A 129,392-nucleotide genomic window follows, 5' to 3' on the forward strand; every position below is an offset into this window, starting at 1 on the left:
AATGGAAAATGTGTGATCTGATTCCTCTTCGTAGGCCTATTTTAGGTTCTGTTGATGTTGTTTAAACGTGACAGAATGGGAACGTCCCTGTTGTCCTATTGATATTCTGAGCATGAATACCTTTAAATAATTTGGTCCTCTTTAAGAAGCACAAGATGATGACATTTAAGGTATGTCGTGTTGTCTGATTCAGGATACTACTGAGTCGTGTATACTGTACCAACACTGAATCTAATGGAAAAGAATGGTTTGACTTTTTTTTTGGAAATACACTCATTCACTTCTTGGCCAAGAGTTAGATGAAAAAAATTGAAGCCATTCTCATGTCTGTAGGGTAAACGTCTAGATACCACAGAACCAGCCAGCAGCAGCCAGTTAGCTTAGCATAAAGACTGGAGATGGGGGGAAACAGCTAGCCTGGCTTTGTCCAAATTCTTTTGTTTTAAATCCGCCTATCAGCATCTTAGCTCACTATCGCATCTGAAACCCAAACTGAAGTGAATAAGTCTCACCTGCTAAGGGTTTTGTACGGATTAAATAAATGAGATTAAAGATTTCTAGCAATTAGCTAGCTGTTTACCCCGGCCTCCAGTCTACGCTAAGATAACCATAAGACAAGTGAGGCAGCTGACTCAATACCATTCTACCTGCGCCTGTTAACGGCCAACAAAATGTTGAGCATGAAGGGAAATCACACATGGCTCACACATGATATTAATTAGAATAAACGTCCATCAGTGTTGGGACCACAAAAACCACACATGGCACTTAGGAGGTTTAACACACCAAGAAAAGTCAACTACACCAAATTGAGCATCTGCGTACTACTCTTATTCCCACACGCACTCCCTGGCCAAAGATACACATCCTAAACTTGAGATTGCCGTAAGTGCACACTTATAGCAATCTAAAGCAATCATGAAACCAAGTCACTACACTGATATATCCTAGCAAGCATAATACTGTCCAACACAAACAAATCAACTAATAGAGACAATGCACAGAGTGGCTGGTATGACCAGAGTGGCAACAATAGGATTAGAAAGCCTAAAACTGAGCACTTATAAAACAGAGGAGCTATTTGAGCAGTACCCATGGGGGTGGTGTGGATTGTCACCAATTGCTCATTTTTTTTATTATATCCCACCACTTGAAGAAGTGTGAGGCAGAATTTTGAAACCAGGACGGTGATCTCACCACAGAGTGGACTGATGGTGATGATGCATGAGGGACATTACGTTCAGCTCTAAAACTCCAGCTCCTCTTTCTTATATTTCAGAAGCTAAAGGCCGAAATACGTTGTGCTAGAAATGTGAAAATGGTCCATTAGCCTTTGTTTCATGCTGCTGATTGTCAAATCATCAATTTATTTATCAACATCATTGCAACAGAACCTGAGATATTATCCTTTTTTATTTCACGCAACTTTCTTGTCAAAAACTGGCACCGATGCGTTATTCTAGTAGCAGCTAATGTAGCCTCGAGCCGCTAGCCTCAAGTAAAATGAGGAACGGGCTACAGAGGTCTGGTAACTTCACTTGTAACTCTACACCCCCAGATTTTTCTTTTACTCATCATCGCCAATGTCACTTGAGGCAATCAATCAGTCGTTGTGCAACTCCCTCTGGAGCCACAAAGGGCTTTGTACAACTTTTTACACATATGGAGTCGTACTCCACAAGGCCTTTAAACAGGCTTTGATGTGTAAAATCAGTGGAGTTAATGATAATTCAATAGCTAGGAGCTGTGTATTAAAACAAACCAAGCGATTAATGGTTGGCCTTTGTTTGAGTCTCACCGCTCTCAGCAGCCCCCATATAAAAACATGGCGCACATAAGCTGATACAAGACCTGCGTATTCTGTCCAGTGCATGGTTGAACAGGTAGCACAGGCTACACTGCAGTAAACAAGTTGCTTTTAGCAAGGAAGCTAAAAGAGCAGATTTTTCTCAGTTGATGAAGACCAAATGTGTGTTCGGATACAATGCGAGTCAAACTTTAGAGGTGGTGCAATAGAGAGACGCGCTTTAATGAATCTCCTTGTGACTTCTGATATCAGTAAGAGGATTTCTGTGAATGGAGTCCACTCAAATATGTATTAGTTTAAACCTGTGTATGAGATGATTTATAACTTTTTCATGCAGTGTAATAGTGACCTACTCTGTTTACTTGTATTTGCAATTCTGGCTAGACATACTTTACAATAGACATCGAAATAGACATTGGTGAATACACGTAACCGGACACGCCTGATGGTTTGCCACACAGAACCATCTGAGAAGTCTTCATTGGAAACCGTTTGAAAAAGGGCAGGCACTTTCAAAAAACATTTGTAGGGCAGGTGATTGAATGAATGATCTGTCGCTCAAACTCTTACCTAAGCCAGTCGGGAGCAGAACACCTTTCCCATCGAGAAAAAGCCTTCAGAGCCATTCTTTGTTCTTTTAGAAATGCAACAGAGGCTTCTTCTTGCCATCTCGCGCACACCTAGCGATCCCTGTAGCTGCCATTAGCCATAAAGCAGCAAATTTGCAAGATTTATTGTCTTTAATTGTTTATTGAGTTATTATTAAAATGTTTCACTATTTTATTTTAAGGGAAAAATGCAGAACACTTGTAATGGATTCTCTTTTTTCATACACATTGTTTTATGTCTTCTGAGTTAAAGATTTATAGACGTAAGTACACACTACACTGATGGAGTATGATTTTGATAAATATCTCAAACTCATCTTTGTATGACTTTGTAGATAAAGCCATCGTCATTCCAAACATTTTAGGATGACATCAACACACTTACACTTACTTACACTTATTTTTTTCCTTTTTGTCACGTTATCATGAGACTATAGAGGGTTTCATTTCCTGAATTAAATTTCTCACAGCTGAGTTTGGCCCAGCTCCTCACCTTCTTTCAGTCCATAGTGGACCTTCATTGACGCCCAGGATATCTTCCTGCGTCGCAATTTGTTTTCCAGCAATTTGGGAGTTTAGTGGTGAAAAACAACATGTGCAGCATTGTTTCACGGAGATTTGAATGTAAAACTGAGTTGTTTCAGTTTTGATAGATACAAGTTGTAACTTCAAGAAAACTTAAGAGAAAGAGAAAAGGGGAAAATGTATGATAATGAGCAAGCAAGAGAGAGATAAAGAAAAAGAGAGCACGGTGAAGGTAGAGAGAAAGAGGGAAGGAGAAAAAGAGTAAGAGAGAGGCATGAGTAGGTATGATTCCCACAGGACCATTGAATTTCCCTTCTTTCTTCTCTGCGTTTTTCATGGTCCTCTCACTCCCAGGTCTACACAGCTGTTTCAGGTCCGGGGGCTTCTTTCTCCAGAGCCCAGATGAAAGAGCCGCCCTAAGCAGCCCTGCAGGTAGGTCTGTTAAAGCCATTGCTCTGGCTGTCCACTGCGCAACACATGAAATAAAAAAGGCAGAAAGAAAAAGAGAGGGGGGAGTGTGGAATAGGGAAAAAGAGGATGATATGAAAACAGGGGTAAAAAGAAATTCAAAGCAGCGGTAGAGAAGGAACAGAGGACACAGATGACAGACAAGGAGAAAAGATGAAGATGGAGAGATGGAGGAGTGAGGGGGAAACCAGAGCGGGAGGGGAGGATACCTGCCCTCAGCCACCCCAGACCTCCTCTTCTTCCTCTCCCTCAGCACCCCCTGATACCAGGAATGATGTCTGCTTTTATTGACTTTGTTAAACCATTCTCAATGCTACTTCCTACGTGTTTACAAGACAGTAAATCACGCTCCACTCGGGGTGGGGGTTATGGGGTGAAATACGGGGGGAAACATCCAAGTCGCTGGGAAGGAAGACCACTTCAACGGAGCCATCGACAACTTTGTAGCTTTCTACCTCACTGCCAGCACGCCACGCCACACACACACACCTCTCCACGGGGAATTGATGGGGATGCCACTGTGGGCCCCTTTGGGCCCCTTCGTCTTCATCGCTTTCAGATTCATCTGTTCTGATGAGTAATTTAAGACTCACTGAATGATGAAATTGTTGATGAGATTCTTGAAAACAAGCCTTCGAAGAGAAATAGCATAAAACAGAACTGCAACACGCAACAGTTGTTAAAAGCTTCAGCAGAGAGCTTTATTTAATACCACCAGGAACACCACGTAAAGTCGTTATGCAAACACATTTGGGTTATGGCAAAATTGGGTCCCCTTAATCACTTCTACACACCGGGGTCATTCCCAGACAGTCGTTTCATCCAGTTAAAAAGCCATTCAAGCTCTCCGCTATGCTCCAACACGAGTAAGTACTTCAAACGTCATTCAGTGGCAAGAACTTTGACTCGCTTTTCCGAATTTTCCCACCATAACAATTTTCTCAGGCGCTGGCACTGTGACACCACCACATAGACACTCATGCACACAGCACACTCACCAGATCGTCATCACTGTGTCACTGAGCTGCTCCGAGACCCCCACCTCCACCCACCTCCACCCCCGCCCTTTAATGGCACAATTACTGCCCCTCTCACGCTGTCTTTCAGTCCAAACTCGTTTCTAAGATGACAACTAAAAGTAAGAAGAAGGTAAGGAATAGGCAACATTTTCTTAACTGTCCTCAATTGAATAAAAACTAAATGGGTACTTTTGGTTTACTTAGAAATATGTTGCAGACAGTCATGCATATGCAAGTACATTATAAAAGAACTCTGATTCACGGAGTCAAGAACATGTCTACATTACAATAACTTTTATCGTCACCACTTGCTAATAAGTCACCCCTCATAAGGGGTTATAAGTTGTAATTCATGTTAATTACTTAGTTTTCGCTTTCAAATAAACCATAGCCTGCACGCACAGATGTCAGTAATGTGTGCTGCAATAAATGTTAGTATGTCATTAATAAACAGTAATAAATCATCAAGCCTGTTGCTATAATTATGTTGTATGTTGTTATATGGACATATGCTTTGCACAGAAGGAGGTAGATGTGGTAGGAGCCAAAAAGCAAATGTTAGGCCTGCCTGCCGCTGACAGATTCATCCACCCATTAGTAAGTCATTATTAGATGGTAATAATCCATCAAGTTTGCAGTTATAAATATTAATAAGTCATTATTAACAGGTTGAGTTTCCATTTCTTCAATAAGCCTACAGCCAAAGTGCATACGTCTGCTGTAAGTTGTAATATGTCTTTAATAAACCAAGCCTGCTGTTGTAAATGCCAATAAGTTGTCAATAAATAAATGTTTGTCCGGATCCAGCGTCATTTTGAAGAAGGTCAGAGGTCAAAGGGTCTACTGGAGGAGTGTTCATAATGAGCTTGAGTGCAAAGAAGACAAAGCAATAGCTGGAAGAGAACAAAACACAGCCACAACCTGGCAACCCAAAAGTTATTATCGTACAGCATAAATTATTGATTAACATTAATAAAGGGATTAACTACAACTTATAAATACTCTATAAGGGATAAATTAGGTAAGGGTGGGATCCATTTTCCAATAATTTGCTGTTATAAATGTTATAAAAAAGATCGACCATTAAAGTGTTTTAAATGTATGCCATTAATCCTCCATGTCATCCTGCAAACGCACCAGGAACAAACTGTCAGCACACTCTCGAGCCAGTTCAGGGTAAGTGTGGTGAAGTGGTTACCGGCACATTATGTGGTTCACGTTGTTACAACAAAGCAGCAGTGCATAATTACAACAGGTGATTGAAGAGTTATTTCTTCTTCTAAAAAGTCGCTGAGGTTTAGGCGGTGAGCGTTACTAGATGACCCTGGGAAGCATCCCACGTTTTCTTTCCACACACTCTCTCTCTCTCTCTCTCTCTCTCTCTCTCTCTCTCTCTCTCATATTCTGTCCGTCTTCCTCACTGGCTCTGATTTTTTCCCCCTTGTCCTCTATGGTGTCTACCTTTCCATTGGCTCTGCCTTACGCAAGAGTGTGTATTTTTATGTCTCACATTAGCTTGGAGGAATAATACCTCTCACTGAATGGTAGTCTCCTCTGGGGCCTTTCTTAGACATTCAGTCACTCTTCTTCTAAGAATAACCAATGTGCGTCTTTGCCAAAAAGTTCCTCTTTTTTCACAGTGATTGCTGTTTTTGTGCCTCATTCGCTGATACCAGGGCTTTGTATTAGTTAGCAAACTGTGATCCAAATGGGAAAAGCAGCATTGGGAGACTAAGACAAAAGACAAAAGGAGTCGGGATCTGAGGCAAAACTTGGACCTGCATCAACTCTTCTCAAACTCATTAGGAGGCCAGAAAAGCTGGTCACTAGAGAATCTCGGGAGTGAGGCAGCAGCCAGTTAGGTATGTAAAAAGAAATAGAATAAAAAATGATAGCTTTTGATCATGTTTCAGAGGAACCTTTCATGTATAGTCTGGAGAATTTTAGCCAAACCTGTCAACCAAATGCCATTTACGCTTGCAGAGACGGAATTGTTTCTAAATTGTAAATGGCTGTTATAGATCGTAGTGAAATCAAAGAGATATATCGAATGCACACTGGACCAAATGTTCTCAGTCAAGTTTTTTTGAAGCAGTAAAGACTGTAAGGCAAAGGCTGTATGTGAGAATAACCAGCTCACATGTTGTAATCAAAGGAATAGTTCAACATTTTGGGAAATAAACTCATTTGCTTTCTTGCTGACAGCTAGATGAGAAGACTCCTGTGTTTGCCGACTGAATATGAGGCTACAGCCAGCAGTCGATTAGCTTAGCTTAGCATTAAGACTGAAAACAGCTAGTCTGGCTCTGGGTAAAAAATCCCACCAGCCAGCTCCTCTAAAGCTCACTCACAACGCTTAACACGTTATAGCTTGTTTCTTTAATCCACAGGTTGTGGTTTTACTCGGGGTTATAACTATTTCTTGGCTGAGTGTAGCGAGTTCCTGGAGTCACCGTGAGGTTGCCCGGCAACGAGTGTAGACTTATAATGAATGAGTGGGATCAATCTTCTCATCTAACTCCCAGCATGAAAGCAAATATGCATATTTCACAAATTTGTAACAATTTCTTGAAGAAAAGAGGTCAGGTAAGAATCAGTTGTGGTCCCAATGTGAAATGTATGTTTCAGTGCGAGTGGCACTTTTCCAACAAAATGATTGTTGATTTCCTCCGTTAGAAACACGTCTCTTTCCTTCATCTGGCAATTAAATAAGAGAAGAACAAAACACTGATCTTAAAGGATCATAAATTAACAGGCTGTGTTTATCTGGATGCAGATTGTATCTAAAAAAAAGAACTGGAAAAAGCCTAAAGTAGAATTGTTTTATCATCACACATATTTAACAGCCATTGCAATAAAATCCTAGCTATTTTTTAAAGGAGTTTGAATTCTTCTCAGAAAGTATCACTGAAAATGTGGGAAATAAACAGCTTTTCTGGCGATCAAGACTTCTGTCATTGTCTGGTCTTGGCTGACCCAAGGTCATGACAAGAATAAGCAAGTAAGCATGCAGGAAGCTTAGAGAGAATAGAACCTATAATGCAATGAAATAGTCTCATGCTTTCTGGCATATGAGACGCAGTTGCCTTTTAAAAGAGCGATTGTTGACATATTGAACATTTGTGAACATTTATCTGCATATTTTCAAGGAATCCTGTCACTAGAATTTGCTTCAGAGAATAAAGAGAAACAATACGTTGGAGTTATGTACAGCAGACTGTTACAATGTTACAGCTACATATATAAAATCCCACCGTCTCTCCCAAGTTTCCTCTTCCTAATCACATTTTCTTCAAATGACTCGTGACAGAACTAATCTGTGGGTTCAGACAGTCAAACAAGCACTTGTGATGAGCCATTGTGTGGTCTTCATAAAACTCAATCTCTTTAATTATCATGCATGTGGATTTCAGATTTAGGATGTGCGATCATTGCTTCACAGGGGTCAAAATATGAAAGAACAAAGAGCTGAATTGTTCCAGGTGGCAAAATCACTTGTTACAATGTCCCACTGGAACTAATAAGGCAGGTCCATTTTCACCCCCTAAATCCCCTGCATTGGCTGAAATGACTGATTTACGGCTAAGACATTGACCAAATTCACATGATTATATATATAATATAGCCTACTTTACTCTCATACAGCTGTGCTGTGGGAAGGGTGCAAAAGTTTCCCATAGTGTTCATACAACATGGGCCTGCATTTGTGAACACTCACAGGTAAGAGTGCAAAATTGGTTTTGGCTGATTTAGACAATAATCTATACTGTAGTTAATCACTTCTATTCTGATTTAAAGTGTGCATAGCAGATGCTGAAGTTTTTGTGTTCAGCTTTGGCCTATACAATCTCATACAGTTAGTGAATGACACACTAAATGTTTGTTCAACGTAACATTATTTTCATATTTCAATCCACGTTCTCAAAGTTAAATTTGGTGCAAATGTATTACATTGTTCTGTTACAAAACCAAATAGAAAGACAGTTATTTTGTCTCAAAGTGCACCTCTTTGACACACGTGGCGTAACATGTTACATTTTTACGAGATTTAACAACACTTCACCTCTTTTATAAGCTATGAGAGTGTGTGTATATTCTTAATTTAGAGGGGGGGGGGGGGGGGGGCTGCTTCAAAATCTTTATTCACAGTGATTTTCTTCTTGTGTTGGATTGAAAAAAGGCAAGCACATGATCGATCAAGTTTAGATTATGTTCCTTAAAACCGCTCACTTTCTTCCATATAAAACGAGTGTGTAACAGTCATGTCCCCTTGAAGGAAACCCTGCCGCTTTGTTGTCACGAAGAATAATTACAACATAATTGAATGATGTAGTGCATGAAGCCGTGCTGTGAAAGTAGCAGACCAGGCCCTGGACACCCTTTTGAAAACCAAACCAGGTTTGTGAAAAGTTATGGAAGAGTAATTGTGAGCGAGAGAGCATTTGTATCCAAGGCAAAGGCCTTAGATGTTATGTGAAAACCATTATGTGTCATGTGTTCACATGGAATACATATTACTTACATATGTAGGATGAAAAAGTACATCACGGTCTGTCCTGCGGGACCACCAAACAACCTCTAACCTGCAGTCAGGGAATAAGTTAATGTAACTGTAGATTTTCTTAAGTACAAGCCAGGGAATGTTTCCATGTGGACAAAAGAAAACCTAGTGTAGATTTTACATGGATGAAGATGACATGTGCATGAATTAGATTAACGTGTGATTGTGAATAAATGCTTAGTTAAAAACATTTTGGAAGATATGCTGATATTTTTGTGTGGATCTAACCCACAAATAAACTCCTCTCTTGGTGACAGACTGTATTTCATATTCTCATCTCTCATCTTGTTTTACTACACACTCAACTCACTGATGGATTTTGTGTTTGTGGAATTGTGAGCAAATAGGTGGAGGCAAAGTGTTTTAATATGTATTCAGTTTCAAATTGGCTCCAGCTCGAACGCTCCGCCTGCTCTCACCGAGGATATTGACTTTCCCGCAAGTTAAAGTATTTAAATGTAGAGGGAGACAGATGCTGTATGTGGACTGGAGGCGACCACAAGAAATACACGTGTGGGAGGAAGGTTGACGTTGGAGTTTTACTATCTGTGCATCTTCCGGAGCGACAGCTGTGGCATCATTGCTCTGACTATACATCAGACCAATAAAGCCGTGTTGGTACTCGTGGGATTCATTCAACTTTTTAAAAAAAATCTCACTTAAGCATTTTCACAGCGCGCATCTGACCGTTGATGAGTAAAGATCCGTGCGTAAAACTACACATACTCACCACTGCTCTGCTGCAGAATGTCAGAGAGGCTTTTTTCGACTTCAAACGTGAATCAAGAGCTCCATCACTGAGAGAGTGATTGACACGGAGGGTTTTACTGGAGGTGGTTTGGTGACAGCGACGCCGGACTTTTAGTTTGGATTGGGACCGCAGCACCCTTACATCTTCTGGACTTTTTACTGTTTCAGTCGCGTGGATCCTGTATCTGCGTGGGACCCTGGCCGTTTTGGATTTCTTAATTGTCACGGCTATCACCGTCTATATGTCACAAGAGGGGGATAAACGTGAGCTGAAATTCCCACCAGGAGGAACTTTATTTCCGAGAGCTTCCAGCACCGAATCAGTGGAGTATTCATGAAGCAATATTTGAACTATTACAAGATGAGGCTGAGAACATCGAGGTTAGGCTATCTGTAAGTAAAGAGGTGTCAAGATAAAATAGTTGCATATGTAACTGATTGAATTTGACCAACAGGTTAGATGTTCTAATTGTTTTCTCTTCTTTCCCCAAAGGTTACTTCAGTTCACGGCGCTTTGCTTTTACGCGCAGGTAACTCATATTTTCACTCCAATAAAAAAAAACATGAATGTTGCGTAAAGTTCTATAATTAAGTAGGTAAAACTTAACAGGTATGCAGACGCCGTGCTAAGCGGCTTATAGTTCAGCGTCTCTACATTTGCAATGGGCTGCAATAACAATGACAACATTTTATTATGAGTGCTATGGCAATTGGCAACAATTCAAACATCTTGAAAAGAGGTAAGCTCCAGCCTAAAGAGTAATTGTTAAAACACATGTGGACGGAGAACGGCTGAAATGAGAAAAAAAGAAGTCAAGAAGGGGTGAAAGATCATCGGTGGTAAAAACAACCTATGAGAGGGAAATGTCATCCCCTAAGGGACCATGAAAGCGTCTCCAAAAATATACTGTAGGCCTGCATGTACAAATAAATGAAAGAGGAAAAAGCAGGATGTATTATTTATGTAATGACTGGCATTATGAACTGTGGGCCTGGGCCTCGGCACTTTGACTGGCAAGCTTTAGTCTTCTCACAGTTGACTTTGTTTTTCAGGCTTTCCTGGGTTATAAAGTAAAAAAAAAAAAAAAAAAAAACCTGCGACATTAAAAAGTAATTTCATATTTCGTGACATGTGTTCTCTATTGCCCGACAGAACACTGTGCAGTCCCCTCCTAATTTCAAGCACCATGTCACCGAGCAGAGCCGGCTGTCGGACCGCATGAGCCGCAGGTTGACGCGAACCTACCAGCTGTACAGCCGCACCAGCGGGAAACACGTCCAGGTCCTCGCCAACAAGAGGGTCAACGCCAACGGAGACGACGGAGCGGTGCACGGTAGGAAACATAAGAGACGGGTGTATGTCAGGCATGTTTTTAAAGAGCGAAGAACACCACTCATAATTACATAAAACAGCCTGTAGCAATATATCCGAACAGTTATTGATGGAAATAATCATAATATCGCGAGAATATAGGCGTAATTAGCTTTTGAATGTTTTGCTAAATAGCATAGCAAAATGTTTAGGCTTGCTGACGTTTGCATATGATTCAATATTTAAGTACAGTTTTATTATAAATAGCGGAACAAATGCCCACATGTGTTAATCTATTCAGGGAGAGCACTTTTTATTGTCTTTGAAATGATGAAGAATATTAAACCTAAAGCCCCAGTGTGTTATTGCCAGATCAGTCCAAACCGATGACAGCTAAAGGTCATCCTTTCTTACATTTCAATGCTTTTAAACCTCGGGAAAACAATAAAATAGGAAACGTGTTCACGTTACAAACACAGGAATTGTTTAAATCCAATGGCGCATGGGGCGGTTTTGAAAAGCAGTAAAAAAATATATGTTGTTTTTGGGAGCCTGCAGGAAAATGTTTGAGCCAATTGAAACAGTAGGCCTACTAGCAATTGTAAACATCAGCAGGGGTGCCATCCTTTAAGGCCTTATGGAGATGATTTATTTCGTTAGTGTATTTATATTCTAGAAAGTTCTTGACACCTGTTATGATGGACTTCAGGGGGATAGTCTTTGCTTCTAGCAGGGAAAACTGTCTTGAACTTAAAGAGAGCAGAACTCCTGTCACAAAAAAGATTTTGGTGTGCCGAGCCATCTTTCCACCACAGCCACCACAGCCACCACCATCCCCTTCTCAATGCCTGCTGCCTGCTGCCTGCTTTTTGGAGACGCATTTTATGAGGAATTTTCATTGCTTTACAACTCAATGTATGACTCAATTTATAAGGAGCGCTGAAGTCAGCATCTTCACTTTATACCTTTTCCTCTCCTTGCCTCTCCTGTGTGCTCTTTTGTCTTTTTAATTTCTTGGCCTATACACACGCACATGCACACACACAGAGGGAGAGAGAGTCGGTCATGCACACATTGGCTACACATCCTAAGTGGGTGTCACTCTTGTAACTGGCCCAAATCTGACCGCTGCTCTGTGCTTGCGGCTGTGTCCCTGACCGCAGTATTCTCACTCTCCTTTATCCCCAGTCTGAGCCGCATCCCAGCACAGCATTTACAGACATTCAACAACAATCGCGCCGTGCAAAATCACTATCATTTGGTGCTATTTTGGAAGGCTTGCACGCTTTGTTGAAGGCGTCTATACTAGACCATAAAAGGGTTAAGAGTGAATTTATATGTCATCTTCATGATTCTGTGTCACTGCTCATGAAAAACAATTTAACGACATTTAATGATGACATGATGTAATTCCAGTTTATTACAGTCTCCACCATACATCAGGAATATATTTGTCTCACACACTGTAACATCATAATCTGCATGCCTGCACCTTGTCAGAACTGTGTCTTCTCATTATATGTGATCCTTTTTGTCTGTGCAGCTAAACTGGAGGTCGAGACGGACTCTTTTGGAAGTCGTGTTCGCATTAAAGGGGTGAAGACGGGATACTACATATGTATGAACAAAAGGGGGAAGCTGATCGGCAAGGTAATCTGTAATTCATAGTGGCTGCATTTGTTTGTTTCTTGGAAAGTGTTAGTCCAGATTTGCAGTTTTTGGTGAGACATTGCTTAGACACAATCGAGGCCAGAACAAATTTCATTTTTTGAATTTCTCTGAGCAGCCCTCTCAAGGTTTCAAAGGGTATTTGACTGTCTGGAAATGAAGACGATGTTTCCGCTTCCTGGGAATCGTCCCAACATACCTCAACTTCTCCCACTCTCTTTCTCTTTCCCAGCGGAAAGGACGAGGCAAAGACTGCATCTTCACCGAGATTGTTCTGGAAAACAACTACACGGCGCTGCAGAACGCCAAGTACGAGGGCTGGTACATGGCTTTCACACGCAAGGGCCGTCCGAGGAAGGCCTCCAAGACCAAGCAGCACCAGAGGGAGGCCCACTTCATGAAGCGTCTTCCCAGGGGGCACTTGCTGAGCGAGAGGAGACCGTTTGATGTCCTTCCTCTCCGTGTCCCCGCGCACCCTTTGAGCAAGCGGACTAAACATTCCCATCACCAGCGCTCAGGGGGCCGCTGAGCACTGAAACCACTGAGGGAGAACTGTTGACGAACCAGCACAGAAGAACCACTACAAGAGGAAACAAGTGCTCTCAGAGAAATTAACTTTTACAGTCAAGTGCCCATACACGTTTTGCCTCATTTTGTGGACTTTGTGTAATTCTTTGTACTGGATTGTATGTAACCATTGATTATCTAATCTGCTAGTTATTTCCAATTCAGACAAATTGTAGGACAGATATTTACTAGTGAAATCGGGTGGGGGAGAGGGGGCAGTTTAAGCACAAAAGAGCTCAACAATACTTTCATGAATGAAAACCTCTGATTAGAAGTTCAGAAGCTCAGCAACAAAGAATGTTTAAAATAGAAATGAGTACAATGAAGCTAGACATGGCAGCTATCTGTGGATTTTCTTGTGGTTGCAGCATCAGAGTCTCAGTTAACATGCTATCCTGCCTTTAGGAGGCCATTCTGGAGAATTTTTAACCTGTTTTTTTCTACATATATGAATATATTTTTACTGTAAAAATGTAAATGAATGATGGAAATATTTATTGTAGAGTGTATATTAAAACCACTAAAGAATCAGTTCACAAGCTGCGAGCCTTTTCTTGTGTGGTTGTTTTGGGACGGAAAGCTAGCATACATTGTTGGTTACCCCCCAAAACTTTTTTTTTTTTTTTTTTCTTCTCCAAGCTGGAGACCCAGATAACTGAGGGGCAATATCTGTGACAGGCTACTGAATTCAATGTGCTCAGCAAGTGAGACTTGGGCCTGAATGGCCTGAGCTATGCATTAAAAGCGATGAGGTCAGCCCACCATTTTGGCCCAAACAAAGGTTACCACCATGTAGTTGCATTTCTCACGATCGCACACCGTAACCCTCTGATCAAATGGGCTCTTTGTGAAACCTCATATAAAAGGGCATGTTATACAATAGTGGGTTCGAATAATAACACGAGGAGGGGTCAGTTATCAAAAAGAAGCCAGTCACACAGGGAGGGGTAAGGGGTTGGAGGGGGGGGGGGGGGGGGGGGGGGTTTGCGGAGAGGGAGTTGAAGGGTTGCAGAAAAAGCATCGGGGCCTGTGTGGCAAAATGTGGCATCGGCTGAAAGAGGGGGAATGGCTGGGAAGAGGCATTCGGGAATGAAAGGGAGGCAGAAAAGAAACCCTCTTCCCAGAAGCAGTTGAGCATGACCATCAGAGGCCAAACGACAGGGGAGGAAGAAGACCCTGAACAGAGGGACTCGGCTGCTCTCACAGTGCATAAGCTGGATGTCCAATTTGTTAGTTGGTGTTTGCTTGAATTTGTTTTGACAGCAGCTCGGGCTTTGCACAGCAGACTGTAAAGCATTAAACTAAATAACGAAAATTAAGACTTCAGAATGAATGCTTGGTATTTAGGGCATCTGCTCAGGAGAACAGGCTATTGGCCTATTTCTTACAAGATAGATTTAAGTAGTTTTAAGTATGTGTGGATGCATTTTTATAACATTTAAGAAAAAAGAAAAGTCCCTCACAAGGATTTGCAAAACAACAGGACAGGCTGGGTTCAACATGTTTTCTTTTATTCCTTTTCTTTCTATCTGGAGGAAGACAATAGTGAGAGAGACCTGTGGTTTCTCTGCTTTTTACACTTGCTCTCTGGGTTTGGACAAGTGGTAAAAAATGCAAGGAATCACAAGGTTGAAACAAGCTATATTTAAATGCCATTGTCTCTTTTAAACAGAAATGTGTTTTTTTTTAATCCACTGTCAAAGTATTTCTGACTGGACAGTGTTTTTTTAACCGAACTTGGCGAAAAAGTAGACAAATATCCCCTTTTGAAGCACAAATCTTTCTTCTTCTGTACATGTCATATATAGATAGAAAAAAATCCAAGCGTAAAACCGTTTTTGTATTTGACAATAATATCAAATCCATTTGGAACAAGGCCGTGCGACTGTTGCACATATTTCTAACTTGTGTGCATGTAGTTTTAGCAGGAGACCACAGAGTCAGAATGTCCTTTTGTTGTAAAGGAAAACAGTAACACTAGCTTGCTCGCTAGAAACCAGAGTTTCAGTAATGGCTTTCAGGGTGGCCCGCTACATGCAAGGAACATGAGGGTATTCAGTTAACACAAATGGGATGTGCTCGTAACAGTGACCCTGGAACGAACAGGGATGAGGCATTGTGTGTTTTGAGTGTTTTACAAGGACATCAATGAAAGGAGGGTAGTAGGTTATGTGACCCCACATCAAAATTGCTCCCTACTAGGTTTGGTAACAAGAAGTAAATTTAATTGATACTGTTGTGATACAATTAAAACTTTTTAATGTAAATAATTTAATATTTATACTATATAAAGAAATAATTCGGGAAAACACTCATGGATCCGCTACAAAGTTTATAAATCAGGTTGTGAGACTTGAAAAACATATGTAATATATTTCATAGAATGTCTGTATCAAATATAAAATGCAGGACAAATATAAACAATAACCATTTTAATAAATGAACCCCAATAAGTAAACACAATTAGATGCTATCAACCATTGCAAAGGCACTGTTTAGATGCAACGCTGAATCATCCTCTCGCTCCCACAGGCCGAATTCACTGAGTTTTGCAGTCAACATCCCCTTCGCCGGTCCCCTTCAGTTTCTTCAGCTCCTTCAGTAGCTCCTGTTCAAGGGTTAAGATCTCCTTGGGTTTCTTGTACTGAGAGAGAGAAGAGAGAAGAAAAATAATTACTTCAACATTCTCCCCGTCTCTCTCTCTCCTGCAAATCCCTCACGGTAATCCCGCTGAAAGAGCATGCAGCATATAAAGCAATTATCACAAAAAGAGCAATTGTTGTAGGCATACAAAATATTGCTGGAAAGGCAAAAACGTAGGACTGAGTGACATGTGCACAGGAGTAAACCTTGAGCATAAAATCAAAAAAACAAAAAAGGACATCTGTATCTAATACTCATGATTTGCATGAAATGCTTTAATAGTAAGTAAAACTTTTCTTTTTTTTCACAGATACTTTTGAAACTATTTGGACTGCTGAGGTCATACTGTTTGGGTCCCTGCACTCAACATTTATGGTTAGAAAACGTATTTAAGAATGAACCTATAATGCTTAGATCTGTATATTCAAGCACAGGGCAACATCACATTAATGGTATAAATTCATGTATGTTTCATTGTTGTGTAGGACTTACGCTGACAATTAAAGTGTTGTTGGCGTGAGTGAAGCTGAGGGCGGAGTTGTCCAATGGCAGCTGACTGCGATCTAAATCAGTAATACTGAACTTCTTATAATACCTGCAGGACATGGAGAGGATGTCATCGGGTTATCACACTGCTGTAGAGACAAATGCATTGTAAACAGTGCCATCTATAGGGAGGACACGAGGATTACATGCAACAAGTGTGCAACAGGAAGATGGAAAAGAAACCCCAGTGTTTTCATGCATATTTACTTTTTGTTTAAGGTTTTTATGATGACGCATCTGTCCGATGGCTCCACAATAACACTAAAGACATCTTTGGGGTAGGGAAGGTTGCGAACTCTCCACTGAAAGCTGGTCTTTGTGTCTTTACGCAAGAACACAGGCTGTGGAGAGGAGAAACATTCAAATCCATTTAACGTACATGGCATTTGCTCATGTTTTTCTAAACTGAACTACAACAAACAAAGATGGCGTGTTTCAATTGTACTTCTAAAGTGATAGAACCCATAAAGGAAAACCCACATTGGAGCAGTTTTCCTTGATCACCTCCGAATCCGAAGAAGGGACAGGGCCTGCAAGTGGCTCCCCAACCTCCACGTGCCATTCGCCCTGAGCTCCAAGTGTGCTTTTATGACGCCACTTTCGTACTGAAAAGTACCAAACAATTTGATAAGATACATAAACGTATGCCCCTAAAATTCAGAACACCAGCAGCTACATGCGGCTGTGTGAAACTCAAGACCTGTTACTTACCAATGAGCTCATCTGTTTGTAAGTCGTACTCCTCTGTCATTTCTTTTCCATCTGTAAAGAGGAAGTGGATCTTCCTTTTTCCTGGAGGTGGAATTTGAAAAGATTGTACATGTGACGCCTTCTTAGAATAGTAAGCAGTATATTAAATATGTCTTTCATTTAGCAAACTACAATATTAATGCTTTTTTGGTCAAATGAGAACTGCTGTGGATGTAAACCAGCATGGATGGCTAAAGGGCTGTTTCAGTGATTGGTGTAAAGTTAGCAGAGGTGATAACAGCAAGGTAGACCAGACTCGTTGATTAGAGAGACCTCACAATTAGATAGATGCTTAAAATAGATGCTTAACTAGTGAAGACACGCAAAGAGCAGCGAGTCACATTGTGGGTTAACTTACCTCTCTTTTAGGTCGCAACCTTTTCAGATAGTGTACTATACTCGCGACGGGCTCGTTGACACATCTTGTGAAGTATTTTGAAGTATGTTTTGGAGTCTATCTGTGTTAACATAACATGCTATAGGGCGAGTTGTGCCACCTGCTTGTTGCCTATGAGATTAATGTTAGCTGGAAAGCTAGTGAATGAATATTACTAACGATACGAAGGGTGGAGAGTTGACAAATGTTTGTAAGCTACTCACCATCGTGTATCAGAGCTGTTTTCTTTGAGGATTTTAGGACGTCGATCCAGCTTTGATCAGCCATGTTTCTGAAGATGTTTCTGTTGCACTAGGACACTTCCGGAGTCAAACCGTAACCACAGCAACCGAGGTTAATACACAAACTAAATAGATAATAAATTATAGAGTGAATAAAACCATGAAATCATAAAAGTTAATATAAGAACCACGATGTAGTAACAAGTGTACTATGTAGATTTTGGGGTATGGTTTAGACACCTTTTTTAGAAAACTAAACCCAATTGACCCGGAAGTGAAACATCTGCGCACTATCTGTTGGTTTCTGTGCGTATGGTTCCGTCTGAACAGGGGTAAGAGCCCAAAACATAAGAGTTTAAAGAGTTTTTTCTGCGTCAAATATAGAATTACATTTGGATATGTTCGAATTAATTAAGGTGTAATTTAAATATTAACTGAAAAGTTGAAACGGCTCTGACCGTTTGCTGTTTAGCACGTTAGCACGCGCTAAGGTACAGTAGGTGAGCTAATGCTAACACAATCATAGATTATTGTCTCAGCCTGCTTTGTCACTTAACTAGTTATCTGCACCGAGTACAAGCCGAAACAGCTCCCACTCTTTGCTATTGTTGTACAGAAATATAATACAATGTACTACTTACAGTGTAAAGTACACACAAATGTTGACAATGCAGAGTAATGTTAGGCAGTAACTGTACGAGAAATGTATTGTTTAATGGCACAAAGCACATGTACTTAAGTGCTACTTTATACTTAAATTTCCACTACACTTAGTGGGAAATATGTATCTGACAGCTACTGTTACTAGTTACTTTGCAGATTGCTACTTTACTTTCATAACGAATGATCATGTTATCAATTATAATGATTTACTAATGTAGATTAAAGTATCCAAAAGTTCTTAAAATAGTAATAACTACCTCCACCGTGACCAGATACAACATTAAAATGATACTGACACATTAGATATCCATTGATATCACAATACTCGTGTGCTTTTACTTTTGATACTTACATTAATCTAGATGAAAATACTTTTAACAATTCATATTTTGAATGCAAGACAGTTTAATATTTTTTTTAAAGATTTAATACATAACTTATGTCATTCTTTCAGTGTGAACTCACTACATACTCAAACACTGTTAGAATTAATATACTTTACTGCATAATTAGTAATACACAGCTTAGGTTCCGTGTGTGTGTGTGTGTGTGTGTGTGTGTGTGTGTGTGTGTGTGTGTGTGTGTGTGTGTGTGTGTGTGTGGTGTGTGGGTGGGTGGGTGTGGGTGTGGGTGGGGGTTACAAAGTTATAGACGACTCAATAATTCTGTTCTCTATGTCACAAGCCACCGGCTCCCCCTTCAGGAAACAAGATGGAGCCTCGTCACGGGATTATGAAAGCCTTTCCCAAAGTCAAACGAGCTAGAGTGTTACAGGGAAAGGATGCACCGCCAGTAAAGAAGAAACCTGAAGAATTTGATATCACAGGTTGTTAATGTGTGTGTGTGTGTGTGTGTGTGTGTGTGTGTGTGTGTGTGTGTGTGTGTGTGTGTGTGTGTGTGTGTGTGTGTGTGTGAAAATGCAAGATATTTGCTTGTTGTAACACATTCTTCTCTTCTGTCCCAGGAAACGCTTTCGATGGTGTCACAGTGTACATCCTGCCTGCTGGTATAGGAAGTGCCAGATGCCAGATCTTTCAAAGACAAATTCGGCAGAATGGAGGACAGACGGAGAGTTCACTGTGTCCCAGTGTCACTCATGTTGTTGTGGATGACAACATGGACAGTGTCAGGGCACTGCGCTTACTACAAGTGGATTGTATGCCCCCTGGAGTCCAACTAGTGAAATGCATTTGGTTGAGCTTGTGCATCAGTGAGAAACAACTGCTGGATGTTGACAGCTACAGCCTTCTGTTACCCAAGAGGTGAATGACCTAATAGTACCGTTTTAGAAGTTTTAAAATTGAAGTATTTACAAAAGTGTGTTGACATGGAGACAACAAATATATGTTAGAAAATTCAATGAGTCATCAGTTTTATAACGTCTTCTGATGTCCTCCCCGCTTAGAGAATCTGAAACACGGCATGAAAATATTAAAGAAGAGCTGCTGAATGTCAAGCCCGCTGACGAAGCAGAGCCAGTGTTGGATCAGACCAAGCAAGAGAAGACCATAGACATGGTAGGTTTCCAAGTCATGTGTACAGGTTTACAAGTTCTTTCAGTCAGTAATCAATTTTCTACAAGAGGGGACGAAAGCTTGAACAACAATCTGTGTGTTCTATAGTTTAACATTACATTTTACTCTCAGACAGTTCCAGACACTAAAGAGGAAGTGCGAGGTGAAGAAGACGGGGTCTCACAGAGTGACCTGGAAGCTCTCCTCACTGGCCAGCACCCCAAAGAGGAGACTCCTGGCCCCAGCCTAGACCCCAGTCCAGACTCTGCTGCTCAGAAGGTGGTCTCAGGGAATTGGGTCTGTGCCCAATCCTCTCAGTCCAAAATGAATAACTTCAATAAACACATCACAGACAAACTAGAAGTGCTGGCCAAGGCCTACACACACCAGGGGGACAGGTGGCGGGCGCTGGGCTACTCCAAGGCTGTCAACGCACTGAAGAGTTACCACAAGCCTATCACATCATACCAGGTAACCTAATGCACATGCTTATAATGTCATGTTGTTTGGGGTGTCAGTAATGTGTGTAGTTGTTGGATATACTGTAGTGAGTACTTTTTATTGGATGACAGGCAAGTACACAGATTGCTTTTTTGAGCACAATACAGGGATTAAATTTTGCATATATTCCTTTTTTAATCAGAACTTGTTTTTATGTGTTTTAGGAGGCTTGCCAGATCCCAGGAATTGGTAAACGCATGGCCGACAAAATTGACGAGATCATGGAGAGCGGTCACCTGCGGAAGCTCGACCACCTCGGGGAGGCTGTGCCAGTATTGGAGCTTTTTACTAACATCTGGGGTGCAGGAACTAAAACTGCACAGCTGTGGTACCAACAGGTAAGACACACACGCACACGCACACACACACACACACACAGTGAATCAAAATACCACAGGCATTCTTGAATTTAATGTGACTTCAAGCTTGCACATACAGCCCAGATTAAAACTCTGCATTATAGCCTGACTAATAAAATGGCTCGGCCGATATAGTACCAATATTATGTTATAATTATGTAAATTGTCCATTAAAGCTGTGGGCTATAAAATGTCATCCTAATGAAGTTGATAACTAAGGGAAGAATGACGCAGGAGGCAAAGGTCTTCTTTGAAGATTTCTTAAAAATGTTATTTGTCTTTTAGGGCTTCCGCACATTGGAGGACATCCGCACAAAAGCCCACCTGAGTAACACTCAGAAAATAGGACTCAAGCACTACGATGACCTTTTAGACCGCATGCCCAGAGAAGAAGCAGCAGCCATAGAGAAAGTGGTAATGCATCTTCATTTGTCGCAATATCTACATGACTGAAATATGTTGGCATCTTTCACCACTTTAATGTTTATTCAAGCACATAGAGGTGAGATTTCCCCCCATTTAACCCTCTGTAATTTGGAAACAGAAGGCTTGAAGAAGGACAAAGTGTGTGTCAACATTCCTTGACTGTTTGATAATGGTAAAACCAGACTGTTCTCACAAAGTGGAGCGTCCCAGAGGATAAAACTAACTCTTGAAACCTAAAAAAAGTAGCTGCATCTTAAGTTAGCCAGATACCTGTTCACTCCAGAGCGTTGAGTACAACGCTAGTTGTTTTCATATTGCATTACCTGGATTTTCTTTTTCCTTCAAAGCTGCCAGATAGAAAGTGCACATTAGATAGATGACTAAAGCATGTGTACTCCCTCAGGCTTGTCAAGGTAATACGTGATGCTTTAGCAAGCCTACCTCCCAGTATTTGGCTGGAAATGGGTAAAAGCTCACTTGTTTGCCAGTGGCACCGTAAAGACAAGAGCACATAAAAAGTAAACACTGCTTTTCTATTATTGAGAAGCAAAAGATTTAAAAAAAACCTCCACCACTCTCGGATAGATGATATATTATGTGTCTTTTTTCTTTGGGTGCAGCTCAAGGAGGCTGCCCAGGCCATAGACCCAGGCCTGGTGGCGATGGCATGTGGCTCCTATCGCCGGGGAAAGGCCACATGTGGAGATGTTGACGTACTCATATCTCATCCTGATGGCAAGTCCCACAAGGGGGTTTTCAGCAAAGTGTTACAGAGCCTCCATGACAGTGGTAAGCTCCATCTTCTTTCGCATGTCTTATTATGTTTGTTTATCTTAAGAGAAACCTAAAAAAACAACAACGTTTTATCTCTCAGGGTTTTTGACAGACGACCTGGTGAGCCACGAGGAAAATGGTGAGCAGAAGAAATACATGGGTGTGTGCCGTTTGCCAGGATCTGACCGCCGCTATCGCAGGCTGGACATCATTGTAGTGCCCTACGATCAGTTCGCCTGTTCTCTCATGTATTTCACCGGGTCGGCACACTTTAACCGCTCAATGAGAGCCCTGGCAAAGACAAAAAGAATGAGCTTATCGGAGCACTCGTTGAATAAAGATGTGGTGCGTCAGGGTAGCTTGAAGGTGTATGGCGGCACTCCATTTACTACACTGACAGAGAAGGATGTTTTTAGTCTGATAGGCATACCATACAGACAGCCTCATGAAAGGGACTGGTGAGCATTTGCCAATCACAATGTCTTTTATCCGGTTTTATAGAAAATCATAATGATGACATTGCAAACTGCTATTATGCTCAGACAGACAATTTTATGGATGTTTCAGTGCTCCACAGATCATGCAGGAGCCCTGGTTTACTTGAATGCTAATTCTATTCTACATATTTAATGCTTGGGTTCACTCAAATGCAAAACAACTTATTTTCTTACTTATCCCTAGTTATACCTGTCCTATTGTTTAAGTGGTATGTGCCGAGGTTTTGATGTGTCCACTTCTGAAACTCCTGCCGCCACCCCAATACAACACAATAAATTCAATTTAGTTGTAGGATCCAGAGCCTTTAAAAATGTAAATGTTTAATTAGGAACAGTTTCTTCAGCCGAAGGTAGCCGGATTAAGCTAAGAAACCAAGAACATTGTTGAAAATTAATTTGCTATTAAGTTTTACAAATGTAAATAATAAAACTTCCATTATAAAAAGCTGGCAGCAAAGGTTTCAAAGGCAAATATCTCAAAACTTCAAAAGAAAAATCAAAAACGATGTGCAGGACTAGACACTACATGAGGTAAGAAGAAAAATATGTAATATTGCAAATTGAGTGAACTGGGCCTTTTAAAGACATTTTAATATAGAAGGTGCCTAAAACTGTATATTTTATGAAAGATGAGTAATGGTAATAAAACGTATCAACGGGTGATATCAGATCTATTCCTGTGTTTTCATCATTTCATTACGAACACATTAGTTAACTTTTTTTTTACAGTGTAAACCGGCTTATCGACTTGTGACATACTACATAACTTAACAGCCCTTTGGTACGAGGTCGTTAATGTAAAGAGGGAGGAGAGATGACTGTCTTTTGAACGTGTGTTCTCATAAACTCGAGAAGGGGAACCCAGGAAGACAACAAGTCCATGCACGAGAGAGACGCACCGATCCATGATTGGTCGATCTCCTCCCAGCTGGCCGGGCTCTCCAATCACGGGTCAGTCCGCAAAACCAGTGGCGATCCACGCAACTAAACGCCCATCACGTTGCGCACATGGATCGGGTCGAGGTGACCACGCCACACCCAACGGACCGAGGCAGGGTGCCTGTGCCGGAGGAACGGCTTGTGTAACAGCTGTAGCAGCCAGGGGCACCGACAGCAGCGAGTTGCGCCAGCGGCACCGCGCCTTGTTGAAATGCCCAGTACGCAGAGGAGGCGGCGCATGCAGCGGCCTCTCAGCGCGACAGGGGCCGCGATATAGTTGAGGAGAATCGGACACAGTTTTGTTGAACAACGGTGTTTGCATGCGTACGTTTCTGCCGAAGCTGTAGCTACTTTTGGGAGGAATGAGAGGCGTGTGTTCGGCTCTGACAATGGGATTGTTTTTGCACGCTATTGGCCCTGTCACCCCCACCGAGCCCGCAGCAGACAGGGTAAGTTGAGGTTGAGCAGTCAAAAACAAGGCTCACTCTCTCTCTCTCTCTCTCTCTCTCTCTCTCTCTCCCTCTCTCTCTCACACTCACTCACACTCTCTCTCACACTCTCTCACAGGGCTGTTAGCTAGCTAGTTACCCGCCTAAGTTAACAAACTATACCGTTCTTGGCTTATTAAACATCAAGCCCTGTCATTATTGCAGAAAACTACACCGGTCATCGTTGGATATTGACTTACTGTAACTTGTACTGTGCTGTCAAGAAAGATGCTAGCATGCTGGCTGAGCTCGGTAGCTAGCTGCGATAGCTAACGCACCTAGCTAGTGTTTGTGAAGTAAAGGGACACCCGGTCAGGGCCTTGCGCTCCTGTGTTTATGGTTAAGGGTTGACATTTTAGCCACAAGCGAGTTGCATAAACAAACAAAGAAGCAGTTATTCAGGTATGAATACAGCCACACAGGTACACATAACAACACGTATTGGTACAGGAGCCATGCTTTAGTCTCTGCCAGTAAAACAGAAAATAGTTCCGTTAGTTAATGAACATTATAGCTTTTATGTGACAATATGTTAGACGTTGTTCTCAGTGTGTTGATAGTGACATTATTATCATTTACACCTATTAAAGGACCCGGTCATCAAGTCACTTGGCAGTTTTATTCTTTCTAGAAAATGAATATGTTTGAAGGTATTTATTACTGTATTATAATGTATTGATGTGTCATATGTGGTGCAGAAATTGAAGCACAGTATCCAGGCTTTCTTCTTTCATCTCTACAAATCACACAGATGTGCACCTCTGCATGCAGACAATGAGAGGGTGTTCATGGGAGGATTTCTTTTGGAGATCAGAGTACCACGTTTACTTCTGAATTGACTGGACACACTACAACCAAGTTTGTGTGAATTCACATTGCAACCTGTGAGAAGTTAGAAGTGAGCTTTAAATATCTTTCTCAAAAATGATTGCACCTGCCAAGAGGGATGTTGTTTCTTTCTCAATCTCAGCAGTCTTTCCCTTTTTGATGCTGCACGTTTTGGAGACGAGATGTGTTTGCGATATTTCATATTGTTGTGTTTCTCATGACTATATTTTTGCATGTATAATTTGAGTGGGTGGATTGATGCAATTAGTCAGCAAATGAAATGACACAAGTATATTTAGTCAGCTATTATTCTTGGTCATGTGACAGGTCAGTGAAAACTGAGGGTGCACAGGGCATTGAGGAGCACTAAAATTCAGCCGTGTAGGTTTGTTTAGGACACGATGAGGATGAAACCACACAATTTCAAACTACAAAGTAAGTCTAATCTGTAACTTGAAGAGCAGCAGATTCAGCATTATGTTGTATCTATGTTTGACTTACAGTAGCACGAGTAAAGAGATGCAGCAACAGCATTCGTGCATCTGCGCTTTTGCTGATTACACACTCAAGAATGCGTCAGAACTACTTTTTCATGAGCTAGACTAAATAGATTTTCATGACAATCTAGCTTTAGGACTTCCTTGGCATCCCTGTCACTGGACAAAGTACACATGCATAGCTTTGATTGATGTGCTGTGGACCTAAACTCTTGCAGTGTTGTGTTGCCGTTACTGTAAATGTGAGCTACTTGGCATCCCATTTGTCGTGAGAAAGTAGGGGGGAAACTTATCAGTTAATACCCGTATCAGCACTTATTCAGTCCTTTTTATATACGAGATATCACCCTGTTTGTTTTTAACAGTAGTTTGTGTGCTACAATACCTCTGAAGGTTCACATCAGTGCTGATGGTTTAAGTTCCTCTGCTGTCCAAGAGTCCTGCAAAGACATCAAGAAACAAAGAGTCACAACCTTTTGGACTAAATTGGGTTTCTACTTCATCTTTTTGTGGGCAAAGAAAATCCAGTTACACTTGTCGACACGTCTCTGTATCTGTCAATCGTTAAACCACAGAGTTGTGAAACACATATTTGCTGGCAGTTAGTTGGCATTAATTTAGCATGTCAGTTGTTGGCGCATGTAAGACCGATGGCCCTCGGGCTACTGGGAGACGAGGGTTACATCATGTGGCCCTGAGCTATATCTGCTATTTGCATTCACCCCTCTAGGATTTCACACAATACAGAGTCAGCTGTATTTTATCTGTGTCACAGTATTATTGTAAGTAGGGATCGCTTGTATCTGTAAGACTTTATGATTAACAGTCTTCATTACCTCTGCTCTCACAGCATAAATGATCCACTCCATTCAGTCGGTGTGCTATTTTAGTCCCATTCGTTCTCCAAAAACAAACACCTTTAGTGAGAGTGAAAGTCAGTTTTCAGGGGCTGTTGTCTCAAAAACTCCACAGCTTCTGTGTCTCTTTACAGCTGTTTATCGCACCTATAAGAAACAAACGTCTGTTATTTGTCTTTTTTTTTTACCGATACTTTGAATAACAGTTTGTAAAGCTGAGTTAACTACTACAGTCATAACAGCCAGGGACCCATGTCACCTCTCATTTCTTAATCCATTTTCAAATTTGATGTTTGTACATTTGTGTTTTCATATAATACCGCTTAGTGCAAAAATCCCCTGTTTTAAAAGTCTCCTTTTAATCACATAAACCATCAGCATCGTTATTGCATTACAATCCTCAATGTTAATAATACATTCATGGCAAAAAAAACAATCTTTGTGAAATTTAAGTCGGGGTTATCCTGCCGTCTTGATGTCTATGAAATGGCACCTTTCTTTGTTGCAGGACTCAATACTAAATAAGGGGTCAGCGAGGTCTTTACGCGCATCAGCTAACTTGCCAAATCCTACAGGCCTCTTCTAAGTGGATCAACTTCAACTGTGCCGTCAGAATTCACTAAGAACCGTCGCCACTTATCTCCAGTAACAGCATTCGATCGTCACCGGGGGATATTTTGAGCTGTTCTCATTGTCTGCTCTTTTCAACAGCTTCTCATTATGAAGGTTGATTATTTTCTAACGGAGCAATCATTTCTGGGACGGTAACCAAATCTCCCATTAATCTGGTGGTGTAGCATTAAAGAGGTGGATGGTTTCTTTGTTGCCTGTTTGGATGGGAGACAGAGGAATCTGGTCCGTCCAGATTCTTTACCTTTGGTCACCTACATGGTGGAGAGCATATGGTGGAGAGGAGTCGGTGAGTCAGTGAAAACAGCTGAAGTTATCACAGACAAAGTGGAGGAACAGAACATAATCTGTTTATTACACAGTCAATTAAATGCCTCTATGTTGGGGCGGTGTGTGTGTGTGTGTGTGTGTGTGTGTTTTTATTTGTGTCATGTTGATAAGGAAACAGCTGCTAAGAAGAGACTCCTGTTTGAGGTTGCAGTCCACATTTAATAATGTCAGCAATATAGTTTGTGCTGATCTGGTGCGTATGACAAATCATTCCTGTGTAACCGCTCTGTCTGGCTTTCTCGGAGCATTTCTTGCCGTTCTCTCCGGGCCTCACACTTCACACACACACACACACACACACACACACCTCTCACCGCTCTGTGCGCCTTATTATCATGCGGCGGCCCAGCTAGGAACTTGCCCTCCGCCGCTGCTTGGAAATTTCCGTAGAGCAATCCTTGTCCACTGTTTGGGGCTGGATTGGAGTGGGGTGAGGGTGTGTGTGTGTGTGTGTGTGTGTGTGTGTGTGTGGTATGGTGGACAGAGCAAGAGAAGGGGAGGCAGAGAGAGAGAGAGAAGGAGGCAGAGAGAGAGAGTGAGAGTATGTTTGAGAGCTGTTTGACTTCTTTTGTGGCATAATGACCCATGAGTTTTGAAGGACGTTTCTGGGATTTTTGGACCCCGGATCATCATGCCTCACGGTCTGGGACCTGCGCTGGTAATCTAAACTATCCCTCTATAGAACTTTGGCGAGCTAATCATTAAGCTAATCTAGAAGAAAACATCTGAGGGATCTTGCTGGAAAAACCCACAGGCCTTTTTCTTGAAAGGATTTAGATTACAGTGCTCCCTTGTGTTTTGGCAGCATGCGGATCTATCTGTTCACATTACCGTCTCGCCCATGTCCTTTCACAAATCAACCTTTCATGGGATACTATTAGTGGGGTTGGCTTTTGATCAGGAACAACTGCTAGTTTGTTATATTTGCAGCTGAAACATGTAACCGATTGTTGGAGTGGAGACGAATGATGATTTAATTGATTATGGATGTAAGTGGACGTTTGAGTCAAACACCTTCTGGTGGTTTATAGTTGCGATTAGGCCTCAGCTCGACTTTGAATTGAAATGACGTATCAGATCTGTGGTAACATACTGAGGGGTTTTGTGCTGGCTGAGATTCAGAAAGTCACACTTGATATGAGCCTTAAACACTGATGGAATTCAAGCAGCTCACCAGCACAAGTGGCGAGGACTTGTTTACTCCAGAGCTAAGTATAAATGTTTGCTACAAGATATCTGCAGTTTTATCATTATTCTAAAACAAAGATCACAGCTAGGCATGTCAAAAAATGCTAATCTGTATAATATACTATTTTTTTGTAATAAGTATATAAGAAAATCAACATATAGATTTTTTCCAGTGTGTACACTAATTAAAAAAAAACATTTAGAAATTTGTATTTATTTATGAAAGTGGGGCAAATTTTGATTAGAAATGGGCCTTTTTCACAGAAGACATGTTGACATGTCACAGTAGGAAAAGCAAGGGTGTAAATAATGATTTATAATTGGAGTTGCTTCAGGCCATGTCCACACTACTACGTTTCTATTTTAAAACATATCTTTTGCTACGTTTTCACTGAGCGTCCACACGACGCCGTAGTGTCAGAGCAACGAAAACATACACGTTTAGAAACGCTCCCGAGGACGGATACGTTTGAAAACTCCGGGGTTACCCCCAGTTTCAGGGCCCAGGTATTGTGCATGCTGGCTCACTGTCATGGCTCACTGGGGAACTTAAATAGAACGAAAACATTGTCAATGTCACCTGTGCTCTTTGAACTGTGTGACAAAATGCAAGCAAAAGAGGCAGACCCTCTAGAAATGATTTAAGAAAGAACCACGTTCGCGACGTTACTGAGAGCGTGGTGCTCTAAAGACGACAGTTTGTTGGTCACCTCAAACCACTTTCGTTGTGTGTGTGTGTGTGTGCGGAGGATCAACAAAAGCTCTCGTAGGAAACCATGAAAATAAAGTGAATAAAGCTAGATTGAAACATCTTGATCTAAAATTGAGAGAAGTAGAAAAATGACCTAAACCAAATGGAGTTAATTAAACAGTAACATTCAGAACAAACAACTAAAACTATGAATAAGAAAAAAAATTGCAAAACTTCATAATTCATCTCGAGGGACATCCTATGCAAGACAGGTGCGCTGCCTCAGAGGGATTCCAGTGAATAGCTGCATGAACAGGATTAGCAGCACTCCAAAAACACAACAAATATCTTATGGCCTTAGTTAACCACTTTATTTTTCAGATAGTCAGAGGCTGAAATGATATAATGTCCTCTTATATAATGTGCTGTATTTAACCTAAAATCACTCCTTTAATACACACTGCTCATCCCATTTGAACTTGTTATGTAGCTCCTAAAAGCAGCTGACACATGGTGAACATTTCCTAAAGCAATTATTTGTATCTTTCTAGTTGGACTTCATGTTGATCAATTCACAGATTTGGTTTTACTGTGGCAATGAGCAGTGTTCCTGTTGATCAGTGTAAAACACAGAACAAGCGTAATTTCACCCGGTGTGAGTCAAAAAAACAAGCATGAGAAATGGTGGGGGGGCTCTGTTTTTTTTATGTTACTGGCACTGCACACCGTAACCGGATGCCTCGAGTGTTTTTATTAAGTTGAGATGTTGATAATACTTTCCTGTTTAAAGGTACGACTGCTTCTCTCTTGCAGAGCCTTCTGCACTGTGAAGGTGTTAACAACCAGAGTTACATCTGTGAGTCCGGACACTGCTGCGGCAATTCTCAGTGCTGCAGCTACTACTATGAGCTCTGGTGTAAGTATCCTGCCTCTACTTCTTACCTTCTCTCTGTATTCACACTATTCCTAGCCTGTGCGACGTTCTGTCATTACGTTCCCAGAACAGGCGTCTGCTATATTTAGCGGCATGCTACAATGTTACTCCATTGCTTTTTATGCACACATTGAGCTAATTTAGTCAAATTTGGCACAAAGGTCTGCTTGCACTGCAGCATGAAGTGATGACAGGGATTTAAACTGTAACGTGACTGGTTGGCAGAGGCATAAAGCCGCAACGCTGTAATTCTAGTTTAAAACACAACTGATAATGTCGTCATACCTCCACCCTCTACTATCGAGAGATGGGACGACCTGAACAAGTGGCCTCATATTTAGCTACTACATTAATTCTGTAGCGACTGGTGTAGCGAATCGGTGAACAATCTCTAAAGCCCTGAGGCTCGTCAGTACTGTTAAAGAAGCCCAGACTTGTTCTGTAGGCCACTGAGGTGTCGTTCCCTCTGGAATGACCTGGTTGACGCGCTAGCGTGGGGCGCCTAGATTACCCTTGAGGTACATATTCACCGACCAGTTTGTTGTGTGAAAGCTTGTTTATTTTCTTGTTTCCACCGACATAAACCACACCAGTTCGGGAAACTGTTACTGTACCGCGTAAAGCGGTCAAAAACCGTTTGCCCTTCCGCGGTCAAACACCTGACAACACCAGTGATTTACACAGCTTATATAGACAGGCACAGGACAATAGTATAGCGCCACCCAATGTATACACGGAAAACAACACCACCACATTTGGCTCCTACAAGTACCTTCTCAGTAATAACGTACGGGCACTTTTTATTGAAGGAGGCACCGTGTCGGGCCATCGTCACCGGGTTTACATTTTGTTTCAGCATCCGGTGAAACGCGTACAGCAGGGTGCTCGTCATTTGCAGCCACGCAGCTACAATACTGTTTTGATAACTTGTTTATTTCTGTTTCCAGTTCTTGCAATTTACAATTACAACTACTGAGTGAAGTTTAGAATCAACGGTTTTTCCGTTTAAGTTGAGAATGTAGTCAGGCAGGAAAAGAACAGGGACACTGTGTGCTGATGTGCAGAGGAAGAATGTAGAGCTGAAAAAGATGGCTCATAAACCGGCTCACCTTTCCGGCTCACCAAAACATCTCAAGGATCACACAGAATGTTAAAGTTATGCGAGTTCCACTATTTCAGCTGCTGACAGATGGCGTGTGTCACAGATTAGATGTGGAGATCAGTGGGACCTCTCGGAGACAATCAGCAAGTACAACGCTGCATGTCGGTAAGTCGTGGTTTAATTAAGCCTTGTCTAGGAGGAGAGACCCGGGTACAATGTGCATCACAACTGTGGCACGACTGACATCCCCAAACGGGGCACTACTGGCCCACAAAAAATACTGAGTGAACACTTGCAACCCTGCAACTAAATATGGTAAAGAAAGAAAGTCATACATTGTGTGGAGAGGCCTGGTGGTGTGACCTGATCATCCCCGGCTTGGATTCAGCCCAGATTACATTTTGGACTCAAATATCCCATCAAGAGTCACCTGAAGAGTTTTTTTTGGTTGGCCAAGTGGTGATATGAGACACTCAAATTATGTGCAGGATGTCATTCTTCCCAGCGAGCAGAGTGTGTACAACCTCCAGGTGGGTGAAAAATACATTGCCCCATAAATGAGCAGCGTTTGAAATAATGTAACCTTCATTTTAAACTAACAATATTTAAACAAATTGTAAGTCGTTTTATTTGTCTATTTATTTCAGATACAGCTGACAATGATGTGTTTGGGGCTACAGAGCTGCAAGCTCGTCATCTGGACATCAGATGACGAGCTGAAATTTGACAAAGTCGACACAGATGCACACATGAAACTCTACAAACATGTTCATTTTACACACATGCTTATAGGCTAGTGGATGATTTCGTTGCAAGGAGGTTCAATCTTTGGTTAAAATTAACCTTATGTTTAATTTAATCACAAGCACTTTTAGTCATAGTCTGGACTACCTTAAAATAGTTGAGTGGTGGTCGGTCACCTCGACTTATAAAAACACCTAAAATACATTTTAGTTGGGTATTTAAGTGTCATTTCTACCGTAGAACAATCTACAGTTCTTAACTTGTTGAATGTCATGTATTAGCTGTACCTCATTCCCATTTGTGAACGTGTTAACATGACGTGATGTATTGTAAGGACATGTGTAAATACAGTATTAAATATCTTACTTTACGAAGGTTGTGTTTGGAAAGTTTTCTTGAAAAGTCTGTCAATGTAGCCTCAATTGTTTCATGAGGCATTCATGGAATATGATCTTTGACAGTGTCGCTGTTTAGTCTCTTTAAACAGATTCCGCAGTCACATCATCTGGTTTCTGTTTGTATTCTGAGAATCGAACAATACAACCGTTCAAGCAGGCTTTCTGTTGAGAGCACAAGAGGCGGAACTCATTGGCCAAAATACAATATGGGAACTCGACGGCTACCGTCTCAGGATGATTTAGCTTTTTATTGGTCCAAAAGCAGTGCACGGAAAAGGAAGTCTGGGCCTGGATAACCACTGGCTACACCGGAACCCAAGAAATATATCCCCCTGCCCCCATAGGGTAATCCATAGTCACACCGATAGCCGATGGGCTCTGAGACTGCGTCTTTATTTTTTCAGAATTCTAAAATGATCAAGTCACTATGAGTTTATGTGATTAGGTGTTTGTTTATCTCACATTTACGTCATATATGTGATTTTAAGCCACCAAATGAGCTTGAAAACCAGTTACATAGAAAAGGACATTTCAGACTAATGCATTCGAGAAATTAAGCTTTTTTTTTCTTCAGTCAGTCGTCTCACATGTAGCTGATATTCGGATACAATCCTCTGCATGTTGCTGCATGAGCAAAATAACATTGAGTTCTTTGAGAGCAGGCACTGTTCTACCTTCAGAGTCTGATCAACAGCATGTGTCTAAAATGTCACTTTCTTAACTGGATTCCAACTTAATTTGGCATATAAGTTAATGTATGAACTGTTATTACTGTATGTTGTGTTCTGTGTCCTTTTGAGGGAGGTTATGTTCTGTTTAACAGTGGTATGATATCTAAAACCATAACTCTTACTCCGCATATCACAATTTAGGCCAATTTGGGTTCTGTTTTATTTCTGTAGGTATACAGGTTTTTGTAGTCCAGGCTGAATACGAACTAGGCCGATGCATTGGCCAATATTCACTTGAACTGAAAGTCTTGCTGAGTTGGTATATCTTAGTGACCGCTCAGCAGAGATGCACTGTACTGAGTGCCACACGGTATAGCTTAAACTCTTATTTTACAGAGAAACGGGTAGCCTTGCCCTGTAGTCCTTGAAGTGAGGTTCCCTCATTTTGTGTCGACGTAGTGGCATGCCATTTATTTTAAACACACAAACTGAAGCCAATTTCTGTTTTGCTGCTGTTGAGACAGGATTCTAGGTAATAAAGTTCCAAAAATAATGCTTTTGTCGAGAACTAAGGACTTGATTGTTCTTAAACAGTCACTTTGTGCTGGGTTGTTTTTGTCACAGCGCATCTACAAATAGGATTTCTGTAATTGTATTTTATTACTACAATACTCCCAAGATTTCAACATTCAGGGCTTCCATTATTTCTTTGTATCATTTCTTTTCCATGTAAGGTTGGGCCAGAATATTTCAGAAACATTTACAAATGTCTCCCAAAAGTGAGAAACCAGACACCTCAGAGATCAGCGTGTGAGATGGCTGTGGTGGTATGTATGGAGTTGCTCCATAGAGAAACCTCTCAGCGCTTTGCTGTAGAGATAAGAGCGGTCTTGGACCTCTCAGCCATGATTGAATTGATGTGATTCCATACATTTCATGTGAAATGTTTCACTGTGTTAGAACCAGATGTCGGCAGGATTTGATCAGCAGTGTTTGTGTTGCCAGCAGGAACTTTAATGTTTCATCACCAGCAGCTGGTACAGTTAAAACGTTATGGATTAAGTTGTAAACACAACATGACAGTGTTGATCTTCCTCTCACCTCAGGGTTTTGGTTGGTATGGGCGATCATCTTCATTTTGAGCTGCTGCTGTGTGTGTCACCACCGCCGCACCAAACACCGGCTGCAGCAGCAGCAACGGCAGCACGAGATCAACCTCATCGCTTACCGCGAAGCACACAACTACCCCTCTGTGCCCTTCTACTTCAGTAAGAGCTACTGTACCACCCCGACACACACACACCATGATGATTAAACCTGATGTGGAACTTTGTTTGGGTTGGATGCATTTCAGACGTATGAATTGTATTGACTGACAATTACTTTGAACGGATATGAGCACTGAGCACGTAAAGCTTCCCTAATCCACATTGTCATATTTACTGTGGAACCAATGAGTATATAGCGTGAAAGAGATTGCATCATCGCCCGACTCTCTGTAACTCTATGCAGTTATTTAGCGTCTTTTAGCTTATTTGTTTCGTTTTTTTGGCTCGCAAATGTTATGTTTCACTGCTCTCATCTACTATGTTGTCAGCTGCAACGAGCTGCAACGTTCTGGTGAACACAGTGGAGCATTTAGCAGATGTTTCTCTCAGTAGTTGGTGAAGAGCTAAACGGAGCTGAAAGTGGAGTGAATATCTGACTAACATTTGTCAGGTGGACAGAAACACAACTCCAAGTAAATGCTAATGTTGTGTTTGTAGCTGCCCCCAAGTGGCAAAAACAAAAAATGAAATCGACTTAAAGTAGATGAATTCTACTCAGTGAACACCCATTCACAACAACTAGTGTTAGCTTTGGAATTACAGGCACAAGTTAATGTAATACACTGAACATAAATATGTGGATACCGTCAGTATAACTAACACATGTGATAGTTTCGATTTGAATTAGGAACTGAGCAGGGTGCCATTTTTGTTGACATTATATTTGCTCATGCAGGTTCGCTTATCATTGTGAAATCAGCTTGAGTGAGTAAATAAGACCTCCTGGTCAGAATATCAGGTTTATATCCACATTGATGGCCTTTCTCCTATCTCCCCCAAACATATTAGGGCGGACAAATGGTCACACTGCACACATTAATCATCTTCTTTATAAAGAAAACTGTTTTGTCACGCCGAAGCATTTTTTTTTTGGTACCCAGCAAACATAATGTCATACTGGCATTTCTAATCGGTAGTTTTCTAGTTACATCAAACTAAGGAATTTAAAGCTAGTGACAAACAAAGCAGTGGTCCTTGGCTCAAATGTAATGTTTGCACTGACATGTATCCCTGGTTTCACACAGCGTCAGAACCTTCCCTGTTTGCATGCCCCAGTTTTCAGGAAACGGCCTGCATTGCTCCCTTGGTACCTCGCCAGTGTTGCAACACCATCTCGCACAGTGCTGCACCGGCCTTCGGCACAGAATTGACCCAGAAATTAGCTTGTTTTGTCACATTTTTCCCCCTATTGCTTTGGGAATGTTTGAATAGTGGTCTGGGAAGTTCAGCGAGGTCTTACTGAAATGTGTTGGGGTCAGGCGGTGGTGTTTATTTGAAGGGAAAACTAACCCATGTATGTTTTGCTTGCCCTGTAAAATGTATAAAGTTGTGTCTAGTTACATTTTTTACACATTTGCAAATGTATGGTTTTCTTCTCTTCAGGGTTTCTGCCCAACTACCTCCTGCCTGACTACGAAGAGGTGGTCAACCGGCCGCAGACTCCTCCCCCGCCCTACAGTGCCTTACACACTGGCCCGTCCTCAGTGGCTTCTAGCCCGCTGGCTCATGAGCAGCAGGTGGGACACTGTCCAACCATCCAGTCCACTCCCGTGCCCCCGGTCTCTGACAATCTGTGTTGCAGACCCAGCACAGAGGAACCACAATCCCCCACCTTAGACTTAAGGCCAAAGCCTGACAACAAGCCCATGCAGACAGCACAAGAGTCAGGCATGATACTGCTGTCAGATGGGCTCAACAATAGGGAGGGACTTGCCAGCCAGGAGAAAAGAAGTGATAGTGGGGACGACTCCTGCAAGGACCCACTGCTGAAGGACCTGTCCGAGGGTTCTGCTGAGGACAAAGAGCGACTCCCCAATGGAAGGAGGCGGCGATTCACGGGAGACTCTGGGATTGAGGTGTGCGTGTGCAGCACACATGGGAGCAGCGGTTTTAGTGGAGCTGGAGGGACAGGCCAGGAAGGCAAGGAGTTGAAGGAGCTAGAGAGCCTGCTGGGGCGCGAGGGAAACGACGAGGAGGAGGTGGGCGACTTCTGCGACAGCTGCGGCCATCGAGCCTCCTTCGTTGTGGAGGAGGAGCAAGCGCTGGGCGGGCCGGATAGGCGGGTCGCACGTGGGTCTTCAGGACCTCCCCAGCCGGCTCACCAGATAGGCAGCGCCTCACTCCACCCTCCAGTGTGCCTCCTCCTCCACACCATCAACGAGCAGGAGGGGCCGCACCACAGTACCAGCACTGAGCCACAGGGCTGAAACGACGTCAGCGCGCAGTCGTGTCATAGAGGGAAGGGGAGGACACTTGAGGCGGAGCATGGAGGCCTATGCTTTTGTATCCAAGCAAGTGTTCTATGTCTAAATACTTTCTGAGTGAGTATTTTATGAATGTGTGTATCTTAGATAAAACAGGTGTTGGAGCAGGAAGTGGAATCTGCACTCATATGACTGAGATCCAAAGTTTGAGAAAAGCCTGCTCCTCCTCCACACACTGGAACGGTGGCCTTAACCTGTGTATTTTGGGTTATGTTTGGGCAGTCCAAGCCCTTTACTTCTCACACACACACACAGACACACACACACACACACACACACACACATACACACACACACACACACACACACACACACACACACACACACACACACACACACACACACATACACACACAGAGTCCTTCAGTTGTCCCTCTCTTGGAACAGGAGCTACTGACACACAGTGAAAGATTTGATAGCTGAAGCTGTGACGACATGACAGGACGTTCACTGCTCTCCTCACCGGGTGCTTGCAACGTTCTCTACAGATCTACGTAGTAAAAAAAACAAAAAAAACACCAGGAACATTTTGGATGAGTGCATTGTGGATTTACCACTGTGTGTGCTTATGCAAACTGGTACTGCACAGGGACACAAGAACAAGACTCATAATTCTTAAGTGCTTTTTCAGCCATTAAAAACCGCTCTGCCTTGTGTTGTTGTTGTTGTTGCTCTCTATCTGCCCCGCTAGTGATGGAGAAGTATAAGTGCATTTACAAATCGTAATGTGAGCAGTTCCTATTTTGCACAAAGTGTATTTATCTTTATAAATGAAGCTTTAAGCTTAAAATAAATAAAAATTGAAAATGCTTTCATTAATTCAGTCTTAAATTGCAGTACAGGACTTAGTGTCTTTTGTTGCAACATCTGTAAGAAATGGACCCCGGTAGATTGTCAGTAGGGAATGCAACAGATTCACTTAGTACACAATCATTTTTCATTCATTTAATAAATGTTTGCAGTACGTGCCTACCCCCCAAAAAATGCAGAACTTGATGAACGATGATAAGTTTCAGTGAAACTGGGAGACCATCAGAAAGCAGGTACCAAAAACAAGAATAAAAGGCTTCATAGAGATTACAACTGCGATGGGCAACGTCAGACCTCAAACCTTTTCTGTCAGCCACTTCAATAGATTACCACCTTCACCAGCTATACAGTATACAACATTAACACTCTTTGTTTGGATTTTCATAGTTGCACAATTTGACCATGCTTTTGTTTCATTAATTAATTAAACAATTATAGGAGCTTCCTGTATGGTCCATTAAGGCTGATTTCAGTCAACTGGACTAGTGTGATTTTCACCTACACATGGCTTGTTCATTATTTTATTTTTTTTCAACAAATGTGTGGCCCTCTCCTAATCAATCTGAGAGGAAATGCTCCTAATAGCCTAAGATATTTGTTTAGTGTGTGTGTGTGTGTGTATTCATCCCTTACTCAACTTCATATGAAGTTAATTATCCCGTAATGTAGCCAACAAAATGTCATTAACAGCTGTGGCCTGTTGACTGGAAAAATAAGGTTTTGATTAAAAAAAATGAATTATAACAGAAAAGCAAAGAATCAGACAAGTTTATAAAACAGTCTGATAGTTGTCTTTGGTTATGCTTAACATCTGAATATTTATGAACAGGAGTTTACATCACAAGATCTTTTTTTGAATGATGGACAGACTGTACAAGTTAACAGGCAATATTTATAATACTGCACTGCGGATTGAAAACAAAGACCACATACTTCCAGTATATGTATCTTGTCAATGCCTTTAGGAGCTTGACTGTTTTGAATCTAACCTTTTAATCCAAATCTTACAGGCGCTTTAATAAAGTAGATGTTGATTGTTGATGAATGTGCCATGGAAAATGCCACTGATTACATTATGAGTATAAAACTTTTACAAATTAAGTGAAATTTTAGCTTGCCCATTCTCTGAAACTAACTGGAATATGGTCATGCTACATGCCATTGTATCATGCTAATGTATTTGGAGCACTCTCAAAAGTCTACACATTGTAATGTCTGCAGAGCACAAATGTTTTGGTCTCACATATTTCTATATCTACCCTAAAACAATCTAACAGAAGATGTCTCCCAAAACTTCTAGCACAAGTTAAATTGTAAACGTGAACTTTCTGTATTTACATTAAGATGATTGAATCCGACCCTTGAATGCCTGAACACATTCTCAAGTGCTTTATATGTTAATGCTTTGTGTGACCTAGAAAGTGATATTGTGTGATTGTGGTACATGTAGTACCAAGACGAGCTATTTTTTCATATCGGCTGAATCCTTTAAAATAAATATTGGAACTGTAAAAAAAAAAATTCAGAACCACTTTATATTTGAAAATGTGTATAATATTCTGTAACATGTTTGTGAACCAAATAGTTGCTTTCATAATTTTTATGAAATCATTAGCTTTATTGCTATGGACAGATTTGTTTTTTTCTCATTATGGGTATTATTATTAAGATTGTTCTTCTGAACGACTTAAGTTGTGTGAAGGGTACGATTGACTAACACTACAGTAAATAACGCGTTTTCTTTCTTCACCAGTGTCTGTAAGGTGGTTTTGCACATATTCTTTGAATGTTCTGATTACAAGCCATTTATTACAACAACCAAGCTGGATGTATTTTCAATAAACATGCCCTTTTAAATTCAAGCTGACTCATTGTGACCGAGTGAAGTTACTTCTCATGAAAACATATTACATGATCGTTGAGCAGTTACATCTGGTATCTTTGGAACCAGGGTTCAGCTGTGATTTCGGGCAATAAAGGACAGGGTGTGCCCTAAATAAGGAAGTCAACTGTACACTAATATTAATTGTGTGTAGCAAACCATTGCTGAAAGCCTTCCTCCACAAATTGTGGACTTCACTCTCCGGGGCAATGGCTGATGACAACCGGTAAGAACAACCTCAAAACATGCCTGGTGTCTCCCTTATCGTATCCTCACGTTAGCATTATAAATTGTAACGTTAAGTGAGACGGTAACGGTTGTTTTATAGTAACGTTAAAGTTACATTTATTCCGTAAAACCGTGTAACTGTAAACTTGTGGAGTAAAGTTATAACCGTTCATTCGCTGTAGCTAGCCAGCACTGTCAGTTAGCAGCTAGCAGTTAGCAGTAACTGTCACGTAGCGTTTCATGCAAGTTGACGTTAACGTATACAACCTTTTTTTAAGCGCGTGCGAAGGAGGCTTCGTTGATACCACCGTTCACGTGGATGTCAAGGTAGGACGTGCGCCACCTGTTACACTGCACACGCAAGAATGGGCGCTAGCATAACTGCAGTGCCTTAATTAACGTTAGCTAAAACACTGGCAACTTTTATTAAAACTTGAGTAACGCTATTTAGGTGAATTCACCGACCAAAGTACAGCTTGCACGAGTCAATTATTGCACCGCTGACTGATATCAAACTGCTTTACGACGCGCACCAACCATAGCTAGCGTTTCTGCTTTGAAACAGGATTATTACGGCAAGGTGCTGAAGAAAACCGAGGACCTGAAGAGCAATGCCTGCGTGGCTCCGGCCAAACCCGTCCCTGCCTTCATCCGCCAGGCTCTGAAGAAAGTGCACCCCGAAGTCACCGCCAGGTCACTGGACTGTTGTCCCACTCTCAGTTGTTGCTTCAGATGTGTTTACAGCGCAACAATCCCTGATCCACTGATGCTTACAGTGGGTGTGCTTTCCCCCTCAGGTACTATGGCTGTGGTCTGGTGGTGCCAGAGTGTTTGGAGGGCTGCAAGATACTGGACCTGGGCAGTGGAAGTGGAAGGGACTGCTACATGCTGAGTCAGCTGGTGGGCGAGAAGGGCCATGTCACTGGCATTGACATGACTGAGGACCAGGTAATGGACACCATCATCACATAAGCTGACAATGATGTATACCGAAAAATAAAAATGGCCATTTTCTTATAATAGACAAAATTCTGCTCCCCAGTATGCACGAACCGCTTAAGACTCACACTGCAAACACAGCTTTAAATGCAACAGTGTGCTCTCTTCTAGCTTGACGTGGCCAGGACACATGTGGACTATCACATGAAGGAGTTTGGCTACAAGAAGCCCAACGTTAGTTTCGTCCAGGGCTACATCGAGGCCCTGACAGAAGCGGGTTTGGAAAAGAGCTCATTTGATATCATTATGTACGAAGTCATTCACTCCCTCTTTGTTTTGTAATTTGATGCTTTTGTAATTCTAAAGAAATTAAGTTGAAAAGCCGATTTTCTGCCACAGTTCCAACTGCGTGGTGAATCTCTCTCCAGACAAGAAGAGAGTCCTGGCTGAAGCCTACAGCGTGCTCAAGGTACATTCATTAAACATGCCAACAATGCTGCGACAAAAGGCAAAACAATAATTGTTTGAGAATCATTCAACCTATTAGTCTGTGTAGTTTGATATTCACTACATACATGGTGTGACTGTTGATCTTTAGGATGGAGGTGAGCTGTACTTCAGTGACGTCTACAGCAGTGGAAGACTAACAGAGGAAATTAAAAATCACAAAGTCCTGTGGGGTGCGTCAAATTAATTTCCTACTGCCATAAAAGCTCACAGACACAGAATATCACAGTGTAACTCCTCTTGACAGGTGAGTGTATTGGTGGAGCGCTGTGGTGGAAAGATCTGCTGCCATTGGCTGAAGAAGTGGGCTTCAGCCCACCACGGCTGGTCTCGGCCAGCGACATCACGGTTGACAACAAAGAGCTGCAGGACATTCTGGGTTTGATACTATTCTTTTCTTTGGTTTTTAATCATTTATTTTTGTGTATAGAGTGCTGCGGGGATGAGGTATCTCTGTAGGCCGGACCTGTACATTAGCATCACACTGGTTCCCTTGACAAAAAGCCAATGGGATTCTTCCTTTGGATTTTGAATTATTGTCAAAACTAAGCATTGTGGCAAACATGAGTTTATGATACTTGCACTTAAAAAGCTAAACTTAGGCTGTAAAGGAACTACACCACGATCACAAGTATTCACATCACGGCAGTAAAGGTGAACGAGTCAGCCTGATGACGTATTTAGCCACTTGTTAGCAACCGCCTTTTTCAAGACACTGAAAGTGCTGAATTCATGAGAGGGGTATTTACTGACATATTTTATGTCATAGAGAAAAATGTTAAAATCTCTTAAGCTTGTGATAACCACAGACCTTATTTCAGGCATCCGACCCAAACAAAAAAAAAAAGCTAAAACATTACCAGTAGCACTCTGTTCCATTGTTTTCTTGTTTTCACACCAGAACACTGTGTTGCAGTAACGAGCATTCATTTTCAAACAGAGGAAATTAGCATTGCACCAACATGTCAATGTATTTTAAGACTACATTTGAATTTAGGCTTCCTTTTACTTATGTATTAATGTTTTCTTTCAGCCTACATTGATCCAAGTCCCGTACAGGTGTTTCCACTTGTTCTTGCCAGTTAAGACTATTGCTCAGGTTGAAGCGAGTGGAGAATTATGTGAGGTCACCGAACTTCATGAACCAATAAGAACGACAGTTGTCCCGCCCTGGCAGGCGCAATATAAACTAGCAGGACAGTGAGGGAGACGTCAGTCAAGCATCGTTTGCTCATGCTCACACAGAAGTCCAATTAGCCTTGATAAGTGAACACACCTGTGTGGCTGCACCATGGGTGTGTAGGGCCTTTGAGGTTTGTGCAGGTGTTACTGTGTCAGGTGGTTTGGATGAACATTAGGAGTTGCTACATGCCGACTCTTTCCTTCTGAGCTGTGGATTAGTTAAATTGTTGAGATTGACCGATGCATTTCGTAATTCTTTCTTACCTCCTCTGGCACAACAGGTGACTTCAAGTTTGTCTCTGCCACATACCGCCTGTTCAAGGTCCCTAAAGGCAACACCAAGCCCTGTCAGGTCATTTATAACGGGAGCATCACAGGGGTGGAGGACAGCTTCCAGTTTGACCGTCAATACACATTCAAGGTCTGCACATCCCACAGTACGAGAACAGCTCCATATCTTCAGCTCATGCACTTGTTTGTTTGCTAATGATGTCGGACGTGAGTGTGTTTCACAGGTCGATGATGTGGTGGAGGTTGACGGAGAGGTGGCCGCCATCCTGACCCAGTCCAGATTTAATGCAGACTTCACTTTCCAGCCACCGGGAGGCTCCTGTGAGCCCCACGGAGCCAAACCTAAGGTCAGTGTCACAACTTAAATTCCGGGAAATGTCTTTGTGTGATTTTCCTTTGAGCACTAGAGGTCAGTGTGTTGGTCGTATCGGTTTCAAGTGTGTGTGACACACCCAGAGAGCCCCACTGTCTAAACCGTGCACACATTCACACACGCATGTGTGCACCAGGACGCATGCTGCAAGTTCTTACACACACAAACACTCACATACCCACTCAAACATACGTACGCACACATCCACACGCACAAGGTCAAGCAGCTGTCTTGGAGTCATAACCAGACTGTGGAGTCATGCTGGGGAACCTTGAACAGGAAGAAATGTTCTCTTCTCAGCTAGTGGAATGCCATCTTATCAGCGCTCGTGGTCGTCTTGTGCACACGCATCTACAAACACTACTATATGTTGTTCAATGACTACCCAAATCCTATACTCACTCATGGCATTTTATTCTGCTATTGAAGGATTTCTATTTTCGTTTTTTTTTTGGTGGAGGAAAGAAGTCAATTGTAAATCTCAGTGGTCCAGGGGTTTAGACTTTGGACTGCCACTCTGAAGTGAAATTGGGTCCTTTTCTCTAATCAGCATGGCTAGTTGGTGATAATAGTAATAAAAGGCCTTTGGCTGGTTATGAAAGCTCAGCTACTGTGAAATGCTAATTTAATGAACAACCGATGTGTGATAGATAAGACACTGATGCCAGGTGTAAACATGCACGTGAACACTCTGCGTTTAACGTTTATTCTGCCATTACGTAGAAACATGTGAATTGGTGTGTAATGCTAGAAATCAGAAGAGGTGAGAATTGACTTTTCTCAGTTCCTCTCAAACTGTCTTGCATGGAACTAGTTTGCATGTAATACGTGAATAGAAGTGTATGTAGTAAACTCCTACTGATTTCTACCTTGTTGAACTACTGACACAGGAAGGCATTGTGGATCCTTTTGAGCTGGTCCTTCAGCTGGAGAAACCAAGTCCAGGTTCAGCCACAGGGGGGTGCTGCAGCACAAAGTCTGCTTCCTGCTGCAAATGATGGTAGGAAGAGCACTGAGAGATACAGGCCCAGCGTCATACTATATATGAATAATGAAAGATGTTCAAGTGTGCTGACTAAGAGTATGCCTTGTGATGCAATGGCATTATGTTGTGCCTTATTAACATTCTGAAATGAGATCTCAACAATTGAAATAAATCACTTACACATAAACATGTGTCTTCTTGATGCTCTGTGCAGACTTGCTTGTCAATCCTTCAACTTGAAAAGCAGAACAGACTAGAAAGGTTACTTACATTTATTTGACTAGTAAATAAAATGACTTCGTATGAAGGTAAGATCCAAAACCCCACAGAACAGTGTTGGTGCCGCCTTCTTATACGGCGGTTTGTCCCATTTGTCTCCAGTCTTCGACATCTGAATCATATCCATGCCATTCACACCTTCATCAGGACTTTTCCACTTTTGGGCCACTTATGTTGTAATACATCAAACTATATTGATTAGTTTAGGCAGTATATTGACAGGTTTTGCATTAGTGTGAGCTTCGCAGAAGTGTTCAAACTAATATCAGTATTATGTTAATTGTTGTCATTTCTATTATAGGACAATAAATATTCATGTCATACATTTTTGCACATATATTATTGTGGATTCTTTACACCAGTATTGCATGAGGTGCCTTTAAGCCAAGAACAAGTCTTCATTGTACATTTGAAATGAAATCGGCCTTTTGTAGTCGTCACTGATGAATACACACCCCTGAAACTATACTGTGGCAATGATTCATAACCATGTTACGACACTCTATGGAGTCCGAAGATAAATCTGAGGGATTAAAAAAGAGGAAAAAATATATATATTTCTGCTACAACAAAAATCATTTTTTACAACTTTTCTATAAATATGCTTTTTCTTATGAAATACTGAAGACTTTCTACAGGCCTCTTAAAAGTATTCAAATAAAACAATCTGAAAAGGAGAACTTGGTTTAACTGCCTGTAACTTGCATCCACATTAGGGCACTAATGGCAGACGATAGTGCTTCATTTGAATCCTAATGTATAATAATACCATGTAGTTGAGTGAACGCCTCTAACAGTCTCGCAACATTAGAATTATTTCTGCATAATATTGTGCTGTAGCTCATGTTACTGTGTCTCTCTTTATTGATATGTATCTTTTTCACAAGTACATTGTAATCATGTACAATCATGCCATCTCCTGTAGAAGGATGTGTGTTTAAAAAAAGTCAGCAGAGTCTCGACTGTCTCTTAACATGAGGTGCACTTGTTTTGGAATTTGATTCGCCAAGGAGGCTGCGCACGCCCCGCCCCCGGGCCAACGGCCGCTACTGATTGGTCGCCGCCGTCGCCTGTCTCGGGGACATCAGGGGAGGCACGAGTTGGCCCATAAGCCTGCGCTCGCGAGTCATCAGTGTCGGACACGTAGTGGGAACGAGCAGGTCCCGATGCACAAGTCACGGCAACCCTCGGCGGAGATGAAGGCGGACTCCGACTGGCTCTGATTTTTAAAAGCCCTTTTCATTCAGGAGGTTGATCGCCAATGGTTATCGATATGGCAGAGCCGTCATCCCGAGCACCCAGCTCTGCAAAAATGGCGTCACTTAACCGGGTCCGAGCTTTGGCGATGCTTTTCTTAACTGTCACTGGCTGTTGTGTCACCCCGACAAGTGGCAAGGAAGGGTCCGAGGAGACCGTCATCATAGGGCTCCGACTGGAGGACACGGACGACATTTCCTTCATGGATAGGGGCTACCTGCGGGTGAGTGAGCGTTCTCGGGTGAAATTAAGGGTGTACGGGCAGAACATCAACAACGAGACCTGGTCCAAAATTTCTTTCACGGAACACGAGCGGAGCCGGGCGGTGGGCATGAGCCTTGACAGCTCCTCCGGGGATAACCAGAGCCAAGAGGACTCGTACAGCTTGCATCCCTGCGGCATTAGGACTTCGGATATAATTATATTGCCCAACATCGTCGTGAGTCGAAAGACGACCGGAATAGTTGAGATCGAGGTCAAACCGCTGCGGAAGACGGAGAGGAGTAAATCGTACTACCTTTGCATCGCCACCGCGACGCCGGCCGTGGGCGGGATGCACGACCCGTGGACGGAGAACACCTGGATCTACCACGACGGGGACGACACCAAGGTGATCGTGGTGGAGGAGAAAAAGTTTCTGCTGCCCTTCTGGCTCCAGGTCATCTTCATCTCCATGTTGCTCTGCCTGTCGGGTATGTTCAGCGGGTTGAACCTGGGGCTCATGGCTCTGGACCCCATGGAGCTCCAGATAGTCCAGAACTGCGGCACGGAGAAGGAGAAGAATTACGCAAAGAAAATCGAGCCGGTCAGGAGCCAAGGGAATTACTTGCTTTGCTCGCTTCTGCTCGGGAACGTGCTGGTGAACACCACGCTGACCATCCTGCTGGATGACATCGCCGGCTCGGGGCTGATCGCGGTGGTCATGTCCACCATTGGAATAGTCATTTTTGGAGAGATCGTGCCCCAGGCCATCTGCTCCAGACACGGCCTCGCCGTCGGGGCCAACACCATATTCCTCACCAAGTTCTTCATGCTGCTCACCTTCCCCGCCTCCTACCCGGTGAGCAAGCTGCTCGACTACCTCCTGGGACAGGAGATAGGAACCGTGTACAACCGGGAGAAGCTCCTGGAGATGCTGCGCGTCACGGACCCGTACAACGACCTGGTGAAGGAGGAGCTGAACATCATCCAGGGCGCGCTGGAGCTCAGGACTAAGACCGTGGAGGACGTGATGACGCCGCTGAGAGATTGCTTCATGATCCCCGGGGACGGCACCCTCGACTTCAACACCATGTCGGAGATCATGAAGAGCGGCTACACGCGCATCCCGGTCTTCGAGGGCGAGAGGTCCAACATAGTGGATCTGCTTTTTGTCAAGGACCTGGCGTTTGTGGACCCGGATGATTGCACCCCTCTCAAAACCATCACAAAGTTTTACAGCCACCCGTTACATTTTGTGTTCAATGACACCAAGTTGGATGCAATGCTGGAGGAGTTTAAAAAAGGTGAGACAACTAGATATAGAGTGCATTTGTTGACCTTATTTTTAATATATTATTGTGATGCCAAAGTTAAATCTCTCTTGCCTCTCAAGTGTCAAAGGTCGTCGCACAAGCTGGTTGGCCTTTCACCTGTCCACCCCTTGGATTTGGGAGGGTAGACAGGTGCACTATAGCAGGTAGTATTGAATGCCTGTTCTGCTCTGTGCATCAACAGGTCAAGGTGTGTGTGTGAGTGAATCTTAAATGTCTAAAGCCTGGTCTTCAGGAATAAAAAGGGGGGAGGAGAACTTGTGTCCCCTTGATTTCACAAGAAAGTCCAGGTAGTGAAGGAAGAAGGGAAAAAAAAGGGTTGTTTGTGCATTTCTTATCTGGCCTGACTCACGAAGCACTGAGGCAGCCACATCAGTAGTGAGGTGCACCTGCCTCACTGGTCACTTCCTGTACAGAGGAGCAGGAGCAGGAGGAGGAGGAGGAGGAGGAGGTGTCGCTATCTTTCTCCATCGCTTCCATTCAGTGTTAATGTTCACACGGTCTCTCTCTCTCCTCTTGCTTTCCTCCGCTTACCTTCCCCTCTCATTCAGTCTTTTTGCTCTTTCCCCTCCTTCTCTCCCTCCCTCCCTCCCTCCCTCTCTCCCTCTCCCTCGCCCTCTCTGATTTGTGAACGCATTAGGACATGTGGGAATGGTGCAACGGCAGTGCTAAGGTTATCAGGTGGGGGCATCTTGTTTGAGAACCTGCTTAAATCCCTCTTTACCTCTCTTGTGCTTGCCTCTGAATGATGGTGGCGATAACTCCTTTTGTCCAGCCCTGGAATGCAGTCGTGTGGATAATGAATAACAGCCTCTAACACCCTCGAGCCCCCCATGTGTTGTGTGTGTGTGTGTGTGTGTGTGTGTGTGTGTGTGAAATGTTTATGCGCATGGCGTTTGAGAACGATGTTTACCTCACCCACGGTTGACCTGATGTGTTGCATAGCCCTCCCCCTCTACGTAGTTGCCTCTGACTGAGTTGCTCCTCACAGTATGTGTAGATTGGATGATCCAGGGCACACCTGTACAGCAACTGATTCATCAATACTTTAATACATTAAGAGGATTAATTGGGAGGAAAACAGAGCAAATCATTGAGCTCCATTACCAGAAAGTAGGTGTAGTTCTCCATGCCAAATTAGCATTGCATAATAAACAAGTTGGGGGGGGGGGGGGGGGTGTTTGTTTTCATCACAGTTGACTATTTACAGACACGCACTAGCAGCAGGAAACAACAGTTCCCTCGACCTTGTTGATCTTTATTTTCAGACAAAGCGTTACAGAAGAGCCTTGTGACATTATTACAATATAGCATATGATCCACGTATGATCCTCGCAGTATCTCTCGCCTCACTTGTTACACCGGACTGTGAACGTCCGATGGCTGACGTGTGGTTTTTGAAGTGATACGGCTGCTCTTGACCACGTTGAGTCTGCGTGTTACGACTGAAAAGAAAGAACGGAAGGCACGGCAGCGTCGGCAGACATCCAGCCGCTCCAATCAAAAGTCACAGAGCAACGTCACATTGAATTCAACGACGCACACAGATAGAGATACATCTTTTAGCTCCGACAGACACTTTGAATGGGTGATTTGAAGCAGTGAGAGCTCTGACTGTGGAGGCAGAATGTGCTGTGCACTGTTTACCGTGTTTGTCATTTATTGTGAACACATATTCTGATTCTAGGATCAATATTGGAGTTTAACTTACTCTTAAAGGAGCTGCCACGATACACGATACAGTAATAATGATAACCGTAAACTAAATTAACCGGAGCAAGTAATGTAGTCTGGACTAATATCTGAAAGTAGACTTATAGTCCGACCACCATCACTGTTTTTTAGAGACACTCTTCAATCTGCATCCGATCTCAGGCTACAGTATGTAGGCTAGTCGTTGATAAAACATCTGTTGGGTCAATAAAGTTAATGTTGTTAGTGTTTCAGCTTTGGGCACAAACGGTGAGCTTGGGCAGAAATGTGGGGTTCTGTTCTGTCGATGTAATCAATGTGTTTACAGGTATGCAGCATATTGTTGTATATAACGATAGCAAACCTTTTACTTGTGTTTTTCCGCATATCCGTTTTGTCCGAGTCATTTGGCTCTAACACCAGTCTGACACTTGTTGAATAATAGCCTGAATTGTAAATCTACATTGTTACTGTTCACTAAAGGCATGCTTTTATTTCCTCCCACTTAAAGACAAATTCGCGGCATGTTCACATCATGTTGGCAGCACAGGTCACACAGGTCCAGTCCGGGGGCGGAGTGTTCCTGCGGCTGGCCCCGTGCCAGAAGGGAATTCGCCATCAGCCTCTCATGGAAGTCATAAGCAACTGTTGGAGGGGAGGGGAGGGGGGGGGGGGGGCTACGGGGTCAAAGTTTCCCGTCAATCTGGCTCTGGTCGCAGCGCACACTCAGTTCAAAGTGCTTTGTATTGTAAGTCATTGTTAATTAATTTGATGCCGCTTGCGGAGCTGCATAGTCGTCTGAAGTCTGTTACAAAAAAGCGAAAGACAAAAAACTCTTATTAGAGACCGTGCCGGAGCATTTGGTGTAAAACCTTCTGGCGGTTTCTCTGTGCTGTTGTAGATTTGTCGGACATGCTTCTACACAGATCACACTGATGTTAAAGTTTAAAAATACGAATAGTTCAATAGTGACGATGAACATTTGCTCGGTGGTGAAAATAAAGTGCTGATCCCAACTGTGTGCGCACATTACGAATTACCCCGGCCCGGCCCAGAGCCTAGGTCAGGGGTTACAGTGAGATTCATGCGGGAGCTTTTTAATTCAGGCAGACACCCGTCTGGAAACTTCTGACCTCCTCCATTAATTGCTCTCCGTCTGCGATTGCAACAATTACTGTCACCCAGGGGCTGCTTGTCAAGCTGCAGGTTTACCGGTTAATGAGTGGGTCAGTGTGTGCCATTTGGGACCAAAGCAAGCAGCTGAGTCAGAAGCAGGAATTTAGATGCCCTTCTGACTTTGTGATATTCCTGAAAGTGAAAATAACTCACCCCCATGCATTGTAACCAGCCTTGTGAGACGAGGAAGGTATCTACTGTATGGATGTCTGGAGAGCTCAAATCCGGTTATGTGTTTTTTCTGCCCCTGGGGAAGGCAGGCCACTTGCCTAACTTGGATATGGGAGTCCAGAGGTGGAACTGGAACTTGACCCAACGGAGGCAAGAAAAAACCTTTTATCCCCAATTGTCTCTCTCTCTCTGCTTCGCTAACGACGGACACACACAGACACAAACACTCAGTACTTCTCATCCATAGTAAACGTGGTGTCTAAATGGATGTAGCTGCCCTTGCTTATCTCTTTTAAAGCTACCAGTTGAAGTCGTGTTTTCATGTGTGTTTCTTATAGCCCAGGGTATACATGCTCCAGTGTTGGAGGGTAAGGTCCCCAGTGTAATGGAGCCGACATGAGGCCTGGCACGTCTTGAACTAGTTCCCTGATTGCTGCAATATAGGCCAATCTATGCTTAATTCAGATTCAGCAGCCTTCACGGTCTCTTTGCTCGGTACTTTGTCTTAAAGTGAAACTCTTTTTTACTTCGTTGAAACGCCGGCAGAAGTTTTGCTTCAAACGCCGTTATTCTTTCTGGATGCTTGTGCACGGCGCGTACCCGCGTAGCATAGCATAGCGAATGTCGAGAAATGGTGTGTGTTTGCCTGGTAACCCTTGGTGCTAATGCTGCTGGGATTAAATGGCATCGTGTTGGTAAGAACACTTAATGTTTCCTGATGAGGGACACCCCTTTGAACTCAGCAAGGCTTCTCCTGCCAGCCGCTCAACTAATTACCTCCAATCAAAGGTTGTCTGCATTTCACCATACTTCGCGTAACAGGAGGCGGCATTTGTAGTCGACTTTTCTTTCTTGTATGGAATGTCATTTTACAAACAGCGTAGTTATTATCACATTAACACATGCTGTCAATTTAAATAAGCATTATATCTTCGTCCATATAAATACTGTCGTTTGTGTTTCATGTTCGTTTGTCTAGTCACCTGAGCTTGCCTTTAAGCCTCAACAAAATAGTGAGTGTATGAAAATATACATATTCAATATAGATATTTAGCCCCTGTGTGTCATTTAAATAAGTGTTTGACTTTTTGTAATGCAACCCCTTTGGCAATACTTTAAGAGAGGAGGCGAAAGCTGCTGTTGTAGAAACCTGTTGCGTGGTAACTTTTCCTCTGTTGTATTCTAGACTTTCAATTTAAAGGACCACCTGTTGTTTTTGCATCGTTTAGTCCATTATGCTACAAATCATGAATACTTAATACGACTGCCAACTCTTCTTCTTTTTTTTTTTTTCAAAGCATGGTGTGTTTTGCAGAGACTTGAAACCCTTCTGGAAGTACTGTTGGCGATCCATCACAGTTAAAGTGTCTTTACTTTGTGTCACAGCGTGTTAGCAAACACTTTGCTATTTAGTCAATTCCATCTTTATACATCCAGCAGACATGTAGCGATGCTGGGATTCAGTTAGAGCCTTTTATTCCAGTCACCTGTCAAATGTAAGTCATTACATCTCTTTTCAAAACTCCTTTTGTTTTACACCATCAGTGAATATCTCACTATGTCTGCAGTCTGATGTTGGGTACGTAGCGTCCCGCGTCCTTGAGCGCACAACCAAGGAGAGTTTTTAAAAAGTAACCCAAACAACTGTTTCAGCAGCCCCACAACAACAGAACTTCGACAAATAATTTAGGTGATGAAATGTTTACTCTGATGGATTTTTGTCAAGCGAGATCCAAGTGGAGTTGAATGGAAGCTCGTGGTGGGTTTGCAGCCAGAATATCGAGCTAAAACATTGTAGCAGGAATGTAAAGTTGATGTGTAGTTAATGTTGTTAAATCCATTAATACATAAGGAGTACAGGATGCTTATGTTGAACATGGCGACGTTGGAGGCTATGCCCAATATAGAAATTCCACATGTGACGTAATCATCACATTCGTTCCACGTGATGAGTTTCCAATTGCGACGCGATTGAAGTGACTTCGTGGTTGACTTTTGGTGATTTAGATATTGTCTGGATTGAACTCTTGAGTTTGTTGTGTTAAAGACTGGCTTTTGAATTGGCCTACATTCTTCAGATTCTGGTACAACATGAAGTAGGCTGTTAAGACCCGATTAGTACAACAGTTGAGGAGTGTGAATCCAGGCGCAGTGCATTCCCAAAGCCTGTCTGATCTGGCATTATGACTTTTACTTTACATGTATTTTCTCCCGGGCACCCCATATACTTCGTGTTTAACACAAAAGCACCTTTGGTTTGCTGTTCGGCGATGTGTGCGCTGAGGTGAAAATGTCGAGTCTTCGGGTAGGCTATGCCATTATGTGACGCTACGCTACCGCTACAACGCCCGCTTTTGTTGTGCTATATTTGGCATTAGTGGGAAAATGCTTTCGCCCACAATCTCAGCTCACTTGGCAAACCTGTGTGCGACCAACAAAAGGTCCAATAGAAACTACAAAGTGCTGCTGTCTTTAAAAAAAAAAAGCACAACACGGTCCCTGTTGCATTAAAGATGTTTAGGAAACCTCACTTTGAAGAGCAAATTGTATGAATTTCTTTCATGGAAGACTTTTGATCCAGACCTTTGTGATCTGGCCTCCTCGGCTCTGTATGGCAACAGTGATGTATCAAAGGACTGCTTACAGTGAAGGTACAATGGGCTACTGAGCGTCTACTGAAATAGAGCATATTATACCCAAAAAAGGGATTCATCTGAGGTACTTATTGCAACACGTATACCGCTCTTTCTGTACTCCCTATGGTCTCTTTTGTTAGGAAATCTCTCCACAGAAATCACAACATGTGCAAATTACAGTTGCACATGTTGCTTCACATGCTTTCTTCTTAATAACGTCACTGCTAGACTCCTCAGCGACTCACTTCATTTCTCGTACAGCGTCTGTGATGATTCCTGAAGAAAAGGCTTTGGTACTTTTTTTTGTTTTGTTGTGGATGTTAGTTAAGGAGCCCGAGTCTGCTTCCAGCACATGTTGCCAAGGATCTGTAGCCATGCACTACTGAGGAAAATGTGTTATTACGCAATCGAGAATGCAACCACCCCCACGCTCCTTTTAATAAGCTGTTTCCCAAAACAGAGATCACACTGCACCAAGGCGTAAACAGATTATTAAGACTTTATAATTGACATGGTCGGAGAAGTATTACCATAACAGCAGACTAAGAAGTATGTGCGTGTAAAGGAACAGGTTAACGCTTCTATCTAATTGAAAGCCAAAGGAGCGTCTATGAGTTGTCTGTATTCATCACGTTACAGGTTTGGTCCTCGGTTTGGTGGTCTCAGGCTTTGTGAGACCCTTGTTGATGTCCACAGGGCTGATTGAATGAAGTTTATGGCAGATCTCTTAACGCGTACGGGAAATACAATTAAGAATGCGATGAAGTCAGCGTTGCGAACATCAAAAACTCTCTGCCAGAAGTAAAAATCCCTTCATCTTTTTGTAAAGGCATCACGATAAGCACTTACAGACGCTGGTTTTGCATTCAGTGGCAGATCTTGTCTCGCTAAATAAAATGAAAGCGACTTCAGATTTTCTTTTTTTTGTAAATCTTTGAAACTGTCTTTAGTAAAAGCTTCTTCTTTTGTTTGAGTCTGGTGAGAAGAAAAAGTCGTGGACATGCTGTTTTGACTGCCGTCATGTCGTTAAGATATCATCATAGTAATGTGGGTGTTGTGCGTTATGTCATTCTTATGAAATGAAGGGAAATTGCTGCTATTAGTGTCGCTGTATGATGATTAGCAGGAGGAGACGAACCATGATGATAATGATGATGATCACTGTGCTGCAGTGAGGGCTGAAACCTGCACATTTTGTAAAGCTCCTCTCTGAATATCAGGTTCCTCACAGTGACAGTCTGTCACGTTGGTGAAGTTGCTGAGCTGCAGAGGTTCAGTGCGATAGTGAGACAAGGAGGGAGTGACACTTCATTAAAAGTCATCCATTTTGATTTACTGGCCTCTCTGGCTGATGTAAACTAAAGCTGCCGCTGTGTCTTGTACAGTGTCGAGCCGTCGATATTTAATTTATTCTCCAAACCAAGCATTCTTCTCTTCCCACAGATAGTTTTCTCTGCATTTGCACTCATATGTACGCGTCCACGGCTATATATCTATATAGTTTCTACTTACTTTGACGAGCAAAAGGAAAACTAAGGCCCTTTCAGGCTGTGCCTCAGAGAGAAAGCCCTCCAGCTTGGTCAGCCTAGTAAGCAGGCTCTGTGCAGCACACTCAGGGAAGCAGAGCCACTTGCTTGTGCAGCAAGCAGTCCCATCCCCCTCCTCCCACATTCCCTCTCTCCCACTTCTCTCCATATTGTCCTCTTGCCCATTTCCCTCAGTGTTATAAATTACAAACGACACAAACCTCCAGGCCTAATGCCCTGCCGTGGACGCCTTCCAAGCTGCACTTTTTGGAGAGCCAAGAGGCTGGCTTCATTGATAACACCGGGCACACTGTCCAGGCTCTCCATTTACTTGCAGGAGGAAAAAGCCCGAGACGGGCCCGAAAGACACCAGCGCTCTTTAGAATCAGCTGATGGAGCCTACTTTTCGGAGGCTTCAGCAGCGCCAGTGTTTCGTTTCAGCTGGCCATGTGAGACACATCAATAATAAATCCAAACAACAAGAAGGATTGAGCATCAGCTTAGTCCTATGATTTCGTTATTAATGAAAGTTCATGGTTGAAGGAAACTAATCACATCAGTTTTTGAGGACATTTGGACAATTCTTTTCTTGTTTTGTGAGAAATTTGCACCAGTCAAAGGTCAATGGGTCATTTCATGCCAAAGTAGTATTAAAGGAAAAATCCACCTAAGACCCCAATTGATGAATATCTCTATATTAAGAATAACAACCTACCATCGCAGCTTTCATTTGATTGTTTTTTAGACAGTAACCATAAATGATGGACCAGGGTGTTGGTCATCAATTACAATTTAAATGAAACAAACTCCAAAAAGTGTCACATCGGCTTCTTTTATGATCCGATTCGGATGTTTTTCTTACACGTGACGTGACACGCGTGAGACATTTCTTATGTAAGTGTAAACGGGGGAAAAGTAGTTGGAATACGCTCCGTTCAGATAGAAATCAGATCGGCATACTCAGCTTTGTTGTCAACACATAGACGCATTTTTCGGCCGACCAGTTCTCTCAGTATGCTCGCACTTTTTTTCCTTCTCTGGTGACTCCCAGCTAACAGCAAGGGGGGGGGGGGGGGGGGGGGATGGGGGGGGGGGGGCTGCTAGTAGAGCCCCACTATGGTCTACAGGCCCCTGCCCCTGCTCCAGCTGACCCTCCAGACCCAGATCCAGGCTCAAAAACCTCAACCCCATCCACAGCTGACCCTCCAGCTTGAATTATTATTCCTGTGCTGTTTGAAACCAGTGCAGACGGTGATTCTGTTGGGCTCATGTTAGGCAGTTGTGTTTCGTCCGTATTAGTGAGTCTTGATGTTCTGGTTTCTTGCTTCAGGTGACAGTTGGCAGCGTTTGTAGATCTCGTCTTCATGGTTCAAAATCGTTGGAATAGCGGTTCTATTTTAGGGTGGATTTCCCCTTTGGGGATAAGAGCTGTAACACATCTGAAGCCATGTGTTACTCTTCTAAGTAACGGATAATTAGTAATCAGAGAGAAACAGTGTTTATGTTGTTTGACTTTAAGGCTGTTCACATTATATCTATGGTTAATATTTAAACATTTTAAATTAGCACAAACATGGATACATTGACCGACTTTATTATTATATAATTGAACATCACTGTAATGGTTAATATTTTGATAAACCTTCTCAGCTCTTTTACACTGAGATGTAACTATGAACTTGATCCTTGTTAATATGTTAATATATCACCAACACGTCCTTTCAGCTGCAGTTATTAAAGGTGAGAACTAAAATCAGTTTCACATCAGTATGTTTGTAACCAGCCGTGCAGCATTCATTTCCATAAGTAGTCATCATTTGAACAGGGAGCTGATGAGATTCAAACAGGGTACTGTTCTTTAGATTCAACCAAAAGTGATATTTCTTCATCCTGACTATTTATGTAGCCAGTAATGTAATAAAAACAACACAGGATGCAGGATGTTCTTGCAGGTTTCATGTTTTCCTCAATAACCCACATTCTCAAAGCCTATTGCACAAAGCACGGGAGCTTTTTTTTATAGAGTACTTAGCTCATTCTAGCTTTAAGGATTTTGCCTCGGCTAATTGTTTTTATTGAGGTATTAATTATGAGTTTTAAAGCTTCAAGTACTCACTGCCAAAAATGTGTGTTTTCAGGTGTTTAATTAGCTTGCTCTTTCTGTGTCACAAGTGCTGCAGCAGTGACGGTAAAGCCATGAGACATGTTATTGCTGCTGGTTTCCTTTATCTTACCAGGATATTTTCCGCTTGAGCTTAACCTAAAAGAACAAACAACAGACTTAAAACAAACATGTCAGCGATTTATTACACACTCATGAACTATCACACTTCACTGTATGGGCTCTTTAAAGCACAATAAGTGGTGACGGGTTATATGGTTGCATTTAAATGGCACTTTTATCACACACACACACACACACACACACACACACACACACACACACACACACACACACACACACACACACACACACACATCACAGGCGGGGATCGAACAGCCAACACTGTGGACGATCCGCTCAAATGATCATCGGCTTACTGCACACAGAATTTCCTCCTTCTAATAACCTGTAGCAAGTACGCAAAGTCTCGTGTTGTATTCAGCTTGAGACGTGTGTCATGTATAAAATGCAAATAGCGTTGAGCTTAAAAGTCACACGAGAGCAGCGGTTGAAGTGTCTTTAGCCACTATAATGTGAAGCATTTCCCAGGGAAACAGAATAGTGGTTCGAGTATAATTATTCGAGGGCTTAAAATCAAATCCCTCAAATTAGATTTGATTGCTCAAAAGCGAACGAGGCTTAGCGAGTGTGGCACGATACAGAACTGTAGCCAACTGTTTGCCTCGACCTACACATCAGGAGGGGGCGGATGTGGGAGAAATTACAAAATTAGACTTCAGCCACGCTCGTCGATAGCCGAGGTTAGCTGGTCACCCAAATCATGACTTATTGAATGAGTTTGCTTCATGGATATGCCCCCAACTACAAGGAAATGTAGACTTTATTTCACCATGTCTTCATAGAAATACTTTACTTTATTCACCTTCATTCTGAGAATGAGGTGAGAGTATTGATATCAGTGTGCAAGACTAACTTTTACTGTGACCACAAGTGGAGATTACAGGCTTATGAAACACTGAATACAATGTTTATATTGTCAGTTCCTTGTTTTGGTTGTTAAAAACCCTTGAAATGTTTCTCTAAAAGTCTAAAGTTAGCTAACATTAGTCACCTTAAGCGACTGGTCCTACCAGACCAAGTAAGGCTGGAGCAGCAAAGCTCGTGCGTGTGTTGAATTGAGTCCGGTTGTATTTTAATTGCTCATGAATTCAACATTTAACAGCTTTTATTTCTTCTTTTAAAAGTCACATACTCTTGCTTTACAGAGCGAGTGTCAAGATGTGTTTAGCATAGCATAGCATGAATACCAGAAACAGCTTGCCGAGGTAGACAGGCAGGTAACCCGTCCAATAGTTACAAATGAAATGATTGGACGGGTTTATTACAGTCCTGCGACAGCCACAGATACCAGAGTATTGGAGTCATTGATTCCTGTCAAAATGTAATGAGAATTTCAACAACAATATCAAAAATGTTTTACCAACCAACCCTATCTTTAAGAATACAAAATGTTTTACTTTTAGTCCAGGTTGTTGCTGTTGCTTAGCGCTCTGAATAAGTCGTATGCTAACGTCTGCCAAACTTGTATTCTTAACCCCGACCAAGTGAAAGAACCAGGAATCCAAATGATAGGAATGGAACCTAATGGTTTAAGCACGCTGACTGGTTTAAGCTCTGTCAAACTAGTCGCCGTCGTTTGTGGGAACAATAGTTTTACATGTTGAAGCCAAACATCCTAATGGACCCACTTCTACTTTCATGTGTGTTGCTACTTTAAAACACCCCTCAGTTCTTGTCATCGTTGTGCGATGTGCTCACCATTCAGCAGTTGCAACACTCGCATAACAGAGCAGCACCTGACCACAGGCCCATTCATTTATCCCTACTGGTTTCCCATTGATGCCTCTCCTTATGACTGAGGCCCAAAGGAATCTCCACCCAGGGGACCTTTCAACAACAAACGCAGCCAGCTACGACAGCAAGCTGCTTCTCTGAATGAACAACAATGTCATTCCAGCGGTGTGCGTGTGTGTCTGGCTGTACTGTATATCTGTGTGTGCGTGTAGTGAAACACCACTGGCTAGTAGCAGCAGAGTGATCTTGTGACCAAGGCCCCTTAATGACGGTTAGGAGCTGTGAGCAGACGAAAGGACCTGATAAGTCCATATCATGCCAGCTGTATTGTTTGACCCCAAAGGCCGAGCCTCAGTGTAACCAAGTACATTTACGCAATTTTGAAGTACTTGCACTTGTTGAGTATTTCCATTTTCTGCTGCTTTATACTTGTCTCGATTACTTTATATTCCTCTGCATTCATATGATGACTTAAATTACTCAGATTAATAATACAAACTATGATGGATTTCTAAATTATGATAATTATTATAGATTGAGCAAACCAGTAATTAATTGAAATCAGCCCCACCGTTACAAGCTGCAAGTTGTGCTCACACATCAATCTAATTATAATTCAATATACTATAAAAATACAATAGTATTATTATGAATGGGTCATTCTGCATAATGAGTACTTTTGCTTTTGGCACTCAAGTACATTTTGACGCTCATACTTTTGTACTTTTACATAAGTAACATTGTATATGCATGAACTGACATGATTTTACACTATTATTATTATTCGTACTTTTACTTCTGTAAAAGATCTGAGTACTTCTTCCACCACTGCAGCAACACCAACACCATGCTGGTTGAGGTCACACAGAAAAGAGTCTGCTCTATGGTGCGGCTGACCACAGGACCACCCTGCCTCACCGTACGACGGTGACTATTTCACCTACAACCACCTCTATTTAAGAGATTGATCACGAAGTCTTGTCTTGTCTGAGGAACCTGATAATCTCATATCACTGTCAAGGCTGGTAGCTGTTATGGTTCTGTCTTCGTTGATTATTGTAATACACGATTATGATTATTTAATGTGCTAATCATTTGTTGTTATATATAGATATATTTAAAACAGTTACAGGCCTTATTAGAGCAGGAGTAGTCGTTTCAGACTCCATTCTGTGTCTTCACGCACACACATTTGATAGTATTTAGTGTCAGCAGAAGAATATCGTACCTGTTTTGTTTCAGTATGAGATATGATTGTGGTGACATGAAATATACCTACAGTGTGTGACCGTGTGTGTGTGTGTGTGTGTGTGTAAATTAATCCGATGTCTTTTTTTGACCAGTGCATTACAAACCATTCCCCGTAACTCAAACTATGAAACCCGACTTTTTTACAACTAGAAAATAAATGTTGTGGTCTTGGACATACGAATATGTTTCCTTACTATGTTGAGCATTACTCCGCATAGGTTGGGAGTGAATGACTATTACAGTCTGAGCCCGAGAGCGATCTGTGAGAATGTTGTGTACGGGGAAGCACAAACATAGTGACACAACTGTTGGCAGGCCAGCCTTTTCAGTCACAATAGGCGAAACTGACTGCTGATGCTCGGCACCTAGTATTTAGTCCCAATCCTTATACCAAGCTGATGGAAGAAAACACACATTCTTACAACTTGACCTAGATAAAAGGTGCATTAAGAGGAGAGGCTGTCTTAACTGATCTAATCAGCAACACTTTTAATATAGAGAAAGTCTCAATAAGACCAAAGAGTAATATCACCCCATAGCATTGGTAAAGTATCCAGGAGACTCTTGTGTTTAACTTTGTGGTTATCATAAAAAAATACACATTCAAATATTAGTTTCCATTCTGACGCAACTAGAGATACCTCTTCTTTGTATTTGTCAGAATAAAGACGTTTATTGCTGCTAAGCTATTGTTGATCTGAGGGATACAAATCGACCACTAAGACAGGAAGTCTGCTGAGACACGTAAACGAAGAGAAGAGCGTCACGAGTAACCGTACAAGCTTTCTGTGTCTTAAGGAGTACTCCAAGCAGTTGGGCAGGTAAACACGAGCCTCTCCTAAAATTTGGGCTTTTCCTTTCAAGCGTTTAGTCTCGACAGGTAACAATTTCAACATAGTTCTCAAACTGCATAAAGTCTTATTCACAGGTGCTTGAGATTAAAAAATATTCACTAAAAGGGAACTAAAGAATCGTCAAATTCTTTGAGTCACTTGTAGGTTTTCCTCAGAATTCTACATAACAATGACTAGTCATAATAATAATACATCGCCTCTCCAAAGCAGCAGCTGCACCTCCCCTTCACAGTAAATGACTGAATATGGTTCATTTGTTCCCTTATTTATATATTTATCTGTTTTTTTTTCTATAATACTTGCAGACCAGGAAACATAGACACTTATAAACACAAACATACAGATGGACACGCATTCCACTAATGTCTCCAGATAATACAGGCCAGGAAACAAACTGATGTTATCTTATTGCATGTGTATTCAGACTAAATGTTTATGTAAATGCAGAAGCTTTAAATAGTCGACATGTCAACCGCATCAGGGTAAAGTTTTTGTACACGCCAGTGGAAAAATGGGTCAGAATGGCTGGAAATTTTCTCTGGAGGTAGATTTAGAAGAAAGACCGTCCAATGGGTTCCCATCACCCTAACACTGCACTATATTTGTCAGTGCTCAAATATTTGGAAAAATAGGGGGAGAGCAAAAGAGAGAGGGGGGCAATGATGAGTGTCCACAACAGATACTGACCCCTCATACTCCCACCCAAACTCTCCAAGCCTTACGGGCCTATTTATAGGGGGAAATTACGCTATGGAAAAATATGACAAAGCTGCATTCCATAAATAAGCTGGGAATGGTGGAAAAGAGCACACGGCTTGGTCTCTGTAGGCCGGAGTCGAGGTTCTCAGGCTTGGCTTTGGATTACGGAAGAATGGAAGGATGGATGGATGGATGGAGGGATGGATGGAGGGATGGATGGATGAATAGATGGATGGAGGGCTGGATGGAAGGAGGGAGGGATGGATTGATGGAGGGCTGGATAGATGGAGGGATGAAGGGATGGATGGACGGATGGATGAAGGGATGGATGAAGGGATGGATGGATGGATGGATGGATGGGTGGATGGATGAAGGGATGGATGGATGGATGGATGGATGGGTGGATGGATGAAGGGATGGAGGGGTGGCGTGATGGATGGGTGGATGGATGGATGGATGGATGGATGGATGGATGGTTGAATGAATAGATGGATGGAAGGCTGGGCGACAATTCAATATGATCATTTATCGTCTTTCAGTGGAATCATATCCTGATGAAATCAGATTTCGAAATATCACGATACATAATTACTTCGTCAAAATTGATAATAAGAAGCACATACTAACTAAGATTTCTCAGAAAATCTGATAATTTTGCATTAAAGCTCTTAATTAATTTTGTCATTATGTTTACATTTTTCAAACTATTATGAGGTGACCTGAGTCATTTCTAAAATCCTGACAACCCCGTGGAGTAGAGCTTTTTATCCGAGCATCGTCATCCTTTTACAGAAATGGTGACAAATTTCAGCCCCTGACTCTCTCCTCAGTGAGATTACGCACTTCCTGGTACCTGAGTCATCTGCTGCTTTGTTGTTAGGGGAAACAAAATAATCCCCTCTTTGTGTGTGTGTGTGTATGTGTGTGTGTGTGTGTGTGTGTGTGCATCTTAACTTCACCCAATTACAAATGTAAACTGAAACTGCCATTTACCAATGACACAACCATTATTTCTGGAAATGTTTTGGAAATCGCACACGGGAGTCTTTTAATGACTAAAGGGTTTCAGTTTTTGAGCCCAAAAACATGCTTCCTTAATGGATGAAATTGAAAGTGAATTGTCCCTTGACCCTGATGTGTGCAGTGTGCTGGACTACCCAGCATGCATTCAGCCTCAGCCCAGCTAGACAGCCCCAGATGTCAGGCAGCAATGGTGGCTTAGGACCCCAGAGGACTGGTCCGCGCAAGGACACGCTCTCCCCTCGGCCCGTTGCCAAGTTCCAGGGTCCAGAGGGTCCAGAGGGTCCAGAGGGTCAGCCTCCCCACTCTACCTCCAGTCCCCCCCCACAAAACCCACTGCCACAAAAGAAGCTATGAATAAACAGGCGGGCATTGTCTCGTAATATATTTATGGAAGACAGAAGCTGCATTTCTTCTGTCGCTTGTGTGGTATTTTGTCTTTGTGGGAAACTAGAAAGTATGCACTCCTCTTGTGGGATTGCGAGACAAACCGATTTGGAGTGGCGCTACTGTGCAAAAGACGAGTGCGTGTGTGTGTGTGTGTGTGTGTGTGTGTGTGTGCGCAACATTGACTGAGACAGAAATAGACTTTAGATATAATTTTAACTTGAGACCACTTGAAACTACCCTCATTTTAGAAGCTTGTGATGCTCAAGCTGATTTAAATTGTCAACGCACTTTATGAAAGTCACTACCAACGAACGCCTCTGCCAATAAATATAATGCAATTATGCAATGTGGGTATCCACCTTGAAAAGTGTTTGATTTGGACCAAAATCCCAATTCTACTGTATGATTCTCAACTCAGATGTCTGATCTTCTCAGTCAGATCTTAAGTAATATACGAGACTAATGCATGAATTCATGTCGGTCCGTCAGTAAAATGGAAATCCATCCCAAAGTGGCAGAGACGTTTCACTCGAAACAGAAAAGGAAATGTCCGGGGGATCGCCAACGTCATAATGATTTATAATCTGGGAACCCTTAATGTCTGTAGAAAATGTTGTGCCAATCAACCAAGTTGATTTTCTTAATAATCTCAAAATAAGGGAAGGCTTTGACGCTCGGGGAAAAGTCAGGGGATCAACAAAATGATTGCAACCCAGCCTATGAACATGAAGGAACCTCTTGGCAGTCTTTAGGATTTAAATATCTGGTATCCATGGATGTCTGTATCTGGATGTTTGAAGATGTGAATATATTTCACAATAAGACATTTGACCCGCTGGTGGCGCTAGAAGAAACGTCAGGGCTTCGTCCTCTGGGCACCTGGAATTATTTGTACTAACATTAAAAGAAATTCATCCAATAGTTGTTGAGATATTTCACTCTGGAACAAAGTGGTCATTCAACCAACCAAGTGACTGATATTGCCCTCACTGGAGCCACAGCACTAGCGTGGCAAGATATTTGCTCGATACATGTCAATAGTTTAATATGTGGCCGAATGATTTCCGTAGAAAGTATACAGAATCGTATATATAGAAAGGTGGTTGTATGGAATTTATGAAATGTCCTTCTCCTTAGATTTCAGCCCATGGGACAGACTCTAGAATAAACTCTTAAACTTTGCATAAACATGCTTTTCTCTGTCATTTCTACTGAATAGCTTCTCATACATTTCCTGTGTGTCGTTCTTTTTTCATTTGAACTAGTGACCTCTACTGTTAAATCATCTCTAATTGTTAACCCCAAGTAGACTCCTCTGTCCAACGAGGTGATGTGTTCTTGATGTTAAGAAACATCCTGATGGGATGAGTTTAACTTGAAGAGCACGACAGGTGGTGTGTGATCTCAGTGAGGTCCTCCACCTCTTATTAGTTTGCTCACATAAAGGTCGGAGGTCGGGTAAGGTTAGGTAAGGTTCTGTTGACACACACTGTTCCTCTTCCTCTGTTAAAGCAACAAGAACAGTTTTACAATATATTCAAATAAATACTACATCCCTGCCGAATATGTTTAGATTAATCATTACCATGCTCACGAGATGTCAGAGATGTATCGATAAAGCTTTTGATTTCGTGACGTTGAGGTCTGTGATGTTGCTGGATGACTTTGTATTGTACAGTACACTTCCTTGTGATGTTGTCCATTCTGTAGTGGGTTGAAAGAATAAATAATGTTTTATTAATTTGCCAAGTATCGTTGGAATATTGATATAGCTGTTTTTCTTTAACACTGAGTATTCAGTGGGCTGTGAATGTTAACGTTCATTCCTGACCTTACTCATAATCTTAACCCAAGGTCCGTTTACCACATTTATTCTGAGCTTTCGAGCACATTTTACAGTATTTGCTCTGTGGTCATGACCTACGTTTGAGGTTTATCATAACCATAAATATTTTTAGTTTTGATAATTGTAATACATAAACATTAATTATGTATTTGTTCAAATCATGTATACGTAAATGGAGGAGGTTGAAAGCTCTGGAAAAAGCTTGTTTTAAAATGATTTGGTGTTAATTCTTGCTTCTGTTTCTTATAACAATAGTTTGACATTTTGGTAAAATTCACTTCTTTGCTTTATTGCAGAGAGTTAGATGAGAAGCTCGACTGTCATGGCTGTTCGATGAATATGAAGCTAAAGCCAGCAGCTGTTTAGCTTAGCTTAGCACAAAGACAGGAAACGGGAAAACAGCTAGCCGGGCTAAAACATCTTCCCACTAGTTCCTCTAAAGCTCACGAATTAACACATCACATCTCGTTGGTTTATTTGCTTCCTGGAGTCTTTTCGACACCATGAGGTTTGCGAAGAAGACAGCAAAGAAATAGATCAGTGCATGCTCTCATAAAAACACAAGGTGTCCTTTTTACACTTTGTGTATTTTTTGCAGAATACACAAACAAGATATAATCTGTTAACTAGTGACGTTCAGAGGTGCTGGTAGATTGTGTTGTCTTTGGACGGAGCCAGACTAGCCGTTTCCAGTCTTTGTGCTAAGCTAAGCTAACGGGCTGCCGACGGTAGCTTCATATTTACAGTACAGACATTAAAGTGGAATAGATCTACTCAAGGAAGAAAGAGAATTACTGTACTTCCCAAAATGTTAATTTTTCCTTTTAAATTACAAGAAACAAATACAGTAAACTGCGATGTCACTTTATACAAAAACATCTTGAAACAAGTTGATTCTTGCTGAAAACAAATCATTTAAAATTCAATTAAATCACTTCACTGGCATATTTATTTACATGTTCATGTTCGGTTCATACTGTTGAGATCAAACAACACATCGTTCTTTGCCTAGAAACCTACATTTGGAAGCCTTGTTTACAAACCTGCCATGAATGGAGTGGACACCATTAAAGACGAGGAAGTGAGCATTGATCTGTTTCACTGTACTGTGCTTTGCTGGCCACTCCATTTGCCTTTCCCTCTCTGGGCAGTTTAGAGTAATTGCTTGCTCAAGGACTTCTGAGGCCGGTGTGCTTTAACCCATTGAGGCTCCATTTTTGTTTTTTTTAATGGTGGATTTCTGGTGTTTACATTATTAATACCTCTCTGTACCCTGCCAGCCTATTAGGTGTAATCTGAGTATATTTCTTGAAAGCATCAACTCTGCATCTAATGCTCACAACATTCTCACACTCAGACTCCCAGCCTCTGCACACTGCACATCAGTGAGCTGTCACCGCGTTGTGAGGAAGCAGTGAGCTGCAGTGCACTAAAACACTCTATGTGATCAGCACTCAGTCTGTGCCTGCCTGCACCAAACAGCCGACATTAGCTGAAACAGCATGTGAACACTGACTCAGTGATGTACCTGTGTTCTCCAGACACAAACACACACACACACACTCGTGCACTCTGACACACGTGCATGCACACACAAGCACAACCGACGTCCTCCATTATTTACGCCACGGTGTATCTGCATGCAAACGGCCCATTCCGAGACAATCTGATCACACAGCAGAGGCTTCGCCCAGTCTGTTCCTTCGCTCGGTGAGAATATCGCCGGGGCGGAATGGAAACTTCATTTTGCAGGGGCTAATATTAGCCTGGGCCTCTGGAAAATTCCTTTTAAATGATCACAAGCTGAGAAAAGGCAGAGAATTTGTTTAGCGTTTTGCTTGACAGTATTCTCTGCATACACGGCAGTTTGTTTCTTTTCTTTCTTTCCAGTTGGTGCAGCTCACAGGAGGATCCTGGGAACACAGATGTAGAGGGAGGGAGGGCTAAGGGGACTCATATGATGAAATGTAGACTGTTTGACTGTCAGTCTGTCTGTCTCTCTGGCTGTTTGAGTTTCCGCTGGCACTGTTAACCCTTGAACTACCATTGTCCTGCTGCATCCCTGGTCATTTAACTGATACAGTGAACAGATCACTTAATGTCACCTGCTCTGTGAGAGATCTGTGTCATGGCAGCCAAAACACTATCTGACATGTTGTTTCACAGTATAAAATACAATGTATAAAGTATTTATCCTGGATACTTGATATTAAAATGCTACTCTATCAAATGGATCAAAGTGGAAATAGCCATGTGTGTCCCTGCCTGCCTGTTTGTTCCCTTGTACCTCCATCACTGCCTGACCTATATTTAACCCCCTTTATCATTATATGACCCTAACTTTATAACCTGTGTGTGTGTGTGTGTGTGTGTGTGTGTGTTTTGCTAGGAAAATCCCACCTGGCCATAGTTCAGAGGGTGAACAATGAGGGTGAGGGAGACCCTTTCTACGAGGTTCTGGGTATTGTCACCCTGGAGGACGTTATTGAAGAAATCATCAAGTCAGAGATCCTGGACGAGACTGACTTGTACAGTAGGTTCCCCTCTCGAACCACATACCCCCTTAGACTGTAAGGCCTCGAGGCATTAAGCCCGTCACAGTAAGAGCACCAGTTTGAAATCCTCCATCTGTTATAAACTGATCCAAGCCCAGCAGTTGGGCTCTATTTGATGGATCTTTTACACTGTGACCCTTTAAACCCACTTAACTGATGCAGCTCATTTATCTAAATGTGATCAGTTGTTCAAACTGAATGGTGCTCTTTTGCATATATTGACTGCATGTTAAAGTGCAAAATTAAAGCTGCAATAATCAATATATTTATATCAACAAAGCATCAAATGTCTACATGTTGAGGATTGTCACCTGACTCTGTACTTTCTCTCTGCTCTGTTGAGAGTTTTAGCTTCTTTCGCCTTTGGTTGTCATCAACACCGTTTCCAGATGCAGCAGGCAGCTGTTTTCAGGGACAAAGCTTTGATAAACCAACTGCACATGACTGCAGATCTTAAGAAAGCTAATACAACCATAGTCATTTCCAAGTTTGCATTTCGACCAATGCGTTCCGCCGACCGTTTGACCTGCATGCAACCAAAGCCTGCCAGAACATGATTGTTCAATACTACTCGGTCTACATCCGATACCCAACTCTTGTCCCTACGGATACTGTATTTATTCTGATCTATGGATCTGTTTATATTGAGTAACTGTACACCACATGCTCAGCACCAACCGTTCGGGACTGAGCAGGTAGAGTGCTGTTGGTTTTTATAGATTTGTCATTTAAAACAGCTGCCTGCTACGTCTGGAAACAACGATGATGAGAGCGGTGAGACTGAAGAACCGTAAAGTTGCAGCAGGAAAACCCAAAAAAATGAGCTGAAAAAGGCTAAAACAAGGAAGAGCCGAGAGGAACTTTGGGTGATCCCTTTCATAATACATGTAGATAATTGTTCAGATGCAAATGTTGATTATAGCAGCTTTAAAAATGTACTCATCCTACGCCAGAAATGTAAAATCTGTTTGTGTGATAGTGTTTTAATTAAGGTTTGTGGCCAGCGGAGGTGTTTTGAGATTATTACTCCAACTAGATTTTTGTTATTCTTCAGAACTGCTTTATGTTTTTCATTCTTATATTTCCATTGTGCACCAATACCTACAACATTATAAGTAACAATAGTTAAAGTTATTTTTCACATTTTGTACCGTCACTACTTGTTTTCCTTAAAATTTCCGTAAACGTTTCCTCCCTGTCAAAGTGAAAACCCCGTTTCATGTATCATACCGAACCATGAGCTGACTGTATTGTTACACCTCTAACGGTATCAGACATCCTGCAGACATGGAGTACGTGCCAGTCTATTTGTTGCCCTAATACATATGGCTTTAAGTAATGTTAAGAATGTGGTAAGCTAACAATGTAGCCCCCTATAGCTCTCTTTTAGTTCTGAGAAGGACGCCACAGCTACATTTCAGGAAAAAGCAATAAGCTTTGGGTAACTCCAGTTTAGTCACCCTACGACCCGGGAGGAGTCGCTCACTGTCTGTGGAGTGGTGTGGATCGACCTACTGTTGTTGCACAAACAGTTTTAGTTTGTGTCTTACGCTCGACTTTTCATCTTCCCTCCTCAGCTGACAACAAGACGAAGAAGAAAATCACCCATCGGGAAAGGAAGCAGGATTTCTCGGCCTTCAAGCCGACCGACAATGAAATGAAAGTTAAAATATCACCTCAGCTTCTGCTGGCTACCCTGCGTTTCCTAGCAACAGGCAAGTGGGCTGCGTTTCTGCTTGTCTTCCCCCAGTGTGCCCTCACCCCCTCACTGTGGGGAAAGTGTGTGTGTGTGTGTGTGTGTGTGTGGGAGCTGTTTGTGTGTGCATGTGCCCATATGGGCTTTGGGCAAGTGGGTGCAGGGAGGAGTGAGTATGTGTGTAGAATGAGTATCTGTAGTTTGTGTGTGTGAGGGAATGAGTTGTGTGAGGACTCACAACGAGTGTGTGTGTGTGTGTGTGTGTGTGTGTGTGTGTGTGTGTGTGTATTTCTGTGTGTGTGTGTGAAGAGGTGGAAGGCCTCTCGGGAGCGCCGCACGGGATGTCTGTGCAGACTGCGCGCGGATCCAAAAAAACGCAGGCGTCTATTTGCTTGCGTGTCATGCACTGAAGGTTACATGTTGAGATCTTAGCTCACAGCTTTAAAAACACCGCCCTGTTTGCTTACACGCGTTCCTCAGTGACATCACATCCAGCATTTTTGGCCTATGATCGGGGTTCTCACACAAGTCAACATACTTAGTGTAAAATGTGAAATATTTCACCCGCTTTCCCTTGGGAAATGGATTTCCGAACAGGCTGCTGAATATCCTAGCACTACAGCAGCAGCAGCAGTTGACGATGTCTCATTGCAGTTGGATTTGCTTCAGAACTTTGACCTAGCAGCTAAGCGTTGATTAAGTTCCTCTAAAGGCTATTAGGGAGTTTAGTTCCTGGTGGTGGAGCCAGCAGCCAGCTGACACATATCACCGCTCAGATGAAGGAGCTGATTGGCCCATTAGGTGGTTAAAGCAGACCAGTCACAATCTGGACACAGTTTCAAAGTTATACATTTGTTTTTGGTTAGTTTGCTCAAATACGTGTAGTAACAAAACTAATTCGTCTTTTTAAATCTAAACAGCCCAAAATCACAAATATGACTCAAAGGGATTTACAATCACCCATCCTTAATAAGGAAAAACTCCACAAATAAAAACATTTATTGGAATAAACCTCAGGAAGAGCAACTGAGGAGGATCGTTCTTTCAGGAAGGACAAACATGCAATAGGTGTTATATATACAGAGAGTAGACTAGGATAACAATTGTGAAATTACAATATGAAGAAACGTTTTGGGCAAGAACCTTTTCGTTTTCTTAATCAAAACTCGTACTTTTTACTTCGAGGTTTCCTCGTATTAGGTTTCTAAGTCAGATTCATCAAACTGTCAAGAACTCTTCGAACTTGTCGTAAATTGCTTGTTTGAACCTGACAAATGCAATTTCAGCGTAATTGACATAACATTGACATACAATTGTCTTATAAGGCTACTTGCTGTGCTCTGTCAGTAAAAAGAAGAATTTCACACCACAGAGCTTCAAGTCCTGCTGTCAGAAATCAGCAGACAAAAACGTAACAAATTCAGCAGTATCTCAAGTGGTATTAGGGGCCCAGAAACAGAAAATATCAACAATGTGTCATTAGAGCAGAAACAGAAATAAAGACTTAGATGGGAGGCGGTCAAGTGGATGTGACGCAGAAACCAAAAGGAGAGAATATTAGCCTATAAGGATGTAGCACTGTGCTACAGGGTATGTTCACCTGAACAGCAATCATTTTTTTAAGCAATCAATTTTAATCATAGTTGATTTCTGTAACATATTTATACTCCACAGTCATTCAAATGAAGGCATTATAAGTCTTAAGTAAAATGAGTGTTTCTCCTCCTGTTGAGAGAGTAAGACTGTCACTAAAAGATCATCAAGTTGTATTGTCAACCCAGCACTCCAACACTTCAAAAATGTGTCATTTATAATTACTAAAAAAACATTATTGACATTGGTATCAGCCCTGTGTATTTGTATTTGGCTATAATTGATGTCTTTCTCTCTTTCTCTCTGGGTTCTTCAGAGATCGATCCGTTCGCTCCGGTGCAAATGTCAGAAAAGATTCTGCTGCGCTTGCTGAAGCACCCACACGTCATCCAGGAGCTGAAATACGATGAGAAGAACAAGCGGGCGGCAGAGCACTACCTCTTCCACAGGAACAAGCCCGTGGATTATTTCATCCTCATACTGCAGGTGTGTGGACGCAATGAGGTACACAGTCCAAAATGTCCAACATCGGACCTACCGCTCGCCTCCCGCGTTAGAAGCGATTTGCAGCACAAAGTTCATTTATATCACTTACTGGAGAACAATATTGCATTCATTAAGAGAGTAATAACAGTGTGTGTACCCTAACCAAACTACACTATACATTGCACTAAGCGCATTTAAGACAGGGACATGCTGCTGTTAGTGCTACAGTACAATGTATTGTTTTCCTTGTTCCCACAGTTTTTCACAGTATAGCCATCCATCTAACAGAGCTGTACTACAGGTTTTGTTCCCACAGGGGCAACGCATCCGAAAAAAGGTATGCATGGTATGATTGTACTGCAGGGCAGTTTGGATTAAAGCAAACAACAATACCATAGATAAACAGCTCATTAGCAATACGAATGTCTGGCTCAAAACACTTCAAAATATACCAAAAGAGGTGGCGGTCAGTAGGAAGAAAATGATGAACTGCATTGATTAATAACAGTAGAGTCAGTTTTAATTCCATGTATTTAATCTTGTAAATTAACTTCTTTACTGTACTACTGTACACCCATCCCTCTTTTTTCTCCGTGCCACTCTCTCTTTGCAGACACCCTAAAGAAATCCTGCTATAGAGTTACAATCATTTTTTTGCAAAACAGATCGAAACAAGTGCTGTTGAACTTCGCGTAGCCTTACAGTCTGAAAACTGGTCTGAATGTCGACTTTGTCTCTGAATATGTTGCCAACATAGTTGAGTTTTCCTCTTTAGTATCATCTCGTAAAAACGAATTAAGGACAAGGGAAGTCCCAAATCACTGGCACTAAGTTGGAGTTTAAAGTCATTTTTTCCACAGTGAAAATAAAACATATAAAAACAAATATGACTAACATTAACATACTTTGTATATTTTCCCGATCAGTCCACTCAGTCAATGTGTGAAACAGCCCTGGATCAAATGAGGTCCAGGTAGGACTCACTGCCCTTGAGACTGGGCTTAGAGTAGATTGTGAGCTATTAAACAGAGAACGGATTTTCAAAGTAGTGAAAAGGAAAAGAAAGAGGGCAGAATTAATAAATATATCTGAGCAGGAAAAGTGGCAGATATTGAATAGTGTGAAAGTGTAACTGCAAAGCTGTAGCGGAAATCCGAGATAGAAAGGGTTATTAACACAACCTGGCACGAAAGCGCCAAACTGAAAATCTGCAATTGAGAGTTAATTACACATAAAATAAGTGTCATATCAAATGTATAGTCTAAAAGGATGGATAGAATATAATGAAATGCACATAACCGTGTATTTGACTCGTTGTTCTTTGTTCGTCTCTGGATCTGTGTGTCACAGGGGAAAGTGGAGGTGGAGGCAGGAAAAGAGGGGATGAAGTTTGAAGCGGGACCGTTCTCCTTCTATGGGATGTTGGCTCTGACCGCCTCGCCAGGTAAGATATCTGACCAACACACCTGGGCTTTGTTCAAAAATAAAATCAAGTTGTAATTCATCTTTGAGTGAACTAAAAGAATGCAACTTTGTTTGCAGGTGATTTCTCTTTTATAATAATGTAAGCCAGTCTTATTTGGATCTACTGTAGCTTATGTCCGATGACAAAAGTCAAAATAGACACAGCACCAAGTACCAAAATACTGCTTTTTATTTATTCATTGCTCTGACAATCTCAATTTTAGACTGTATTTTGTTTCGGCAAATGAATGTACAGCTGCTTCTGTTTGTGCTTGTGACCTCATTTCACACGTGACAACTTTAGCTCCTTGTGTTGAATTTAAAAAAGTTTAATATCAAAAGAAGTACTGTTTTGGTATGAGGAACTCATATAATCACTTTGACAAAGTAACTCTGTCATTGTACAGAGAGCAGTTAGCTACTACATATTTCTTTGATCTACACACTTTGCTTGATGTGAAGATGTTAAAAAGCCTTTTAGCAGCAATATACATCAAATGTGCCTTGTCCACTGTCGGCATTCACGTTGTCCTTTGTGTCGCCATTGTTGACCTGCCGGCAAAGTGACGATCAGTTTAGGACCTTCTGTGATTAAAAGCCTACATTAAATTAGACGTTTATGAACAATGATCGTAAGACTGACAAGGTTGTCCTGCAGTGACATCATGAGAAAGCGTCAGCTCGTGAGTCCTTTCAGTTCATTCATAAACTACAGCACTATTCTCAGCCTTTTTCAGCTATTCTGATTCACATGGGTGGTGAGATCTGAGAGACCCCTAGTGGCGAAATAGTAGAACAACCTTCCTGTCGTGTGTGTGCTGGGCAGTCAGAAATCAAACATTTTGTGATAAGATTTAAGCATTTACTTCGACTTTATCTGCTCAGTAGCAGTTAAGCTCCTGCCGTGCATAGAGCAATGGGTGGTTATACTAGTGTTGCTGATGCTTCTCTACCAGATGTAATCCAAGTTTACTGTGTTTGTTTATGCACTGATTGTTTCTCAGCTTTGACAGTCTCTCCTCTTTCTTTTCTCTTGTATCTTTCCTCTCGCCCCAGTGCCTCTGTCCCTGTCCCGTACGTTTGTGGTCAGTAGGGCAGAATCATTAGCAGGATCTCCAGGTACAGTGGCCCTTTCTGTCTATCTACGTCTATCTATGTGATGCCACACTAGAATCAACCCGGAGTCTAGTTAGATGTGAAAAATAATAATTATGTTTTCTGCTGGAACTGAAATGTTAAAACAGAACATTGTTTTCAAAGTTTAACCCTGCATGCTTTTTTGTAAACTAACACGAGTGTTTGGTCGCCATCACGGTCTAAACGAGTATTTGTTTTCTTTTTTGTGACCAAAGAAAGAGGTTGATGGAGGCATACCTGAATGCAACATGTACCGTATATTCATGTTGTTTGTACGTGAAAGAGAAAGAGGGAGAGAGGGAAACAGTTTGAGATCGAGACTTAACACCCTCATCCCCTGAGCCATTAGTCAAGTGGCTGAATGGTGTTGGAGACTGGAGGCCCCAGAGCGAGCCCAAGCTCCGCCCCGCTCGCCCCAAACCTTTAACCCTCCGACTACATAAACAAGACCTACAGCTACAGCCCCCTGCCGGACACCACTGAGCGCACATACAAAGACACACACGTACACATACGTTCACATGCACAGGCACATGGACGCAGAGAGCGCACAGTCCATACATAACTAAGGACATGCTGCCACGAACACAAACACACCCACATGTATCCGGAAATGCCATTGAACAAATACACTATCTTCCTCTCTTTAGCAGTGACCTACAGTGCACCTCTAAACGTGTTTTTTTTCACCCACTTTTGGCGCCCCGCAGTGCACACGTTTGAGTGTGTTTCTGCGTGTACGTAAATACATTATGTGTGTATCTTTGACCTGGCCCCTGCGGCCCCTAGAAAGTGGAGTACTAATCCGCAAGAGTTCACATGCCAAGTCTTTGGCCCACTGCGCTCGGTCTGCACACACACACACACACACACACACACACACACACACGCACACATATTCCGACATGGGATTACATACATTCCACTAGACGTAGTAGCATTAGCGTTGGCCAAGCCGTTTCCACTTTATTGTGTGTGATTTTCACTAGGCTTCTTTAAGAAGTGGAAAACATAATCTGGCTTTAATTAAAAAATATGAAAAAAAAAAAAAAACCCAGAACAAGTCTTCTATGTAGTAGCACATCGAGGGAAGCAGCATCACTGGAGACCACCGACTCAATACCTGCTGCTGTATGAAACTCCCCTCACCTAAAGACTTACGTAGAAATTAGATTTCCATACATCACAGCAAGCATCTGTGCTTGCTGGAAAAATATGACCCGGAAAAATGTCACCACTACACAGGATCGTATAGTGCTGCTGAAGCTGTTGAGCAGCTGAAGTAGTTTCAGAGAACATTGTGAGTTACAGCTGGTGCATCACAAGTGTCTTTGCATCTGAAGCGATCAAAATCTGCAAAATGTGTTCGAATAGAAGATGTACTGTACGAGTAACGGGTTCTGGATTTACAGAGAACCTAACCAGACAAAACAATATGGATCAATAGCAAGTGTCATATAAACTTTTATAAACGATTAGGAATGTGAAAGACTATCACGTGATTGATGAGCGTGCCCTACAGCCATGCTAGCAGCTCTGCGAGGCTGTACCTTAGCACAGCGGTGCTATGAGCTAAATGCTAACATCGACATGCTAAAACGCACACAGTGACAATGCTAACACGCTGATGCTAAGAAGGAATAATGTTTACCATGTTCACCATCTTAGTTTAGCGTGTTTACATGCTAACTTGAACTAATTAGCTTAAAAGAAATTGACCTGATGATGGCAATAGAAGAAAGGTCAGAGGAGCACCAAAGTTATTCGTAAAGAGGGGAACGTGAATATCTGTGAAGGATTCATAAGGACTCATTGTGTGGGTGCCACAAATATCTGTCTTTGAATTTCATGGCAATTCAACCAATAGTTAATGAGATCTGTCAGTCAGGACCAAAGTGGTGGACCAGCTGACCAACAGACCAACATTGCCACCCAGAGCCACGCTGCTGGTGTGGCTAGAAATGATTGTACAACGAGAGCTGTACATTCTCACAGCCGAACCAGATCAGGTTAACCCCTTTCACAGTCCTCACCTTGTTCTCAAATTATGACTGTAATACATCTCCGCAAGCAGTTGTTCTTGCTGAGTTTTTTAAATGGATATGACAGCCCGGAGACACAAAGAACAATAGGTAGAAGGAATAGATGACAGGTCAGCATGTGAAGTGTGAGGGTTCCCTACAGAGCTGTAGCAGAGAGTGGACTGCGTCAGACCTTTTATGTTGTATGAATGAAGTTTTGGGTGTTGTTTTGTTTTTGCATGTCTTAATAATTTCTGTTTGTGAAAGACACATACAGTCATGACAAAATACTCCCTAATAAGACAAGGTTGGAAATATTTTTCTGAGATACTTTAGCATTTCCTTAGCATTACTACTGGCTGGGGGGGTTTAAATGTATTCTCCTCTCCCATCACCTCCATACAGAAAACAAGTCTCCTCCACGGCCGTTTGGACTCAACCACTCCGACTCTCTGAACAGGAGTGATCGTATAGACGCCATCACCCCGACTCTCGGCAGCAGCAACAACCAGCTCAACTCCTTCCTGCAGATCTACGTACCTGACTACTCAGTCAGAGCGCGCACAGACCTGCAGTATATAAAGGTGAGAACACATGCAGGTGAGCAAGAAGAGCACATTTGTGTATACTTAGATGCCGGTATAGAAGATTCTTGCGTATGATTATTAGGCAATTTATTAAATAGATTCATTGGAAAGTTGAAAAAAGGATAAAAAAAAAAGAAACAGTCGAACAAACAATTTGACATGTGAAGACAAATCATTAATTAATGAATTAACTAACTAATTCATTCATCAAAAAAAGGCTTACAATAAAAATATACTGATTTTGAAAGTGTGAGGTCGCTGTGGAACGACCTACGAGCCCAATCAATCGCAGCCAACCATTCGACCTCATCATGCCTTCATCCTCTCTACTACCTAGGTAACACGCCAACAGTACCAGAACGCCGTAATGGCGTCACGGATGGACAAAACACCCCAATCAACAGACAGTGAGTTCACCAAGATCGAGCTCACACTGACGGAGCTCCATGACGGAGTGGAGACCCCCGCCGTAGTCGTCGTCAGCACCACAGCCAGCACCGCCGTCACCACCCCTGTCGTGTCCGTGTCCGTGGCCAACGAGACGTCCCACCTGCTCAACCAGCAGCAGAACTGTGTGGGCCTCAGCAGGAGCAACCACAGTGCCCACAACGAGGGACCCATCTAGCCACCGCCGAGCCCGGTGGAGACCCAGACCCTCCACCCTGTCTCGTGGACACACACGGAGCGGTGGCGTAGACGGAGATGAGGGAAAGCGGGGAAGCGGAGGCGGGTGGAGTGAGGGTTCTGCTCCAACCAGTAGCCCCCAATCAGTCAGTGAGACCTTTTCATGGAGGGGCAGTGGGGAAGACGGGTGCTGCGTCACCCTGAACGCCCCCACCTGAACGTTGTCAGAATCCCTGCTGTACTACACCCTCTTACAGAGGGTGCACTTGGACAGTGCCTGTGACTGAGCTTCTATTTTGGGACAATCCGACACTTTCATAGCGGTGACTTGGACTGGAGGACAACGGAGTGCATGCAAACCCTGTCCCTTTCTCGTACACACACACACACACACTGTATTTTCTCCGAAGGCCAAAGACTTTGGTCCCCCCCTTCTTACACTGGACACAGACTGTTTTTGCCCATACACACACCCATATTCAAACACAGTCACATTCTCACACGCACACAAATGCAACTCCCCCACCCGTGCATCTTTCAGGGAAGCTCAGTCGAATGTTGATCCCATCAACGAGGACTCAAACCCAAACAAGCAGAACGGTTGGTCAAAGACTGCACCAAAAACCGCTTTGGATTTAACCGTTAAACCACGAACCAAGAATGTTTTCCTGTATTTATTTATTTTATAATATTGTATGTATATATGTACGCGTGGAGACATGATATGACATTAACTGGCATACGAGCATGCACGAGCATGTACACAAAGGTGTGCGTGGGGCACGCGTGTCATATCAACAAAGGACATGCTACATATATGGAGACGAACATCCATTCATGTATATGAGGAGGTGAGGGTCTTTTACAGATACAGTATGTATATTACAGATCTTGTTATTTTTACTATTATCCTAAATCAGGCTTATGGTACACTATCTTTTTCACCTTAAAAAAATCACACTATTGCCTTTAAGAGAAATCATATAGTTAATTATTTTAACAAAGTGCAATGAACAGCAATTTATTTAAGAGATGATTATGAATTTTAAAAAAAAATCACTGTAATATAAATTGACAGATATATTTGTATGTATGTACTGTATGTATATGTACATTTGTTTTTTGAATAATGCTAAACTGCAACCATCCACAAGCAAAATTGTCCTTTCAGTCAGTCACTCCTTCTCTTTGTCTCTTCCATGTTTTTGCATCCTTTGACCTCAAACACAGCGTCTATATGTCCATATGGGAGTAATGTTGCCTAGACTTTAAGTGCCATACCTATGCATGTGGAGGTTGTGTGTCTTATTTTTTTGCCAATTTTTACGCATAGTCAAACTTGATAATTGCACAGTATTAATGACCTCATCTAACATGTTGAGCATCATCAACGTCACAAAAAGTAACCTCGACATTAAACATGTCCATGAATGATACACAGCTATGCTTTTCCACTGTTAATGTCTGAACTTGTTTTTGTTTTTTATTTTGCATGTGAGGTACATGCACGTGTGTGTCCACAAAACATTGCCAAACGGTTAAGTTCATAAACGCAATTTCTTCTTTCTTTTTTTTAAAGTAGTGAATGTGAAAGAGACTTTACTTGTTTTGGCTCCCCACACATTGTAAATTATAATCCATGTTTAATAATTCTTGAGTTATTTCAGTTCAAAATCCAAAACATTCTTCACAAATGTTGGCTGCTATTAAAGATATATATATATTTCTTTCTTTCACAATTTGGGAAATACACAAAATTGCGTTCTTGCAAAGAGTTAGCCGAGAAGATACGAGTCGAGTAGTCTTCTCATCTAACTCTCGGCAAGAAAGTAAATAAGTGTAAATGTCGAACTACTACTCTATATCTTCTTTTTTATGAGTTTTTTTTTTTTGCGTTAGTACCTTCTTGCCCTTTTTGTTTTACCTCATAAAGACAGGAATGAGTTTTAAGATAAGTGTGCTTGAAATTTTTCCTAAAGCTACATAAGTCATAGTGTAGAATAATTCAGTTTACTCCATATCTGTAGGGGCGTTGATTTCTAACTCTTTAACTAAAAAATGACTTTGATTCCACTTCCAGGCCTGTTCATTAACATTATATGTACTGTATACGGGCACTTTTCTTGCCACCTTACAGGCAACAACAATGTCCTAAAGCTAAATTCATTTGATATTCAGTTGTGGTTTGTAACCACTGGTGGTCGCTGTGTTTCCACATGTAATCCAATGTGTGCGTAACACCCCCCTGAAACGGCACACATGGACAAACAGCCCTTCCATCTGCTCAGCCACGCCGGGCGTCTCGGTTGTATAACCAGGCACAGAGTACGTCTGCATTGTTTGCAGCTGTTTTCGCTGTTGTTTATTGTTTACTTGAAAGAGCTCCTATGCAGCAGACCCACTCCTGCCCCGCAGGGACAATCACTGCAGAGATACAGCAATGAATGATGATTAGATTGTAAGATTGTGCTTTGGGACATTCATACTCTGCTTTACAGACTCAGTGCCTGACAGGAGAACAAGAAGCATGATGACATTTCAAAAGTCCAAACGCCGGGGGGAAGCATCAGCTGTTCCTGGGTTATTTCAATTATCCTGTTCAACACACACACACGTTATCTTTTTCTCTTACACACTCCATCCTCTGCTGAACACAAGATTATCACCCTTCCATTATGTGAATGCTTTGCAGGCCTGTGTTTATCTGGTCTTTTGTCCATCCCAATGCTGCTACTGTACCCATGTGCTGTCCATAGTGCTTCTTCTACCTGACAACAACATTCCCATTGCCTCCTGCAGCTGGTGGTTTAATAAAAAAGTGAATGATTAACAGACAGACCGTTGGTGGCTCAATGTACTCAATCTAATGCTCTGCTGCTTCTAAATGTTTTTTTAATGCATTTTTTTTTTTTGTTATGCTTTAGCAATAAATACAGCCAGTTGCTTAATATGAGTTTGAAATGGAAATTGGATCTCGGATATTTATTGAAATCACACACACACAACACAATAGTGAACACAACTTTGGGATTTCTTGTTCTAGGCCTTTGTTGTAGCCAACACAGATCAAAAAAGTATTTACATTACAGGAGCCCAATGAAATGTGTAATGACGGCTTGATTTCCACTCATTATTTCGGTTGCTGCCCAAATAGCACAGACCTACTGACACTAGTGTGGGGTGAATGTCATGTTGTGCTGTTGTGCGTGGCCTCTTAGGATAGCACTGTTACATGAACATGGGGCAATTCATAGGCTACGACTATTAACAGCATACCTGTAATATTGTTGGCAGATGACATCATTTACTTATTTCGACATATGTGACTTTTTTCGACATGCCATATGAGTTTTTTTGACATGCTGTGACTTTTTTGAGAACTTTTTGGGAAATAATTTAATCTGACCTTTTTAAAATACTATACTCTGACTTTTTTTGTCATACTATACTTTTAATTTATGAGGACTTTTTTGATTATTCTGACTTTTCTATACTTTGACGTTTTTCGACCTACTATACTTTCACTTATTTTTAAATGCTATACTATGACTTTTTCATGTTTTTTAACATACTATATAATAACTTTTTTTACATACTAAACTATCACTCTTATTGTACTAGATTACTTTTTTCGACATGACTGACCTTTTTAGAAAAACTTTGTTTGATATATATGATACTATGACTTTTAGGGAAATCTTTGACATACGACACTGACTTTTTTATATACTGTACTCTGACTTTTTATACTGTACTCTGACTTTTTTGTGATTCTATTACAGTACCATCACTATTCTTCTATCACTATTCTATCATCACTATTCTATTACAATACCATCACTTTTTCATGTCACTTTTTTACTTTTACTTTTTTCAACATATACTTTGTTATACTATACTATGATTTTTTTTATCTCTTTTTTAACCTCCTATTCAAAGACTTTGTGACTTTTTATATGTACTATATACTATTACCTTTTTGATATACTATAATATGATCTTTGTCAACATACTATACCCTGATGTTTTTGAGTTAGCAAGAAAGAAAGAAAAACACAAAAAACGTCTGAAGTGTAAAGATCATATCCCAACTGAACAAAAACTCGTGAAATAGCAGATAAATATCTCAGATCAAATAGCTCAGAGGGATAGAAGACTGGTACGTAGAGTGGAGGTTGTGGGTACAATCCAAATGTGGTGAATTTTGAGGTCTAACCCCTACTGTGAAAAGTCAGATATGCAAAGAGAACAGTTGTAAGTGTGCGTGCTTGGTTGGTTTCAGGTATAGAAGGCGTCAGAGCCAGAAACTCTGTGGTTCTCAGTCTTGTTCCAGAATGTTGCCCTGTGCATACTACTACAACAACCATAACTATGGCATACTATACCATGACACTTTCACAGCTTCATTTTACAACCTAGAATATTGTTATATTTTACGGCCTACCATTAGGATATGGTTGTGGCATACTACTTTGACTCTGGTTAATGACATTTTTACGACTCTATTATGTCAAACTTTTGAATGACTTTTTATTGCTTTTTGAAGACATTTTTATGGCATACTACCCTCTTCATTTTCTTAAGAGATTTTTTTATGGCATGCTATGCTATTTTCATGACTTTATTATATTATTTTTACTATATTTTTTGCCATGCTATTCTAAGACATATTTATTACATTCTATATTATGACATTTCTATGGCATACTCAACGAAGACTAAACTATTTTTCTGAATCACATTTGTATAATTTTTTTCATACGAAACTATGACATTGTTTCGACACTTTTTACTTTGTATACCATGACTTCTTGTGCTTTTTTAAAGCAATGAGATATCTCAATTACTATACTATTACATATTCTATTACATTTTAATTGCATACTACCCTATGATATTTTCATGACTTTGTAATGACGTTTTTTTTTGCCATGCTATTCATTTTAGACATTATATTACATACTATACATTGTCTTTGTTTGGGCAACATGGCGGTTTTGCCATTTTACAACTGTTTCTCCAGACCTTGGAGCCAAAATGAGCTCATATTGACTTCCTGTTTCTAAAAATGTTCAAAGCAATTATTTTGTAGTCACTTGATTAACAACACTTATTCAAGTTGCCATGTTAATATTGAAAAGTTAAAGTTAATGTTAAGGTGAAAATAGCAATACCCCCGGGTAAAAATACTCTGAAGTAAAAGTCCTGCAATCTAAATTATACTTAATGAAATGATATACACGACTGGAATATAATACCATGCATTAGTAAGCATCAATGATGTTGCAGCTGGTAAAGAGGTAATTACCTTGCTCTGTATGCTCTGTATAGCTAAATTCATAAAAATACAACATAATGTATTAATTTATATTTTGTACAATAATTTCAATACTGCAAAGTAACTGGAGACTATGTAATGTACAATATTGGCTTCCAAAATATACAGTATGGTAGTAGAAGTACAAATGGAAATACTGAAGGTCAAGTACCTCAAAATCCTGTGTTAGTACAGTAGAGTAAATGTACTTAGTTACATTCCACCACTGTTTTAATGGTACATGTATTATTTACAAAGCAGTTAATCCAGCCCAACAAAGTAGAAAGATATGAACAACAAGAAAATTATGAAAAACTATCTTTATTCTACATTTTTATGTAATTTACTTCAATGTACAGTGTGTAGGATATTTTCTGGAATCAAACAAACAAAACACTGTTCGGGAGAACATGAATTGATAAGCATAAAAACAAAGAATTACTATCGATTGGAAAATAAAAAGGTGACATTTTTTGTTGTTAATGCGGATGCATTCGGAGCATCACAACAATGGATACAAATATTCTAAAGCACTATAAACTGTTCAACAGGCTTTAGTTAGAAGAAAACTCTGAGTGAAAGAAAATTTGTGAAAAAATTGATAAGGAAATGGAAATGTCTATTTACAGTTCTGTAAACCAAGACCATTTAAAAACAATAGCTTAGAAAAATAAAAATAACCCATGGTATTGATTACATGTAACATATCTGTTACGGTACTTACTATATTACTATACACATTTCCCCCTTTTTTTTTTTTTTTTTTTTACAGGTTTGTAATTTTTTTGTCCCTGTGTAAACTATATTGACACATGTCAAAAAATATTTTCCTTAAAATGATACAGTCCACCATCACCACCTTAGCAGAACAGATATTATTCTTATTTTCACATGCATACGCAAAATATGCAAAGAAAAGACAATTTCCTATTGGCTAAGCAGCTGCCTCCTGTAGCATATCCAGTTATTCCATGTTCAAGAAACAAAACAAATTTTGAAAAAAAAAGAAAAGAAAAAGATAATGACAATGATCAAAGAGGACAAACAGCTGTAATGTGTTTCTTACTGTCCTACAAGCTTTCACACCACGGAGTGAAACACGTTCACTTTTCACCACATCAAGCAAAACCAAAAATGATGCAAAAAGTAGACGGCATGTTTCTTCCCTTTTGTGGCCTGAATCAGCGGGCCGGTCCAACACTTACAGGACTGATACAGCAGCTCAAGGCCAAATATAAAAACGTGAGGAAAGTTAACATACACGATGCGCTTGGTTAAAAGGGGAAATAAAACAATAACATAAAATTCAGGCGGCTCTCTTAGTGTTCTGCATAGTAACACTGATGCATTTGGACACACGTATTAAAATGGAACAAATGGACATGCCAGTGAAACCTGGTAAAACTTACTTTTTCTATTTGTCTTCTGATAAAGATTGAACATTTTTAGTTATTTCACATGAGAGGTATCTAAGTGTCTGTTTTTCTGTTGGCTCTTTGCACTAGTTTGTAGTCGGCGCGGCTATTTGGAAAAGGTGATGTCACATTCTTTCGTTTACCGATCAGCACTCAGCAACATAAATGAAAATCTGACGATAGTTGGTGGGCCAAGTTTCCATACAAATTTTGTGAAAATGTTAAGCGAAGGAAAATGCAGATTAATACACGTTTCCACTCACAATTGTTTTGCAAATATTAGGAGTTGGTTCGAACAGTTGGTGGCTCTAATTCTCCAGTCAGGTGCCATTAAACTACTGCAGAAGAAGAGCATGCAGTGAGACACCGTCATTCACTATAAACTTATGTCGAAATGTAAGCTTGTGATGGTTTACGGTGTCCTCATTATCTGATGTTTTTATCCGTTTGTTTTTTTTATCTCAGTGGCCACAAGTGACCTGCTTCTTATCACAGCTCACTTTGTCCTATTTTGCTAGTGCTTTCCAACTCGTGCAGGATATTTTGACATTTCTTCCAATTTCTGGCGTTTCCATTCCTGTGTTTGCAAATTGAAAACGGATGGATAGGAAACACACGTACTGTCGGTTAAATCATGCCGCACCCGCACTGTCCTGATGAAGCAGATTAGCTGAGCTTTTTAATAAATAATATCTTTTGTTTTTTTTAAACCAGCAGAGCTAGAACCAGCACTATAACGAAATGGTCACTTCACAGTGTTAAGAGGCCCAACAGAAGACTACTGCACACGGTGTTTCCCCCGCTGGATGATGCCAACAAGTCAGGGTGAGCAAATAAAAAAAATAAAATAAAAAAAACCTCAATCAAGCCCCATAACTAAAAAGATAATCAAAGTGAGCTCATCACAGTCTGAAGCTATGAGCGGAGCTTTTTTTTTAACCATACATTCTAAAAAGAAATCCACCTTTTTTCCTTACATACTGAGGCCATTTTCGTACTGCTGTTACACACTCGATAGCGATCACTTCACACTCTCTGCTGCTCTCCCCCGTCAAAATAAAACCCTCTGAAATAGTCAAATGAAATACTCAAGTTTCATCTTCCTTAATAAACGGAGCAAAAATAAAATACTGCACGTTAGCTGCTCATGGCGTTAAACCGTTCACCCAATCCAGAAACACTACAGTACTTCAGGTTTGTCATAGAGTCTATTGGCATAAAATACGGTTACAGTACTCCGCCATCATTGTTGCTCGGTAACAAAATATCAGTTCAAGAGCCACTCGTGCACCACAACGTGTTAACTTCAAACATGTATGTTTAACACCAGCTTGTGCTTCAGTTTAGTACATCCCGTCACTCAGGATGCTGCACCCTGAGTGAGACACACACACACACCCTCACATACAAGTTAGAACAAAGAACTAGTAAAACAGACAAACGTTTAACTAAACAGATGAAAAACTGAATGTTGTTCCCATGTTGCATAAAAAAAGTGTTTTAATACAGTATGTACATTTTTTTTTGACACCGTAACTGAACAGTGCTTTTTGTTTTATTATAATGTGCATACTATGTCAGCAAGGTTAGTTTGTTACAATTAAAACTACACTTCACTGACCCTCTTCTGATGGATTTCAGTGTAAATGTGACTGCATCTATTTAATCCACCAGCAGGTCCTAAAAGTCAGATTTTAAAACATTATCTAATGTTCCGTCTGTCTGACGGGGGAAATAATAAAAGAAATGTAATTAAATGAATGAATTTTTTATAATGAAGCTAGCATAGGTTGGCTTTTAGAGGACCGAGCATGCATACAGTCTTCTGAGATTCATATGATCGGTCCTTTTGGAGGACTGGTCCTTTTTTATTACCTCAGAAATCTCCTGTGTGTGTGTGTGTGTGTGTGTGTTTGTGTGCATACACAGACAGAGACACACACACACACACAGGAGATGTTTTTCCTTCCTGCCTCACTCTGAGAGATAACTACCTGACTCTGCTGGGAAACATGAGAAGGCAGAAACTTTCTTTCTCCATGTCCAGCTTATTACTCCTCCTCCTCTTCTTCCTCATCATCATCCTCATCGTGGCAGTGAGTGATCTCCTGGGGAGTCTGGGGGAACAGGTTGGGAGGTTTGATCTCGCTGAAGGAGCGGGTCAGCTGGTTGCGTTTGCAATCCAGGTCCTTGCAGTCGCTGCAGTGGGCGCGGTTGCGTGTGGCCAGTGGCGACTCTGCGTCGATGTCCACGTGGGCGTGTTCCACCGTCGACTCGTGCGGCATCTGGGGAAGAGGGAGGACCAAATTTGAAAAAGAAACTTGGCAACACGAGCCCACTTACTGGAAGAGTCTGCTCTTTATTTAACCGGCAGGACCAGGCACAGTGCTTTTGTCAGGGTGCATGCTCAACTCTTTATTCATTTCCCTCGGATGAAAACCAGAGAGAAATGTCTACAGTACAAGACAAGACTTCTATATCTGTGTCGGTATAATAAATAAGTGGTATTGGCCCTAACCTTTGAAGGCGTTTGGTGTAATGCAGCATTCAGTGACTCACCAGTACGTGTGCGGCTCTGAAGAGGTAGCTGAAGGGGTAGTACAGCAGGTTGATGAAGGAGGCTGCGTACAAGTCGGCGTAACGCATCACTTGAGAGGCAAACAAAGTCTGCCTGGAGCCACTGCGGAAAAGGCTACCCATCATGCCGTAGCACATGTCCATGTCGTGTGTTACTTTCTAAAAAGACAAGAAGGAGACGAGAAGACACTGAGGAGCCTGCAAAAGTATCTACCGTCCTAACACTAGAACGCATTGCATACAGTAGACACATAAACGGTATCAAACATACTTTAAATATGGGCATTGGTAACTAGGCCGTCTCCAGGCAGCCAGCGTTAAAAGCATGCGGACAGGTCTCTTGCTGTCATAGAAACAGAGGTGATTAAGGCCGTACCTTGACTCTTCTTTGAATAGTGCTGATGTCTGGCCTTTCATTACTGCTGCTGTCCAGATGTCTGAGGAAGGCCGGGGAGAAGGACAATGAGGACAGTAGGAGGTGGAGGGGGAGGGGGGGAGATATTGATATCTAGTCTGCTGAAAGGTGATGTGTCAAAAGAGGCGGCGCAAAAGAGAGTTGTGTCCGGCTATAAATAACTTCCGTGAACCCGGTTATCAGACAGGCCTGCGGGAGCAGACCCCTTTGACTTTACCCTATTGACCCTGTTGTTACTCTTACAAACACACTCTTGTTACAGCAGAGAGCAAAGAGCAGCGGAACCTATGTAAGAGACATGATGAGGAGGGAGGTGGGATATAAGGAGGGGAGGCTAAAGTAAGGAGTTCTTACTTGTAGAGTTCTGCCAAAAAAATGTCCAGGCCCTGCAGTTCCTCGAATAACGCTGAAAAACACGGGAAAAATGTGTGAATCTCACGTAGATTTACGGTGCATATTGTTCTACCATTAGTCAGCTCTTGTACAAAGCTCGTTATGAGAATGTGACTATCCAGAGTCAGCGTTTTGACTTTGTACCTACTGATTATATGACCTTTATCACGTTTAGCTTATGTACTACTCGTGTCTTTTTCTGAAAAGTAAAGGTCTGACATCGCTTCTGCTGTCCCTGTTGAGACTGTTTAATAATGCCACTAGGACGGCAGTACTTGGTAAAGAAATAAGTCGAAATGCAGGTACACACACACACACACACACACACACACACACACACACACACACACACACACACACACACACACACTAGTATTACGACATGTCACTGCGTATGTTTTACCTGTGTTTATGCGTTTGTCTACCAACTTACAGCTCTTGTCGGTCCACACGTGCAGCTCCTGGGCCAGCTCAGGTATAACCAGGAACGTCCTCCAGCCTTGACGTTTCTTGGACTTGAGGATGTCTCCAAAGATGTGGTCCCCGATGTAGACTATGTCCTTCCCTTTGGCCCCCAGCAGGTCGCACACAATGTCGGAGGAACCTAGAGAAGGATGACGAGACGGCTCATTACCTGAAACGTCTTATTAATCACAACCGCTGCACACAACTTAACCCTCGGTGAAAGAGTGAATGACTGAGGGACAGTCGAGTCTTACCACCAGAGTAGACTATGCCATGCTGCAGAGGTCCTGTGTAGGTCCCGATCTTTAAACGCCCTGTCGTCTGAAAAGAAGAACACATACATCAGATTATTTTTACATGCATACATGAGTGTATATTTTAACACTGAGCCATCAGCTGAGCTTAGGTAAACCGTGAAAGCTATATTCAGTACATACACGTTTACTTTTCCTCACATAGTTATTAACTCTTTAGTTGTTCCCCGTCCATCAATTCAAATGTTTAGCTTAAAGAGAATAGCTGTAATTATGTTAGAACCCATCAACTAACTATAAACAGCTATGATTACTTTTTAACACATACTTTTGTTCTGTTTTTAAATAGAATTAAGCTAAAATGACCTGCAGTCATAGCAAACAAAGACGACCCATAATGAGTGATACATGAATTTGAGACAAAACACTTTTACCATATTAAATCAAGTCAGCCTTCCCCACTCTGAATAGAACTTTGAGTGAAGCTGAATCAGAGCAGAAGTCCTTAAAGTCTATATGTCGTCTACTTTTGTCTGTGCAGCTTATTGTGTATTTAAACCATTTGTCAAGACAAACAAATGTGAAATCAAGTCTTCAATTCAGACTTTTCAAGAAGTAGTGTCAGATGTGTTTGCCAAGAGAAACAGTCCCAAAGCATAGATGCACAGCGCACACGCAAAAAAGGATCAATTTATTGCCAAAGATGAAACAATGGGCCTCATGCAGGAAGCCATATGAGAAAAAAAATGTCCTCTTATTTTTGTTCGTAACTACAATTTGTTCTTATTTTGTTACTAACCATTGATTTCTGGGATTCAACAATGTGTTCTTATCTTTGCTCTTGTCTTAGGCAAGAGACATTTTTACGAGTAGTTGAGAACACAGCTTGTTTTCACAATCAGCAAATTAATTGTCCAACGTAAGGAAACAAGTTATGAATTTGGGGAAATATGCATGAATATCAGGCAATCAAATTTAGATTATTATATGTTTCAGAGTAATTATAATAATTGGATTATTACATTTGTGGGATGAAGAAATATTATTGGTATTATTGTGTGTTTAGCTTCTGAATGGTTCTTCACATTAGCTTAAAAAGGCTGACATGCAAACCGGTCTGCAACATGTCTGGATATGTCGGTGTTCACATCCAGTAAACCAATTAATAACAGCTTCTCTGTCTCAGCTGTGTGTTCAGCGTCTGCTCACCGTGTCGACTTGTCTGAGCACCGTTCCCTCTCCGAAGAACAGCGGCTTCCTGGCATCCACTAGGATCAGATCAAAGTAGGACTGCCAGGGCCGGTGGGAGGAACCAGGCTGGACACAAACGAGCAATACAGTCACACACGTGAGCATAAAACAGGTCTTTCACCTTCACCTGCATGTAGAAACCAGTGTGATCAAACGAAAGCTATTCTTTACCTTCGGGCCATGGGGGAAGTCAAACAGGTAGGTCATGATTTTCTGTGAGGAAACAACGCAGCAGTGTTTAGAGTCAACACAGCTGCCCACAGACCGGCAGAAAGGCAAGGAAATGGATCTCAATGTTAATTCATCTTCATTTGTCTCACACCTGCTCGCCTGTACTCACATCAGTGTATTTGTAGTCACTGTTGGTAGCCAAGAAAACCTTGGCTACTTCGTTCATTCTGCTGAGAAGAAGAGGAAGCTTCCCCTGGTAGAAGAAGAAGAAAGGAAATAACAAAACTGAAGGTTATTAAGGCATCTTAACAAACCAGCCTGTCAGAGTATGTATGACACTGTGCCGCGCGCGTGTGTGTGTGTGTGTGCGTGTGTGTGTTTTCTAACACAGTACACTTGTAGCAATGACTATCAACTACTTACATCTCTCACAACATATTTCTCCAAGTTCTCCACCGTCTTCACCTTCAGTGTACCCTGCAATGTGAGAAACGGGAGTCAGACTAAACACTGAAAATCCAGATTGAAATGAATTACAGTCTGCAACGTTCTGCCCTCTTAAGTTAGAGGCATCAAGACCCGTTTCATCCAGTAACAGTCAGAAGTGACAAGTCCACACAAAACATGTGCGGACTTGTGGCATTTAGTTTGTTTTGTGAAAGCAAAGCCGACGTAACACACGATGTTGTGACAGTAGACACTGTATGTGGTTTAAGAAAGGATACAAAAGCTAATATGCTATTAAATCAATTCCTGTAATATTTCAATACAAGAATATAGAAGATCGGTTGCCTTCTCGACTACTAATGCTCATAATCGGTTATTTCTTCACAAGCACTTTGTGACACCAGAGAAGATGAATAAACAGAAGGAGAGTTGGATTTCCCTTTTGGGTCCATGCATCGCTGAAACGGTCCAATTACCCGTTGACCCGTATCACTTCAAACTTTAAGCTCTTGCAAAAATGCATGATAATGGATCCGGACCAAATAAACCAAACTACAGGTGTGACAGCGAGCTGAATGTTAGCTGTTTTTACAAGAAATATCCGTATCTAAAAAGGCCGGATTGCCATCAGCACTGAGCCTATTCATGCCCATAATGAAAGTGGAGCGCTAAGCTCACATCATGTCAGCTCAAGAACTGAAATCACAAGCATCAAACAGCGTCTCACCTTGAAGTGGACCCAGTCAACGGCGTCGCGGACGTCCTGGAACATGCTCTTATAGGACATGAAGAGGTCACCATTTTTGAAGCCGGATTCACAGCTGGGGGAGCGGAGCAGAGACACACACGTACACAGCCGTCGGACAGGCCACATTTTTACAGAAGGCTTTCAAAAACATGACATTTGTTTTTTGTTTGCTTTTAAATGGGATAGCCTTCCCTTGTTGGAGGGGTCCCCAGCCAAACAGGAAAGCAATCTCCCCCTAAAAGACCAACAACCAGGTTTCAGAGGACAAAGGACATGCAGCCATTCCAGATTACATTCTCTACCAATTTACAGGTCAATACCTCTCCTTACAGTAACATTTTACCGTACAGCTATATCGAGATGTAATTCTCACGAAATAGTTAGTGACAACATTTGTCATCCATATGTCATTATGATAAGAATTCATGCTTTTTCTACAATTAGTAGAAGAGATTAATAAATCATTGTTACCAAAAACATATCGTCTCTTTGACTGAACTCCCATTTGATTTTCATTTTAAAACAATTAGCTCAGATTAGCAGTAGAGACACCGGGACCCTCCCATGCTGCAGGGCTTGCTCTTGACCCAGTTTGGCTTGCAACTGTCTTTGTGTCACCATGCGGTGCCCAGAAACTTGCTGCATGACGGATAGTGTTACTAACGGTTCCTTACCTTGTGTATCTGTCACAGTTGGAGAAGAAGTCCACGAGGCAAGCAAACAGGTAGGTCTCTGTGAAGGAAACAGAACGGAGCAGCTCGATTCAACCTGGTCTTTGACCTGCTGCAATGTTCAGCCTTCATTCAGGATAAAGCTCCTTCTTGCTCGTCTACTTTCTCTTAAACAGTCCCATGGCGCTCCCCTCTGTGCTCAGAGGCCTTACCTGGCAGGTTGAAGAGTGTGTTAAGGATATAAAAGCGCTCTGTGTCATCTCTCTGGATGAACTTGTTTGGGTACCGTTCACGGATCTCAGGGCTGGGAAAAGAGAAAAGACTAAACTAAGTCTTCATTGGTCTTCTTTCTTGTGCTCACACAAATGTAGACAGTGTCAAATATATAGGATTGACATACAGCGTTATGATTTACAATCTTTTTCAGAGGATGGGGGGGGGGGATGTTGGACACACTCACCCTCGGAGGAAGTTGAATCCATGGACACAGACCAGGATGTTACCGTAGGCGTCAACCTTCAACAGGTTTCCATACATGGTATCAAACACAAGGCCCCTGAAAGTCAGAGGAAATAAATGTTCGTATAAGTCTACAATACTCATCTCTTGAACAGAACATCTGGCGTTTTAACTGCTATCATACAGTTATTATCAGCAGGACAGACAGAGGTATTTTCCTGGAGTGTAAATTAACTTTGAACAGGCTCCCTTAGCTCAGCTTGATATCCTAGCTACATCCACTGAGGTTAGCTTGTTAAAAGGGATTCAAAATGATAAAAGCTGAGGCAATTAAAGCAGCATCGTCATGAGGTCTGTGTGGTGGGGTTGGATTGGTCTGACCTGGTGGGGAACGATGGGTCGTAGACGAAGCTGAGCAGCTCCTGGGGGTAACCGATTGAAACCAGGCGCTCCACTGTAAGCTCAAAACCTAGTGACTCGTACTCTGGAGACTTGTACACTAGAAATTAAACACAAATGTACGGACAGTTTTACTAAAATGACCCCCAATAGAAGGTCACAGTACACGTGGTGCCACAGTCCAGTTTGGTGTGTAATCTTTGGCGTCGACTTTTAAAAACTATTGTGCAATGCCATGTACAAGTTATGGAATCGTTAAAGTCCAGGCTTAATGAGCCGGTAATTCTGCTTCATCATTAGCCAGTGTTAGTAAATTACAACAGACAGTTCGTTGATTCATAAATTAGATGATCGTCAGACAATGAATCACATGAACACATTTGATAGTCTAATAATTATGCACGTCATTGATTAAGCAAAAATGCCAAATACTCTCTGATTTCAGTCATTTAAAAGTGAGTTTTTTTCATCTTTTCTCTGTATTAAGTCATTATCATATCAATATATTTAGATTTTGGACTGTTGGACGGACAAAACAAACTATTTGAAGACCTCACCTTCCACAATGTTCTGATATTTTAAGGCCAACACAATGAGATGCAACCCAACAACATATTAATCGATAATGAAAATGATTGTAAGATGAAGCCCTAAACTGAACATCTTTGTTTGTTTTCTCAAAAAGACATTAAGCGGATTTAAATATGGTATTGAAACGTACAGTATATATATATATATATATACTGTACGTTTCAATACCATATATTGATTTGTTTTAGTGTTTTTATATATGAAAAATGAAGTACTTTATCTGGAGACATTTGTTGTAAGTTCACTGTGACACATTGTCTTGCTCTGTGGAACTCTGCCTGCTTAAAACAACAATTATCAGCAGCTATTGAAGTGGCATCTGGCTGACCGGAGAGCTTGTACAGCATGTGGCATACAAGTACAATTTACATAAACTACTGTATTATGTATACAGTTGAGGAACATGACCTGTTGTTGACGCTGTACACAGCGAACAGCGTTTCATTAGAGGTGACATACAGCCAGTGGAGCCCAACACGTACATGAGACTTCTCTAAGGCGACCTCGTCCACTAGAGTCTGTGCTGTTGCTCCAGTAATTTGACATGTTCTCACTCTCCAGTACCCCCCCCCCCATACACACACACACACACACACACACACACACACACTGTCCTGCTCTCTCCTCGCTATCAACAAGGACCTCTGTGTTCTGTACGCAAATCCACAAAGAAACAGGATCAGGCGTGAAAATGAAAAGTCACTCAACCTTCAGCAGCAGCTCTAATGAGTCCTGCTGAGACCGATGACAAGGCCCGGAGCCAGATATTTACCAAAAACACCAAGGCAGGGGAGGGCTCTGGAAATCAAAACTCAGATAGATGCTGGGCTCAGAATAGGCTGGGAGAGGATTGAAAAGCTATGCGACACTGGGAAAAGAACATGTCAGATGTTATAAATACGATGGAAGAATGCGCTGGTGTCTACACTCCCACTGGGCGGGGGGGGAGGCCCCCTGGAGACGGAAGACATACTGGCTGATGATGCTGGTATAGAGGACAGTTAGTGGGGGGGGGGGGGGGGGGGGGGGGGGGGGACGACAAACAGGAAAACATCCGTGTCTCACTCTGTAGAATGTGTGAGTGTGAACTTGTGTCCAATGCTGGGTTGCACACAGAAGCCTAATGAGTATGCATAGAGTGATGGGAAAATCTTGAGCTTTGTTCTTTAGTTGACACCCTTACTCTGCAAGCCTGAGCCTGTTTCTGCATTATAATCACGTACACCCCCCCCCCCCCCCCACTGTGGTCTCCCAGCAAACTGAAGGTTTGGGCCCCGTGCCGGGAGCAGTAGCACACACCGACTTAATTGCCTCTCCTCCTCCTCCTCCTCCTCCTCCTCCTCCTCGTCCCTCACTTGTTGTTGGGCATGGGACGATAGACACATTTAATTTCACGGTTATCTTCAAAATCAATTGCGATTCAAAATATTATTACTCTTAAAATGGAACTGAAACATAGTGGAATCACTTTAGCTTACATTTAGTTTAGATGCACATTTGTATTACATCACAGATAAGACAAAAAGTCAAACAATCTGAAATAAGGTGATCATATTTCATAATTTCCTTAGTAAATAAATGATTACTATTATTTTTCACTTCTCTATGATAGTGAGCTAGACATGTGACAATATTCAGGATTAAACCCTGATAGTGAAAATTGCCCATGATCAACTTATTGTTAGTGGTTCTTATCTCAACGCTTCATTCATTCCATCTCTACTTGTTGTAGGCGCTACAAAGAAACCTATTCTAGGAGCCGTTTCCCCTCCGTCACCTTTGCTATCATCACTCTCTCTCTCTCTCTTTAGTTCACCGGGCGGCTCGGCCCACGTGTTGACCTTGGTGTGGTACTCAATAAAATCACATCTCAATCTAGGTTATGCAAAGGAGAGTCAGACCTGTCATTAAGGATCAGGAAGTTGTTTTGTTACATAATAATTGTCTTGTTTTATTGGCCCATTAAGGCCCCTGAAAGGTATTTCTCTATAAAATTAAATATTACTAATTATCGCTAATTGTGAAACAGTTCAAATGACATGAAAAGCACCACAAAACTTGGTGTCAAGCATCAAACAAAAAGGTAAAGTATGGGGCTTGTATCTAAAGTTGTTATTGATTAAGAGTTTAAAACTCAAAAATTCATCAAATATATTTTTTTATTAAAATGTCGCAAACTCTGATTGGTGCAGAGAAAAACATGACATCGTATTTCTCCACCTGAGTCCCGCTCCCTTCAGACCAGTGAGAGGAGCACCGACAGAAACACAAATACAGAAAACCTCATGTGACAAAACCAAAACTCCTTCAAACACCGACCACAATCACAAATCGCTTAAGCCGATTTTTACGACTTTAAAGACACTGAAACCATTTAACTTCTATAACTTGAAAAACTAAGTACATGACACCAACTGCCTGCAGTGTATCTCATTCAAACGTACTTCCAGACGCCACTCACTGCTTCACGTGTTTAAAGGCTTCGGCAGCAGTCTGGACTGATTTATGTTTCCACACTGGAAGCTACAGACATGGAGAAAGCTGCATATTTTAGTTAATGAGGTTTCCAAGAAAGTCGTATCAACAGATGTTATTAAAGGGTTAGGGTGACAGCATTGGTGTGCAGACCGGAAGTTGTGTTATTGTTGCGTGCAGTGTCCTTGACTCCTGCATTTCTGCTTTATAGGGGTCCTTGCTCCCCTGCTGTAAGCCGACCCCTTCTCACATTTCTCACGCTGTCAGTATGCACGCACACACACACACACACACACAATTGGGGCGAGAAGCGGCCTTAGCTTCAGGGATCCGTTACCTTGAGTCGCTGATGAGATTGTTGCTAGTTAATTATACCCCCCCCTGCTCCATTTGCTGAAGTGTGTGTGTTAGGCCTCAATGTAATGTACCACACACACACACACACACACACACACACACACACACACACACACACACACACACACACACACACACACACACACACACACACACACACACACACACACACACACACACACACACACACACACACACACACACACACACACACACACACACAACAACCGGCCCCCTTCTACTAATAGACCCCCAAATCCTATAAAGTGCCCCACACAGAGACTTTATCTGAATCATGTCACATATCAATCTATATTAGAAACTCCTTCAGCGTCTTAATTTATCTGTGGACACCAATATGCAAATGTAGGCCTTTGTCACAGATTTATAACACCGTCAAACAAATTGTGGCACAAGGAGAAAAACTTGAGCACAGCCTCGAGGACCTACATTCCAGCCAAACGTCTGTTGGAAAACGAGGACAAAAACTCTGTGCAGCTCTCAACGCAATCTGGGCTAAATTGTGTGTTTGAGCAACATTTTCTGCAGGCAAAGAATAGCTGAAGCAACGTTGTAATAATACAACGTGGATTTAGTTCACAGTATATTACAAAATGTGCGATGTGTATGCATGCACTGCGATAGTTTGCAACCGTTGATCTTTATACATGTGGGTGATAAATAGAGATACTTTTTTTTTTTTAGTAAAGTGCATCACAGCATGATGAACCAACAGGAGCAACTAACAGCGTCTTGGGAAAAGATATCAAGCTTTACCTCCTGCACTTGATAAGGTGGGAGACAAACATTGCTCTAAATGTTAATGTTTAATAAGATTAATACTTTTATTTTGTTTTAACATACCGTCATGATATGAAAAAATGACAGAAAGTGCAACAAACTGCACAAACTGTCCAACATGACATATGTAATATCAATATCACATATCAATGTTTCAGAAACCATGCTATGTTTTTCTCACACAACTCACACAAAATAATTTGTTTTCTGCATATTTCCATTCTTTGTGGAAGCTCTGTCAACATCTAAAAATGGCGGTTTCATCCAGAAAGTGAAGCACTTTGCACAGTTGACCTGCTGTTAACACCCCCTAAGAACAAACACTGCAGTCAGCCAGGGTGCTGTGGTTAAGCAGCAGTCATTCTGTGACACCACCAGCTCCCCGGAGTTGATGGAGTACCTCAGTGATCAAACCCTGAACACCCTCCAAAAAGATACACGATAGCTGAGCTCCCAGTAAACATTAACACTTGGTTATGAGCGCCCATAAAGAGTCATGTCAACAGCTGAGCGTGTGCGCCCTGAACGGGGGATCGGGGTACGGAGCCAGAGAGGGACTACGAGTGATCCCCGTCCTCAAGGGAGCCATCGCTGGTGAACTCCACAAACAAACGTGACCTGCTTTACAAAGGCAGGGAGCATTTATTTATAGAGACCAAAACCTGGAGCTGAGTCACAGAGCAACGTGGCATGAAAAATACAGATTATTTTTGGCCCGGCAACAGGTCAGTAGGAAAAAGAACATCTCTAAACAATGGACTTTGTGAACCGGGCGATGTTTCAGTGGGCTCAAGGAGTTACCGGCATTGGCCTAAATAACGTAGTGTGGTCAACAACCTGGAGTTCTGTGTGTGTGTGTGTGTGTGTGTGTGTGTGTGTGTGTGTGTGTGTGTGTGTGTGTGTGTGTGTGTGTGTGTGTGTGTGTGTGTGTGTGTGTGTGTGGGGGGTTACTGTAGACTTTAACATCCACGCAAAACACACAAGGGGAAATAACTGGAAATGTGTTTTCCACAAAATCCAAAAGGTGACAAATCAGAAAACCCCTCAACCCTCAAAATGTACGCTGGCATTATCAAAATGCTTTTGTCTTCTCTTATTTTAACAATGCATCTTTTTGGATTGACTTGCATGAATACATTTAATGCATACCTAAACCTTTTTCATCAATCTGGGCTATCAAGTGACACTTTGGACTAGTCTACATTATTAATACGACCACAGGAAGGACACGCCATGTAAACTGAGGACCCGCTATGCAACCCCTCTGGCCGACTTCCAACTGCGTACCAAACATTTAAAAGTATAGTACAGGAACGAACCTACTGGTTGTATTAATTATTGATGTATCGTTTGTCTTTTCGGTTTCAATTATTTAGGCTACTAAATGTTAGAAATATGGCCAAATGCATGTCAAAGTATCAAATTGTAAAGTTGAAAGTCTGAATATTCTTTTAATTAACAAGAAAATGATACAAGCATTTATATCCTCACATTTAAGAGACTGTAAACAACCAGAAAATAATTAGCATTTTTCCCTTATCCTATTTCTTTAATAAAAACATTAAAAAAAATAAATAAAGCAACTGTTTTGCTTCTGCACCAGTGATGATTAGTTAGGTCAATTTATATTCAACTTACCTGCTAAAGTGTAATCCATGTCAAAGCCAAAGCATTTAATCTTCTCCATTGCCAAGCTTCTGTTGACAAACACCCTGGAGGAAACAAGTTGAGGGAAATGTTTTAGTTCAAAGATTCAACAACAAGATGAACATTTATTCTGTCAGACTCAAAAGAAGCTGTGTCACTAACTGAATGGACCTACGATAACCCAGACTGTGGGCGAAAATAATAAGTCTATTCAGTATCCCGAAAAAGTACTAAAATACTGCTACCACTCAATTAGTCAATCACACACACACACACACACACACACACACACACACACACACACACACACACACACACACACACACACACACACACACACACACACACACACACACACACACACACACACACACACGTTATGTTAGTACGTTCATTTCATTTTGATCACAGTACCATTAGAATTGTAACATACATTGATGCACCAGATGCTTTTTGTTTAGTGTTTGTAGTGAAAATCTAATTTACAAATTGTAAAAGTGTTTTCATCAAAAACATATTAGTTTTCTGCTAATGACGAAATAAAACTGTGGAATTCAATATCCTCAAACAGCTTCACAAGTTGAGCTCATATGAACCCAACGAGCCGCCACGTGGAGCATTATTTAATTATCTAGAATCCATTATATCAACTTTGTAGTTCAGATAGTTTTTAACCTATGTCTTAATTAAATAATGGCAACATGCCAAAACATTTTCTTTTTTGTTGCTGCTTGAGCACAAAGGGTGGTCATCTTGTTTTGCAATAATTCTAAAATGAACAGCAGCTATGAAAGAAAGATGAACTTTAGTCCTACTGGTATAGAGAAGACTACCACACGAGTTACCAGGAGGCAGGTTACGCTGTTCAAAGGTGACTCTCAGTGACTAAGAAAAACTCAATGATAGATATCACAGCAAAGATCATCCGTAGTGACAATATCTGAAATTATTGGAACATAAAATTAAAAACTACATATCACAAGACATAAAATGCAAAACAAACATTAAGGACATAAATTATTATATCGACATACAATTCAAAATAAATTGCTTCAATTAATCACGTGTCAGAAACTACAGAAGTTGCAGCATATAATTACACAACTGCGCAGCACTAAAATGGGCAACAAAAAAACAAAACTGTTGAGTAATCTAAAACCACATGCCCCGAGTCCAGTGGCTGCTAAAACCACAGGAAGTTTACAAAAACGCTAAACCAGGGGATTGCGAAACGTGACGGATTCAGCTCAGAGCGTGTCAATCTTCCAGGAAACACGCAGCTTTACTGTGCTAATAAATCAATCAGGACACAGTGACAGACGATGTTTACTTGGCCCGTTTGACAGGACTTCCACAGAGAAGATTTACTCTGACTCTGACCTACATGTCTTATCTTCAGCATCTGTTCCTAGATATTTACACACGAGCCAATATTTAAAAATGCTAGAAATGAGATGTAAATTGGCTAAAAAGGGAAATCAAATACGTCACACTGAAATAAAAAAACCAGGCTACGTTACTCTTGCCAAGCACATTACTGCGATAAGCAACTTATCTTCTCAGTAATCTGTGACATCTTCACCGATCTGTAAATCAGTTGTGAAATACCTGGCAGCAGATCCATAGTGAACAAGTTCCCATTTAGATGTTAGTCCAGCAGACGTCTGGTGATGCATTCTGTGTGAAATTAAACCTCAGTTTGACTCTCCGTTGGTCTGACCTGCTCCAGCTACACAGGGCAGCCACAAACAATGCCCCCCCCCCCTCCTCATCTCTCCCTCTCTCTCTCTCTCTCTTTGCTTTCTTGCCATTCAGACATTTTCTGACTTGTTGCAAAAATGATTGTGGCCATTCCGTGTCATTCTCTGTTGTTGCGTGTTGTCAGTGAGGGTTGTTGTTGTGCAGCATGATGTTTGTGGGCCCTCAAAGACATCCAGAACAATCAAGTAAGCCCGTGGCCCACAGCTGCTAACCACACTGAGACAAGTAAACACTGGGAGAATCACTTCTCTCTCTCACAGGAGCACCTTTTATTATACTGAAGACCCGATTGAAAATGTTATCATTGACACATCGTTTCAATGGCATTCATTTTAAAGCAACCCTTTTTTTTTTTCTTACTTTTTTAACTCACAAGTGTTCAAGTTGCTCAAATTCAATTAGGCATTTTTTCATCTTCTTGCTTCAAGTTAAGTCTAAAACTTAAATTGCTCAAACTGATCAAATTCAGACAGAAATTCAGTCATATGATCAAAAAAAAAATCAAGTTCAGATGACTTTAAACCTAAAACACTTGAATCTGAATTTTTTTTAATCTATTTTTTGAAATGGCAAAACTTGAATATTGACATATGTAAAAGTTATCAATAGGTATTCAGTACTGATTATTTATGAAGGTATTCAGTTGCTTATAAGATCATTATTACGGCCTTATGCTACTTCCATAGACTAGAATATAGATACGCCTCAATAAAAACAAATGCACTGCTTCTGTCACTATTTCTCTGCGCTGACAAACTACTTACCTAACCCTTTAATAACATCTGTTGATACGACTTTCTTGGAAGCCTCATTAACTAAAGAGAGGGATTTAAATCTAAAATCACTTCTATTTTGTTGAGCTGTTGTCATTTCACATGTGACCCCTTGCTGGGACAAGTGAGTAAAGCACATTCATAAATCATAACGTAGGGGAGATTATGCCTCTCCTAAACTCGCCCATATTCACAAAGGGTGGGGTGACTTAATCACCAGAGTCCGCCTTGACTTTGGTCCTGTTGACAACACTATTGCCTCAAATATCCCACACAGGCCACAACAGAATCCCTCAACGACTCACACTCCAATCTGAGCGCAGCTGTGCGACAGATTTTTTCCGCTGCTCTCTCTAATCTCACGTAGACAGTGATGCGAGTCCCGGAGATAGAAAGTTCTTCTGTGCCGGGCAGAGTCGTCAGCCCTCTGCTATGCGATACGCAGCTGCATTGTTTTAGCTGAGCTCTTACTTTGAAGGAATGATCTCTGTCTGTCTGTGAGATAAACATAATGTCCCCCCCCCCCCCCCCCTTCAATGGCCTCTTACATTTCACAAGAACGACTGAGCAGATCAAGCAGCCTTATACTACTGTCACAAGCATAGTCTTAGCGAGCTCAACACCACCTTTGTACCGTTGTTATCTTTGCACGTGTGATTGTTTGCATGAGAGTATCTGGAGTGTATGTGTGTGTGTGTGTGTGTGTGTGTGTGTGTGTGTGTGTGTGTGTGTGTGTGTGTGTGTGTGTGTGTGTGTGTGTGTGTGTGTGTGTGTGTGTGGAGATCACGGGCTGGGTGGTTTATGTCAGCACACACGCAGCTAACAGATGAGTGACAGTTTCGCAAACCCTGCGAGTATTGCGTATTACAGAGCGGTGTGAAAGAACAGCAGTACCCAGTGGACATGCACATCTTAAGCCGCGTTAAACATTGAAACACACGTTTTATTACTAAAGGCCTCATTACATGAGCCTTTCAGCCAGGATGTCTACAGGGCGTTTGCAGTCAACAGGTACAGGAACAAAGAAGTCTATGGAAAGACTCTGCTATTGTGCGAGTTGTTAGAACAACCAAGTGTCTAAACACTTTAGTTTGAGATCCAATAAACATGGAGGGTATCGCTTGGCCTTCAAGCCAACTACAAGCTTTGTATTCATTCACTCACACCCGGGACCTGAGCAGTCCGCTGACCTTTTGCCACGAGAGGAATTTTGCACATGAGTAAGAAAAACACACCCCAAAAACACAATCGACTAACTGTACAGTGTATGAACCAGTCAACCTCACAAACCCAAGTGGCATGACCCAGTGAGACGTCTGCTCTACTTAGTGACAAGTAGTGTGTAAGACAGAAAAGAAACGGTGGACATGACGAGGAGAAACTTTCTGTAATGTGAGGGCAGCTGTGCATACTCTGGTCTTAATGGCAGTTTTACTGCTAAGCAATACGTTTCTGAACGTGTGTGATGATTCGCTCAGGGGAATGAACAGCGAATGCCTCCGTTTGGCCATGCACAGTACATCTGAGTCAACATGAGTATGGATTATATATTCTTCAGAAGTCTGGGTAAATATGGTCACGATGAAGTTGCTAAATGGATGGAAAAAGAGATTTATAATCTATGTATATTTCTACATGGAAATGAGATGGTCGGTCTTTGAAGCTGGAGTTTGATGTTCAGCAGCTATTTTGTTCTGCGTCTGAATAACCATCTAAGTTTTAACTTCCACAAGGTATTCTTTATGCTTGTTCACATTAGGCATTTGTTGTATTGATTATGATATTGTTGTAAAATACATGTTCCTGTTGTGACCAATTCACCATTCAAGTGTGACCAACTGACTTTGTAACTGTACATTTCTTCAAAGTAAAAGTCTTTGGGTTAGTTATTTTGCCCACCAACAGTAGTTGAGTTTCACTGTAATATATATTCATAGCACAACAGAAGGGTCAATTATTATTTCTAGCTGCTCAATTTATGACAAAAAACACTCCAGACGTTTTGTAGATGTAGTTTCAGATATTCAGATTACCTATGGTATGGCTCTCTTCTGTATTTTTTCATTGACACGCCGTCCATGTTGGCGGGTAAGTCTGCGAAGTTCTGCAGTCTGTCACTCCATGAAGTGGTCATCTTTAAAACCGTTCAGTGTCTGGGGAGAAGGAAAGCAACACATATGGAGGGGCTCATTTTAATGGTCAAACACAAACACAACCAAATACTATCACTTCAGATAAATGTTTACTGAATACAAGCGAACTTTAGTGGACTTGGCTTCACAAATAGCAAAACAGATAAGCTAAAAAAAAAATCTGGAAAGATTTGCTTTTGAGTGAAAAAAAATCCCATTAAATATAAATATGTTTTGATATCTCTGTCTGCCATTTACTCAAAATACTTTTTAAAGTAATGTCAACAATGCACAAACACAACATTATATATATTAGAAATGATGTACAAAATGAATATGATCCTTTGGTTACTATTTGTACTGCGTTACATAAAACATGTAAAATGCAGTAATGTGTAACCTGAGCACTTTAGGATCAATGTGCATGTTTCACATTGAAGACATGTGTAACCTGAATAAGAGGAACATTCTAGTAAATGTATAATCAACTAATCTATGCTCTGGGTTGAAACAGGAGCCTAATCTTCACATCTGCAGATACACAGTGCTGTGCAAGGCAGACCAAAGTGGTAGCATTTGCACCTTCCAAGGCGTCCACACTTGGTCAGTTGTTTGCAACTCTTTGCAATAGGAGGGAGACCAGTCCAGGAGATCTGCCACAGATCACCTGGACTGATCCATCCTCAGTCAGCAGGACGTTGTGCTTCTGGTTGAAAGTATTGTTCAAAGTTCAAAAGTATTGATTTAACCCATATGAAGATCAGTCAGGAAGACTATCCTTGCACACTTGGGCTTGTAGTCCTCTCTCTCTCTCTCTAATACAACTTCCGCACTCTAGCGGCACATTCTCAATTTCCGCTGTCACTGTCAGAAGCCTCATAAACGCTGTCAGCTGTTTAACAGCTGGGCGCCCCCAGCCAATAGCGCAGCATCCCTCCCTCATCGTTAGCCTATCAGATTGCTGCCGCCTCTTTTTAAATGTGCTGCATCCCGGCCTCTAGTTGTCCAGCTGCAACCCTCCTCCTCCCCAGCACCATCCAGATTCAGCATCTCCAGCATCTCCAGCATCTCCAGCATCTCCAGCATCTCCAGCATCTCCAGCATCTCCAGCCACCACCACCAGTGTCTGGATTTATATTGTCACCACTCGATCACAAACCTCCCCGTCGAGTTCAAGCGCCGAAGAATTTCTGTCTAACTCATTAACGCATCATCTGTCATAATAAACGTCAACTACCTCTCATTGACTTGTCTCTCGTGATTGAAATGTATCTTGGCCTGGTAGGCAGCACGCTTTACTTGCTGGAATAGAGCAGCTCGAGTAGGAAGGATGACTTGCACCATCAGCTGTACTGGACCTGTCACACACCATGACCACAAAGGTTTCCAAAATGTTCATGTCAGCATCATCTGTTGTTGGTAGTTACTAGCTGAAAACATCAGAAACCTCGTCGCATGCATTTTTAGGTTTGTCATGCAGTCTTCTTGTCCTTATCTTGAGTTGTACTTTGCACATATACTGTTGCTGTCTCTTGAACTCTTGTGCAATAGCATCGCCACCACCCAGCGGTCATTTGATTGGGTGACTAATGTATTTTATGAGATGAACAATCCCAAAGGAGTATTTGTGCCAATTGTGGTACTTCCTTCCACCTGTGAAAGATGTTCCTGCATCAATGCAATCAGCAGCTACACTAAAAAAAATATGTTATATATATGTGTGTGTGTGTGTGTGTGTGTGTGTGTGTGTGTGTAGAGGTCATGGTGGGGGAGCGGAGGATGGGTCATGGAGGACACCAGTGGGGCCACTGGGTTCACAAAGCAAAATATTGTCTGTCTAATGCAACGGTAGTGCAGCCTGGTACAAACACATCTTGTCTGACTCACAAGAGAGAGTTAAACATGGAGTCATTAACAAGTAGGTTATAGTTACGTAAGTAACCCGATGAAGTTAACGCACCAGTTATCAACGGGACAGGCTTAGCCCAAATAGGCAAGCCCATAGAAGAAAAACAACAATCCTTGGAAAGCCTTGTAAATTCCTGCCCCAGTGGAATGTAAAGCCTTGTAGGGTTTATTTTCTGCCATGCTGACACTCTATCTTCCTCCTGTCACTGGAGAGACTGGGCTGCAGGAAGGTAAGGCAGAGGAGGTCAGCTCTCTCCTTCTCGGTGCCAGCACAGATGCAAATGAGGCCAACTGTCCACAAACTGCATTAGAGTGTCGAAACACTGTCATCAAACGTTGACATTACAGCTTTGCGGGAGAGTAAACCAAAGATGCTGGGGGTTTTGTTTTACATTCTGAACTCTAATATTCTACCAGATTGTCATTCTAATGCATGTTTATTATGTTCATGTCTTTACGACACCTTGGGTCCACAAAAAGTATGACCTGGGTCCACTGGGCTCAGAGGGAGAGAAAGACTCACAACTGGAAACATAACTTGTGACAGGCTTTGTTTCCTCGAGTCGGTGTTGAGAGACTGGAGTCGACGTGTATCTCAAACAATGCTAACGTCACACGGAACGTTAACTGACACTCGTTTTTTTTTTGGGGGGGGGGATGCCATTTACGTTTCAGCATCACCTTTGGCTGTGTAAATATGTAGGGCTACTCTGCGAAACAAGCGGTGAACGCTGAGATATTAGCTTAAGCTAACTTACCGTAAAAGTGTCATGATAAAGCTAACAGCAACGAACGGTTAACGTACCAAACAACGTCCCGCGACTTGCCGAAGTGCAAAAGCTAGCTAACAGTCCGCTCCGACAGCCTCTGTGCTGCTCTTCTAGTCTGACATTTGCCGAGAAGGACGAGCGGCAGTGATCCCGGACAAAGCTAACGCGTTAGCTCGCTTTGATGCAAAAGCAACAAAGTCTCGGGGCAGATTTCGCTGCGTTTCGCCGTGACTGGCATTACTGTACTCACCTCTGAGTTCCTGAATAAAACAACTGCACCGTCAGTTAGTCTGAGCATGCGCCTTGAGCGGAGTAAAAGTCGGAGATGAATCGTTGATGTGTGGTTTCTTCTTTCTGTCTTCACTGTAAAGCCAGGCAGCAGACGAGTGTTCCTGCTGTGCCTGCTCTTTGCTGTCTGTCTGTCTCTCTCTCTCTCTCTCTCTCTCTCTCTCTCTCTCTCTCTCTCTCTCTCTCTCTGTGCTAACAGCTGTTGTTATGAGACGTTCAGGGGGCGGGGTTTATCGGACTATCAGCAGGAGGCGGGACTACGTGTCGTCGTGGCACAGAAACGTGACACCACGGTCCCGCATCCGTTATCAGTAGAGTACACCTCAGAAGGATTGCATCTATTTATCTTGATGCAAAAGTTCATTTGCTTATAATGGGCCTGCAGCATTGCAAAGAGTAGGCCACTTCTGTGCTTCACTCAAGTTAAAATCCTGTTACAAGCTCCTCACAGGTATTTATTCAACTCAACTAAAACAACACAAGAAAGCACAAACAAATCAAGATAAGTTGTCTGTTCAGGTGCAGATAAGACACTTGTATTCTGTGATTGATATCATCAGCGGTGGAAGAAACACTCAGATCCTTTACTGAAGTATAAATTGGCAACACGACAGTGTAAACAAAAGGCCCGCATTCATATTGAAAGTATAAATTCTCGTTCTCCAGGAAAAATGCACCCAAGACTGATATATTTTCAAATGTGACATTATAGTGTTGCAATAATGCATATGTAGCATTTTACTAGCTGGTCGAGGTGGAGCTGTTTGTCTACTTTAGATAGTTTATTCCTCTGGTTACTAAACCGGGGGTCAGGCCCCCTCCAGAGGGTCACCAGATACATCTGAGGATGATTCAGACAGACCGGACTCTGAGTCATGGTTAATGGGTGAAGGAAAAGGCATCTTGTATTGGAGAGACTGACTACATAACAAGAGGAAGGGCAGGAGAATTTGTAAAAGTGTGGAAACCATTCTTGGAGTTTCTCTGACATCAAGGTGCATTCATACATTTATATGTGTTGAGTGTGTTGTTTTTATTCTTTTGTTAAAATGTAAAATATGTAAAATGTTAGGTTGCTTTTCCTTTGATGACTACGAAAACCATGGCTACATATTATATTTTTTAATTGAATTGTTATTATTATTGTCTGTTTGTGAAATGTGTGTTACATTACATTTTTTTACAATCATTTAGCAGACGCTTTTCTTAATCAGAAAACTGAAAACTAACTATACTAATTATAGCTGTCAGACAGTGGGGTAAAAAGTATAACATTACTCTCTGAAATGTAATGAAGTGCAGAAGTATAAAGCAGCATAAAATGTAAATACTCGAATAATGTAGCTCAAAATTGTCTTTTCATACTTATTTAGAACTTGAGTAGATGTACTTAGTTACTTTCCACCGCTGGGTATAAAACAATGACAGTAAGCGTGTTTACAGTCGGCCTACAGCCCATAAGTATTTGGACAATAGCACATTCCTTGTTGTGGGTCTGAAATGAAACAATGGCTTTGAGGTTAAAGTGGTGACTTTCAGCTTTCATTCATGGCTGTTCACATATTCAGTAAACAGTATGTTGCCATTGTTCTGCCACACTGTTCTAAATTAAGGGAACTATAAAAATAGCTGCGAGTCTGTTTACCCTTTGGATTGGAACAACCTCCAACACACTTAAAGCTTAAAGTCAGCTTAATAACCTCAGTCGTTTAATATCAGATTCATTCTGCCAGAGCACAGAGGAGAAACTATACTTGGCTGCATTTTGGCTGTATTTAATGTAAGGCTTCCAAAATTCCGCAGGTCAAAAAGGCATTTCTACAGATAATTTGGGGAATAAAATATTTTCCATTGACATTGTCATATACGTGCCTCTCTGCCACAAGCTGATTTGCTTTGGCTTGGAGGGCAACATTTTATTGTTGCACAGACTTTGCAACATTGTTTGATATTAGCACAGATTTCGAGTGAACGGCAGAAAAGATCTCCAGGGCACTTGTGGGGCATCTCACGTTTGAATATTCTGCACCAGTTTGTGTGTCTCTCCGCTTACAGCTACTCTGGTGAACAGTAGCAATGACCCTTTCTCATGTCAGCCTGAAAATGGCACCTGAAAGGGTTAGAAAAACCCAATCAGGGTTGATACCTGTGTGAACCTGTCTGTCGCCTTATGCCCCTTGCTTCCTTCTTGGGAAAAGAAGCTGTGAGCCAGTTCACAGTTCCTCTATCATCAGTTCATCTGAACATCCAGTAGCCAGCCATTCACTTTAGTCAAACCAGCCTGGTATTAAGTGGACCTATCTGCAGTATTCATGTTTGCTTGCAGTGTGCTGCGATCTGACAGCAGAGGGCAGCAAAGGCCTGTCAGTGGGATGCTGTTTTCAAGCGACGCTGCGCAAAACGAAATATGCATCAGACGAAACGGATACTATCTTAACTTTACTTAAATTTAAAAAACAACATTGAGTATGAATTAATATCTTAAAGTTTTTTTTCTTTTTTAAAGATTCAGCTCATAAGTCCCAAAGTGCAACCTCAAGTACAATACTTTAAGATGCTTTTGCTTACATCTGCATGAAAAAGTTCATCTTAAAATGCAAAGTCCTCATTTAATAGCTACTCCACTGATGTCGGGCAGCAGTTGCACAAACCCAAACGTTTCAAGTGATGGTCACACCTCTCTCTTTTGTTCTGCCACTCATAAAGTCCATTTTCATCATCTCTTTATTTATCCATTTTAGCCTCATTCTCACTGCAGACGTTTGAGAAGGAGAGTAAAACAACACACGTTCTTTCACTTTAGAACTGTAAAACCATGTTGATTTGAGCAATAGGTTGTTGGACACTTATGGAGAGTGTCACTGGAATGATTTAGAGAGCAGTAACAGTAACAGCATCATCATTGGGTTCTTTGAGACATTTTAGTGCTATATCGGTTCGTAATATTGTTCTTGTCTGCATAGAAAGAGTGATATAGGTTACCTAATATAAAAATGTAAGAAATGCTTCTGGAAGAGCATTTCAATATGAATTTTCAGTTTGAAGTGTAAATGTGCAACAAGCGATCAAGAACTGACGCACCACTGCGCCAAAAAGGACAGTTCCATCTGCTCCACACAAAGAACAATGTCAACTGCGCATATCTGAACCAATGGACCAGTGGAACAATTATTGTATACATAATATAATTAGGCTAAGGAAATTCACCTCGAGCACAATATTCAGCATTATTTGGAATATTCATTTGGCTACCTGACACATGTGGAACGAATGAGTTCCGGATGTTACCACCGAGCATTAATGAGTGATAGGGTTGGTCCCCCCTATATAAAGGAGACGCGCCCACTGCTCTGCTCTGTCTCCATTCAAGCCAAGATGAGCTACGGATCTGAAGCCTTTTCCACCTCCTCCTCCTACAGGAAGATTTTCGGGGATTCTCCCCGTTATGCCTCTCCGTCACGGACAAAGATGAACGTGTCCTCCCGGGGAGGTTACCGGTCCTCCTCTGCATCCCGGAGCAACGTTTCATCCATGGGCTCGTACAGCAAAAAGTCCGGCCGCCTCATGCCACTGGAGAGCTTCGACCTGACTCAGAGCACCGTCCTCAACAATGAGTTCAAAATTGTCCGCACCAATGAGAAGGAACAAATGCAGGGGCTTAATGACCGCTTCGCAGTGTTCATCGACAAAGTGCGCAACTTGGAGCAGCATAACACAGTGCTGGAGACGGAGTTGAATGCTCTGCGCCAGCGGCAGACCGAGCCGTCCCGCCTGGCCGAGCTTTACCAACAAGAGATCCGCGAACTTCGCTCGCAGCTCGAAGAGCTGAACGGGGAGAAGTCCCAGCTCGTCATCGAGAGGGATTGTATCGAAGACGAACTGCAGAAGCTCAGGGGGAAATACGAAGAAGAGTACCGCGCCCGGGAGGACGCGGAGGTCACCCTCAAGGCCTTTAAGAAAGATGTGGACGATGCCACCATGGTGCGCCTGGACCTGGAGAAGAAGGTGGAATCTCTGCTGGACGAGATCAACTTCCTCAGGAAGGTGCACGAGGAGGAGGTGGCCGAGCTGACGGAAATGATCCATGCTGCCCAGGTGTCTGTGGAGATGGAGGTGTCCAAGCCGGACCTCACCTCCGCCCTCAAGGAGATTCGAGGCCAATACGAGTCCATGGCGTCCAAGAACCTGCATTCCGCCGAGGAGTGGTACAAGACCAAGTTCGCCGACTTGTCCGAGCAGGCCACCCGGAGTAACGACGCCATCCGCGCCGGCAGGGAGGAACTGAACGAGTTCAGGAGGCAGCTGCAGTCGAAGACGATCGAGACAGAGAGTCTTCGGGGAACCAACGAGTCTCTGGATAAGCAGCTGCGGGAGATGGAGGAGAGGCACAATGCGGAGATTGGAAACTACCAGGTAATCACCTTTTAATGACTCGTTCACCGCTTTTTTAAACTAGAAAATCTGCCATTTTATTTGCAGTCATAAAAGTTTATTTTAATTGAAATGAATACACCGTAAAGCGTTTTCAAGGCAATAACAATATCAGGAGCAGCTGAGATCTGTCCGTGGTGCTGAAACTCAATCCCCTGAGACAGCGCGCTCAGCTGCTGCATCGGACAACGCCCACTGAGTGTATGTGCTCTAAATGAGTAACTTTCGTGTGGTTTTGGATTAAGCACTCCTAACTGAGAGCACACATTTTAGGAAAAACATTTTTACGCATTATGCTCATAAACGACTTGAGTTCCCATCCACATGATACAGAGGTTAACAATAGGATTGACAGAGGTCTTTGTTTGGGCACTGCGATTATTCCTCTGCAAGAAATGTGGTCACAGACAGTTGTGCTTTAAAAAAAATCTTGAACCCTGGCCTTCTTTTCTTGTGTTGTTTGATTATCCTTAGGACAACATGGTAGAGCTGGAGAATGAGCTGAGGGCCAATAAGAGCGAGATGGCTTGTCACCTGAGGGAGTACCAGGATCTGCTGAATGTCAAGATGGCACTGGATATTGAAATTGCAGCTTACAGGTAGGTTCTTCTCTCGAAGACATCTGACACATTATCAGTTCGATAACCTTTATAAAATGGCATTTAGTGGGGGGATGCTGTTAAAATGCTGTTCCTGACCATTACTCTTTATCTTTATGTTGTCTCTATCCTATCTAAACCCTTCCCTCCATCGTCCTCGCTGCAGGAAACTACTGGAAGGGGAGGAGACCCGCATCGGGACAGGGATCAGCTATGGCTCCTCAATGAGCGCAAGTCTTGGGCAAGGCTACAACTACCAGAGCCGTAGTTACGGCAGCTCCAGCAAGGGCTCCAAGAGGGAGGGCAAGGAGGAGGACCAGCAGCAGAGCAAGTCTGGAGGCAAGGTGGCCCAGCGTGAAGTTTATGAGGAGACAGTCATCACCACCACCAAGAAGATGGAGAAGCAAGACCCCAGCGACATTCCCACCATTCAGAAAAACTAAGAGCCTACTGTAAGCTTGTTTTTCACCCTTTACCCTGAAAATCAAAACCACTTTTCATTACCCAAACAACAAACCCTGAGCCTTTACACTTCAACACTTGTGGGGATCTAAGATGATAGTTTTACCTCCTTATTATAAGCATAGTAAGATCATTCTGGTTTCCATCTGCCCTGTTGTGTGTTGGATGTCCACAAGTGTGTAGAGTGCGGGATCTAGATGTTTGTTTTACGTGGGGTTATCCCTCTCTGTCCCCTTTGTCCCCCACATGTGTTCCCCAAAGGAAATCAATTATAACTCTACTGTAACTGCCACTCTATACAAAACCACAGCGCATCTGTGCGCTCTCTTTCTCCTTCACACTCTCAACATCAAACGATAACCATTACTTACTGTAGGTAGCATCTCTTACAGAAGTGCAGTCTTTCAAAACATAATATTTAACTGGTCTGTCACATTTGGGCTGATGTCACTTCAATATGTGATACTGAAACACGTAGATAATAGCTCTGGTCATTCACGACCACCACAAGCTGTGATCTACTCTCAACACATTCCAATGGAAGCATGTGTGTGCATCCACTCATACGGTACAAATAAAAAGACATTCCGACAACAGTTTAGTGAGAAAGCACACAGTCTACAGCCAAGATAGACAATGATATATGACAGTGTATTGCTGAGCCATTATTTCGGTTCGTAGTTCATTAGCAAAATATGTACCTGGAAAAAAATGTTGATCCCTGTTTGACTGCAGTCCAATCAGTTCTGCATGACAAGATTATGGAAGTTTCTCCTCTTCCACCTCCTTTCTAACTTCCCGATAAAGATTCATTTTCAAAAGTGGATTCCCTTAGCTATTTAAAAGAGATTTGAAGCACAGAAGAAGACAAATGTATTAATTAAGCATAATTTGCATGGCGAATGTAGATGTCATGCTTGCATGGAATCCATCGGCCTATTGCTCATTTGACACAATTTCATTGTTAAAAGGCTGGCTAATGCCTTCCTTTTTTACCATCTACCGTGCTGAGCATCCTCATGCACAACACTCATTAATAAATGTAATAGACGTGCTTGTAAGCCTGTAGGTTAGATTATAACTCTTACTGCAGGATGTGACTTAGATAGGCCTCGATGCTATGAAGATAAGAAGTAAAAATCCACTTGCACTTCTATAGGAATGTCAAAACTACCAAATTTGGTAAACAGTTTGCACAATATGCTATGAAAGAAACAGGGAAAAGTGAAGCAAAGATGCTGTAAAGGAGGCAAAATGTGAAAAGAATATGATAGAGGGAGTGATCGCTCTCTTGAAGCATCCAGTAAATTGGAGACTGAATTGTAAATCACGCTTTAGCCTACAAGATCCTCTATGATCCCTCTGGGTGCGATGAATTGTATGCATATTCAACACCATTTCCCATGTGCCATCGATGATGCTTGAAGCACATTTGAGCTCCAGAATTCGTACCATATCACTCAGCCAGAAGAAAACTATGCCATCAACACTCAAAATACTCATAACTTCAGCCGCCAGACCACCACATGTTTGAAACAACTTGATTTCTCTCTTTATAACTGTGGCCATGACTGGACAAAATGTCTGCTGTAGCACAACCTCACCACTAGAAATCCCTTAGAATGAGAAACGTGTAGCCAGTTTTTTTTCTGCTTGTGTACTGACGATGTTAACACAGCTTATTCTCCTGCTGCTGGTCATGGTGACCCACACCCTGACAAACTGCACATACGATGAAAACAAAAAAACTACTGATTGTACGGCAGACTGTTGTGGATTGGGTTCCTGTTGTTTTACTTGAGGCTTGTGATAGGTATGTTAGTACTTTAGTGAGTGTGTATGTGTCTCTACACGGTGGCCTATTATAAATATGTAGAGGACAGCAAACCTGAAAGTTGGGCATTTTGTTGTCTAGATCACTGAATTCCAGTCTAAAGCAAAAGAAATGTACAATAACTTAAAAATATGAGCCGCATTTTATAATACACAGCTGTAACAATGGATGAATGGTTCATCAAGCTTCTATCTTTACACTATAAACCAAAACAGTCATCCATTGGTGTCTGGAGAAAGAAATGTCACTCCTACTACTACTGCACTGCCAACCTTTTCTATGTGCACATGCAACATCCTTTCATGGGAAAAAACAAAAACATCAAGCATTTTCTGAAAATCCAGTTTGTCACCAACACAAAACCACCAATCAAGATTTAGCCATAGAACAAATATCTGTAGGATGTGAAATGCCTTAAAACACCAGCAGCTTTTTTTCTGGCCATGTGTGTGATGTGTATGATTCTGTTCAGTAGGGATGTGTAATCATTATTGTCTCTTTATTAGAGCTACCACGATTACAAAAGCATAGGGATCGAATGTAGTTAACATGCTATTCTGTTTGATGTTATTCTTATGTATTGCTGTATGACACCATATAATAAAGACTCAAAAAGACTTGAAATGATTGAGGCTGCAAATGATTTCATTGTTTTTTGATATGCTACTTTTAGTTGTCAAGAGAAGATCACATTTTGTAGTTGCATAAATGTACTTTCCACCACTGTCATTAATGCTGTTATACAGATATGTACAAGTAGTACTGTACTTAAGTACATTTCAGAGGTACATGTACTTTACCTGGCTATTTTCTATTTGAATCTACTCCACTACTTTTCAGAGGGAAATATCGTACTGTATTGTTTTTACTCCACTACATTCATTTGGTAGTTGCTGTTTATTTAGCAGATTCAAATTAATAATACAAAATGGAATCAACAAATAAATGATGTAATATTATAGGTGAAGGTAAGACTTTAATGATTCCTGGGGGCAAATTCACAAGTCACCCAGCAGTATATACAGTAATCCAAATTAGACCCATCTTTACCAGCTGCAAAACTGAAGAGATGTACCCATTAATTGCATCAGTAATACAAATCCAATATTATAATAAACAGTTTTATGAAATGGGCAATTCTGCATAGTAAGTTTAATTCATAATTAGTACATTTTCTATTGGTACTTTAAGTATATTGGATATAAATAGTGTCTATTTGTATTCTGTGATATTGCTTCTTGTACTTAGGTAAATGATCTGAGTACTCCCTCCACCACTGATTAATCAGTCAATGTGATTCAACAATATTAGGAAAAGGATGGAGAGAATATTCCCAGATTTCTGCATTATCAACAGTGGGGAGTTTTCTTTTTGTTGCACACTTGATGCAGCAAATGCAGGAAAACCTGTGAGGTTCAATGTTGAGAGCCAGTATGGTACTATTCTTCTTCTTCTACCATGTTTTCAGGTCTGAGGAAAATAATATTTTTGCTTTGATTTATCCGTAAAAGTAACGATTGCTTTGGACCAACATGAGGCAGAAAGCAATGTCACCTTGACCTCTTTCCTGGAGATATATTTTTTCTTCTGCTCCTCGGGGTCACAGTGCAGATGTGTATGAAAGAAATATGATGGATTACCTGCTGCTGTACTGTACATTGATCTTTGTACCCCCGTCGCCTCTCCACACACTTAAACACACACACACACACACACACACACACACACACACACACACACACACACACACACACACACACACACACACACACACACACACACACACACACACACACACACACAGTCCTAGACCTTGAGACCTTCGGCCTCTTGAATTGTCTCTGTAACTGGGCGGGACAGCTACGGTGCTGGGTGTGCATGTGTGACGCAGTTTGCAGTTCTTCAAAGATTTATACCCCTGCAATGCTGCTGAGTAGAAGGTGTGGTGGGAGTCGTCCAGTGAGATTCCACTGTAAAAGCCCTGTTATGAAACAGCCCTCCCTTCCTCACGCTTCAAACTTGAAGAGTGCTTCAACTTTCTATTTTGAGTCCCATCTTAGCAACCCTGGCCTTTCCTCATAACCATAGAAAACACACAGGAGTATTACGAGGCAGAAAAAACACATGGATACCATGTAGAAAATATTGCCTCCTATAGGAAAATGTCTGATTTATTTTAGGGTGTTTAGTCCTTCAGTCCCAATGCAATCAGCAAACGTTGCAGTTGGCTGATTTCTCAAGTGTGTCACTCTATAATTATTGCCGCTTGCTTGTCTTAAAATCCTCACAGCGTTGTGTAAAATATTGTTTTTATGGTGTAATAAATGTAAAGTGAATGAGCTGAGAATAAACTGTGCCACAGATTAACACATTTCTCTCTTAATTTTCTCACATCTCAACACATTAACAGTTTATCCCACGTAACACAAAGTTCTGTAGGTTTCAATAACGTTTAGGATGTCCGTGGAGGTTGAGAGATAAATAAATGTCATCTGTACATGCACACTCCTCACTGACTGTGGGAATTGTTCCTTTTTATGTCTTCACCTTTGCTATCTTGAGGTTTAAAGGGGAATGTGTTGAGGGAGAAGCATGTTTTATCTTCTGTCTGGTAATAAGTGTCTGTGTGGGGCTGTGATGGTGGTGGAAATGAGAATCAGGAAGCAGAGCGGGGGGGCCATGGCCGTAAATTTCACCTGTTTGTCAGCGTCTCCGCATCAAAGCCATCCTTCTTCACTGGACTGAGGTGTCGGCTCTGCAGACATTTTAAAATGAGAATGTGTGTGATCCTACACACCCACGAAGAGCCAACACAAAACAAAAAAAGGCAGAAAGATGTTATTAATAAGGGAGATGTTCACATTCACCTTTCTTAATCTTCGTCCAAAGTTCTTCAAGTCTAAAGACCTTTCAGACCAAACAAATTCGGACAAATTTCACATCAGTTAAACAATGTAAAGTCATTTATCTCTGTGCCTATCCATGCTGAATCTGAAACTTTCGTGTTTCGTGGTACAGTTGGGGTTTTTTTATGCACCATCATGTGTTCCTGGTGGTCAGTAAGAGATGTATAAGCTAACTGCTCATTAAACCAGTGTATAGTTTTCTATTCTAAATGTAACAAAAGTTACAGTGTGTAAATATGACTAGCTAGCTGTTTCTCCTTACATCCAGTGCTTTGCGCTACGCTAAGCTAGGCTAAACACGTCACTGAGCTTGCACAGAGATGAAACTGCTATTGAATGAGCTCATTTCACAAAATATTCCTTTAAACACAGGCAGCCAGACGCATTTACAATGCATTGTTGGTATAACTCATTTCACCATTTCAATCAGTAACAGATGGTGATGCATGTTCTCTTTGTAGCTGTAATCAAAGTGTTAATTTATGAGTTGCTGCTATTGTTGCCTTGGAATCTGTTGCTAGCATCCTGCTGTGCTTCAGCAGCCTTTCAGAGAGACAGAGTTTGACGTACAGACGGACAGACAAAGAGATCAGAAGACAGGAATATAAACAGATACAGAAGGCAGCTAGCAAACATTATGGAAAGCAGTTGGGAAAATGCACTTCAGAAATGATTTGGCGTTAATATCTCTATTCATCTCCTTGCCTCGCGAAAGTACTGAGTCATTTTGAGGTAGGCCCTGTGCGTGAAGTGGCTTTCTCTATTTTTTCTTGGTGCTAATAATAGCATGAGACACAGCTGGCCAAGCCAGACATGCAGACAGACAGACTGAAGGAAAATGTTGAACAAAGGCGAAGGTCGCAGCTCTATTACTGACCTCCGTCTAAGCTTCTGTGAGGATGAGATATTGGGGGTATTCAACCTGAGAAATACAATTACTTTAGCTGTAAAGTGCATCTCACTAATCAGAAAATGGCCACTGTTCTTCTTCAAATATTTTAAATATTGTACAGAATTTGATTTTGGTGTAATGATTTGATTTGTAGAGCAAAGGTTAACTGACTTGATCTACTTTAGATGTGCTATGTTTTTCTTTTTCTGATGAGATGTAAAAGGGTACTGTAGGTATTTTTAGGTTTCAGCTGGCTGCATCAAAAGGTGGAGAGGAAGTAAGGTACATTGAGAAACTGATATGTGCATCATAAGCAGTAGTACCGAAGCTCTACAGACGGCTGTTGATCCACTGGAGGTCACTTCCTGCTTCAGACATTCTCTCAGAATTCAGTCTGCAGTGTTTTTTGCAGAAGGACACTTTAGGAAACATCAGCAGTCGTAAATGCCTAATGAACGTCCTCTATTATATCTAATTAACAATAAAGCATTCCTGAAAAAAAACGTTTTACTTCCAATATGTGATGACCTTCAGTTAAAAAAATACTGTAAATGTAAAATGTCTTTCATTTATCCATGTTACTTTTCTGCAACTCTCAACATTTTGCAGAGATAGGCTACAGTCAGTGACTTGAAGATGAAGTACTGGTTGGTCCCTATTCAGATGGGACTCATTATGTTGGAGGAGGCCGGGGAGGGTGCAGTAGTGCAGCAAAACAAGTTCAACCTACAGGGATGTGTCCTTAGAGTAACCTTGTGCTGCAGCGTGCAACCGCTGACAGTATCAACAGATGCAATTTGGAATGAAACTCACATTAAGATATCCATTTAGATGTTGACATTCTGGATTATAAATCATTTCCAAGAGAATGTCCTCATAAAACTCCAGCCAATTTAAGAAATCCATTTTATATTAGCAATGAAGGTTTATATTCTTCAAATAGAAAAGAATAATACAAAAAAATGATGTATTAAGCAGTTATTTCCTTCTCTTTGACACACACACAATATAATCTTTTTTAGATAAATGGTGTATCTAAAGATCACAGTGTACCTTCAGCTCTTTTGGGGGGTAAGAGGTCTGTGCTGCCACTGCCTAATCCATTATAGAGCAGCTGAGCCCATCCAGGGCTTTCTATTCAGCGTCCAGCCTGCAGACTATGACACAGCATTTTAAGAGAGAGAACAAAGAAATAACTGAAAGTATGAAAATGTAGCACAAAGCTGAGCTCAACCTGATGTTGAAAAGAGTGCTCTTCAAGGTACCATGAGGCATTAAAGGCCAGAAGTCAAACAGTTGAAGGAACAGTAAGAGTAGTGAGGGTGAGAAATGGAATCATTTATAATCAGACGCTCAAAGCTTTAAAAAAAGAAAAGAGATTTCTCTGATCAGTTTGAGATGATTCTGTTTCAACGATAAGCGTTAACAATTCTCTTTTTCACTTATGTTAGAGCTCCAATGACAGATGTATCCTGATCAGTTGAAAGATTACATGAAACACAAGCTTTGTTGTGATTTTATTCAGGGCTTCTTCTGTCTTTTTTCTTGTCCATCATTCGTAAATTATTAAAATGACTTCACAGCTGTCTTGCTGTTTAATACCTGCTGCTGGCGAGCTGGCACAGACGTTTGCAGTAATGTTGTCATGCAGCATCTACATCATGTTCCAAAAAAAGCATCCACATATTTCCAGTGATATTATAAAATAAATGTAATTAATAAGAAATAAATTCATCATTAGCTTATAACATTATTAGGCCACGCCAGAGTGATCATTCATTTCCTCTGCTGCTGAAGGTGTGAAATTGTCAGAGGTCAGAAAGAGTAATTCTGCTATCATTAATCTTAAGGCTCTCAGGACTTAAATGTAGGCAATGCACATTTAAAGAAACACTACAGAATATTTTATTAAGGCTGTTAATAACTAAGTTACATCTATTTCTCAAGAACAAGTAACCAGAACTGTGTGTCTGTAAGAGATGATTTCCTGGTCCTTCTTCTTTTTGCTGAAGCAGAAGTGCTGCACAGATTATCGAGGATCAAACCACAAAATAGAGGATAACTAAACCTGATGGTTGATTTCCAAGATTATAAAAAGCCTGCACTGAACTGCATGACAAACAAAAGCTAACATAGGACAGTTGGCAGGCAGTATTTTGAAATGAGAAAGGGTTCAGGATTCACATCTTTTTAATCTTGATTGAAAATATGACACATTAGATACTGTACATAGATACAGCTGGAAGTGATCCTGTCATATGAGCTGTTTAACGGAAGAAATATGAAAAAAGATGACAGTAGTTTGCAAAAGCACAGTATTTTCAGTCAGCTGGAGGTTAGCTTAATGTAGCATTAAGATCAGAGGTAACAAAGTCAGCCTTTAGCTCTGCAGCTCATTCATTCACACGTCATATCTTCTTTGTTTTATCCTCACAAAAAAGCTGAAGTGTAAGCGGGTCATGTACTTGACTATTTCCCATCCCGTTTTCAGTCTTTATGCAAAGCTAAGCTAGCCATCAGCTCTTCATATTTAACTGACAGATATGCGAGTTGGTATCTATCGTCTCATCTAACTCTCTGCAAGAGAGAGACAAAGGTTATTAACTGTGTCTGTCTGCTGTTTAGTGCATGGCAGGTTGCAAACAACGGGTTTTAGGGCTTTCACCCTGAGACATGACAATGTCAGTGGTGAGACTGAACTATAACAGTAACGTTGTGAGACATTAAACCAAAATGATGTCCTGGAAGATGCTCAAAGGCTCAGTAGAGCTGAGGGGAGCTGCAGAGTCAGGTGATAATTCTACGTGGGTTTGTGAAAGCGACCGTTTCTACATAATATATATTTACATCATAATTGGAATAATATAACAATATTTAAAATTGTAGCTTAAGAAATCATAAGGCAGTTTGCTTTTTTTACTACTTTTCCTAAAATTCTAATTTGTGGAGTTGATGTCATCTTTATCTTCAAGAGGATTAGTGTCTAACCTTGAGAAGCCCCTCATTATATTTTGTTTATTTTGTGTGTTATTATTGAGCACATCCGTGCAAGTTATCCTGTTTAAACCAACTACAGAATAGTTGGATTAAACAGGATAATAATATAAACTTATCTACAGAAATTGAACCCGTAATGTGGCCTTGACTGGATTGATGAGGTTTTGCTTCTCAGGCTCCTGTGATTATTTTCGCTCGTCTAAAACAATCAGCAGGTATTTTTTTTCCTTATCATCAAACGAGGATACATTCTGCAATCACAAACAATATCACTTTTGAAGTTGTCCTGTCATCCAGTGTCCCCCTGAGAGTGAGATTACTGTATGATGTATACCTTGTATTGAACTGCCTCAGTAGCAATGTGCAGCAGAGGATGTAGGGACACAGAGGGACACTCCCTTACCCTCACAAAGGGCTGCAGGCTGCCAGGATGGAGGATTAAAGGTTACCTGCCTCCAGAGGCCGACTTATTGACAAATCTCTCATGCTGCTCCACACGGTATATATAGACTTCAAACATCCAGACGTGTGCAGGGCAGCTGGGGGAGGGGGGGCTGCTTGCAGGGGGGAAGCATAGAGTGTATAAACGAAGGTGCTGTCCATACTCCCCTGCACCCTCTCTGTGAGGTGCAAGAACAATAGTGACACATGCACCTTAATGAGACACAGGTGGGGTCTTGTATTATCTGCTCTGCAAACCATCCTTCGACTGATTACCATTCAGAATTGATCAATCAGTTTCAATCAATTGTTGTGCGTATGATAATAAATAAGTCGACTAATGTGGAAATCCTGCATCAGGTCTGAGATACAAACCACAACATCTGTACGTGTACGTGGCATTCCATCAAAATGCAAAGCACTCTCACTGTTGAAGGCATGAAAGTCATTCATGTTTGTCCTGTTTATAAAGAAAACTACTTTAGAAGAAGTTGAAACTTGACACACAGTGCTGTCCATATTGAGTAAATGTTCAAGAAAACAAATGCTCTTATATCATCAAAGGAACCTTATGAAGAGAATGAACTCGCTATCCCTCTGTGTGTGTTGCTATCAGAGCTTCTCCTTTCTTTGTTTACGAAGCCGGGACGGACCCGTGTGCTTTTAATGCATATTTGTGCATGTGAGCATGGCTAGCTCACAGCCGCCGCTCATATGCACTGATAATGCCGTCCCAACCGAGCCTCCGGTGAGTGAGACAGGTAAACAATGTTAGCTCAGGTAAACAATGTTAGTTCAGGTAAACAAGGATAGTTCAGGTAAACAATGTTGGCTCAGGTAAACAATGTTAGTTCAGGTAAACAATGTTAGTTCAGGTAAACGATGTTTGCTCTGTCATCACTGTTGCCCATAGTTTGCTCTGTGAGAGCTGTTTGCACCGTTAGCTGTGAACCATCGGCTCAGCCGTCACCATGTTGAGAGCCGTGTGATTTTCTTAATTTAACACCTTTTACATCAATGTTTGCAGATATTCTAAATGTAAAAAATAATGTAGTACCACTTTCCAATAAGTCATACTTTGTAATGGACTTTTGTTAGGTTGAAAGAAATGCATTTTTAATGGTTAAAAAATAATGTATCAATCTTTTAGATATCCATACAAAGCCATTAAAAACAACAAGTTTTGCACTGCAATGTTGCAATTCATCAGTTAGATCCTGATGCGCAAACCATATCAGAACCCTTTCATTAAAAGAATAGTTTAACATTTTGCTTGTTTGCTTTCCTGCCGGGATTTACATGAGAAGATAGATACCACTCTCACGTGAGCAAGGTAACAAGCTAATGTCTTAGCTACTATTGTGAGAAACCCATGACCCTTTGTTAAAGACTGAGCCTCTTTCTAAAACGCCATCATGTCTGATCTGTAATGCATGGACATATGATTTATTAACCATTAATAAAGCCATTTCTTGCAAGTTATAAATGTTTGAGTAAGCCTACTGTATACCGTTTTTTGTGTCTTGAATTATTGCTTTGTTGGTTTAGCTATGAAGTGACCAGGTTTTATGGTTCCTTTTACTGCTGCATACATCATTCAGCCTTCACCCACTGAAGGTGATAATGTCTTTGTAGATGATGTGTGTGTGGTGTGTGGGTAGGTGGTTAGGTGGGTGGTGGTAAAGTATCGAACAGTACCGTCGTCACCTTACTCCCCTGTGTCCGTTTGTGCAGCAATATCCATTTCAACCTTGACGCTTAAAGAAATGACACTAAGGTTAGCGATGGACTGCTGCTGAGCATTTTCCTGGAAGGGAGACATTTAATCTAACCTGCTAGTCATGGGTGAGTGCAGGGTAATTACAAGGCATCATTCAAGATCAGCAGAGAACGACCTAATGGCGTTATGATTGTCTTAAGATTCAATGGGGAAGAAATGGCCGGCTGAGGTTTACAGAGCGATTGTTCTCTGAATGAAAGCAGAGACAGTAATGGGAGCATATCACACTAATGGCTGCTTTCATTAATCAAATGTCACCATTGATCAAAGGTATTGTCTTATTGAGCGAGAGAAACCATCAAACAGATGTTAACTCATCGAATTAATTTGTTTTGGCAGTGCCGCACAGGTGTGGTGTTACAGGCCATGGATGACGATAAACTGTGCCAAGATTCTTTATGCTCAGCACATCCCATTTATTTCACTTATCTCGTGTGCAGTGTCACAAGATTGACTCACTATCTGCATTATGTGTGAAGGAAGAACTGAGCATCCATCCGTCATTGAATATCCACGAGCATCTTTATCGACAGCTGGGCCGTGCAGACGAAACCCGATAGAAGACCAACCAGAGGCTGTAGACCTATTTTGCAACAAACAAACAAACAAAACAGAGATTCATTCCATTTTGGATACATAAATGCTGTTTAATTAGTACTCAGAGTTCATTAATGTTTGCTAATCTTACTGCGCAGGTCTACATCATTCCTCCTCCTTTTGTGAGCAACCTCTGCAACCTTGGCCCCACCCCTCTTTGCTGCACTACACCAACACAGCAAATACATGCAATGTCAAGGCGTCCCATCTCCAGGCTTACACAGGCATGTGTGCGTTTGCCGCCCCCGCTCCTTCTCCCATCTCCAGAAGTGCTGACTGCAGTCTTTCCCCACCTGCTGGCAGTTCGCCCAGAGGCTGATATACTGTGTCACTGTACACGCATTAACAGCTATTGATCGGGTAGAAAACAGCAAAAGCATTCAATTATCTTGGCTCGACGGTAATTTAGAAAATGGCAACTCATTCTGAGCCTGTGGGACTCATTCAGGCAACGTTTTCGGCTGGTAAACCGCTCAAATATTTCCCTCCCATAATGAAGTGAATACAGTAAACGGTCCGGCTGAGTGGTGTAGAGGTATGCAGATGGTTTTGTTGTTGTGTGTATTACAAGCTGCAGCTGATCCATAGCAAGCCAACGCCCCATAGTTAGATCGATAGAGCAGGATCAGCTACTAATTAAAAAGCAGTTTGGAAGCTTGTGCAGTCAGCTTCTGAGCAGACTGAGAGGTCATATATCACTTGTCTGTATAAATCCATCGTAGGACTGCTTCACAGGTTAGTTTCTCTCTTGGTGTTTTGGTCTTCTGGCAAAGTGTTCCCCATGTTCCAGTGTACAGTGTCACTGTGTGCTGCGAGGTTAGGATCTGAACCTAAAGATGAGACTATTGTCTAATTGACTCTCAAGCTGGTGTACGCTGTGCATGCCTTCTCTCTTGAAAAAGCATAATTACAGGCTCTCTCAGGGTGAAGACACCCCGTTATTGCTCAGGGAGAAGGAAATTACACTGAATAATTTGCAGTAATTTTACTGTACAATAGAAATGGACATTAAGATTCAGAATCCATTTGAGATTGATATAAAATACGCAGTTACTAGTTCTGCTTTATAAGGACATTTTTGCATTTGTTTTATTCCCTTACAGATTATATTCCTTTTGAAATAGCTTTTTAGCATCAAATCTAAATGTCCTTTTCTAACTCTTCCAAACAACTAAGTTATATTCGCCAAAGTGTGTATCCAATTTGGCATAATACATTTAATCTCCAAACAATTATGGAGTCAAACTGTGGACCAAGTGAAAATAAAAGGAAAGGATCACCACAACTAATCTATTTACATTCTATTTGCATTGTTCAGGCATTACTGATTGATGAATCTCTAAAGCAGCAAAAGACAGCAGAGCAAAGATTTTTGGAGATGTTTTTAGTGCTTGATTATGTCTAAAATCTAAATTGAAATACAGCATGATGGCTTCTGAGTGTATTTGAACACATATTAATTCAGGCATGTGTCTGTGTGTGTACTTTCATGGAGATTTACCAGTCTAGGTCCCCAAGGCCACCCTCCCCTCCTGGTGACATCAAATGGTGGTGACAAAGTCAAACCTGGTTCCACCCCCATCCTCTATTCTGACACACACAAACAAGACGAGGAAATAAAGAACATTGCTTCTCCATGAACAGGTTTGTATTTGCAGTAGCCCAAGTCCCTTTCCTCCATGATGACAGGCAGCTGAATGGAAATCAATGTGTCCTTTCTGACAAATTAACTGATAACCTACAGAGAAAAGGTTGTCATGTGACACACACTAAGAGAGAGAGGTGCAAGGTGAAAGAGCTAATAATACAACTATTTCTCTTTATTCAAGTATTTTGGGAATTATTCATTATTACATACATATCCACACACATTTAGAGAAGACTGACTGAATGTCTTAGCTAAAACTACAGACATATACATCATAAAGCTATGGTAATTATTTGTCTCTAAAATGTTAATGTCACCATTGATTACAAATTGTAAGTATATTGAGGCTTTAGTACCGAGGCTCTGATCTTTAGCAAATTGGAGGCCACCTCTTTATCTTTCCCTCTCAGCAGCTGCCAGTCAGTGTGTGTGTGTGTGCATGTGTGTGTGTGTGTGTGTGAGACAATCTTTCGACATGGTCACTGGACCGCAGAGAAGCCTAATTTGGTAGGGGAGCTATCTGAAGGGGTTTGGAACAAGGGACATTCATGCAGTGAATTGTCTCTACACAGAGCTTCATTCTGCAATAACAACATGTGGTTCAACAACAACAAAAACGCATTATAATAACAGCAATAGTTATGATGTAATATGTGATACGGAGACATACAGTTTGGGGTGCATGAAATAATGAGCTGAATCAAAATGTTTCAATAGGACTCTGCATGTTACTTGGTTTGAATTTCTTGTCGCCTCACTGCACCGAACTGCCTTATTAGTTTCAGATGGGTTCTGCATTATTTATAGTGATAAAGAAACTGTGGTGCACAACATTGTGTTGGGAGGGACCTGCAGTGTGTGTGTATTGAATACAAAATGACATTATGGTCATGAACACAACTCCACAACAGATGACTTTCGGCACCATTCCAATTGCATTGGAAACGCTCATTTCCCTTCCTGCTTTTGCACTTCTTTGAATTGCAAAGAGGGCCCTCACCAATCTCTTACAATGGGGACCCTGGGAACAGGATGACCCCACAGTGGGATAGCAGTAGGCTATGTTGCAATATGAGCTAAATGTATTCAAAGCTAAATGCTTACATCAGCATACTGAGGCCTAAGTAGCCTACAGCAATGTACATTTTCTATATATTACTGCAGTGTCAAGACACTGGAAAATAATGAAACAAGGGAAACAGCACCATGAACAAGTGGAATTAACTTAAAAGAATACTTCAACTTTTTTGGTAAATAGGCCTAAATTGATTTGCTTTCTTGCCAAGAGTTAGATGAAAAGATTGATAGATTTATATTAAGTTACCTCTAAGCCTGTTAGCTTAGCATAAAGATTGGAAATAGAAGGAAACCGGCCAGCCTGGCTTTATCTCAAGGTAAAAAAACAAACACCTCTGAAGTCCACTAATTAACAAGTTACATCTGTTTTTTTAATCTGCAGCTACAAAAAATCGTAGTTTATCCTATTTATTGTAAAAACATGAACATGTTACAGATTTGCTCATCCAAGAAACCAAACAAGTTCCACAAATGTCCAACTATTCATTTAACCCACTGAGATAATAGTTTCAGTTTTAGAAAGTTTGATGGTTGATTCGACTAAATGACTTGTTACGACAGATGCTTTTTGCAGTGTTACTACTTAAAGCTTCCTGAGACTTGAATTGACTGTTACTGTAGCAGTTGCCTGTGAACTAATAGGGATTAAATGCCTTGCTTAAGGGCATTTTGACAAAGTAAAGACTCTATTTTATCTACCCAGACTTCTCCCAGCTGTTCTGGGGGAATTGAACGAGGTTGCTTCAGTGCGACTACCATCGCCCATCCATAAGGTCGGCAGAGCCGACAACTGCGTGCGAGATCCAGCCCTCCAGTTAGGTCAGTATTGAATAATGCAAGCTCCCCACATTTCATCCCCCCCAAATGGAGATCTCTAGGGCCACAGCTCTGCCTTCACACCCATTATTCAGCTTGAATGGGCAAAACTCTCTAAGATGCATCAATGCATGCACGCACACAAGTGCGCCATCGCACACACGCACGCACGCACACGCGTATAGGCCAAAGGAAATAAGAGCAGCCTCAGTAAGACAAGGAATGACAGGATAGAAGCTAATCAGAAAGCTTTGAGTGAGTTACGGTAACATAAAGATGGATTTCAGGGAATTTGTTGTACCTAATGCAAGTATTTCCAACTCCAAATTTTATGATGCAACTGGTGTAAAAAGAGATTTTTCAGGGATAAAGGTTTAAACCCGAGTTGCTTGTGCGCAATGCAAATAAGGGTTAAATCTCTGTTTATGCACCAAGTCTAACAGATTTAGCTTTAATTGGCAACAAGTCCCTCACAAACACGGCAGCTCTGTTTTATTGTTTCACCCCCCGTGTGATTAAACTGGATTAGGATGCAATTCTTCCTCGTTGCTCATGGCTACCAGAGGAGAAACACTCAGCCCCCCCTTCTTCCCTTTCTGCTCACTTCTCACGTCACTGCAAGAAATCTGAAATCACCTCATTCACACGCCTTCCTTTACACCTGCCTCTCACCTCTCACTTTCACAATCTCATTCGAGCATCTCTCCTTGTCTCTCTATCAACCGTACATCCTCTGAGTTTAAGGCACCATCCTTTCTTTCTTTCTGCTGCTCCCCGTGCGCTGCCACACCCCCTTGTTCCCTAACCCAATCCCCATCCCACCCACCATTCTGTCTTACCCCCGCCACCCTCCTTCTTCTCCTTTCGCTCCCTTCATCTTTTCCCCCCACTCTCTCCCTCCCCTTTTTGCTTCTCTTAGGGCATTTTCCACCTCTTCTGAGAGTCACACCTCATGAATTATTTACCTGTGCATCTCAGTGGGGGATTTTGCTGCGTTTCCTGACCGTACTGCACATATAGGCAGTGGTTTCTGGAACATTTAAATGTGCAGGTAAGCATCACAGATTGTCTGCTTCACGCGCTGAATGTGCTGGGTGTCCCTGCCTGGAAAGCATTAACACCATTATAAGAAATTGAGGACGGACAAACACAGCAAGCCGGGGAAACATCCCTTTGTGTTATAATCGGCTGTCATCTTATCCTATTAGAATATTCTTATAATATTAGGCCCTTCAAAAAGCAGACATTATCTTATGGAGATGGTGAATCTATTTCAAGTAATCATTAGATGCAGCTCAACTGCACCATTTCTCGCAGTAGGGAAAAAGATAAACCCTACACGTGCATGCATTAAAATAAAACCACTGAAAGTGACTAAAACTGCAACGCCCCACTCTGATGCCTCACACACAAGTATGCACGTACATACTTTGCTGCAAAGTGAACATTAAATCCTAAATCGTAATAATACTTTTTGCCATTTATCTTTTTAGTTTTAGTTTTACAGCATATGCCTTAGACGATGGTAAAAGTGATATTAAACTATATAAATCCAACGTCTGACATTTTTCATTTGCTGCTCATTTCTTTCACACTTGGGGCGATGCCACCAATACCAATTAGCGCATCTGCCATAAACCTTCCCTCCAATCTTATCAGAGGATATATTTACTGGCACATAAGCATAACAGCTTGAGGGGACATCCATAACGCATCTCCTGAAGCGCATTAACCACGTAAACACAAAGAAAAGGCCTTTTAATTTGAATCAATGATGCATGTCAGTGGTATCAGCGCCACTATAGTATCTTGTGAATGTAAGCTCTTATAACAAGTACAGACAAACAAATTTCTCTCAAAAGGTATGTTGTGGCTCTACAGCAGGGTTTAAGTGCACATGAAACAGTTTTCTTTGAGGGCTTTTGTGTGCTCCAACAGAGCTGTCTCTGCTGGGGGATGCCACACCCTGCTGCCTCCTGACACAGAGGCAGAGAGGGGAGAGAAGGAGAGAGAGAGAGCGAGAGAGAGGGGAAGAGAGAGACGGGAGAGTCCTCCAGCTTCTGCGCACACCAAAAGGAACTGAGAAAAGTCATCACTGAGGTGTGAAAGGAGGATCTAACTGACCATGTGCCTCTCCCCACCGAGCATTTCATTACTATAGTGAAGAGCATGTGAGCAGCTTTACATACATTAATATAAGACACACACTAACCAAACTGGCCGTAGCGTAAGACGAAAGGTTACAGAAGTGGGTGTTGTGACAGTGAAGGTCAGTTAAAATCCAAAAAGCATTGGGAAAAAGTGGACGACTTTTAAAAGTAAATGCAGAAATACTTCATTAAAAGCGAATGTGTTTTGAAAATATCAAAATTGGTAACGTCAAAGTGTCAGTAACTCAAAAGCTCGTAGTCTCTCACTTAACACAATTCAATCCTCGAGTACCAGCTGACAGCTGCATGTAATCCCTCAGTTTCATTTCAAATCAATGTTAACACTGGTGGGCTGCCATGAGGCATTAAAGCTGCCACAAGAGATAGCTTGTTTACCATTCATTATTCTATCATTTCAAAATAAAATCCCTTCAACACAACAGTGAAGTGATTCTATTTAAATACAAAAAGCACTAATCACACAGGCTCTAGAGGTAAATCATATATTTGAAGGGGAACACTTATAGATCTTAAATCAATAACCTTTAGCCTGACACATTGTCATTCAGTGACACCAAAAGCAGTCATGTATCCTCCACACGCTCCCTCATTAGCAGCGTTACGATGAACCTGCACCGATGACCACGCCCTGAACTGCTGCTGTTAACGTGTTTGTCTCCTACACCCACCAAACTTCCCCACCCCACCCCCATCTCTCCTCCTCATCGAGCTATGCCACTGCAATGTTATACAACGCCCTGCTGCTTCTGCTGTGAACCCTTCTCCTTCTTTTGTCCCACCCCTCACCATGGACCAGTCGTTAAACCTGCTGCTGAGTTATCACTCCAGTGTGTATGAGCCGGAGCAGGAGAGAGCAGCTTCTACAAGTACACCTGACCTCGACGAACAATCATTCAGTACGAGGTTAGAAGAAAAGGTTGTTACGATGTACATATATTACATTTCATTAGGTGTTATAATTAAGACAGATCTTAAGGAAAATACTGTCAGAGACTTGAAATGAATGAGAAATGCTGCCAGTGAGTAAACACTGCTCGTGCACTGTTTGAAAATAGAATGAAATGCTATTAAGGTCTGATTTTCTACTGACAGTTCCCCATAGAAATGAAAACAAATGCTGCGCTGACCCAAATAATGCACATTCAGCAATATGAGTGTATCTCTGACAGGGAGTTTAGAACGTTCAGAGAGGGAGGAAGGTGTGTTATTCTGTATGGGCAGAAATCCAGCCTCAGCAGAATGCAAAGTGGATATACTGCTGATATTTGTATGTAATTTCTATTTGTCATGTGTTTTTCCCCGCTGCTACAATTAAATCAATCCAAGTTTGCAAAACACAAAGTTTAGTTGATCAAGTGCATATCAAGATCACAATGCTATTTAAAATATGTTGCTTTATTGCTTCACCCACAGACTGACATTCATTATTTGTATTTCAAATAAAGGGGAAGATAGTGCATTGTTTTAAAATCATATTAGACTGTGGAGCACAAGAGGGATATGCCATGAACAAGCGCTGACTATAAGTGGATAGGGCAAAGCTATTTGTCTCTAAAAAGAAAATATTCCAACAACAAAAATCACTGGTGTGAATATTATCTGGTTTTCTTACTCTTCCATGGAAGTAATTTGAGTATCTTTGATTTTTTGACTATTGGTTGAACTAAACAACACATATACAGGCGCCCGGGAACGTCTGATGTGTATTTTTTATTTGCTGACCTTTTATAGACAAAACAAATAATTGATTAATCGATGAAATAATAAGTATATCAAGCAATAATGACGATTATCATTTGAAGGTTTCCCTTCAACATTTGTCCAAGGAGGTTATCTGGTTGAGACTGTGAGTAATGTGGGACCAAAGTGCCACCATCTGGTTCAAAATGGTACAGCTCAAATAATAAATGAAATGTGCTATTCAGTTTAAAATACACACATTAAGTTAAGTGTAAATAGAACTCTTTCACTTTTTTATATGATAATCAGTCCTCAAATGCAAACAGTTTACATGAGCTTCAATAGAATGAAAATGACAACAGGTGCAATAGATATGCATGGTAAATATGGAAATAGCTTATTCGAGAACTATTGGAGCTAAAATGAACCTGTTGATGATAAAA

General features: G+C 41.6%; 8 protein-coding genes across 10 annotated transcripts; 6 read left to right on the forward strand and 2 right to left on the reverse strand.

Annotated features, from left to right (window-relative positions):
• Positions 1–10,072: 10,072 nt before the first annotated feature.
• Positions 10,073–13,247, forward strand: fgf8b (fibroblast growth factor 8b; the record flags this gene model as incomplete). Its single annotated transcript, XM_079158998.1, has 5 exons — positions 10,073–10,131; positions 10,232–10,268; positions 10,892–11,072; positions 12,594–12,700; positions 12,951–13,247. The coding sequence occupies 5 exons, from the start codon at positions 10,073–10,075 to the stop codon at positions 13,245–13,247; spliced, it is 681 nt and encodes a 226-aa protein (XP_079015124.1).
• Positions 13,248–14,876: 1,629 nt separating this feature from the next.
• dpcd (deleted in primary ciliary dyskinesia homolog (mouse)) lies at positions 14,877–17,889 on the reverse strand. Its single transcript, XM_079160052.1, has 6 exons — positions 17,825–17,889; positions 17,186–17,266; positions 16,955–17,079; positions 16,682–16,815; positions 16,421–16,523; positions 14,877–15,929 (listed from the first exon to the last, which is right to left on the reverse strand). Exons 1-6 carry the CDS (start codon positions 17,886–17,888, stop codon positions 15,825–15,827), a joined length of 612 nt encoding a protein of 203 aa, XP_079016178.1. The 5' UTR covers position 17,889; the 3' UTR covers positions 14,877–15,824.
• A 244-nt stretch (positions 17,890–18,133) lies between these two features.
• poll (polymerase (DNA directed), lambda) lies at positions 18,134–23,246 on the forward strand. Its single transcript, XM_079159529.1, has 9 exons — positions 18,134–18,174; positions 19,190–19,331; positions 19,470–19,767; positions 19,911–20,022; positions 20,152–20,490; positions 20,685–20,858; positions 21,165–21,293; positions 21,926–22,094; positions 22,180–23,246. Exons 2-9 carry the CDS (start codon positions 19,217–19,219, stop codon positions 22,539–22,541), a joined length of 1,698 nt encoding a protein of 565 aa, XP_079015655.1. The 5' UTR covers positions 18,134–18,174; positions 19,190–19,216; the 3' UTR covers positions 22,542–23,246.
• Positions 23,247–23,634: 388 nt separating this feature from the next.
• wbp1lb (WW domain binding protein 1-like b) lies at positions 23,635–39,142 on the forward strand. Its single transcript, XM_079159041.1, has 4 exons — positions 23,635–23,964; positions 29,838–29,940; positions 33,980–34,141; positions 35,585–39,142. The coding sequence occupies exons 1-4, from the start codon at positions 23,878–23,880 to the stop codon at positions 36,406–36,408; spliced, it is 1,176 nt and encodes a 391-aa protein (XP_079015167.1). The 5' UTR covers positions 23,635–23,877; the 3' UTR covers positions 36,409–39,142.
• A 149-nt stretch (positions 39,143–39,291) lies between these two features.
• Positions 39,292–43,868, forward strand: as3mt (arsenite methyltransferase). The gene is made up of 11 exons (XM_079158938.1): positions 39,292–39,383; positions 39,664–39,712; positions 39,951–40,078; positions 40,183–40,333; positions 40,496–40,632; positions 40,724–40,793; positions 40,923–41,004; positions 41,079–41,210; positions 42,295–42,434; positions 42,529–42,651; positions 43,568–43,868. Exons 1-11 carry the CDS (start codon positions 39,367–39,369, stop codon positions 43,673–43,675), a joined length of 1,137 nt encoding a protein of 378 aa, XP_079015064.1. The 5' UTR covers positions 39,292–39,366; the 3' UTR covers positions 43,676–43,868.
• A 1,346-nt stretch (positions 43,869–45,214) lies between these two features.
• cnnm2b (cyclin and CBS domain divalent metal cation transport mediator 2b) lies at positions 45,215–76,134 on the forward strand (the record flags this gene model as incomplete). The annotated part of the gene is made up of 8 exons (XM_079159931.1): positions 45,215–46,703; positions 66,360–66,503; positions 68,103–68,240; positions 70,131–70,300; positions 71,651–71,744; positions 72,821–72,883; positions 75,328–75,506; positions 75,847–76,134. The coding sequence occupies 8 exons, from the start codon at positions 45,215–45,217 to the stop codon at positions 76,132–76,134; spliced, it is 2,565 nt and encodes an 854-aa protein (XP_079016057.1).
• Positions 76,135–82,190: 6,056 nt separating this feature from the next.
• On the reverse strand, positions 82,191–104,774 carry nt5c2b (5'-nucleotidase, cytosolic IIb). Of its 3 annotated transcripts, XM_079159394.1 has the most exons (18): positions 104,581–104,774; positions 101,554–101,673; positions 96,978–97,051; positions 91,098–91,215; positions 90,718–90,813; positions 90,470–90,561; positions 90,261–90,318; positions 89,566–89,659; positions 88,815–88,868; positions 88,561–88,644; positions 88,392–88,433; positions 88,179–88,286; positions 86,970–87,036; positions 86,684–86,854; positions 86,212–86,263; positions 85,819–85,879; positions 85,425–85,601; positions 82,191–85,150 (listed from the first exon to the last, which is right to left on the reverse strand). In XM_079159394.1, the coding sequence occupies exons 2-18, from the start codon at positions 101,652–101,654 to the stop codon at positions 84,917–84,919; spliced, it is 1,683 nt and encodes a 560-aa protein (XP_079015520.1). In that variant the 5' UTR covers positions 101,655–101,673; positions 104,581–104,774; the 3' UTR covers positions 82,191–84,916. The 3 variants fall into 3 exon arrangements, with proteins under 3 accessions (XP_079015520.1, XP_079015521.1, XP_079015522.1); XM_079159395.1 differs by lacking the exons at positions 101,554–101,673; positions 104,581–104,774 and adding an exon at positions 98,595–98,717; XM_079159396.1 differs by lacking the exons at positions 90,470–90,561; positions 90,718–90,813; positions 91,098–91,215; ... (1 more) ...; positions 101,554–101,673; positions 104,581–104,774 and having other exon boundaries at positions 89,566–89,821; positions 90,261–90,459.
• Positions 104,775–107,993: 3,219 nt separating this feature from the next.
• Positions 107,994–110,091, forward strand: inab (internexin neuronal intermediate filament protein, alpha b; the record flags this gene model as incomplete). The annotated part of the gene is made up of 3 exons (XM_079159161.1): positions 107,994–109,031; positions 109,524–109,648; positions 109,815–110,091. 3 exons carry the CDS (start codon positions 107,994–107,996, stop codon positions 110,089–110,091), a joined length of 1,440 nt encoding a protein of 479 aa, XP_079015287.1.
• Positions 110,092–129,392: the final 19,301 nt, after the last annotated feature.

The sequence above is a fragment of the Pholis gunnellus genome, assembly GCF_910591455.1.
Source record: "Pholis gunnellus genome assembly, chromosome: 5".
NCBI classification, from domain to species: Eukaryota; Metazoa; Chordata; class Actinopteri; order Perciformes; family Pholidae; genus Pholis; species Pholis gunnellus.

Excerpts from the sequence above, each read along its gene's own strand:
- dpcd (XM_079160052.1), bottom strand. The coding sequence starts at position 17,888 with ATGGCTGATCAAAGCTGGATCGACGTCCTAAAATCCTCAAAGAAAACA. Across the intron at positions 17,267-17,824 it reads AACAGCTCTGATACACGATG|GAAAAAGGAAGATCCACTTC; the intron begins GTGAGTAGCTTA and ends TTCCACCTCCAG. Across the intron at positions 17,080-17,185 it reads ACAAACAGATGAGCTCATTG|TACGAAAGTGGCGTCATAAA; the intron begins GTAAGTAACAGG and ends GGTACTTTTCAG.
- poll (XM_079159529.1), top strand. The coding sequence starts at position 19,217 with ATGGAGCCTCGTCACGGGATTATGAAAGCCTTTCCCAAAGTCAAACGA. Across the intron at positions 20,023-20,151 it reads AAGAGAAGACCATAGACATG|ACAGTTCCAGACACTAAAGA; the intron begins GTAGGTTTCCAA and ends TTTTACTCTCAG. Across the intron at positions 20,491-20,684 it reads AGCCTATCACATCATACCAG|GAGGCTTGCCAGATCCCAGG; the intron begins GTAACCTAATGC and ends TATGTGTTTTAG.
- wbp1lb (XM_079159041.1), top strand. The coding sequence starts at position 23,878 with ATGAGAGGCGTGTGTTCGGCTCTGACAATGGGATTGTTTTTGCACGCT. Across the intron at positions 23,965-29,837 it reads CCGAGCCCGCAGCAGACAGG|AGCCTTCTGCACTGTGAAGG; the intron begins GTAAGTTGAGGT and ends TCTCTCTTGCAG. Across the intron at positions 29,941-33,979 it reads CTACTACTATGAGCTCTGGT|GGTTTTGGTTGGTATGGGCG; the intron begins GTAAGTATCCTG and ends CTCTCACCTCAG.
- as3mt (XM_079158938.1), top strand. Across the intron at positions 39,713-39,950 it reads CCGTTCACGTGGATGTCAAG|GATTATTACGGCAAGGTGCT; the intron begins GTAGGACGTGCG and ends GCTTTGAAACAG. Across the intron at positions 40,633-40,723 it reads AGCTCATTTGATATCATTAT|TTCCAACTGCGTGGTGAATC; the intron begins GTACGAAGTCAT and ends TTTCTGCCACAG.
- nt5c2b (XM_079159394.1), bottom strand. The coding sequence starts at position 101,654 with ATGACCACTTCATGGAGTGACAGACTGCAGAACTTCGCAGACTTACCC. Across the intron at positions 88,869-89,565 it reads TTGACTGGGTCCACTTCAAG|GGTACACTGAAGGTGAAGAC; the intron begins GTGAGACGCTGT and ends CTCACATTGCAG. Across the intron at positions 88,645-88,814 it reads AGAAATATGTTGTGAGAGAT|GGGAAGCTTCCTCTTCTTCT; the intron begins GTAAGTAGTTGA and ends TTCTTCTACCAG.